The following is a 144,179-nucleotide window of genomic DNA, read 5'->3' as shown; positions in this document are numbered from 1 at the left end:
ATGGTAATCACAACTTTGAATTGGGATCATGGCAATGGATACTCCTTGTAATTAGTATAGGCAATAGACATTTGGACAAAGACTTGAAAAATGCCTAGATATACTAAAGATGCAAAATTAGGTCAGATGTCTGATACCCTGGAGAACTGAATTAGAATTTAGTGTGACCCTAAAAAATGGTACAAGTGGGAAGAAATTTATGTAATATATACACTTACCAGAAAACTGTAACAGGAGTAACTTAATTTACTTGAGAATGCTTTAGAGAAAGATGATGAGGAAAGATGTGGTTTCATCATGTTACTTGAAATACATTATGGGTGACTCACAGAACTGACATATTAATATTGAAGTAGTATATATGAAAAATCTGCTAGAAATATAGCTATCTCCCATTCCAGATTCTATAAACTTAAGCCCAGCAATATATTCATCATTCAAGGCAACTGCAGTTAATAATACAATGTATTTTTCCCCAGTCTTTTTGTCTGTTGATTTTGTTTTACATAGTGTAATCATACTATATATTCAACTTTTGGTTACCTATGTTCGATTGTGTAATTTATGGATTATCTACACCAAAATTCTTTATCACAGTTTAGCTTTTCTTTTATAACAAGCCATAGTCTTAGCCTCTAGCGTTAATTAATATTTGCCAAGAAATATAAATAGTTTTAATATAAGGAAGTAACTATGCTACCAAAAATTTAAATGTCCTCACAAAACAAGTGAAATTGCTCTTTAAATTATTCATTCATTACTTCACCACTTCATGAGTACCTGCTGTGTAAAAGACACTGTGATTGAGTCAGTGAGAATCAGAGAGATAATAAATAGATATTTTTGCCCTGAAAGAATAAAGGATTCAATGAGTTCTTATATCATGGCAATCATTTAGAATTAATGATTATTTTTCTCACCCACATGCATAGTCTGGCTTCAGAAATGACTTCAGATTCTTTGGGAGAGATTTTTTTTTTATTTTTTATTTTTTTAAAGATTTTATTCATTTATTGACAGACAGAGATCACAAGTAGGCAGAGAGGCAGGCAGAGAGAGGAGGAAGCAGGCTCCATGCTGAGCAGAGAGCCCGATGTGAGGCTCGATCCCAGGACCCTAGGATCATGACCTGAGCTGAAGGCAGGGGCTTTAACCCACTGAGCCACCCAGGTGCCCCTTTTGGGAGAGATTTAGAAGAATCTTTTTTCTGTGGAAGAAATTTAAATTTCTATTATTTCATGTGATGATTGAAATGAAATTTGTACATCAGATATAGTACTAAATCAAATATTAATGAAAAAGAATTATTTGGCATAATTTGAGAAATAACTGCTAAAAATCATTCCAGGGAGGATCTCATATATTTCTAACTGCATATTTGGAGCACTTGAGGAATTCCTGCTAGTTCTAAAGTATTTGACCAGTTTTTTCCTCTCTCAAAACTAGTCATCACTTTTATTCATCAACAGCTTCATTATTTTGACTGGTAATCAAATCTTGTTGATGGTTTTAAGAAGCTTAAATTACATAGTGGCATGTTTTTTCCAAATTTCCAAGCTTTTTACACTGAACATATTATTTATGAACAAACTATTTCCTTCATATGTTGCATGGAGAAAATACCAGAAGCATGTAACAGTGAATTATTTGTAGTTTTCCTCTCAATGTTTATTGTTGCTTGCTTGTTTTTTTTTTTTTTTTTTTAAGATTTTAAGTAATCTCCTCACCCAGTGTGGGACTCAAACTCAAAACCTTGAGATCAAGAGTCACATGCTCTATCAACCAAGCCATTCAGGCACCCCTGTTTAGTGTTTCTTAACTGATCTTCTATAATAAACACTTTTTTAAAAGTAAGCTCTACGCCTAATGTGGGATTGAACTCATCCCCCAAGATAAAGAGTTGCATGCTCTACTGACTGAGCCAGCCAGACGCCCCTATGATAAACATTTTTAAACAAGGAATTCAAAACCCTAAAAAATTAAATATAAGTTGTACTTCTTGGGTTTGTAGTTGACTATAGGTTTCAACAGTACTTTTGTGTAAGTAGTATGTGTTTCTTCTCTTTTTTTAAAGATTTATTAACTTATTTGTGAGAGATAGAGAGCACATATGCGAGCAGGCGGAGGGGCAGAGGGAGAGAGAAAGAATCCTTGAGCAGACTCCCTCATGAGTATGGAGCCTGACTCAGAGCTCAATCTCAGGACCCAGAGATCATGACCTGAACTGAAATCAAGAGTCAGCCATTTAACCAACTGAGCTACCCAAGCACCCCTCGTGGTTCTCTTAAAACAGCTATATTTCAAGAGAAAGAGCTAAAATTATTTTCTGAAAAGAAAGAACCTTTGTTACAAATTATCTTCTGGTGTAGAGCCAGTTCCGTTGGTTAGAACAGAGATACTGAGGAAAAGTAGCCATGGTTCTAATGACCATAAGAACGTGATTAACTTTGCTCAGTCTCAAAGCAAGAGACTGTTAATTCTAACTACATTTTCTGAAACAAGTATGTTACATGGTAATGCAAGATAAAAATGAAAAAGCCACTATTTATTTATTTATTTACTTACTTCTAACTGAGTCTGCCTTTTGTTCATATTTTCTTGGTTTTTAACCTGACTTCCTTTTTTCTGTTTCAGGGTCCCACATTACATTTAGTTGTCCTGTCTCCTTTGGTTCCTCTTGTGCCAATTTCTCAGTCTTCGTATATTTTTGATGACTGACAGTTTTGAAGGGTACTGGTTGTACCAGTTGTAATATAGGATGCCTCACTCACGATTGGACTCGCTCTGCTGGTGTTCCTATGATTAGACTGGGTTATGGGTTTATGAGAGGAAGATCATAGAGATAAAGTGCCTTTTTCATCACATCATATCAAGGGTACATACTATCAACATAATTTGTGGCTGTTGATATGGACCTTGATCACCTGGCTCAAGTAGTTTTCTCAGCTTTCTCCACAGGAAAGTTATTCTCCTCTGCCCCCCTTCTCATACTATATGTTCTTTAGGAGGAAGTCGCTATGCGCAGGCTGTACTTATCACCATTTACTTTTGGAAAACAATTCAGCATGCAAGCCTTTCTAACTATTGATTAGTAACAGGTTTTGTTTTCAGTTGTCAAATTATGTGCAATTCACTTTGTTAGAAAACTATAACTGAATACTAAAGTGGATTTTTTAAAAAAGATTTATTCACTTATTTTAGAGAGAGAGAGAGACCACAAGTGGGAGGGGCAGAGAGAGAGGGAGAGGAGAGAAAATCTCAAACACACACCACACTGAGCATGGAGCTCAGGGCTCAAACCCATGACCCCCAGATCAAGACCTGAGCCAAAACCAACTGTGCCATGCAGTTGCCCCATTACTAGGGTGGATTTGGGAAAAGTCTCCAATTTGTCTAGAATACCTGAGGAGTGAGTCACAACATATAATTTGTATGAATTACAAATTTTCAAAAATAAAATATAATAAAATACCTTTGCCCCTAAAATTGCGCACACTGCTTATCTATTTCTTTGTTTTTATGATTTACAAGATACTTCAGGACCTTACAGTGCATGTACCAGGATCATCAACAGAAACAATTAGATTCAGCTCAACGAGCAATAGACATTTGTCGACTTGGATAACAGATATTCCCAAATTTTACTGAACATGGGTGGGAGCCTGGGTGGCTCGTCATTAAGCATCTGCCTTCAGCTCAGGCCATGATCCCAGAGTCCTGAGATGGAGCCCCGCATGTAGCTTCCTGCTCCACGGGAAGCCTGCTTTTCCCTCTTCCACTCCCCCTGCTTGTGTTCCCTCTCTTGCTGTGTCTCTGTCAAATAAATAAATGAAATCTTTAAAAAACAAACAAACAAACAAAAAAGGAAGTATGAAAGTTTTGCATAACATCTGCACTAAACTTTATAACCAAGAAGTCAATAAAATAATTAGCTTATCTTCTGTTATCTTATTTTTTGCCCCCAACCCCTGGTTATTTGCCTTTTTGATCTTTGGAATATTGCATGTACAAGGGCTTTATCACTCTTCCCAAGGATCTTCAGTGATTATATTGTGGACATTACAAATGTGACTGTCCTCAGAGAATTGAAAAGGCTCTTACAAGAACCAATACTAAATAACAGGGTTTGGTATAAGGGGACAAGATGCTATCAGCTCTGGTTTCTTGCATGACTATTTTTCTACTTAACAAACAACTAAACACCATGAAAAATTAGTGATAGGTCGGTTTGGGTTACAGCTAAAGACCAAGGTTGTTCACAGTCAGGAAGAAGTGCAATGAATTGACTCTTGGTATGAGCAATTTTGCATATAAAGCTGATGACTGTAATTAATGGGTAGGAATTGCTTTAGCTCTATTTTGGAATATTGCTGTTCTCAGAGATTTATAGTTTATGATTAAACTTTATGTGAGCTAACCTGGAAGAAAGGCTATTTGATTGCAATAGGATTGTCATTTCATTTCTGTGAAAGGACTAAAAGTCAAAATCTGAGTTCCTGAATGTAACTTTTTCTGCTTGTTTTGTGAAAGTGAAAGTGAAATGTGTATTAGAAATTAGTAAATTTATTTTAAATATAACTATGTTGATGCCTTTCAGCCAAAACCATCAGGAATACACTTATAGTTAGATTTATTCCTCATTGCTATGAGGGAGAACAGATATGACAGGAAACTATGGGATGTCACAGGAAAGGGATGTTAGAAAAAACTTACAGGATCCGGCCTATGTTTAGTGATATGAGGGGTTGCGCAGGTAAGGAAGCCAGGATTTGTTTGGAATTGAAGACTGTTAGGAAGAAGGGTAATTCAATGATTAAGTATCTTTTATTTTTTTTTAAGATTTTATTTGTTTATTTGTCAGGGAGAGAGAGAGAGAGAGAGAGAGAGAACAAGCAGGGGGAGCGGCAGGCAGAGGGAGAAGCAGGCTCTCCACTGAGCAAGGAGCCCAATGTGGGACTCCATCCCAGGACCGGGGAATTATGACCTAAGCTGAAGGCAGACACTTAATAGACTGAGCCACCCAGGAATCCCTCAGTGATTAGGTATCTTAACAATTCTTATTTAGGAGAAGAGAACATTAGACCCATGCTAACGCTTTTATTGCTAAAAAAGCAGCAGTCACTCATATTAGCCAGGATAGGAGATGTTTGGCATTTTAAGGTTTGGACAATTTCATGTTTTTGTTTATGTTCAGACATGATCAAGAAAAGGTCTTGTTTCTGTCTAGATCCATCACAGTCACGGTGTGGCCTTATATGATGTCAGTGTTCTGTGAAATTGTTTATGTTCAAGAAGAGAACAAGACCATGGTCTAACTGAGCACCAGGCCAAATCCCATATGTCAGGGGCTGCTTGTTTCTTTCTCAACTATTATGTCATTAATTGGTTAAATAATAATCATTGATTTCAAAGATTTTTCCCCATTATTCTACATGTTTAACAAGATTCAAATATAACTCCTCAAAATATGAAGCAGATATCATTACACTTCTGAAGATCTACTAAATTGTTATAGGTTTTTGTTTTGTCAACTTCAGAATTACATCCTGTCATTAAGATTTTTGGCACTAAATTTAAGAATGGAGGAGTGGAGTGCCTGAATGGTTCAATCGATTGAGTATCCAACTCTTAATTTCAACTCAAGTCATGAGCTCAGGACCATGAGATCAAGCCCCATATCAGGCTCTGTGCTGGATTTGGACCCTGCTTGGGATTCCCTCTGCTTCTGCCCCTACCCACCCCTTCTCTTTCCCTCTCTCTAAAAAAAAAAAAAAAGAAAAGAAAAGAATAGAGGAGTGTAAATTTTGTATTTACTCATTTTTTGTTTCTCATTTTATAAAATTTTTATTTGCATACTGCAACAGCCATCTAGTGGTACATCATCATGGCCCAGTATGTTGTCCTTAGTATTATAGACTCAGAAATTCAGTATATTAGAATATTCGGATGAGATTGGGTTATAGGGCACCAATGCACACTTATCAGAATTACAAGAGATTAATGTATCTGTAGGAATGCCAATGCATTCAGTCACAATAAGAAATATAACCATCAATAGTAATAATAGTTAATTCTTATTGAGTGTCTAGTATGGTAAGTGTGTGATGTGAATTAATTCATAAAAACTTCATAACAGCTTTATGTGAGTCACTGGTCATTTGGAAAACACTGGACTCACCAACTGTGTGTCCCTCCACTTCCAACAGGAGCCTCCTAACTTTTTTTAAAGTTTATTTATTTATCCAAGCAATCTCTACACCCAGCCTGAGGCTCAAACTCATGACCCTGAAATCAAGAGTCATACACTCCTTGGACTGAGCCAGCCAGGCAACCCTAACTTTTCTAACTCCTCTCTCTCTTACTCCCAAATCTCATTCCCAAGAGTTCTTGCATCTGTACTACTGTCACCTCCACATTCCTGCAATATGTATTCCCTTTTCCCACTGGTGTATTTTCTCATCATTTAGACCAACTGAGGTGGTGGTCTCAAAAACTGAGGGGTTTCCTCCCATCCTGTTTCTTTAAAAAATGTGAGATGACCAGAATTTGACAAATACATGATGAGATATATCTATCATGCCATTATTATCCATACTATAATATCTTATAGAGTACTTTCACTTACAGAGTACAGAATTCTGTGTACTCTGCCTCTTCATTGTTTCTCCCCACCCCCCAAAAATCCTAGCAACCAGTGATCTTTTTATTATTTTCATAGTTTTGCTCTTTCCAGAACATCATATAGTTGTATTTATACAGTTTGTATCTTTTTTCAGATTGCCTTCTTGGACTTAGTAATATGCGTTTAAGATTTCTTTATGTCTTGTCATGGCTTGCTAGCTCATCTCTTTTTGGCACTGAATAGTATTCCATTGTTTCGATGTACCACTATTTGTTTACCTGTTCACCTACTGAAGCACATCTTCCTTGTTTCCATTTTTGACAATTATGAATAAAGCTGCTATAAATATCTGTGTGAAGCGTTTTTGTTTCGTTTTGTTTTATTTCATGGACATGGATTTTCAACTCCTTCAAGTAAACACCAAGGAGCACAATTGCTGCCTCATATGGTAAGAGTTTGTTTATTTTTGTAAGAAAAAGCCAAAATGCCTTCCAAAGGGGCTGTACCATTTTGTGTTTCTATCACCAGTGGATGAGAGTTCCTTTTGCTCCACATTCACAACACCACTTGGTGGTGTCAGTGTTCTGGATTTTGGCCGTTCTGATAGGTGTGTAATTGTACTTCATTATTGCTTTAATTTGCATTTTCTTGGTAACCTGTGATGTGGAGCATCTTTTCATATGCATATTTACCATCTACATATCTTCTTTGGCAAGGTGTCAGTTTGGGTTTTTGGCCCATTTTTCAATCACGGTTTTTTTTTTTCCTCCTGCTGAGTTTTAAGAGTTCTTTTTATGCTTCAGATGATGCTCTTATACCAGATGTGTCTTTTACACACATGTTCTTCCAGTCTGTGGCTTGTTTTCTCATTCTTGGGATGCTGTCTTTTGTAGAGCATAAGTTTTTAATTTTTCAGTTTAATTTTGAACACTGTTCCTGATTAGAGTATCCCCCATGTGAAAACACCACTGTTTATTTAGTCCCATTTGCAAGGAGGACTAATATCACATGATGCATGTAATACTTTTGACACATGTGTGCTGTATACTTACTTAGACATTTCAACTTAAACTTACATTTAAGTGATGAGCTACTGACTGCTGCTCTCTCTTTTGTTTCCATTTTCACATATTTTTTTAAATGACTGATGCTAGACAACTTGAGAGGTTTTGGGACTCATACTAATTTTTATTCAAAAGGATATTTCTTACAACATAGCTAAATTTTTAGAAATATGGCTTTTCATACACGCTTTTTGAGTTTGGACTAGTATATATCAATAATCATTGAGTTTGGACTAGTATATATCAATAATCATTAAACTGAATTAAAATGTTGATAAAGAGAATAGGCACATAAAATATTCATAAACCTCATTTCTGGTACTAATTTTTTTCTCAAAGAAAGTAAATGAGTATTTATGATGATACAGAAGTATATTTAAACACTAACTTTTAAAATTTCAGTATCCCATTCTTTCTAAGAACACTAAAAATATGAAATAATATACTTTGTGTTCTAATGATGGAAGTGAAATATTTTTATTCAGTCAGAATAGGTTATTAGCAAAAAAAGAGAGAATTTTCTACTTACAAAATATACAGTGAATACACTGTCAGCAAGTTTGGGGGGAAAGTTCTCTCATTTATTATTGGCAGACATGTAAATTAGCCTGACCCTTAAGGAAGGTGAAAATACCAATGCATTCTACCCTTTCACCCAGTAATTCCATTTCTGAAATTTATACTATAGATATACCTGTATGCTTAAGAAATGAAGTAGGAATGAAATTTTTCACTTTGAAACTCTTTTTGGGGAAAATATTGGAAACAACCCAAATATCCAATAGTAGGGGATTGATTAAATAAATTATGGGTTTTAAATCTGAGAATGGAATCCTATTCCATTGTTAAAAAAAAAAGAACATTGACACTCTTTGTATATTGAGACAGAAAGACCTTCAAATAAATTACAAAGTAAAAAAAGGATGATACAATGTATATATAGTATGTTATATTTGTGTAAGAAATGAAGTGTGATTGCTTCTGTTTGTATATATCAGCACCAGAAGAACACACAAAACTCCTAAAAGTGGTTATTTGTGCACGATGGTGTAGAAATCATACGAGATGAGGAGAGGTGTGGGGGTAAGACTTATATATATATATCTACATATATATATATCTATATAATAATATAATAAAATAAATAAAATCTTAAAATATATATATATCTACACATATAGATATAGATATATATATATCTGTAGATATATATATATCTATATCTATATGTGTAGATATATATATATCTATATGTGTAGATATATATATCTATATATATATATCTGTAGATATATATATATTTTTTTAAGATTTTATTTATTTGAAAGAGAGAACATGTGAGCTAGAGAGAGCACAAACAAGGGAGAGGGGCAGAGGAAGAAGCCGACTCCCCACTAAGCAGGGAGCCCACTTAACACAGGGGCTCCATCCCAGGACTCTGGGGTCAGAGGCATATATTTTTTAAAATATTTTATTTATTTAAGTATCTCCATACCCAACTTAGCTCTCAAACTCATGACCCAGAGATCAAGAGTCACATGTTCTACTGACTGAGCCAGACACACACCACTTAAGGCATGTCTTTTTATGTTTTATTTTTAAACCCTGTATTAATATGCAAAAATATTTCAAAATACCATATTGTGAATGTATTATCTTTAAAGAAACTCGAAATTAAGGAGTGCTAAATTCTGAAAATGCAAGCAAGTGGAAAGAATGTATATGTAAAATGACTTTAAAAATAATGGTATTTTTTTAAAGATTTTTATTTACTTATTTGACAGACAGAAATCACAAGCAGGCAGAGAGAGAGGAAGGGAAGCAGGCTCCCCGCTGAGCAGAGAGCCGGATGCAGCCACCCTGGGATCACAACCCGAGCCAAAGGCAGAGGCTTTAACCCACGGAGCCACCCAGGCGCCTCTAAAATAATAGTATTTTTAAAAATTGGTTTTATGTGCAGTGTCAGAATGCAGTGGATACATCTTTTAGACGTTGGGAAGGAACAATTACAGAGAGAGACAGTATGAGAATTTGGTAGTAATGTAAAATGATGGAAGACTAAAATGCATCATTTAGTTTGTACAAAATGTAAAGCTACCTGGCAGAGGAAATGATGTTTAAGAAATGTGGACACCTCGGTGACTCAATCTGTTAAGCATCTGCCTTTGGCTCAGGTCATGATCCCCAGGGTCCAGGGATCGAGTCCTGCATCAGGCTCATGGCTGGTTGGGGAACCTGCTTCTCTTTCTGCCTGCTGCTCTGCCTGCCTGTGCTTGCTCTCTCTCTCTCAAATAAAAAGAGAGAAACATATGGACCAACGGAGCATTTATTCTATAGTTAATTATTCCCCACCACCCAGGCAAGTCTCTTTTAAGTACTCTTTCTAATGCTCAGTAAATTATGAGGTTTTCCAATCTGGCTGGTAGAAATAGGTCCTACTCCTGGCCCTGTGTCAGCTCTGGCTTCTGTTCTGTCAAATCCTATCTGCCCACTACAGGTAGTTTCATCAAATACCTACTCTTGTCAGTCTTTGCCTGAATCTTTGAGGGGACCCCTCAACTGATCTCTAGGGTTCTCTTCTAAGCAGTTCTGTCCTCTCTGGTATTCTGGCCTATGTGTTCCAGCTGCCTTGTGCTCCCCACACTCTCAGCTCTGTCTCTGTAACTTGCGGATTCCACGAGGCTCTATATGGGTGCTCCTTGTCTACATTGTGGTCTAGAAACTTTCTTAAGTCAGGGGTCTGGGAAAACATAGGGCTTGCTTTATCATTTGCCATCTCTAAGGGATCACTGGCTTTCATCACCTGATATCCAACCTCTTGAACATTGTTTGGTCATTGACAACTACTTTTTGCTAGACTTTTCAGTTATTTAGAATAAGAGAATAAATCTAGTCCCTTAAACTGTGTCTCAGAAACTTTGATCATTAATCCTCTCTCCTTTTCTTTACTTTCTTACTCTCCATAAAAAAAAGCAGAGTGTTTGCTATCCTAAAGACAACAATTTGCCTCAAGAATTAAAAGCTTGGCTTGAGGAATCCCCGTGAAATTTCTTAGTTATTAGTTTTCCATCATCCTGAAATTCTCTAAATAACTTGTCCTTTTTTTCTCAAGAGAGACAGCAGGAGTGAGCAGTGGGGGAGGAACAGAGAATTCCAAGCAGACTCTGAGCTGAGTGTGAACCTTGACACAGGGCTTGATCCCATGACCTTAAGATCATGATCTGAGCCGAAATCAGAGTCATACATCCAACTAACGGAGCCACCCAGGTCCCTCAATAACTTGTCTTTTAATATTTCCCCTTTTATTTTTAAAGCCCAGCATTTCACATTATTTCATTTGACACAACTTAAAAAAAAAAAAAAAAAAAACTTAATTCCAGTATAGTGATCATACAGTGTTACATTAGTTTCTGGTGTACAATGTAGTGATTCAACAATTCTACACATTACTCAGAGTTCTCATTTGATACAAATTTCAAGATATAATTCTAGGGTGCCAGATCTGGTTGATGATAAATGATGTGTGCATTTCCTATCAGAAATTATTCTTCATTGGAGCAGCTAGGCTAGATTACACCACTTAGAAACTCTTTAGCTGGGGTGCATGGATGGCTCAGTTGGTTAAGTGACCGACTCTTGATTTTGGCTCAGGTCATCATCTAAGGGTCGTGAAATCAAACCCTGCATTTGGCTTCACACTCACTGTGGGGTCTGCTTGAGAATCTTCCTCCCTCTCCCTCTGCCCCTCCACCCCCAACCTGTGTGCACACTTTCTCTTTCTCTCAGATAAATAAGTAAATATTTTAAAAAAGAAAAAATTTAAAAAAAAAGAAAAGAAAGAAATTTGGAACTGGCATTGGTGAGTACTTCCTCCTTCACTGGTGCATGTTACTCATGCATAAGGTTCTCAAGCATTAGAGAGAGAATGGGTAGATTCTGTAAGTACTCTAATATACATTTCATTATTTCGCATGAAGCCTGTGGATGACATGTAGCTGTGATCATTATTCCATTGTACAGATGTGGAAATTTAAGCTCAGAGAACTTAAAACACTTTCTCAAGGTGACATGGCTTAGTTAGTGGTAGAGCCAGATCTTAAACCCATGTCTGTTGAGTCCTGACCAAATGCTGGATCTTTAAAGGATTCATTGTTCACTCCTGCCTGGAATGCTAAGTGCCTTAACACTATGGCCTTCTGAAAAGAAAGTAAACCTCAGCAAAAAAAAAAAAAAAAAAAAGTCCTAGAGTAAATAAAACAGGTTTAGCTACTCTCTTAGAGGCAATGCTCAATCATGAGAAGTTATGGAAAGTCTTCCCTAGAAGTATCTAAAAATAAGATATAAAATAAGCCCATCTATTTTATAACAAATATATTTTACAGCCAGTGGAAGTCTAGAAAATAATTTTATAATAAGTTCCACATGAAAGTATTTGAAACTTTATAAGCATAGCCTAAAATGGTGAACAGAAAGTCCCCCATTAAATGGTAGAAATCAGAATTTCTTTCAAGTAAAAATGTATTATGGGTTGTTAAGTGAGTATCAAATGAAGGATCCTTTTTTTTTTTTTAAGGATCCTTTATTTTTATCACATTTTTGGTGAGTTAGTCAGAACTAAATTCCATGTACCTTTATTCTTCATTGGGGTAAACAATGGTACAGAATTAACTTCTGACCTCCTGCGCTAATATAAGGGATTAGGGGCACAAGCATTTTTAGAAGAGGAGATCATCCAAGAAATCTTTTTATCTTAAAATGCATGGTAGAACTGTGGACTGTGAGGTGTTTTCTTACCTCCAGGGGTGTGGAATCATAGCAGTTTCCTGCCATTGGTAAATTCCAGGGTGTTGTAATCAACTGTGTATTATAATTCATTTGTCATTTCTTAACATATAGCAGCCAGCACTGGAAGGAATTGGCAACAGTAAATGCCAGGCAGCAGCAAGAAACTGGTATGGAATGTTAATTTGTCACAGAAAATCCTGCAAAGTACAAATCTACATACAGATTATACCCAAATGTTATCTGTGAAATTAGGCCAAATTCTCTCCGAGGATTTGTAACTACTGAAGGTGAATGCCAGGGCTCAAGGACTTGAGATTTAACAGCAAAAGAGGAAAGGTAGGATTGTGTTTCTCTTTCTTCTTTCTTTCTCCTTCCTTTTCTCTCTTTCTTTCTTTCTTTCTTTCAAGATTTTATTTATTTATTTATCAGAGAGAGAGCACACAAACAGGGAGGAGAGAGAAAAGCAGGCTCTTTACTGAGCAGGGAGCCCCCATATGGGGCTTGATCCCAGGACCCGGAGATCATGACCTGAGCCAAAGACAGCCACTTAACCAGGTAAGCCACCCAGGTGTCCCCTTTCAAAGGTTTTATTTATTTGAAAGGGAGAGAGAGAGAGCAGAGAGAGAGCATAAGTGGGGTAGGGGGTGTTGGGGGACATAGGAAGAGGAAGAAAGCAGACTCCCAATTGAGCAGGGAGCCGGGGGATCGTGACCTGACTCAAAGGCAGTCGTTTAACCGTATGAGCCATCTAGGCGCCCTCACTTTCTATTTCAAGTATTCTTTCCTCAGTTGTTAATTCTCGCTTGAAATCCTGGCCTCAGCACTCCTTTGTGTCATACTTTCCTTTCCAGTTTCTTTGGACATGATGCTTGAAAAATATTATACAGACTTGTGTGTGCACGCCCTCAAGATTGTAAGCCAATAAAGAAATAGGATTTTTTTTGGATTTAAATCTTGCAGTGCTTAAGAACTGGCTCCGTTATATCCTCTGTTTCTTCATTAAATGTGGCAGCTTCTTAGCAAGTAGCTTCCTCCATTCAAAAAAGGGTTTCAGTAATTAGGTAAAACAGACATTTTGGTTTTGTTTCTCCATTTTTTGTAAAATGATTGAAAGTACCTATTCTGGGGGCACCTGGGTGGCTCAGTCATTAAGCGTCTGCCTTCGCCTCAGTTCATGATCCGGGGCTCCTGGGATGGAGTCCAGCATCGGGCTCCCTGCTCTGCAGGGAGCCTGCTTCTCCCACTCCTACTCCCCCTGCTTGTGTTCCCTCTCTCTCTCTCTCTCTGTCAAATAAAGAAATATAAAAAAATAAAATCTTTAAAAAAAAAAAAAAGTACCTGTTCTGGACTAACTTCTTTATGGAGCTCAATGGATCGTGAAACATATAATTAGTTTTACATAATAGAATTAACTCATTGATTGGATATTGTTTCCATGGTTCAAGGGAGACACAGTAGTTGGAAGGATGTTTGAAGCCGTGTACAGCTGGTGACCTAATCAAGACACAATTAGTTTCCTATGCTTGTATTTGATATTTTCTAAATTCATGTCTCTTTCATGTGGTCCTAAAATTACTATGTAAGTACATAATAAAATCTATTTGTGCTTTAACATCATGAGGATGAGCAAACACTGATTAACTTGAAGGTGGGCACGGAGCGTATTGGAAAAGTAGAGTGGGATAGTTTTTGTTTGTATTAGGCAGATATGTGTGAAGTCAACCTTTACCACGTATGAGCTACATAATCTAGATCAAGTAACTTAATTTCTCTTCCTCTGGGCCTCAGTTTTCTCCTTTGATAAACAGGGCGTAGTAACTACCTTACAGGTGATCATGAAGATCTGAGAAAACATTTGTGAAGTCTCTAGCTCAGTATCCAACACGTGATAGGGATTTACCAAAACGGACACTGCTATCCCTGGTCTTGAGGACTAACACTTAGACTGTGATTCTAAACATATTTCAGTTTTAGAGAAGGTAGACAATTTTGTTTTAAACCTTCAGAGTAGTTATGAAAGCAAATAAATATTAGCAATGCATGGGGTGGGGGGAATCTGGTTATAAACATAAAACTAGAGCAGGTATTAGCAGAATATGGCAAGAATTTGAAAGGTGGAGGTATTAGTCAGGGCCCGGGCAGAAAAACAGAACATAGGTATTTTAGCAGAGAAAATGTAAAGATTTTTCAAAAGTTTTATTTATTTGACAGAGATCACAAGAGAGGTAGGCAGAGAGAAAGGGGGAAGCAGGCTCCCCGCTGAGCAGAGAGCCCAATGCGGGGCTAGATCCCAAGACCCTGAGATCAGGGCCCGAGCTGAAGACAGAGGCTTTAACCCACTGAGCCACCCAGGCGCCCCAGCAGAGAAAATTTAATGTGGGGAACTAGTCACAAAAGTGATGGGAGAACTGAGAAGGCAATCAAAGGTCAGTGAGGCAATACTCTGGAATTTACCAATGGCAGGAAACTGCTATTGCCCCCACAACCAGACGGACAAAGGAGAAGGAGGTAGAACCAGAAGTTAAGGAGCCTGGAGAGAGATGGAACCATGGTGGAGACGGAGTCCTGCCTGAGATCAGAGCAGAGAGAGAAAGGAGAAATTCCCTGGTTTTCCAACTTGTCACCCTCCAATCTCTAGTCATTGTCTCCTCAGTGGTTCATCTTAACTCAAAACCAGTTGATCAAGAGCCTGGGAATGAAAGTTTGCAGGGGTCAGGGCCTGGCAATACAGAGTGGAATGGGGAAAGGGCAGGGAAAAAAAATCAGAGGACAAATAGACAAATGACCAGCACAGTAACAGTCACAGCTATTTTCTGAGGAATTGTTTGCACAGCCTGCAACAGAATTACAAGGCAGATACTTTAGTGCTTTTGTTTTTTTTCCTTACCTTGCCATCAGTGCCCTTCCTCCCTAGATTTGGTGTAGGGTAGGCCTAAGGTAGTGAGCTTCAAAATTGTGATTAGATTGGAAGGAGTCTCATAAATCAGAGTATCAATGGTCACGTCCAGAGTAGAAGGCTATAGCAGGAAAAAACAAAGGCAAGTGGGGCTTATTCATCTGACAAGATAACATACATTCTTTGTTGGCAGACCAAAAATAAATGTTAGTAGAACAATCTGCGACAGACTAGAGATTGTGGTGGCTTGCATCAGATCGTGAGACAAGGATATATTTTGAGGGTGGAGCCAAGGAGACTGACTGATTGATAAATGTAAATGTGAGGGAAAAGGGAAAAAAAAACGAGTTAATGATGACACCCAAGTTTAGCCTGAGCAACCAGGAGGATAAAGTCACTGTCAAAATGGGCAAACTGTGAAAAGAGAAGGTTTGGGTAGAATAGCCAGAATTTGTGGGGGTGTTTTGTTTTGTTTTGTTTTTAAAGATTTATTAATTTATTTTAGAGAAAGAGTGAGAAAGTGTGAGGGAGGGAGGGAGGGAGGGAGGGAGGGAGGGACAGAGAGAAAGGGAGAGAGAGAACCTTCAGCAGACTCTCTGCTGAGCGCAGAAACTGATCTCATGATCTGAGCCGAAATCAAGAGTCTGTTGCTTAACCGACTGAGCCACACAGGTGCCCCTCAGAATTAGATTTTTATTATTTTTAATTTTTTTCATTTTATTTTTTATTTTCAGAATTTGGTTTTTAATATGCTGAATTTCAGAACTTTTTGTTTTGTTTTCTTTTTTTTCCTGAAGATTTTATTTATTTGAGAGAGAGAGAGTAGGAGCAGGGAGAGGAGGTGGGGGAGAGGCAGAGGGTGATGGAGAAGCAGACTGCCTTCCCTCTGAGCAGGAAGCCTGATGTGGGGCTCAATCCCAGGACCTGATCTGAATCATGACCTGATCATGACCTGAGCTGAAGGCAGACACTTAACTGACTAAGCCACCCAGGCACCCCACAACTTTTTATTTTCAAAAGTCCTTTTAAAAAACTGCTCTTTTTGTAATTTTTTACATAATGCAGGAGGCTCAGGACTGAAACTAGGAAAATTATTAAGTGAAAGTCTGCACATCTAATAGTGAAACCCCATCTTTCTTCCCTCCTTTGATTCTGAGAAAGCTGGCAGCAAAGATTTACCCACTCCCTATCCTCAGTCTTTCCACCAACCCCAGGAAATTGGTATATTACTCTTTGGGATAAATGACTAGCTCAAAAGAAAATCCTTACAGATACCAATAATTAGAGATTTCCCACAGGAATTTCTGAGTCCCCAATCACCCCAAAGCAATTCCTCATAAATCCCAAGCTCTAATATCCTTCATATTATTAATTTCACACATTGTATATGAATGGACAAAGATCACAGACTTCCCTAAGCACAATGTTAGACCCTGAGCCTGCAGGCCAGGAGACCACATTTGCTTATCAGTCTCAGAATTTAGGCAAGGATTATTCTGTGTTTGTCCCTGACACCTGATAAGCATTCTTTCAAAAACAGTTGGAATATACTCATGTTCATAGCAACATTACTCACAATAGCTAAAATATGGAAGCAATACCATGTCCATTGATAGATGAATGGATAAGCAAAATGTGGAACATTCATGCAATGGAGTATTATTCAACCTTAAAAAGGAAGGAAATGGTGACATAAATACTACAATATAGATTAAACTTGAGGACATCATGCTAAGTAAAACAAGCCAGTCGTAAGGAAACAAATACTTGGGGCACCTGGGTGGCTCAGTCAGTTACCATCTGCCTTTGGCTCAGGTCATGATCCCCGTGTTCTGGGATCCAGGCCTGCGTCAGGCTCCCTGTGCTCCCTGCTCACCGGAGAATCTGCTTCTCCCTCTGCCCCTCACCCCACTCATGATTTCTCTCACTCTCTCTCTCTCTCTCTCTCTCTCAAATAAATAAATACAAACTTTTTTAAAAATTAAAAACAGAATACAAATACTGTATGATTCTATATAAATGAAAGGCTTAGAATAGTTAAACTTGTAAAGACACAAAATATAATGGTGGTTGCCAGGAGCTGGGAGAGGGGAGAATGGGGAGTTAGGATTTAATGGATACAGAGTTTCAGTTTTACAAGATGAAAAGAGTTATGGTGATGGGTAGTGGTGATGGTGGCACAACAATGTGAATGTACTTAGTACCACTGAATTGTACACTTAGACGTGGTTACGATGGTAGGAAACATAGTTGGGAAAAATAAAACACTCTGGAGAAGAGTAAAGAGTAGTTAATATAATGGCAGATATTCTCCAAATTGCCTTTGAGCAACAATTCATCAAGAAAAAGAACTAGGGGGGGGGGGCGCCTGGGTGGCTCAGTGGGTTAAAGCCTCTGCCTTCGGCTCAGGTCATGATCCCAGGGTCCTGGGATCGAGCCCCATATCGGGCTCTCTGCTCCATGGGGAGCCTGCTTCCTCCTCTCTCTCTCTCTGCCTGCCTTTCTGCCTACTTGTGATCTCTATCTGTCAAATAAATAAATAAAATCTTTAAAAAAAAAAAAAGAAAGAAAAAGAACTAGGGGTGCACCTGAATGGCTCAGTTAGTAGATCATAAGACTCTTGATCTTGGGGTTGTGAGTTCCAGTCCCATGTTGGGTATAGAGATTACTTTAAAATGAAATCTTTAAAAAAAAAAAGAGAGAGAGAGAGAGAGAATTCTCCAGAAGGAAATGATATTGGTAATATTGACAAAACCCATAGCTGAATTTATCTAATTTATTTAGCCAATACTGAAAATACATGATTGTGGAGGGAACATTTAAGGGTGACATAAAGTAATCTTGGCTTAAAATTTTTTTTTTTAAAGATTTCATTTATTTATTTGACACACACAGAGAGAGAAATCACAAGTAGGCAGAGAGACAGGCAAAGAGAGAGGGGGAAGCAGGCTCCCTGCTGAGCAGAGAGCCTGACGCAGGGCTCGATCCCAGGACGCTGAGATCATAACCTGGGCCGAAGGCAGAGGCTTAACCCACTGAGCCACCCAGGTGCCCTGAAATCGTTGATTCCATCTGAACACATTTGAACTCTGGCAAGTTTCCTTATGCCAGCTTCAAAATATAAAATTAGTGTAACTATGTACTAATAATGATATGTCTGAATCTTTAAAATATTTGCAGATGAATTCAGATGTGACTATCCTTAGATACATAAAAGCAACTAATAGTTTTGAAAATCTTTTCTTATTGACTTGTTTTATGACTTGATAGAAAATATAGAAACATTAGAATAAAAAGTAAATCCTAATCTGATTCAAACTTAATTATGATTCCTCTGACCATTTTAATAATCTATTTTGTATTATGATTGAGGCAATGAATATGATGTGCTCATTATAGTGTTAAACATTGGGATGAACATGGTGAAATGCTTAAATCTGTTTACAAAACAATCCAGAGAACTGGTTTAGTACCATACATACATATATACATATATTTAACTTCCATATATTAACCCCCTCTCCCACACCTACCACTGGTCTCCTTTAGAGGATACAAAGGAAGAAACTCATTTTTCTGGAAACCATCAACAATGTAAAAGGTCAAATATTTAACTTCCATTTCCTATATGAAGTATATTCTAGGAAAACTAAATAGTTGTTGAGGGAATTTTTGTCTTAGAAGAATTCCAATCAATGAATAAAAAATAAATAATAAGGGAGACAAACCATAAGAGACATTTATTCTTAGGAAACAAACTGAGAGGGGCGCCTGAGTGCCTCAGTGGGTTAAGACCTCTAAAAAAGTCTGAGACGCCTGGGTGGCTTGGTGGGTTAAGCCTCTGCTTTCGGCTCAGGTCATGATCTCAGGGTCCCAGGACCCAGCCCCTAGTCAGGCTCTCTGCTCAGCAGGGAGCTTGTTTCTCCCTCTCTCTCTCTGCTTGCCTCTCTGCCTACTTGTGATCTCTGTCTCTCAAATAAATAAATAAACTCTTAAAAAAAAAAAAAGGAAACAAACTGAGGGTTGCTTGAGGGTAGAAGGGTGGGGGGATGGGCTAACCAGGTGATGGACATTGGGGACGCTATGTGTTGTAATGAGCACTGAGTATTATATAAGACTGATGAATCATAGACCTGTACCTGTGAAACAAATAATACATTATATGTTAATTAAAAAAAAAAAAAGAAAAAATAGAATGTCACCATTTTGCAAACCCAAATGAAAGAATGGATCCAAGTAGTGATTATCAATGGTTGCTAACAACAACGAAAGAGAGCCAACAAGATGTCTCCTGATGACAGAACAAAACACCTCTCATGGGGCAGCCTTGCCAAAAAATTAAACCCATATCAAACCAAACCTCCAGATCTAGCTACAAGCTTGCAGGAAACATAGGGGCAAAAGGAACATGTTAAAAGATACTGTGGGAAAAGAGATGCTGAAAAATCCAAATCCTGATAATTCTATAGGCCAAAAGACATGGCTTTTTCAAAAAATTAAGTACAAGAACAAAAAAGAGAGAACATTATTAGACATCAATCTCAAAATGTTGACTTTATTCAGATTTTGATTCACACAAACTATTTAAAGATTATGACATCTATGAAACAATTAGAAATATTACACCAATACTTAGGTATCTGGCATTATAGAAGAACTATTGTTAAATCTTTAGATGTGAAAATAGTATTATTATGTTTCTATAAAGAACAATTTTAATTTAGAAGCATATAATGCAATATTTATGGATGAAATGATATGACATATGGTATTTGCTTCAAAATAATATAAGTGGCTAAGGGTATACATGAAACAGGTTTGTCCATATTGGAATTAGATGGCAGTTTTGGATATGAGAGAGTTCATTGCATTACTATTTCTACTTTGTAAAATATCTACTTTTATTTTTTACTTTTTTTTTTTTTAAGATTTTATCTATTTATTTGACAGAGAGAGAGAGAGAGAGAGAGATCACAAGTAGGCAGAGAGGCAGGCAGAGAGAGAGAGGGGGAAGCAGGCTCCCTGCTGAGCAGAGAGCCCTATGGAGGCCTCGATACCAGGACCCCAAGATCATGACCTGAGCCAAAGGCAGAGCCTTAACCCACTGAGCCACCCAGGTGCCCCTCTACTTTTAAATATACGTGTAGAAAGAAACATTTAGAGGTGAAAAGACGTGAAAAATGAGAGTTGTCTCAAAATAATCCAGCTGAGGGGAAAGGGCCAGAGTGGGTGAATTTATAGATGAAACAAGATGTGACCATGAGTTGTTGATACTAAAGCTGAGAGGTTTATTGCACTATTCCCTCTACTTTTACATTCCCTCTGCTTTTACTTAGACATTTTTTTAAAACTTTTATTTATTTATATCACAGAGAGAGACACTGCAAGAAAGGGAACACAAGCAGGGGAGCAGAAGAGGGAGAGGGAGAAGCAAGCTTCCCGCCAACCAGGGAGCCCGATGTGGGGCTCCATCCCAGGACCCTGGGATCATGACCTGAGCCAAAGGTGCTTAACAACTGAGCCACCGAGGTACCCCTAGCTGACATTTTCTATAGCAAAAAAATTAAATGCAAAAAAAATTCACTGTCACTCTGAGAAGTAGTAGGGGTAAGTATTCATTTACAACAAAATGTATTTAGCTGGTATATAATAATAATTTTGAGTAGTAATTCATTTGTGAAGGAAAAAGTTTAGCAAACAACACCGCCACAGAGAATCTCATTGAGGCACCCAGTGTATCATTCAGAATAGCCACCTCCAAATCTCAGAGGCATTAAACAAAGTTTATGTGCCATGACAGGCTAAGCTATGCTGCAGTAACAAATCACCCCCCAAAATCTCAGTGGCATATAACAAAGTTTACTTCTTATTCTAAAAGTGATCTGTTCATTGGAGTCTCTCAAGAACTCACACTGATGGAGAAGCCACAGTATCAAGTCTTGTTCGTTGTTGTGCCAGAGGGGAAGTGAGTTCTAGAATATCCTACACTGGTGGGTAAAAAGAACCCAGTCTAGAAAGACACATGTCACTCACTTTTCACAGTTCACTTACCTGAATCAGTCACATGGCACCATTCAACCACAAGGGGCCCAGAAATACATTGCCATCATTTGCCCAGAGGAGACAATTAGAAATACTTGGCAAAGAATTCTGACTTCCTTGCTAAGAGAACCTGTGTCATTACACTGAAGCTGTATCATATATGAGTCCTAGGGATAACTGTACCTTGTTGCCACCTCTAAGACAGTATCTAGACATTTAACATCCTTTTGAGTCATTTCACTCTTAATGACCCATAGTCACACAGTAGACTGTATCCAGTATGCAATGTATTGATTGCATAAGGAATGTGAAATAATTGGTTGACTCAATTATAAATTTAGAAAGACTTTTTTAAAGTGTTCTAGTTTCTCCTTGGATTATTAAAGTAATATGTTCTCATTGTAAACACTTGGAAAATATAAAAAACTAGAAAAAAAGAGGAGAAATCACTCATAATTTCACCTTCCAAAGATAATCAGTATTTTAGTGGATTTCCTTCCAAACTTTTTCTATGCATTTAAAAAAACTGATTCTCATAATCACCAAAACTATAACTATTTCTTCATTAGTGACGTTGCTCCAAATAGCTAATCTAAGTGGCTCTAAGCAGATAATTTAAAAAAAAGTTATTTTCCTTATAACATGGGTATTCTAACATGTTTAGATAGCATTAAATACTAATGGTTAAGTTCCATGTCGCTTTCTGTGTTTGGGAGCAATGAACCCCTAGTTCTAAAATTGCTTGTTAGTATAAGACCAGCCATGAAACAAATGAATAATTGTAATTGTTATTCTCATTTGCTTCTGGTATTTTCGCCATCCAGATTACTAATGGAAAGGGAACAGCTTTGTAAATTCACATTACTGTGGAATTTAAGCCTCTTAAAATAATCAAGATTCTGGTTACCTTTCAAAATAATAAAAAATGCTATGGTCTAAGCGATGATTAGTTAAAGTCTAAGGAATAAATTGGCCAAAAAAGTTACAATTGGAATGATTTCCTGAAGTTGAAACCATTTAGTTATAAATTGGGATCTTTAGAGGTCAAATATGACACATGGAGTTTTTCAATAAGTATTACTCAAACTTTGCAAGGACTCTTTTTCATTAATATTTTTACTTGACATTGCATTCCATGTGCATATTCTTCATTTCAATCAACAAAAGAAATCATAGGAAATTTAATTGATAAAGAAGCTACAAAAAGAGCTTGCAATTTTATTATATTGCAGCAACCTCTCAACTATTTATGTTAGTAAATAAGAGAATGACATGGAATTGTGAACTTCTTAGGGCAAATTTCATGAATTATCCATCTTTGTAATCCTTACAACTCCTAGCACAATGCACTGCACAGAGGAAATACCCATAAACAAATGTGATACAAAGTATAATTGCATTTGTATATGAAAGGCATTCTAGTTTGGGGGAGTTTGCTTACTTTATTGTTACATATAAATCTTTGTATTCTGCAATATGTTCTTAAAATTTCTAGAAGGGAAATTATTAATTTAGATCATGTGAACATTTCTTGCTCTGATTTGACAAATAACTTTCCAAAATCTTTGTCCTAATTTATATCCCCAAAAGGATGAGTGCTCATTTCATTCCACCTTCACCAATGGAATATATTCACATTTTAAATGAACTGGCTAATTAGATCCACTGGAAATAATATCTCTTTTGTCTTCATTTCATTATTAATGAGTTTGAACATTAGTAAAATACACAGTAGGCACTGAAATTTCCTGTTTTGTGAACCGACCATTCATGTATATATTTTTCCTATTAATCTCTAAGATCTCACTGTTTTGTTTCAATTCTTTGTCCTCACACTATATATATAAGTATGTATTATATGAATAGTTCTATATAAATACTTCTATCCCAAATAAACATTTGTATATGAGTCTCAGCTATTAGATGGTGGTTCCATAAGGGCTGTTACTCCATTTCATTTATCTGTAAATAACCCCTAACACATAGAGAAAATGCATACTGTAATTGTAGACTTGCTTAGGAATAAATGAGATAATGTAAGCAAAGCATCTAATGCAGTGGCTGTCACATAGTAGATGCTCAATAAATTATTTTACGCTATCAATAAGTTTTACTGTTAGACTAAAACCACATAATTTCATTTTAGTAAAATCAAGGCTAGAGAAAAAAAATCAAGATTTAGTATTTTTGAAAGATCACAAACTGTAATTGCGAATTGCAGATTTAGAATTTGAACTCAATCTCAAATCCTTCACCATAAATCACATCTGAATGAAGTACTACTGATACAACTGAAAAATTTTTTTAAAAGATCTGAGAGCGAGCGAGCGAGCGCTCAAACACAAACCGGAGGATCACAGGGAGAGGGAAATACAATGTCAAGCCCACGCTGCACCCAGCTAGGAGCCCCAAAGGGGTCTCCATCTCAGGATCCTGGGGATCAGGTCCCTGAAATCATGACCTCCTCTGAATTAACTGGCTACCCCGTTGCCCCTAACTCTTGAATTTTTTTTTTAAAGACTAGTATGAATTATGAGCTGGTAAAACTTTTTTGGCAACAGATGGATTATTCTTCCCATAGAGATTATCTCTTCTTCCCTCATTTAAATTTATAGAAAACTTGTAAAAATAGTAAAGCTTAACAAGCACAAACATACATCGCATGAGTAGCATTTATTTCTCCAGTTGGTTAGCTTTTGTTCTTAGACGCGGGGAGGCAGCTGTCCTTGTGGTTACTGTTAGAAAAGCAGAACTAAAGCAACGAGAGGGAAGGGCAGCAGCATTGGGAACAGGCAGTCAGCTGAAAGGCTTGAAGCTCGGTGGTGGGTGGGAGCATTTTTGTTGCGGCCGGGGGGGGGGAAGAGGAGGGTGGCCAGGGTGAAGTAAAAAGGCTTTCTGGGGAGCAGGCCTGGTTAGCTGCCCGGCGGCAGGCGTGTCCGGTACAAGCTGGTGCGCCTCGCCAGCTGCGGAGGGGGGCGGGGGAAGCTGAGTCTAGGTCAACGAAGGGCAAAGGAAGCCGGACACTGACGCAGTCTGCCTCCCGATTCCGGCTTCCAGGCGTCTAGTGGGAAACCGAGTCCTCATCTAAAGCCGGTCTTCAAGCTGCCTCATCATCCCACAACCTTCCCAGGCACTTCCGGTAAGAAGTCTGGCACCCACAGCCCGGACTCCGCAGAGCAGCGCGCAGGCGCTTCGGGACCTGGCGGAGGCCGTGGACGCGGAGGGAGGGGGGCTGTGAGCCGTAGGAAAGCCTCTTGTGCGCCTGCGCTCTCAGCTCTTCTTCCCCACACCCCCCGCCCCAACAGGTCGGGGGGAAAACAAACCCTGAGCCGACGTAGCGCACCCCGGGGTTCCCGGCCGGGGTCGCTCTTCATTCCTCTGCCCGGCGTCGCATCGAGTCCCCAGAGAGCTCCTCTGGGGTGTGGGGAGGTAAGAGCCCCATTAACAGGCAACTTGGCCTCTCCTCACTCCTGCTGCACTTACGGAGGGGGCGGGGTGGCCGCTGGACCCGCCGACCTGGGTGCCGGCTTTGGCCCTCCTTTTCCTCCAAGGGCCGAGCCTGGGGCCCCGACTTGTTCTCTTTCCTAGGCCGCAGAGTTGAACAGGGAATCACGACCCTCAAACCTCGCGTCCGCTCTGTAGAGCTTGGAGGGCCGGACCGGGCAGGGAGGGCAATCTCAGCGGCTTTTTGCCGGGTCCCACCCACCCCGACCGCCTCGAGTCGCCTTGAGGGGTCGGGCTGCCAGGGAGCGTCCAGGGGGCCGCGGCGGGTGTAGGGAGAAGGGTGTCCCGCCAGGGGAGGGGCTGTGCCTACCTGAAGGGACTGTGGTTCCCGCGGAGAGGTAGTTTCTGCGCTGGGAGGACTCGGCTCTAGCAGAATCTGTCATCACTGCCCTTGCTCTTTCGCAAACCCCATTCTCGCACCGATGCATTTTCTCATCATTTTGGACAGAAGGATGCGGCGGTGTTCTTTTTTCCTCCCTTTCCTTTGGCCCCTCTGAAAAATTCTGAAAGATGACCTAACTTTTAAACTATTAACTCACTTGTACTACCATGATAGCAAATTATTCCAGACTGAGTGTTCTTGTTTGTTTGACTCGTATGGAAACCAGTCCATACACTTAAGTTCATCTTTTTCATTTAACAAAATAGGAAATTGGTTCGTCGCTTTAGCTTCCTTAAATTATTATTTTGAGCTTGTTGTCTTCTGAATTGGCGGAAGTGTAATGGTTTTTGACCCAGGAAAACTATATATTTTTTTCACCCAATTTCTCCCTTTTTTTTCCCTCCCGTAGATATTAAACTGCATGCTTAGGGTCCAGAACAAAATCTTAAACATAATAAAGATTACGAAAAAATAATAAGCCATAATTTCACCATTTAAAGATAATCAACCACAGTTAATATTTTGAGTTTTTACCTTCCAGGTTTTTTTCTCGTGGCGTTTTCTTAATTATGATGATTTTATAGAGTTGGATTACCTGCTTTTCTCGCTTAAATTTAAGTGTTACCTATGTTTTTAAAAAATCTTAATAAGTATAATTTGATGTTTGATTATACAAGTAATGCATGAGCAAAATATCTTTTGAAACAGTTACATTACAGATAAAGCTCCGTTCCCACTTAATTATAATCCCAATGTTACATAATATGATAGTATCACAGTTTTTTAACCCAGTGGGTCTCAGGATCCCTTTACAAATTTAAAAATTGGGAACCAAAAGAGTTTCTCTTAATGCAATATATTTAGTATTTTATAAATTAAAACTCAGAAAGTTTCCAAAAATTATGCATTAAAAGCCCTTCACATGTTGAATTAAATAATATTTCTGAAAAATATATTTAAAAAATTTAGTGAGACGGGTGGCATTGTTTTTTATTTTTGCAGATCACTAATGTCTGGCTTTGTAGAAGACAGCTGGATTCTCTTATTTGCTTCTCCCTTTAATCTGGTGGGTTGTCTTGTCTGCTAAAGCACATTAGCAAAATCCAGCCATGCATAGATAGGTGTTTGGAAAAGGAAGGACCCCGCCGACCCCCTAAAAAGTTCTGAGGTCTTCCAGGGGTCCTCAGACCAGTTTGAGAAAGATGATTTAATTATTGTATTAATGCGCTGTTAGGTTCTTCCGCAATTTTGCAGTATTAGGAACATTTCAAGTTGAAAGTTATTTGTGATGTGTTCCCCCACACAATTGCTAATGTTTCTCTAAAAGTAGAATTACTTTGGATGCCTGGGTAATTTTCTTTTGTGTCCTAATGTTGGGGTTTAGATGGTTTCAATTAATGATTTGATGAAATATCTTTGCATGTTTTCAGTTGCTTTGGATTATTTTCTTAAATTTTTAAAAAGAATCGTTAATATCAAATGGAATCTCTTCTGGACTGTAGATACATGTTGTTACATTGTTTTTCTGAGAGGGTATACCAGTTTACTATCAGTAGTATCTGAGATGTTCTTTTTATCATACTCTTACAAACATTGAGCAATTTTATTATTAAAAAAAATTATGGGGGTGGCTGACTGGCTCAGTTGATCATGCAACTTTTGATTGTGAGTTTGAGCCTCATGTTGGGTGTGGAGATTGCTAAAAAGAAAAATTGTGTTCTGATTTAGTAGGCAACAAATGATATGTGTTCTAACTCATATTGATAGTACAGATTGTGCTCTGAATATTTTTTCATAATTTTATTAGTTGTTTGTACTATTTGCCCAATTATCGTCCAATGTCAGTGTGTTTTTCTAACAGATTTTCATTATTTTTTTTTTTTATATTTTAAGGATATGCACTATACTTTTTTAAGGAAAGGAACAAAATTATCTTTTCTCCTGTTTACAGAAGTAGTGCATTTTTGTAAAAACAAAAACAAAACAAAACTAAAATACTGTAGAGATACATAATGTGGATGTGAAAGACCTGCATAATCACAGATATCATCATTAACAGTTTGGTGTTGGCCGTCCATATTTTTCTTCTGTGTCTTTGCTAATTTTTTTTTTAACAACTTATTTGTAAAAATGGGTTTGTACTGTGCATGATGTTTTGCAGTTTGATTTTTTTGTCATTTAGCATTATATATTGGCTGTTATCCTATAGAAGTACATATAACTCTGGGAAAGTTTTATCCAGAGGGGCTTTAGGGACATTTATTGTAATCTTTAGTTACCTGATGTCAGGCTCCTGTCCTTTTCTATATGCTCTTCCTAGGTGATCTCATCCATTAACAGGTATGTGTTGCCAGTTCCCAAATCTTTTATCCATCTCAGACTTTTCTCCTGCATTCCAGATCCTTATATTCAACTGCCTATTGGACATCACCCCCAGGATGTTCGCAAGGTACTGCAGACAATAGTCCAAATGTGAACTCATGTTTTCCCTCAGTCCTGCTCTTCTCTGTATCACCTCTCATGGTCGGTGGTACCACCGTCTACCCAGTCACCCATGATGGAAACCTGGCAGTAATGCTAGCTTTCTCCCTTGCTTTCACCCTCCAGAATTTCCCACTCTTTAGCCACTTTGCTATAGATCTCCTTTCCTTCTGCTTTGCCCTCATCATCTCTCATCTGAACCATTTTAGGAGTCTCCTTCCTATTGGTTTTGTTGGTTTTCTGGTTAATCTTCTGTGTTGCTGCCACTTTTTTTTTTTTTTTTAAATCATGAAGAGATGCTTTAAAACCATTTTTTGTAAAATGCTGTAAATTTTTTATTGTAAATCTGAGAGTACATAAAAGGTCAGGTGAGTAGAAATATTACCTAAATAAAATAGGTTATCATACGTACACATAAATAAACTTCTTCAGAATAGGGAGTATATCTTATATTCCTTTTGTATTCTTAGTGTATGTGGTAGATCACTGGCACACTAAGTACATCTTAGTTGAATGAAATGGGAAGTATGTGCCGCTTCCCATTTCAAATTTCATGTTAAAGGTTTCATGTATAGTACTTATATCTTTTTTTTTTTTTTAAGATTTTTTATTTATTATTTGTTTGACAGACAGAGACAGAGAGGCAGGCAGAGAGAGAGAGAGAGAGAGAGGGAAGCAGGCTCCCTGCTGAGCAGAGAGCCTGATGCGGGACTCGATCCCAGGACCCTGAGATCATGACCTGAGCTGAAGGCAGCGGCTTAACCCACTGAGCCACCCAGGCGCCCTATAGTACTTATATCTTATATAAATTGTTGAATTGTGTTATTATTTATCTTACCTTTTCTGCACCTTTTTAGGCACCTCAGATGACATAAACCTTAGTAGTACAGTGCTGTATAGAGATGACTCTGTAAATAGGTATTTCATGAATTCCATACTTTTTTAGAAAAAATGTTTTTTTTCTAATGGGAGACTATTTCTAGATTCCTATGATTCTCATTTCTGTGCTTTATGTTTTTAATATGTTCTATATTCAGAGTTCCTTTACTTCTTTTTGCTATTATATTTCTTAATGTAATGTTAATGTTTATCAAAGGGATTCTTGTACGTAATTTAAAGAGTAAAGTAAGACTACAGGGCTTAAAATGAAAAGTAATAATCTTTTGCCCCAGTCCTCTCTCCTGAATCCCACTCTGCAGAAGCAGCCTTTTTCAATCAGTGTTCCTCATCTGGAACATAAGTTGCAGTGCTGTTTCCTTAACTCCCCCCTTGATGGCTTAAGACCAGTAACACTTTTAAGCATCGGAAAGAAGGTAGTTCCTTACCTAAAATGGATGCCTTAGGGCATTAAGGCTTCATTCTCTTATAGAACCCTTGCTGAGAAAGGCTCCTGCAGAGTGAATAGACTATTCAGCTCTTTATTTTTTGTTGAACTCTTTTTCACCTCTAGGTTTTTAAATAACCTGCTTACTTTTACACCTATCTCCCCATCCTACTGCAGTCTTAAGTATTATTTACCAATTTCCTATTATAGGAGATGAGAATTTAGGTTTGTCACACAAGGCTCCACCTTTAAACACTGCACTTTTCATCACCTCTTATTTGCAGATTAGTTCCATGCTAATTTTTAGTTAAATGACTATTTAGTGTTTACATCATTTAACCATGTGCATAATGTGTACAGGTAAGCCAGGTATATTGTACTATTTGTTTGTAATATAATATTTTGGGTTTTTTTCCTAGAGTTTATAATTACCTTAGTTTTGTTTTGTTTTTCTAAGATTTTATTTATTTATTTGTGAGAGAGTGCACAAGCAGGGGGAGTGGCAGGCAGAAGGAGAAGCAGGCTCCCTGTTGAGCAAGGAGCCCATGGTGGACTCCATCCCAGGTCATGACCTGAGCTGAAGATAGACGCTTAACTGATTGAGCCACCCAGCTGTTCCTACCTTAGGTCTTCTGTATTATCTACCTCTTATGTATCTTTACGAATGTTTTATATCTTTTTAATGTATCCTATATATTTTAAGATGTTATTTAAGTAATCTCTACCCCAGGTGTGAGGCTCAAACCTAAAACCCCAAGATCAAGAGCTGCACCCTCCACTGAGCGAGCCAGCCAGGCACCCTTCCTTTATAACTTTACTTACTTACTTACTTACTTACTTATTTTTTTAATTTTTAAAGAAAGATTATATTTATTTATTTGAGAGAGAGACATTGAGAGAGAGTATAAGGGAGGAGAAGGTCAGAGGGAGAAGCAGACTCCCTGTGGAGCTGGGAGCCCAATGCGGAACTCTATCCTGGGACTCTGGGATCTTGACCTGAGCTGGAGGCAGTCGCTTAACCAGCTGAGCCACCCAGGTGCCCATAACTTTAACAACACTTCCGACAAAATAAGTAAATCTCCTTTTGGTGGATTCAAAATGTCTGTTGTTTGTTTTGTAACATCTTTCCTGTAATTGCCTACCACTCTGCATCTGTAGTCTTGCCTTGCTCTCTAGGCCTACTGTTGCATGGCTGTCTTTGAGGTATGTCCTTTTATGATCATCAGTGCATTGCATTTGTCTCTCCCTGTGTTGAATAGCCTGTTTCTGACTTCAGCCCTTCCTCTTTCTTGTTGTCTCCCTCATGTTGATAGAGTACATATTCTAGTAGGCCCCTGAGAAAGACTGAAGGGGAGGCAGCGTTTTTAGATTCTTGCCTGTCTAAATATGTTTTTTAAAATTCTGCACTCATACTAACTGAATATAGAATTCTAGGTTGTAAATAATTTACTTTTAGAATTTTGGATGCATGGTTCCGTTGTTTTCTACCTTCTAATGTTGCTGCTGAGAAGTCCAGTGCCAGATATGATAACCATTCCTTTATATGTGACCTGCTGTTGCTCTCTGGAAACTTTTATATTTATTCACTAGGTTTGTAGTAAGCATAATTTTTGTGGCAGGCATTGCTCAAGATACTTTGAATATATTGGTGAACAAAAATACAAGATATCTACCCTCACGCAGCTTAATTTCTTGGAGGGACGAGTTGTTCCAGATGGTAAACAATATAATAAATATATTATACAAAAAGTTAGAAGGTTGTAAAGTTAAATGAATGCTTTAGAACAGAGACAAAGGTGAGCAGGATGGGATGGGGAGGTCAAGAGTGTAGGGGAAAGGTGGGGGATGCTGTTACAGCCTGAAATGGGTTGATCTTTCTGTAAACCACTCAGGTATTCTGAAATTTCACAATGATGAGGCTCTATAAGGATTTTTCATTCATTGTGTTGGTCCTTGACTGGGCTCTTTCCACCTGGTGATCATATCCTTCAGTTCTGAGGTATTGTATTTGACAGTTTCTTCCTTTGTTTATTCTTATACTTTTTTTTCCTGGACTTCTTGTTACTTGAGTATCAGACCTCGTTAGATTAAATTTCTAATCTTTCTTCTTATTTTCTTTCCCTTTCTTTTTGTTTTACTCTCTAGGATATTTTCTCAAGTTTATTTTCCAATGCCTTCACTTCATTAAAAAAAAATCTTTTTATTTTAGAACAGTTTTAGATTTATAGGATTATTGGGAAGATAGTCCAGAGAGTTACCATTTACCCCCCTACCCAGTTTCCCTATTATTACATATTACATTAATATGGTACACTTATCATGATGAGTGAACCAGTATTGATACCTTAGTATTAACCAAAGTCCATACTTTATTCACATTTCTTCAATTTTTCCCTAATATGTTCTGATCTAGGAGTTTGTCCAAGATACCACATTACCCTGATTAGTCTTGTCTTTTTTGGTTCCTCTTTGTTGTGACAGTTTCTCAGATGTTCTGTTTCTTATTTTCTTGAGAGTTTTGATACCAATCCACTATTGAGAAGAATGTCACATGTGGTTTTTCTGATCTTTTTCTCATAATTAGATTAGGGTACTGTGTTTTAGGAAGAAGACAACAAGATAAAATGCCATTGTCATCACATCATATCAAGGGTACATATTGTCAACATGACTTAACACTGTTGATGTTTTCTTGGATCCAATGGCTTGAGGTAGAGTTGGTCATGTTTCTTCACTATGAAGTTATTTTTTCTCCCTTTCTGTACTGTACTCTTAAGAAGAAAATATGTACAGCACACTTAAGGAGCAGGGAGTTATGTTGCACTTCTGTGAGAGCAAAGTATCTATGCAAAGTATTTAGAACTTTTCTGTGTGGGAGATTTATCTTGTTCCCTGTTTATTTATTTATCTCAGTATGAACTCATTTTTTTAATGCTATGGGTAATAAGCCTGTACTGGTTTATATGTTTTATTGTTCAAATTTCTAGCTTTGGCCTTTGGGAACTCTTTCAGTTGACTTCTGTATCCTTTTGACATACCTCCTTCATTGTATGCGTGTATACATCCATGCATGCATGTGTACATGCACTTTACTTCTGGGATTACAAGATGCTCCATGCTCATCTTGTATATTTTCTGCCCCAGTCTTAGAATCAGCCATTTCTCCAAGGAGCCTTGGTTCCTTTTGTTGGAGAAACCATGTTCTGGGTGCTAAGTATGATGTCTTGGTTCTAGGCCCTGTCAGCTAACAGAGCAAGAGATATACATGTTTATACTAATATCTATAAGTATTTCAAGTAAAAAATTAGGACAGATATGTAACCATCTCTATCCATATTAGGCTAGCTATGAGTTTATACCAATGTCTCCAATTCAAATCCATTACCATGTGGATCATTTTAGCTTCCTTCTCTTTTGCTTATCTAACCTTCCCTTCCAACAGTGAGAAACCTGGCTCCTGTCATCAGCCATCCAATTACTTTTTCAATCCAGTATACGTGTATAATGGTTCAGAACTGTTAACGCATACCCCCTTGGGAAACAGCTTTATGAACTAGAGAATAATGCTTGTGTTCCTTTTGCCTTCAGCCTTACAGACTCACTCATTTCCAAAGGTAGCACTGTATTCCTCCACCCCTTTCAGTAAGGTTGTTTTATATATTTGTAATAAATTTGGCCCTTTTCTCACATTTTGCATTCCATTCTGAAATCACCCAGTTTTCTAAATAATTTTTTAATATTTGAGTATGTTAAGGTTTATTCTTTGTACTATAACCTGATGAATGCTTAATGTCTTGTTTTCATCACTATAGTATCACACAAAATAGTTTCACCACCCTAAAAAAATCCACTGTGCTTTACCTGTTCATCCTATCCCTTATCCCAAACCACTAGCGATCACTTACGTGTTTACTCTCTTTGTAGTTTTGACTTTTCCAGAATGTCATACAATTAGAATGGTATGGTATGTAGATGTTTTTTGGTTTTTGGTTTTTGGTTTGTTTTTGTTGTAGATAGAGAATGAGCAAGCAGCTGGGGAAGGGCTGAGGGAATCTTAAGCAGGCTCCCACCCAGCATGGCACCCAATGCAGGGCTCAAGCTCATGACCCTGAGATCCTGACCTGAGCCAAGAGGTCAGATGCTTAACCAACTGAGCCAACTCAGGAGTCCTACGTACAGTGTGTAGATTTAAAAAAAAAATTTTAAAGATTTTTATTTATTTGACAGAGGGCAAGCATAAGCAGTGGGGGAGGGGCAAAGGGAGAAGCAGACTCTGCTGAGCAGGGAGCCCAACTCGGGGCTCAGTTCCAGGACCCTGAAATCATGACCTGAGCCAAAGGCAGATGCTTAACTGACTGAGCCACCTAGGTGGCCCCAGTGTGTAGATTTTTAAAAATGGGCTGCTTTTACGTAGCAATACATATTTAAAACTATCTATGTCTTTCTGTGGCTTGTTAGCTCATTTCTTTATATCACTGAATAGTATTCCATTGCTTGAATGTAACAGTTTATTTATCTATTACTTACTGGAGGTCATTTTGAATACTTCCAAATTTTGGCCCTTATAAATAAAGCCATTATAAACAATCACACCTAAGTTCATGTGTGGACATAAATCTTTATAAATCAGTTGGGTAAATATCTAGTAGTATGAATGCTGGATCATATAGTAAGACTATAGTTTTGTAAGAGACAAACTGTTTTCCAAAGTGGGTGTACCATTTTGCATTCCCACCAGAAGTAAATAGAGTTCCTGCTGATTGGCACCCTTGCAGCATTTGGTATTGTCAGTTGTTTGGATTTTAGCCATTGCAATTGATGTAAAATAGTATCATTGTTTTAATCTGCAGTCCCTAAAGACAAACGATGTAGAGCATTTTATCATACGTTTCTTTGATAACTGTGTATCTTCTTCGGTGAGGTGTCTGTTTGGAACTTTTGCCCATTTAATTGGATTATTGGTTTTCTAATTATTTAACATTAGGTGTTTTTTTGTAGACTTTGGATATAAGTCCTTTATCAGATAGGTGTTTTGCAAATATTATCTTCCAGGATGTGGCTTTTCCTCTCATTCTCTTAACAGTGCCCTTTTCAGAGCAAATGTTTTAATTTTAATAAGGTCCAGCTTAATCATTTTTTTTCATGGATCATGCCATTTTTACATTTAAAAACTCATCACCAAACCCAAGCTAATGTAGATTTTCTCTTCTGTTTTTCTCAAGAAGTGTTACAATATTGCACTTTACATTTAGGTCTGTTACCCATTTTAAATACATTTAGGTCTTTTATCCATTTTAAAAACATTCAGGTGTAAAGTCTGTTTCTAGGCTCATATTTTTGCATAGGGATGTCTAGTTTTCTCAGCACCACTTGTTGAAAAGACTTTCTCCTTTGAATTGCCTTTGCCCCTTTGTCAAAGATGCATTGGCTGTATTTGTGTAGATTTATTTCCCAGCTCTCTATTCTTTTCCATTGATCTATAGGTCTATTCTTTTGCCAGTAGTATATTACCTTGATTATTGTAGCCTTCTAAATTTAAAATCAGAGTGAGTTGTCCCAATTTGCTCTTCTTTTTCAGCATTATGTTGGCTATTCTGTCTTCTTTTCCATATACACTTGAGAATTTTGAGTTTCCTAAGTCCTACAAAATAGCTTGCTAGCGTCTTGATTGGGTTGCACTGAGAACTGACATCTTGACAATATTGAGTCTACCTATCCCTGACAATAGAATATATCTCCCATTTATTTAGATCTTTGATTTTTTTTATCAGTATTCTGTAGCTTTCCACATATAGGTCCTTTATATATTTTATTAAGTTTATACCTAAGTACTTAATTTTTTTGAGGTCCTATCATAAATGGCATTTTTTAAAAAATGCCAAATTCCAGTTGTTACTTGCTCATATATAGGAATGCATTTGATATTTGTTATTAACTTTGTATCCTATGTCCATGCTGTATTCATTACTCTATTTCAGGGGGTGAGTTTTGAGGATTTTCTACATTGAAAATTATGTCATTGCAAATAGAGACAATTTTATTTCTTCCTTTCCAAATGGTGTACTTTTTATTCCCTTTTCATGTTGCACTGGGTGGGGGGCTATTTTATTTCAGTACTATGTCGAATAGGAGTTGTGAGAGAAAATATCCTTTCCTTGATTCCAGTCTTTGGTGGAAAGGCATCCAGTTTCTCATCATAATGTATAATGTTAGCAGTAGATACTTTCTAAATACTCTTCATCAAATTGAAGAAGTTCCCCTCTGCTCATAATTTGCCGAGAGTTTTTATCATGAGCAGATGTTAGGTTGTCAAATGCCTTTTTTTTTCATCCATCAATATGATTATATAACTCTTCTTATCCTGTTGATATGGTAGATTATATTAATTAATTTTCAAAGGTTGAACCAACCTTGCATACCTGGATAAATCCCACTTGGTTGTCATGTATAATTCTTTTTATACATTGTTGGATTCTACTTGCTAATATTTTGTTGAGGATTTTTATGTCTGTGTTCATGAGCAATATTGGTCTGTAGTTTGCCTTTCTTGTAATGTTTTTATTTGGTTTTGGTATTAGAGTAATGCTTGTCTTATAAGTGAATTAGGAAGGGTTCCCTCTTCTTCCTTTTTCTGAAAGAGATTATGAAATATATTTTTCTTCCTTCCTTAAATGTTTGGTAAAATTCACCAGTGAAGCCACCTGGATCTGGTTATTTGTTTTATGGAAGGTTACTAATTATTGGTTCCGTTTCATTAATAGATACAGGGGTGTTTGGGTTATCTGTTTCTTTTTCTTTTTTGTTTCTTTTTAATATTTTATTTATTTATTTGTCAGACAGAGAGTGCATAAGCAAGGAGAGCAGGAGGCAGAGGGAGAGGGAGAAGTAGGCCCCTTGCAGAGTAGCATCATGACCCGAGTGGAAGGCAGATGTTTAACTGACTGAGCCACCCAGGCAGCCCATGGGTTATCTGTTTCTTCCTGTGTGAGTTTTGGTAGCTTGTGTCTCCCAGGGAATTGGTTCATTTCATCTGATTATCAAGTTTGTGGGCATAGAGTTGTTAATAATATTCCTTTCTTTTCCTTTAAGTGTCCATAGCATCAGTAGTTATATCCCCCCTTTCTTTCTGATACTGGTAATTTGTGTTTCTCTCTTTTCTTGATTAGCCTAGTTTATTAATTTTACTGATTTTTTTCCAAAGAAAAGAGTTTTTTGTTTCAGTGTTGTTGTTTTTTTTTTCTATTTGTCTATTGGTTTCTCTTCTGTTCTTTGTCATCTTTGTTTGTACTTGTTTAGTTCTCCTTGCTCTCCTTTTTTCTAGTTTTCCAAGGTGGAAACTTAGACAATTGATTTTTAGATCTTTCTTTTTTTAACCTGTTCACTTACGTTATAAATGCTCCTCTAAGTACTGCTTTCACTGCATCCAACAAGCTCCACTTTGAATTTTAAGATTTTTGCTATCACTTTCCATGATCACTTTTTCCCCCTTCATATATTCTTTATTTGTGGCTTACCATCCTTGTGTCATAGTTGCATTGTTATGTTTCTGAGAATATTAATTAGTTTGTTTGAAGTTTTCTTCTATTTCCTGCATTGTCTTTTTCTCCAAGTTCCTTTTGTTTGTTTTGGTGTCTGCGTTTTTGTATACTATTATATAGGGTATAACCACAATTTAAAAATAGAGGTAAAAGGGGCCCCTGGGTGGCTCAGTGGGTTAAAGCCTCTGCCTTCAGCTCGGGTCATGATCTCAGGGTCCTGGGATTGAGCCCTGCATCGGGCTCTCTGCTCAGCAGGGAGCCCTGCTTCCCCCTCCCCCTCTGCCTGCCTCTCTGCCTACTTGTAATCTCTGTCAAATAAATAAATAAAATCTTAAAAAAAAATAGAGGTAAAAGAAGTAACGTGCTTTGTTAAATCAGGATGACATACCATTGTTAATGAAAATTCTTCTGAAGTTTACCTGTTGCCAGCATAATTATTGTTCCTTTTAAGATAACCTTTTCCTAAGGGTACTCAATCTTTGGAGTACAAAAGTGTCACTACAGAGTGGCCACTTGTGAATTTCTCTTTATTTAAATTGCTTGGTATGAGTTACCTGTATCTGTTGAGTTGTGTTTTTCATCAATTCTAGAGAAATTCCTAGGATTATCTTTTCAAGCATCCTTGTTTCATGCTCTGTAGCTTCCGTATGGGACTCCATTCCCATGATGGATGACTTCTACCATCGATGTCTCTTCACCTGTTATATTTTCCTCTTTCTTGTCTTTCTGGGCTGCATTTTAGGTCATTTCTTCAGTTAGGTTTTCCAGTTCATTCAGGTCTCTCTTAAGCTATGTTACATCTATTTAACTCACTTTAAAGTATCCTTATTTTTTCTGGACCTCAAGTATTTTCAGTTTATGGCAACTATCTTATAAAACACTCTCATTTGTTCGTTTTTCTCACTTCTTATTTTTTAAATTTTTTTTTTAAGATTTTATTTATTTGACAGACAGAGATCACAAGTAGTCAGAAAGGCAGGCAGAGAGAGAGGAAGGGAAGCAGGCTCCCCGCCGAGCAGAGACCCTGATGCCGGGCTTGATGCCAGGACCCTGGGATCATGACCTGAGCTGAAGGCAGAGGCTTTAACCCACTGAGCCACCCAGGCACCCCTATTTCTCACTTCTTACTATTCCTCACCCCAGGCAACTGTTCACATGTGCTTCATAATGTCTCCTTTTTTGTTTGTATGTATTACTGCAAAATTTGTATTGTTTTTATTGAGCTTTAAAAAGGTAACAGTATGGAACAGATTGGAAATTTTTTTTTAAAAAAAGATTATTCGCCAGAAACCATGTGAGGGACATTGCTGTAGAGTGTTTCACTTTCTGGGTTTAGCTGATTGCTTTATTTTGATATCACCTAACTTATCCCTCTATGCTTGGATTTCCTATAAATACACAGTTCTAAATGCTTAATTAGATTCAGGTTCAGTTTTTTGGGGCAGGAATACATTATATGTGATGTTGTATCTTCCATACCAGGCACATAATGTTTGGGTCTTCCGCATTTATTGATGGTAAAATTGATTAGTGGAAGTCAGATGTGTTTGCCTATTCCCACCATTATAAAGTTACCCTCCAACTTTTCATCTCACACTTCTAGAATATATTGATAACCATTGCCTAGTCCGTTAGTTGCATTAAGGATTTCCAAGAGATAATTTTTTAAAATTTTAATACCCATCTGTATTTATTGATTGGAATTCTTATCTAAAGAAATTTCCCTCGGCAGCTACTTTATTATTCTAAAGTACATTTTGTAAATAAAGGGGTGGATAAATTATTGGCTCTTTTCCCTTAATATATGAACTCTCAGAGTAATAAGTTTGTGCCCTGGCAACCCTCTAATGAGTGGTGTTATTTGTTTTTGTTTTTAGTATCCTTGTGATCTCTTGGTTTTTTATCTATTTGATTTGTGTTCAGTACTTTGTAGCCTTCATTCATTTGATGTTTGGTTGTCCCATTTAAGATGGTAAAAGCCCCCTATCAATTAGGCTCCTTGCCCTTTTGATTTTATCCCTTTAGTCACTGATATATTCCTTTAAGGTGTCAGGCTTATTTGTGGAGTTGGTTTATCTACTTTATTTGTAAAACTAACTTATTTGTACCTCTTTCGTATGTTCATTTTCTATTTCTTTAACTCCTGCTCTTAGTTTATTAGTCTTTAATCTTTTTTTCTGTTCTGATATAAGCATCTAAAGCTCTAAGCATTTGAAGTACCACTTCTGCTGAATCCCACAAGTTTTTGTATGAAGTATTTTTATTTGTATGTAGTATGTTTTATATTTTTGTCTTATATTTGGCATATGGTACTTACAACTATTTTTAACTTTCAATTATGAATTCTTTGACTTATGTAACTTATGTAACATGAGTTACTTAGATAAGTCTTTTAAAATTTACAATAGTCTATGTATGTATGTTATGTTGTTACAGTTGGTTTTCATGTCATTTTGTATATAAGGAGGCAGTTTCCCCAACTAAATTATAGATTACTCAAAGCAATTTGTATCTTTTTCCTATGTTTCTTGGTATTCAGTAGATGGCATAATATTTATATGTTAGAGAATTAAACAAACTTTCATAACTTTTTATTTTCTAGGGATATAAGGATTAAATTCTGAATAAGTATACAAGAAGGATGGACAGTTATTTTAAAGCAGCAGTCAGTGACTTGGACAAACTCCTTGATGACTTTGAACAGAATCCAGGTTTGTTGGTTTTTAATTTTTGATACTAAAGAAATTTTAAGTGTCTGTGATTCAGTTATCCCAGATATAGAGTACTCTTACCAAAATTTGGTTTCAGTTTTGGTCACATGGTCATATTGTGTAAGTTCACATTTCATTATAACATACTAGTCTGTTCTTATACTGAATAGAACCAATAGCCAGAAATAGAAGTAAAGAAAGTAAAAGTTTTCTCTACAGATACAAATTTAACTAAAAGACCTTTAAAATCAACATACGAGGGGCCTGGGTGGCTCAGTGGGTTAAGCCTCTGCCTTCGGTTCAGGTCATGATCTCAGGGTTCTGGGATTGAGCCCCGCGTGGGCTTTCTGCTCAGAGGGGAGCCTGATTCCCTCTCTCTCTCTGACTGGCTCTCTGCCTACTCGTGATTCCTCTCTGTCAAATAAATAAATAAAATCTTAAAAAAATCAACATACGAGCCAGCTAAAAGCAGCTTAAAAACTTTACATAAACTGGTATTTCAAATACCAGTTTATGTAGGTGATTGTTTAATGAAATACCAGTTTATGTAGGTGATTGTTTACCACTCATCTAATAATGAAGACTAGGAAACCAGAGAGAGAACCAAGAGGTTGGATTGTTTTTCAGCTCTTCCTCAGTCTGGTTTTTATAGTGCACCTGAGTTATTTTGAGTGGAACTTCTATCACACTGTAACATCTACACTGAAAAGTAAAAACCCCAAGTAGTTTAAATAAAACTACTTTTGGAGATTATTATCATTTCGTAAGAGAGTAATCTATTTCTGATCTAAACAAAAGTTTAGTTAGTTTAGGAGTCTTAAAAAACGTATTTGTGATAATTTTGCTTTGGCTTTCCTGAATAACATTATATCTCTATTTTAATTAGATGAACAAGATTATCGCCAAGATGAGCAAAACGCATATGATTCTAACCACTGTTCAGTTTCTTCAGAGTTGGCTTCCTCACAGCTGACTTCACTGCTACCAGAGGATCAACAATGCATTAATTGTTGTGCCTCATCAGAAACGTGCTATGAAACAAATCAGATTTCCCTTAACAAAACACTTGAGGGACTAGCTTCCATACAAAATGAAAAAAACGTAACAGGACTTGATCTCCTTTCTTCTGTGGATGGTGGCACTTCACATGATATCCAGCCTCTCTATATGGGACGATGTAGTAAACCTGTCTGTGATCTGATAAGTGACATGGGTAACTTAGTTCATGTAACTAATAGTGAAGAAGATATTAAACAGTTATTGCCAGATGATTTTAAGTCTAGTGCAGATTCTTTGATTGGATTGGATTTATCTTCAGTGTCAGAAACTCTTTGTGCTTCTTCAGCGGACCATGTCAGAGAGGAACAGAATGATGTCAACTCTGAATTACAAAACAGAGAAATTAGTGAGACTGAAGAATTGGGCACAAAAGTAGATACAGCAACTTCAGATTCATGTAATTACAGTGTGAAAGAGAATTTAAAGGATAAAAAGGTCTTTAATCAGTTAGAACCAGTTGTTGATTTTAACATGCCATCTGCTTTGACTCAACAAAGTTCCAAAATGTTTGATGCCAAAGACAGTCTACAACACAAGGACCAGCCATGTGAATTACTGAAAGCCGATAATGGTTTGGTAAAAGAGGAAGTAGACGTGGCAGTCATAGCTGCCACAGAATGTTTAGTAGAAGGAGACCGCACAAGTGCTTTGCCTTGCAGTTTTCCAAAAAATGAAGATTTACACTTAAATGATTCAAATGCAAAAGATGAAAGTTTCAAATTACCAGACTTTTCCTTTCAGGAAGATAGGACTGCTGTAGTTATAAAACAGTCTGCAAAAGAAGGCTCAAGAGATGTAGATCTTAAAGATGATAATCAAGATGTAACTCAAGATTCCTCTCCAGCTCTACATGTTTCAGCTGAAGAGGTATACTCCTCACTGACCTGTCTTCCAGTACCTGGGTCTTTGTGTGGATCATTAATTGAAAGTAAAGCACATGGTGATTGTTTACCACAGAATGAACATAAAGACAACATACAAGATGCAGTGCCAGTACATGAAGAAATACAGAAGAGTGTTATTCTGGGTGGGGAACCATTGGAGGAGACTAATCTTTTGAAACAAGAAAAATGTAAAAACATAATGGAACAGGTGGGAAATAGAAAGGTAGAGTCCAACCCAATGATAATCAGAGTTGAGTCTTTGGATCACCCTGGTAATGCAAATTCTTCTACAGCTACAGAATCTCAGATGGAGCCTTCTGGTGCTAATGCCCCAGAGTTTCCTGATGATTGTGATAGTCTCCCTTTTTCAGGCAATGATATCGATGGGCAAGACTTAGATTATTTTAATATTGATGAAGGCATGAAAAGTGGTGGACTAATTAGTGATGCTGAACTTGATGCCTTTCTGACTGAACAGTATCTTCAGACCAGTAACATAAAATCGTTTGAAGAAAGTGTGAATGACTCAAAATCTCAAATCAATCAGATAGACATGAAAGGCCCAGATGATAGGAACGTCAGTAATACGTATTTCAATGCTGAAACAGGCGCTACTGGAGAAAGTCCTGGCATTAATATGATTTGTGAAACAGTTGATAAACAGAATACTACAGAAAACGGTGGCCTTTCTTTAGGGGAAAAAAGTACAATTCCAGTTGAACAAGGGTTATCTAACAGTAAACCTGATATTACAAATCAATTATCAGTCTCTAATATTAACAGTCAATCTGTTCATGTTGGGGGGGCCAGACCAAAGCAATTGTTTAACATTCCATCAAGACCAAGGGGTTCAAAGGAACCAAATAAACCAGATGTTCCAAATACGCCTGAAAGTGAGCCCAGTGTAGTAAATATGATTGTTCCAACCACTTGTACTACCGATTCTACAACTGATCCTCAGGTTAGCTTCAACTCTAATTACATCGATATAGAAAGTAATTTTGAAGGTGGATCCACTTTTGTAACTGTGAATGAAGAATCTCTACCTGTAAACACTTGCAAAGAAGGCATGGTTTTGGGCCAGAAACAACCTGCTTGGGTTCCTGATTCAGAAGCTCCAAACTGTATGAACTGCCAAGTCAAATTTACATTTACAAAACGGCGACACCACTGCCGAGCATGTGGGAAAGTGAGTTATAAAAATCTTTGTCTTTTATTCTTTTCAGACATTTTAAATGAAATTTAATGTGACAGAAAAGCTGATTAAGAGATGATTAAAAGTTTTGGCTAGTTTAAAAATCATTTTTCATCTACGTGGAAATATATAAACCACTGTCATTTTTCAGATTGCTTGAGGGTGAATGAATGTCACCTTGTCTTGAATGTAATGTACTTGGAAATGAAGAATGCTAATTACTAGTTTTTGTGATATCTAAGAATATGTCTTTATCCCTCTAACATTAACACATGAGATGTCCCAAATTCAGTCATATCCCCCTGTGTCATTGGATTAATTTCAAGACCACTCTGCAGTGCTACAGTCTATATCTAGGGAAACATAGAGGGGGAAAAAGCAAATTGGCTGCCACAGCTTCAGAATGTTGAAGCTGACTTTGTTTGCATTCTGACTGCTTTGTCTGTAAACTCTAAGGGTTGCCTATAGAAGTAACATTGCATTTTTTATTCAGCAATTTCCAGTATTATGTTGGTCTCAGATCAACTCTCCTCTCTTTTAGAATAATAATAATACTCTGCTTTTAAAAGTTTTAAATAAAGGACCACAGGAAGCTTTTTAAATTTATAGACTTATTCATTAAAGAAAATTTGTTCTTTTCTAATTAACAGAATTGATTTAAAGGAATTCTTCTTGTCAGAGACATAATTTTAAATTGCAGAAATCTCACTGAAGTAAAACAAAAAAGAACCATTTTAATAACTACCTGTGATTATACTGATTAGAAAAATTATTTATGTAATCAGAAAAATGGTGTTTGGTTAATTAGATTTTGGGCCGCCTCCTCCCCTGCCTTCCATAGGTATAAACATGGTTCACACAAAACCAAATTTGATATTTTTATTCTTTATAGGTATTTTGTGGTGTCTGTTGTAATAGGAAATGTAAACTACAATATCTGGAAAAGGAAGCAAGAGTATGTGTAGTCTGCTTTGAGACTATTAGTAAAGGTGAGTATTAACCTGACATATATTTTCTTCCAGTAATTGAATATATCTTAAAAACAATTGGATTGTGACAAAGATAAACTTCTTTATTTTCTTAAGGCGAGGACCTAGTGTTGACTTATCTGGCTTAGGTGGGACATCCCATGGCTTGGTTTCTCTTCTTTTTGTTCTACTCTCACAATTAATACTACCAATCTGGAAAGGAAGCATTCAGTTTCTGGAGTGGCAGTTCATTAACTTTTAACAGGTACCAAGTCCCTAAATGGTGCATTTCATCTTCCTATTTGTTTTGTCATCATCATTGCCATCTTTATCATCTTAATCTAAAAATTTACAGAATACTTAACAATAAGTAGAATTCAGTGTTATAAATAATAGCATAAAGCAAGATAATAGTTCCCACCTTTTTGAAAATTATACCCTAAGATGGGAATGCAAAATAAGGTAATAATATTTATGATTTTATAGATAAGTTCATAGGACTGTCACAGTATTGGCACATTTTGTCTCATATATTTTTTCCCTTCTCAATTTTGGAATTTTGTTTGTATGTATTTCCTATTGTTTCTGGCTCCCTAGCTTAGCTACCATTATCAGCAATAATCTTGGTGGTCTTATTTGTGTTCTCACAGAGTGTGTGTGTGTGTGTGTGTGTGTGTGTGTGTGTTTGTGTGCATCGTATTGTGGGTTTTTTCCCTCAAAGACACATTTGGCCTTTGGAGTACTTGGCATTTTCAAAGATTTGTTGACAGTTTAATTCCCAGCAAATAGTACTTGGGACTTTTCAATACCAGACCTGTATAGTAGCTCAGGTACTGCTTCCTCTTAGCCAGGAGAATAAATACCTGATAATAATTTGTTTTTCTCTTTTGAATGAAGATAAATTTTTTCAGCAATTCTCCAAAAAGCTCTGATGTGAGTCTATTAGCCTGAGGTAAGCTGCTTTTCTCCCTGCTGTTGACCTCTGCTCTGGAAGATAATAGAGTGTAAACTTTTTATATTTCCATCTTACCAACCTTGTTTATGAAGAGATTAGTTTAAGACTTTATAGTTGTTTTATTTTTTCCTGTGCTATTTCAGTAGTCTAGAAGCCTGCTGGGGCTATTAGCCAGACAACCTGTTGGAATTCAGAAATATGAGAGCAAGTTCCCACATAATTCTCCCTCCCCACTTGAAAATAATTAGCCATTAAGATTTGAAACATTATTTGAGTTGACAGTTCAGATTTTTGAGTGAACATTAAAACATTTTAACTGTAAGGGTCCAGGAGAGGAGAAGGTATAGTCATTAAAGAGACTCAGTAGGATATTGAGATTATGCTTTGGTTTATCAAAGAAAATATCTTGGAATGAATTTGGTTATCTAGTTGTCTGTTTTATTTATTGTGTTACGATATCTTATAGAGTGTATTTTCACTTAGGGTTCTATTTAACACTAATTTCTATACCACAAAAAAACAAATACCAGTTATTTTAATATGAACCTTAGGGTGGAAGATGGTAGAAGTGATCATTTAAAATAATGTTATTAAATAAGATGAGAAAGATGGCTCAAGGTTTGTAAGACAAATTCCATGAAGGATTAAAAGATAGTTTAATTAGAGATTATGGATAATGAGGAAGTTGTGCTGAGACTGTATAAGTTTCAGGGAATCTTGCATGTGAGTGCCATTAGGTAGATTTGGGGCAAGTTGGACATTACTCAAAACCCAGGGATTTTATTTCGTGAGTTGAAACCATTCCATGACAGTGCTATCATTCAGGGGTACTCAAGGAGGATTACTTTAGCAGTGGTGACATTTATAGCAGATTGGTTTGGAGAAATGATGAGGGGAAAACTACCAATGCTGTTCCATGTCATTTGGATGAAAAATCATTCAGCAGTATTCAAGCACTATTTTGCATTTTGGAGTCCCAGCTGTGAACAGAATATAGTCCTGTTCTCATGGAGCTTATTTCATGGAGCTTAGGTATGTGGGGAGAGGTGGACAGTAAGCAAAGACATTATCAGATGGTGATTATATCCTAAATTAGAGTAGAGTATAAGAGGGATAGATAGTAACAGATTGGTGGCAAGAGTTGTATTTTTTTTTTAAGATTTTATTTATTTATTTGACAGACAGAGACCACAAGTAGGCAGAGAGGAGACAGGAGGCTCCCCGCAGAGCAGATAGCCCGCTGCAGGGCTCGATCTCAGGACTCTGAGATCATGACCCAAGCAGAAGGCAGAGGTCTAACCCACTGAACCACCCAGGTGCCCCAAGAGGTAGTATTTTTTAATGATAGGCAGAGTTAGGCTTTATGATAATATGACATGTGAGCAGAGACCTGAAGTGAGAGAATAAAGCTATGTGAGTTTTTATGGGAAGAACAGTCCAAATAGAACAGTAAGAGCAAAGACTAGGTGAGTGCTTGCTTGACTTGTTGAAGAACCAGAAGGCCTGGATGGCTGGATCATAATGAACAAGTGGGATAGTAGTGATAGATGAGGTCAGAGAGAGAGCTAAGTGGGAAGGCAGAGGAGATAGAGATATAGACTGTGTAGGTTTTGAGAGCCACTGTAACAACTGAAATCTTCACTCCACTTGGGAAGCCATTAAAAGATTTTAAACAGGAATGATGTGATAGGGTTTATGTCTTAAAGAAATCACTCTGAACTGTGTTGTAAATAGACTATAGGGGTACAAGGACAAAAATAGAGACATATTAAATAACGGTTACTTTCTTTAGTAGATAAACGTTTGCCAAATATAATATTGAAGTAATTGATTGGTAGCTTATACTGAAGTGGAGTGCTGCCAACTGGAGAAAGGACATTATCTTTGCCAAGTACTACTTTTTCTTGCTTAGCCATTGATTTCTTTCTCTTCACAACTTGAAAAATAGATAATTTATCATAATTTACTTTGAAGTTGAAAAGTATTTCAATATTTTAATATTTTTCCCTTTCTAGCTCAAGCATTTGAAAGGATGATGAGTCCAACTGGTTCTAATCTTAAATCTAATCATTCTGATGAATGTGCCACCATCCAGCCTCTTCAGGAGACCCAAACATCCAGTATACCTTCACCTACAACTTTACCGATCTCAGCACTTAAACAACCAAATGTTGAAGGTAACTAGAAGAAAATGATGTGTCTTAGACTAAAGATAATTTTTTTTAAGATTTTATTTATTTATTTGACAGAGAGAGATCACAAGTAGGCAGAGAGGCAGGCAGAGAGAGAGAGAGGAAGCAGGCTCCCTGCTGAGCAGAGAGCCCGATGCAGGGTTCGATCCCAGGACCCTGGAATCAGGACCTGAGCTGAAGGCAGAGGCTTTAACCCACTGAGCCACCCAGGCACCCCCTAAAGATAATTTTTTAATGGAATTTCTAGTTTGATAAGGTTTAGTGAAGACAGAGAGACCAGACTAGATATCAGAAAGAATTTGGCTAACCACACATGAAAAAATGTTCATCACCAGTAGCCATCAGGGACATTTAAATCAAAACCACATTGAGATACCACCTTACACCAGTTAGAATGGCCAAAATTAACAAGAGAGGAAACAAGTGTTAGAGAGGATGTGGAGAAAGGGGAACCCTCTTACACTGTTGGTGGGAATGCAAGTTGGTGCAGCCACTTTGGAAAACAGTGTGGAGATTCCTTAAGAAATTAAAAATAGAGCTTTTATGACCCACCAATTGCACTACTGGGTATTTACCCCAAAGATACAGATGTCATGAAAAGCAGGGCCATTTGTACCCCAATGTTCATAGCAGCAATGGCCACAATTGCCAAATTGTGGAAAGAGCCAAGATGCCCTTCAACAGACGAGTGGACAAAGAAGATATGGTCCATATATACAATGGAATATTATCCTTCCATCAGAGAGGATGAATACCCAACTTTTGTATCAACACGGATGGGACTGGAGGAGATTATGCTGAGTGAAATAAGCCAAGCAGAGAGAGTCAGTTATCATATGGTTTCACTTACTTGTAAAGCATAGGGAATAATGTGGAGGACATTAGGAGAAAGAAAGGAAAAGTGAACTGGGGGAAATTGAGGGGGAGATGAAGCATGAGAGACTGTGGACTCTGAGAAACAAATTGAGGGTTTTGGAGGGGAGAGGGATGAGGGATTAGGTGAGCCTGGTGGTGGGTATTAAGGAGGGCACGTATTGCATGGAGCACTGGGTGTGGTGCATAAACAATGAATCTTGCAACACTGAAAAAAATAAAATTGCATAAAATAAGAATTTGGTACAGGGAACTGGTATGCATGTGTGTTAGAAGGTTGGAAAAGCAACTCAGAGTTGAGTCAGAGACTACTAACTATTGGAAGCAACCACTGCTCCTAGGGTTGGAGTAATGAAAGGCGGAAGGCAATATTCTAGAACTCAGTTCCGGAGTACTAAGAGGTGTTTGGTTCTCAGACCTGGGATTCAGGGTGTGACTGGTGTTACGATTTCTGGAAGAACACCAAATAGCAAATGCTAGAACCATCAAGGGGCTTCATAGGATTGGTGTTTAGTTGAATGAAGGAGTATTCCAGCCTTGATGTTTGGAGTACTGCAAATCACAGGGCATGCACCTATATCTGGTGGTACCGCTGCTGCAAGGATCCTGGCAGGAACTAGAAACAGAATTCTTTCTCTTCCCACCTTCCAGTCTCCCACCAGTGCTCTTGGCACAACATGACCAGAGCCAGCCAACAAGGGGGTCTGGGAGTTGTACTTTTCCAGACTTCGACCTAGCATCAAAGAGCACCTTATAAAAGGGTGGGCTTGGGTTTGAGAGACAATAGGTAAATAACTGGCATACCTCCCTTTCTTTAAAAATCTGTTTTTAAATGTATATTTTACCACAATAAGTATGTTTTCTTTAATCTATTTAAAAATTTTTGGCTCTCTGTTCTTTTTATATAATCTGTTGTAATTTAGGACCTTGAGTAATGCCTATATACTTTTTTTTTAAGGATTTATTTATTTTAGAGAGTGAGAGAATGAGCAAGCGGGGGGAGGGCCAGAGGGAGACAGAGAATCCTCTCTTTCAGCGGTGCCCTGATCTCTCAGGATGCCCTGCTGAGTGTGGAGCCCAAAGTGGGCTTAATCTCAGGAACCTGAGACTGTGACCTGAGCTAAAACCAAGAGTTGGCTGCTTAAGTGACTGAGCCAAGCAGGCGCCCCAACCAAGCCTGTGTACATTTTAAAATACAAACTATTAGTCTCTAACTTGCCAGAAAATAACTGTAAATGTCAGTTAAAAACAAATTCAGATACTTCTGATACTTTGGATTTCATTTTATCTAATGTAGCTATATTCTGTCATCATAACTTAGATAAGGAGATTCAGCATATATGGTTATATGTCACAACTCTAAAATGAATAAATATGCTTTAAAAATATTTACGTGTCCTTGGGACACATAAGTGGCTCAGTCAGTTTTAAGCTTCTGCTTTTGGCTCAGGTCATGATCCCGGGGCCCTGGGATCAAGTCCCGCATCAGGCTCCTTGCTCAGTGGGGAGCCTGCTTCTCCCTCTGCCTGCCGCTCCCTCTGCTTGTGCTCTCTCTCTCTCTCTCTGACAAATAAATGAGTAAAATCTTAAAAAATAAAACAACCAGGGCACATTGGTGGCTCAGTGTTAAGGTTAAGCCTCTGCCTTCGGCTCAGGTCACAGTCTCAGGGTCCTGAGATTAAGCCCCCGCATTGGACACTCTGCTCAGCGGGGAGACTGCTCCCCCTCTCTCTTTGCCTGCCTCTGTACCTACTTGTGATCTCTCTCTGTGTCAAATAAATACATAAAAAAAAACCAACCAAAAAAAAAAATTTACATGTTCTTTCATATTGACATCCTAAATTACTAAATTATAAAAGGATTGCAAATATCTGAAAGGTACCTTATTTAGTATGTCTACCCATATTGCAAAAATTGTATGTAATTCCAATTTTCTCAGTGTTATCTGTATTGTGTTCTGGAAGGCAGATGTTGATCCTTTGATTTTTATATTGTCCTGAAACCATCTGGCAGCTATTTTCATAACCTTCCTCTGTGGATGGATGCTTAGTAACAAAAGAGAACACATATTTATTCTGATACCTACTTACCGCCTCCAAATTTGGGAAGAAAATATTAAAGTTCTGTGTCCACATTATAAAAACAAAAAATAACATGTTTCTCTTATTAAATACATTAAAAAGAAGAAATGACCTAATTTAAATAAAGAATTTTAAGAAAATGACCTCTGATGCACAAGTGATCCTCTATCTTTTTTAGTCTTTTTATACTTTTTTCTGTTCTTCAATGTTTTTCTTTGCTTATCTGTCATCTTCCAGTCTACAATTTTCTACCTTGTGCCGTTGTCTTTAAATTTTATTCATTCTTCACTCACTACCTAGTAATATGGGCTTTAAATCTGCCCCAGTGTCTTAAAGATATAACCTTTCCTATCCACTCTATTTCTGAATATGTAATTCCTAGGGTTACTCCTGCCTTTTGTATAAAAAAAGGAAAAGACTTCCATTCCAGCTAGATGAATCACAAAAGGCCACTTCTCTAGGCCTTTGCAGCCCTGAGAAGGCTGGTCTTGCCAGTGGATAGCAGAAAGGTTTTGAAAACATTTCCCAATTGATTTAGTATTAAACCATTGCAGTATACCAAAGTCAAGCGCTTTACTTTTTTTTTTTTTTTAAGATTTTATTTATTTATTTGACAGTGAGAGATCACAAGTAGAGAGGCAGGCAGAGAGAGAGGGGGAAGCAGGCTCCCTGCTGAGCAGAGAGAACCCGAGGCGGGGCTTGATCCCAGGACCCTGAGACCATGACCTGAGCCGAAGGCAGAGGCTTTAACCCACTGAGCCACCCAGGTGCCCCAAGTACTTTACTTTTTAAACTGATTCTAGGATTATGCTCCAAAGAACAGAAGAGAGTATGGTTCGCAGATGGTATACTGCCCAATGGTGAAGTTGCAGATACAACAAAATTATCATCTGGAAGTAAAAGATGTTCTGAAGACATGAGCCCTCTCCTACCTGATATGCCCTTGGTAAGGAATCTAAAGAATGACTTGTTAATTTAATAAAATTTTATTTTAAATATATTTCGTGTGTGATTATTAGAGTACTTACTTGTTTTAATACCTTCCTAAAATGGCAAACATATAATGTAGTAGTGAGTATATTATAGATTTTACCTTTTTTAATGTCAGTTTAAGGTAATGATTCTCAAACTTACTGATCCGAAGATCCCTTTATGCTTCTAGGAGCATAAAGGGATAAAAGCATAGTTATTGAGAACTTCAAAGAGCTCTAGATTATGAGGTCATACCTAGTGATAATTACCGTATTAAAATTAAAATTGTGTGGGGGTGCCTAGATTGTTCAGTCAGTTAAGTGTCTCAACTCTTCATCTCAGCTCAGGTCTTGATCTCAGGGTCGTGAGTTCAAGCCCTGCATTGGGCTCCATGCATGGAGCCCATTTAAAAAATAAATAAATTTATTTATCTAATTAAATTAAAATTGGAAAAATTAAAAATTAATTTTAAAATTAGTTATGTTAATAGAAATGGTATTTTTATGAGCCATATTTTAAACCAAAGTTTAGTGAAAGGAATAACACTGTTTTACATTTTTGCAAAATTCTTTGATGTGGGACTTAATAAAAAGATCCTCACATCTGCTTCTACACTCTGTCTGTTGTGATATGTTGTTTGGTTAAATTATATGAAGAAAATCCTAGGACCCCAATGACTCCCTGAAAGAGTCTTGGGGACCTCAGAGAACCCTGACCCATATTTTAAGAACCTCTGGTATAGGGAAATAGAACTGAGATTTAGTAACTTTAGATTTATTTTTATATTTTATATTTATATTTATATATTTTATATTTAGATTTAGTAACTTTAGACTAATATTTGTGGGTTTTTTTAAATTTTTAAGATTTTATTTATTTATTTGAGAGAAAGAGCAAGTACAAGCAGGGGGATCAGCAGAGGGAGCAGGAGAAGCAGGCTCCTCACTGAGCAGGGAACTCAGTGGGGACACGGGGCTCAATCCCAGGACCCTGGGATCATGATCTGAGCTGAAGACAGACGCTTTAACCAACTGAGCCACCCAGGTGCCCAGACTAATATTTGTTTAATGATTTTTAAACATTCACTAAAGTATCTGATAGTGTATTTATGTTTGCATTTACACAAATGTGCTAGGTGTTAAAGATATGTAATACAGAATCCCAGCCCACTAAGAACTTTCATTGTAAAGTAGCAAAATATTCATAGAAGCAAGTAATTCATACATGAAATAGGAATGTATTTATTCAGTAAACAGATATTTATTGAGCATCTACTCTGTGCCAGTTGCCTGGTTTATCCTGTGTGTATATATTAGACAAGATAGGTATGTATCCTGCTCTGTTTCACATACCATATAAACCTATGCTGTTTGTCAGGTTTCATGAGCTAGAATTTACAAAAGAGCCCTAAATAAACACCTATCCTCAACTGATATTTTAACAAAATGAAAGCTGTAAACAGCCTAATAAATTTTACTTGAGTTCACAAATGCTTTTCATTTAATACTGACTCAGGTTTGCCCAGTTTAAAAAGAAAGGGGCTTAACTGAAGCCGGCTTGAAGTGTTTATTTGTGGTTACTGTTGAGGAATACACCTCCCACTTTGCTTCCTAACCATTCCCCTTCCTGCCTTCCCCCTACCCCGATCTGTCCCTTGCTACCTATCTCCACTCAAGGCTTTTTGGCTGTTGTCTGAAGGAGAGTTGTGTTCAACTAAGTTTGCTTACTGTGTGGTACGGTACAGGATACTGAGGTTCTCCTTGCCTCCTCCTTCTAGTCTATAAAATTAAAGTCATTAATATCTACCCAAATATATGATATGGTAAAGCTAAACCTTTTCTGAATTTAAAGGAGCAAAGTGATATTGTTTGTTAGCAAAGTTGGCTTCTGAAGAGTTTCTGAGCCCATTTTGGTTTTAGTTATTCTTATTAAAAAGGTATCTTTGGCTATAGAGATCAACATTTCATAGTTGAATAGAGAATATGAACTGATGGTTTTTTTTAAATTCCATATTTTACAGACAGTAAACACAGTGGATCATGCCCATTCTACTACAGTGGAAAAAGCAAACAATGAGATAGGAGATATTACAAGAAATGAGATAATTCGGAGTCCTATTTCTCAGGTTCCATCTATGGAAAAACTGCCCATCAGCACAGGCACTGAAGGATTACCTACTACTTGTTCTTTTACACTAAGTGATGATGTTTTTGCAGAAGTTGAGGGACCACCTAGTCCTACTGGTGTCTTAGTTCACAGCATTTTACCTGTTGCTAGTACTTCAGATTATAGGTTACTGTGTGGTATTGACAAGAATGTTTGCAATAAGATTAGTCTTCTACCTAATGATGAGGACAGTTTGCCCCCTCTTCTGGTTGCATCTGGAGAAAAGGGATCAGGTAGGTTAATAGTTATTTAAATTTTAAAAAGAGAGTCTTCTTTCTTTCTTTCTTTCTTTCTTTTTTTTGAAAGAATGTACTGGTAAATTTTGTGACATGTGAAATTCATGTTTTTTAAGCTGAGACAGTTTGGTTGAAATATGTACTATAGCTTGGTATCTTTAGTTTACAAAAAGTCTTGTTATATGAAACTAAATTCTAAAAAGATCTGAACTTTTAAGTTGAATATGACTCATTTATCTCACTTTGAGTCCCTAATTTAGAATGAGGCAAAAGTTTAGTTTGTCAGGGAAACTCATATACTTTTAAACCTGAAAATATTTCCATTTATTAGCGTTTTAACTCTCTATCATTTTTTTCTCAGGCTCCCCCTCCATAGCACCTTTTTTTGTTTTGTTTTTTTAAATAAAGAAAGGAGCATAGTGCCTAAAGAGAGTATTGGATTGGACAGCAAAGCTAGGAATTTTAGTTTCTCATCTGCTACTTAATACATCTATGACTTGAAACATGTTAATCTTTTTGGGCTTTAGTTTCCAGTGTAAAAGATGAGCACCTATTTGATCTCTGTGATCCTTTGCAAGCTGGAGGTTCTCTGACTAGCTCCCACCTCAGAGTAGTTCCCTAGGGATACATCCTTGTCACCCCAGGCATTATGCTGCATCATGCAACCCGAAATGATTGTGTTCTATTCATGATAATATAGGGAAATGAAGTTGAGGATCTCTGTTCCGTCACTGGGAGCCATTTCATGAACCTAGCTATAGTGACAGAAATACCTTAAGCCCTGTATTTCTCATGCCATACATATTTTCCTGTTATTTTCAAGATCCTTTTGATTCTTGGTCAATGACATAGGGCATATGGCAGCAAGCAGTATGTACAACCTGAGTCTAGACTACTTCAAGAGTTGTGAATTTCAGAATTAATTTATGTATGTATTTTTGTTTTTGTTTTTGTTTTTAAAGATTTTATTTATTTGACAGACAGAGATCACAAGTAGGCAGAGAGGCAGGCAGAGAGAGAGGGGGAAGCAGGCTCCCCACTGAGCAGAGAGCCCGATGCGGGGCTCGATCCCAGGACCCCGGGATCATGACCTGAGCCGAAGGCCGAGGCTTTAACCCACTGAGCCACCCAGGCGTCCCAAATTTCAGAATTTATAATTGGAGTGGCTGGCAGTCTTGAATCCACTTTATAAAAATGTTTGTCTTAAAATTGTACAGGGGCTAAAATTATATAAATATACTATTTAATCAATATATTTGCATATATGTCATATATGTAATTTAATGTATCAGGATTTATATGTATTACAATATTAATACCTTTAAGTAGAAAAGTAAAAATGAGTATATAATAATTGTCTAGGGTATTAACTGATTTTTATGAAATGGATTTGCTTTTGTTACTAAGTTTGATCAAGCCATTGGTGGATTTATAATTTTTTTTATTGCAAGCATATTTAACAGGAAGTCATATTCTAACTAATATGTTACTTTCATGATTTAGTGCCTGTAGTAGAGGAACACCCATCTCATGAGCGGATCATTTTGCTTCTTGAGGGCAAAAGTTTTCATCCTGTTACATTTGTCCTAAATGCTAATCTACTGGTGAATGTCAAGTTAGTATTTTGTAAGTAATGATTGATCTTTCTTTGCCTAATTGGTATGTGGGATTTCTGAAATTAATTAAATTTTGACTGGCAACCATGAAAAGTAATCAGCTTTGAATATTGGTTTGTCAGCCACCTATGAATATAAATTTTGCAAATTTATATTCAGTGGGACTTGAAACCAACTTAAAGATTTTTACTAGTGTACTTCATTCAGTCCTAGGTTAAGGATATGGGCTCCTAGCTGTACCTGGTGCTCACAATACAACTGACTATATTTCATATAGCTTTTTGATAAACTGAAAATTAAGCAAGAATCTTGATTTAGTAACAATAAAGACAGTTTTAAAGAAAGCATTTTTTTTATTAAAAATAAGGAAGTAAATAATCCTCAGTACTCAGCAATGAATCTCTCAGCTTTTCATTGTCTGAAACAAACTTGATTCTTATCCACACTACATTTCAGCCTATTAGTACATCTTTTATTTTTATTTTAGTGTTATTTATGAATTGACTCCAAAGATCCCTTCTCTTTTTTACATTCATCTTAAAACAATTCAGTTGTAAAGGTTTTTTTTTGTGAGGAGAACTTTGGGAAAATAAGGAATTTGAAAAGTCGTGCTTCATGCAAAAGACAACTGTATTGTTTCTTCAGCTAATAGAAGTTGATATTTATAGTTGTATGCTTTTATTGCTTAAGATTCCTCAGACAAATATTGGTACTTTTCGACCAATGGACTGCATGGCTTGGGACAGGCAGAAATTATGATTCTTTTATTATGTTTGCCAAATGAAGATACTATTCCAAAGGACATCTTCAAACTATTTATCACCATCTATAAGGATGCTCTAAAAGGTATAGCGTTTTATTTTGAACTGTTCAGAATGGGAGGATGGATTAATTACAGGCATTTATGTTTTGGGCTAGGCTAACTGTACTAAAGATTTATTTTGTGAAAAGACTGATTTCTTAAAAGATCTTAGTTATCATTTTCAGTCTCCTTAAATCTAGCATTTTATGTGATTAGTGTCTTTATACTAATTTTTTTAATTTTAGAAATGGAAAGTTTAAAATTTTTTTTTAAATTTTTTTATGTTAAAGATGGAAATATATTTGCCTTCTTGATTTTTTTAATACGTTTTGTATACTTATCTGTCTAAGATTGGGGGAGATGATGAATTTTCACACATGCAGTAAAGAGAAAAATTTAAAACCCCCTATGGTTAAAAATATTTTCATATTTTTGTTCACAATTCCCAACCTCCAGGAATAACTGAACTTTGTGCAAACAAGTTATTCAATAGATGTTTCTTCAAGTATGGAAATAAGAAAAAAATCCCACATTGCTGTTATTTAAGAAAGTTTATACTGCAACATTCAAACTCAGAATGCCTTTAAAATAACTTAAAGTCTTTTTATTAATGGTTTTATTTCCAGGAAAGTACATAGAAAACTTGGACAATATTACTTTTACTGAGAGTTTTCTCAGTAGTAAGGATCATGGAGGATTTCTGTTTATTACACCTACTTTTCAGAAACTTGATGATCTCCTTTTACCAAGTAATCCTTTTCTTTGTGGAATTCTTATTCAGAAGCTAGAGATTCCCTGGGCAAAGGTGTTTCCTATGCGCTTAATGTTAAGACTGGGTGCCGAATATAAAGGTAAGTTTTAGAATAATAAATCACATAGGTTCAAATGTAATAAATGTAAAATAAGAATTTCAGGGATATCATTAAAATAAGATTTTAATGAATTTAAGGGGACTACCTTTGTTTTGATAAACTTTTAAAATTCCAAGACAACCCTCTTCTACTTCCAAATGAGTCATCTAGACAACCTTGGTATGTCATGAAGTTTCTAGATGTTCATAATTATATTAACTTACCTTAAAAAAAATTTTTTTTTAATCTCATAACAAAATACAGAAAACATTGAAAGGCTTTCTTAAAAGCATGTACTATAGGGAGCTCATTTTGTTATATATTTGTTATGTTTTCTATATTTGTTATGTTTCCTATATTTCCTAAATTATTTTCCCTCTGAATTTGTATACATCATAAAGCCAAACATGAAGGATTGTGAAATAATGGTTCCAGTTTATGTATATGTTTATTTCTAAGTCGAAATCATTTTTCGTGTTAAAATTTTTGAATTCCCACCTTTTATCCTTGACTTTTTTCAAGAAATTATTTATTGCATATAAAGTATATCAAATGAAGTTTTAGGCATTTGATTCTAATTAAATAGGTATTTCCTTGGAGGAAAATTAAATGGAGGGGATTTATAAAATTTATAAATATTTCAAAATGGACAAATTCAGTGAAAGAGATCTAAATCTCTTTGGCAAATTTAGTAAACTCTTTGATTTTGTGAGGGAAGTCTTTACCATTTAGGACTTTTTAAAAAAAGATTTGTTTGTTTATTTTAGAGAGGAGAGGGGAGTGCATGGGAGCCAGGGGAGGGACAAAGTGAGAGACAGAATCTTAAGCATGTTTGACTCCCCACTGAGCATGGAGTCCAGCTCTAATCTTGATTTCACAACCCTGACATCATGACCTGAGCTGAAACCAAGAGTTGGATGCTTAACCAACTAAGCCACCCAGGCAGCCCACCATTTAGGTTGTAAATATGTGATGCTGTTGTGTAAAAAGTATCAAAATGGAAATGTCATCGCAGGTTTTTTACTGTGTAAACTATAGAGCTTATGAAAGTTTATTTTGCATCAAGTGTTTCATCCATTCAGCCTGATATTTTGTCTCTGTAGCCTGATATTTTGTCTCTGCTATAAATACTTGAATGCTATTTTTATGGAAAGTTAAGTCAATATATAATCTTAAGTCATCACATATTATATCGACATATAATTTATAAGTTTGCTCCGTATTTTAGTCAGTATCAGTTTTAGATACTAAATGTGTTTTTCTCACACACAAAGAAGGAAAACCATGGAGCAACTTGTGGGATTTCTCAGAGGATCACAGGGGTTGGAGCTGCAAAGCTATGATGCTGTTTAGTGATGATGAAGATAAAAACCTCCCGTTATACAGGTTTTTCCCACTGTCCGAAAGTAGAACGTTCCTGTGAAACCTTTTGTAAGCCAAAATGGCATAAAGCAAAGAAACCATTACCATTTCTTTGTTGTTGTTGTTTAAAGATTTATTTATTTATTTATTTATTTATTTATTTGAGGAGGCAAGGGGCAGAGGGAGAGAGGAGCACAAGCTGATTCTGCACTAAGCATGGAGTCAGATGCAGGACTCCATCCCACGACCCATGAAATCATGACCTGAGCTGAAACCAAGAGCCGAAAGCTCAACCAACAGTGTCACCCAGGCACCCCAGCCAGTACCATTTCATAAACACAAAAACCTATTTAATATTTCTTTCAGTTAGTGAAAACAGGTTCTAACATGGGTCTTTTGTAAAAGCAAGTGGTATAAAGCAAACTTTTGGATGGGAGGAAGCTTGTACATAGAAATTAATTAGTCTTCACTATTTTTTGAGTTCATTGTGTACTGCTGGATTTTAGATATACTGACATTTTGATGTTACTGGTGCCCATGCCTCTAGATATGAACTTGCAAATGTGATGTATGTATGTATATGTGTTTGTTAGAGATAATGGATGTATGGAAGATTTAATGGCAAAAATTAGAGTCCCAAGATTAGAGACTGAAAATAGTGGTCTGAAATTAGTAATTTTCAAATGGGGATTATCTACACTTAAGTTTGGAATACCATTCACTGTTGATTTAAATGATTTATGAGGTCCTTTATAACTCTGACAGAATATCTAAGTCATAACCTTTTGAAAATACTGTTCCAAATAAAATTACCTCAGTCAAGTTGTAAAGGATGTTCCCTTATTCATAAAAGATGGAGTAAGAAGGCATCATTTATCTTAATCATATCTTATTTTAATGTCTTTTACCACTAATGCCCTATGTTTTTTTTCCAGTCTGCAGCCTCTGTCCTCTAAATAACATAGTTGTCCTTTTAAAAATTAAAAAATAGGGGTGCCTGGGTGGCTCAGTGGGTTAAAGCCTCTGCCTTCGGCTCAGGTCTGATCCCAGGGTCCTGGGATGGAGCCCCTCATTGGGCTCTCTGGTCAGCAGGAAGCCTGCTTCTCTCTCTCTCTCTCTCTCTCTCTCTGCCTGCCTCTCTGCCTACTTGTGACCTCTGTCTGTCAAATAAATAAATAAAATCTTTTAAAAAATAAATTAAATAAAAATAAAAAATAGGGGCACCTGGGTGGCTCAGTCATTTAAGTGTCTGACTTCAGCTCCAGTCATGATCTCAGGGTACTGGAATCGAGCCCCATGTCAGGCTCATTGCTTAGCGGGGAGTATGCCTGTCCCCTCTGCTCCTCCCTACTGCTTGTGCTCTCTCTCGCTCTCTCTTAAATAAATAAATAATCTTCAAAAAACAAAACACCTTAAAAAAATATGTTGGTAGTAACAAAGATGTGAGTCACTCTGACTTAATTTTTTTTTTCTTTTTCTTTCTTTCTTTTTTTTTTTTTTTTTGGACAGAGAGCGAGATCACAAGTAGGCAGAGAAGCAGGCTATGGGAGGGGGGAGCAGGCTCCCTGCTGAGCAGAGACCCTGACTTGGGGCTCCATCCCATGACCCTGAGACCTGAGCCGAAGGCAGAGGCTAAACCCACTGAGCTACCCAGGTGCCCCCTGAATTAAATTTTTAAAATAGATGTCAGGTATTGTGTTTTCTTAGAATTTTAAGGATATATATTCATATAAAAGATATGAGAGAGGTTTGTTTGCTTAGTGATCTAGGCTGAGAACTGAAGGTTAAAAAGGTTTCTGCTTTTTATCATTATAGAAATTGTCTTACCTTCCTTTTCTTCCAGAAGCCCTGCTGCATTGCCAGCCAAATAGCTTTTCCTTTTTGGTGAATAACACTTATAGTGCCCTAAAGAAAGAGAAAAGTAGTTAGGTGATAGACTTCATGTTCCTTCTATTTCTCTGCACTGACTTCTCTTACTCTCTGTGCCCCTTTTATCAGGCTGACCCAGGAACTGTAAAAGTTTACCGTTGGCTATAAATTTGCACAATTTAACATTAATTATACATGCTTTAAAAATCTTGAGTTCTTCATATTTCTCTTTAAATTATCAGAACTTTGTAGGGTTCTCTCCAGTTACTATAATTTTCCTGTCATCATCCTTTTGTGGAGACAACATGTATAATGAAAAGATGAAATGCTTTGGAATCAGGCAAGCCTAAATTTCAAATCTTTTTCACTGGTTATTAACTTAGTCACCATAAGCAAGTTTATTAATCTCTTATGTCTCTACTTTCCCATTAGTAAAGTAGGAGTAAACATATTTGCCTCACTGAGTTGTTTTAGGGCTTAGATAAGATGTTGTATATAAAGTTCCTAGTTCAGTGTAGCATCCAGTAGATGCACACTAGAAGTTAATGTAGCTCTCACTTTCCCCAAAGAACTGATTGGCTGGTATTTAGCCATAAAGTTTGAGAAATGAGAAGTAAAAGTAATAAATTCAAGACTTTTTTGTTTTTTTGTGGGGTTTTTTTTTTTGACAGTAACTAGTTTTCCTTTCTTGTGTATAGCATATCCTGCTCCTCTAACAAGTGTTAGAGGCCGAAAACCTCTTTTTGGAGAAATAGGACACACTATTATGAACTTACTCGTTGTGAGTAATCAAACTATTAAGTGTTTTTACATTACTATTTTAAAATTTTGTTTAGCATGTTCAACATATTTATATTTTCTGATTTTAATTTGGCATATTTGGGATAATGGAAGTTCATTTATAATGTAGCTTAATTTATTTAGCATAAATGGGCTCTGTTTTTAATGAATTGCTTTTTGGAACACATCTCCTAATAAATGTGTACCTGACTGTAAATGTTTTTTGATTCATTCTGCTGCAGTGCTTTCACTTGTAGGTAATGTGAGATCTACACAGTTGTTGAAGTGTTAGCAAAAGTGTTAACTAAGTCAATCAGTTTGGGGATTTTGAGCAAATTGCGGTCCAGATTTCCTCATTTGTAATAAGAAGAATTGGATTAGATAAGCTCAGGTTCCCTTCCACCTCTTTTTTCTGTAATTGTTTTATCTATAACCATAGAAAAGTATTTTAGTGGACTTATACATGTTTACTTTGAAGACCTAGTTTGGAAGATCTGTAATTGGAAAGTGAGTTCACCCCCAGATACTACAGAATTCTTCCTGAGAATGATATTCTTTATTACTATTGTGGAGTAGTTAGAAGGATTAGTTGTTTTTTTTCAGTTGGCAGTGCTTTCTAGATGGCATTTTGATAGTTATGTATCAGAAGTCTTAAAATGATGGACAATCTTATAAAAGGATTTAATGAATGGGTAAAATGTTCGTGGACAGTTTAAGGTTTATGGAAATGTCATTATTTTATATGTAGGACCTTCGAAATTACCAATATACCTTGCATAATATAGATCAGCTATTGATTCATATGGAAATGGGGAAGAGCTGCATAAAAATACCTCGGAAAAAATACAATGATGTAAGTTTAATTTCTTCATACAGATTTTGAAGATAATTATTGGACATTAGATTTCTTTAAAAGTGTGTTAATTTGTTTTGAATCAGACTGTCTAATACATAATGGCAAAAAAATACTATTTTTGAAATTTTAGATTTATTTCCTAATAAGGGATTTGTTTTATCCTGTTCTTTAAAACTTTTCTCTTTACTGTTTTATCTATTAATTAAGGTAATTTTATCGTAAAACATTTGTTTCCATCACATTCTCGGAGTTATCCAGACCAAGGCTTGATAATTATGAAGCTGGTCAGAAATGTGGCCCTTTGAATGACTATAACTAATAAAGACATAACATGTTAGTAGTGTTTCTAAATGAGTGTTGTTTTTCTCTAGGTAATGAAGGTTATAAATTCTTCCAATGAGCATGTCATTAGCATTGGAGCTAGTTTTAGTACTGAAGCAGATTCTCACCTAGTCTGTATACAAAACGATGGCATTTATCAAACACAGGCCAACAGTGCCACTGGCCATCCTAGAAAAGGTAAGAAAGTGTTGGTTTCTAGTATGATCTATAAAACTACCTCAATAAATGGAATTCCTTTTTAAAGGGGCAATATATATATTTTACTTTTTGCTGATTGTTGGTAATAATACAATACCATTTAAAATTTGAGCTACACAAACAGATAAAAATTGCTTCTAGTTTGTGTTTTCTTCTTGGGCTACATTAGGTTTTTTAAAGACTTGGAACACTGTATTTATTTTGATACCTTCAGGTCTAATTTATCCTATATGGTGTGAATCTTATTTTCACTAATTTCTCTCTGGAATGGGGTGTGTGTTACCTTTGTTTGCTCTCTGCTCCAACTCCTCTTAGGGGAGTAAAGCCTGGATAAGGATGAAGAATGGTTTATAAAACTGTAAGTAGCTGGGGATATAGAAATGGTAAAGATGGTAGAGTAGCATATGTGAGTGACATTACTCTCAGTTCTGGCTGAATGGCCTCAGTGACTTCTGTGATTGTCAAATCCTTGCAGTAGGGGGACTAACATACTGAAATTTAAGTAGAAGTGAGTATTTCAGAAAATTAATACATTTTAAAATAACATATTTAACACAGTCTGACATCCTGACTGCTAGTAAAATTAGCAGCCTCTGATTATAAAGGTAATGTATACTTACTTCGTAAACTTCGTAAGTTTGAGAAATAAGTTTTAAAAAGTAGTAAAAAAAAAACTGCCAAGATACAGCCATTGTGGACATTTTAATATATTTCCTTCTTATATTAGTATATATCTATTAAATTGATGGTTTTATATTGGATATTCACACTTTTTTTTTTTACTTAATATGTCATTAATACTTTTGTAATTAAAATGTAACAACTATTTAATATTTGTTTGTTGAATAGGTATATGTGTTTCAACATTTGAAAGGTATAGGTATCTACAGTGTGAAATCTCCTTTCTTCCCTTGACTCCCAAGTTTACCCTCTCCTCTTCCCCATAGGCACCAAACCAATGTTATCAGTTTTTTGTATATCCTTTTAGAAACATTTTTGCTTGCATGTATATTTAAGCAAACACACACACATCTTTTCTTCCACTTTTTAATTCTTACTTTAAAAATAATTTTTAGCAAATTTCTTCCACTTTTTTAAAATAAGTCATAACATGTGTTCCATTCTGCACCTTGCTTTTAACACACCTTGGAGATGATTCTTTTAGTATAAAAAGAACTTCTGCATTTTCCATAACTTTTCACTTTATCTGTGTACATCATATAATTGTCTCATTAATGGACATAGGTGTTACCAATTCTTGGTTATTTATAAAAATGCACTATTAATAACCTTGTATATATGTGCAATTCCTAGTTGTGGAATTGGTGTGTCAAAGGATATATATATTTATCATTTTAATAGGTAATTATTAAGTTGTCTTCCATAGAGATTCCTCTGATTTATGCTCTTACCAATGGTATGTATTTGATTTCCCATATTTCCATTGACAGAGAGACAAACATTTTAAGTAGTACAGTAGCTATCAGTTATTATATACAAACATTCCATAACCTTTATGCCATATTTTATCTTAACTTGGTTTAGTTTGCTTTTTTTAATTAGCTTTCTAATATAAGTGGTATGGGCATTTATGAAGTACTTAAATGTACCATGCTCCACATTATACAGTTAACAAACATAGCATTAAAAAAAGGCAAGTTAAAACATAAATGTATTTTTCTTATCAGTGACAGGTGCAAGTTTTGTGGTATTCAATGGAGCTCTAAAAACATCTTCAGGATTTCTTGCTAAGTCCAGCATAGTTGAAGGTATGAGTTTCATCTTTAGGATTGTTTTAATGTTAAGATATTTTCCATTTCCTTTTAAAATTAATTTGATACTTATAAAAGAATATATGGGGGTGCCTGGGTGGCTCAGTCAGTCAGTTAAGCGTCTGCCTTCGGCGCAGGTCATGATTCCAGGGTACTGGGATCAAGCCCCTCATCAGGCTCCCAGGGAGCCTGCTTTTTCCTCTCCCTCTGCCTGCTGCTCTACTTGTGCTCTCTCTCTCTCTGCCAAATAAAATATTTGAAAAAAAAAAAAAAGAAAAAAAAGAACATATGTCAGTTATAAAACACAGTACCATAAACTTAACATGAAATCATTACCCAGCTCAAGAAGTAGAACATGGTCAATATTTGGGTCTACATTAAGCATAACAACTTTGCCATAACCTGTACTTCCTGCCTGTACAAAGCCTAAAAGTCAGCCTGAGGTAAGAGCTAGGCATTTCTTTACATGCGAACATCTTGAGTATGCATACAGTATTGTACATGTGTGTGGCCTTCTAAATTCCCAGAAATATGTGAAGAGCTTTTCAGAACCCTTATGGACCTCTCATTCACCAGCTTTTCCTTTTTTAAGTCTTTGGTTGGTCTGTTTGCGTCTGCTATTATCTGCTGCCACAGGTAGCTGAGATGTTAATCATTGGCTTCTAATTGTTTTTCACAGATGCTCCCTTAGAAAAAACTTTTTGCACTGGGCAAAATACTCAACATGAAAAAAAAAAAAAATATATATATATATATAAATTCTCTGATAATGAGGCTTTGAAGGAGCACCAGCCTCCAGTGGCTACCAGACTGTTTTCACCATGATTCCAGGCTATTGGCTTCTGAGGCTTCCACTGAGCTATAGAGGAGTGAATGGGACTAGGAAGGTTAAAATGACAAAAAGAACAAAGCTTGCTGTTCTTATGAAGATCCAGCCATTTTTCTTAAATAAATACTCCCCAGATTGCTGCAAGCCTTTGTTTAATTTCCAGGGTTCTGAAAAAATTTCTTCTGACTTTTTATTAGTTTCATTGTTCTTTAGGAGGAGAGTATTTTTGGAGATCGTTATGTCTGCTTTTTCACTAATGTCATCCTCCATACTATCTCAAACATAGCTTTATGGGAAGCCCTTCCATCTCTGATGCCACACACATGCTTTTTTCCTTTTTTCAGTAGTGCCTCTAAGCCTTTTGATTTTCCATATTAATTTTAGGATCAACTTACAGGTTCTAAATGGTCCATTGGAATTGCATTAAGTCACCAGATTAATTTTGAGAAAAACTGGTATATTTTCCATTCTCAGTGTTCCTATCCATAAAAACAGGCTATCCTCAATTCAGAAAATATTCAGTGTCTTTCAATAAAATTTTATAGGGCTGCCTGGCTGACTCAGTCAGTAGAGCATGCCACTCTTGATATCAGGGTTGTGGGTTTGAGCCCCATGCTGGGTGTAGAGATTACTTAAAAATGAAACATTTTTAAAAATAAAAATTTACAGTTTTTGTATAGGTCTTACATATCTTTTTTTTATTTGAGGGGGTGGGGGAGGGGCAGGGTGAGGGGACATGGAAGGTGGGGAGAGTGAGAGAGAGAGAGAGAGAGACTGAAGAATCCCAAGCATGGAGCCTGACTCTAGGGCCAGTCCCACAACCCTGAGATCATGACCTGAGCTGAAATCAAGAGTCAGTCGCTTAACCAAGAGCTACCCACAAGCCCCACATATCTTTTGATTTATTTCTGTAACATAGATTTTATTACTGATGTAAATTTATCTTCTTAAATTAAAATTTTTTTCTCTTTTGATATATAGAAATTCATTTTTATTTCTGTATTTTTATTTTATAATCAGCTATACTCCTGAACTCTTATTTAAAATAATTAGCCAGGGCACCTGGGTGATGGCTCAGTCAGTTAAGTGTCTGCCTTCAGCTCAGGTCAGGATCTCAGGGTCTTGGGATCAAGCCCTTCATCAGGCTCCCTAGTCAGTGGGGAGTCTGCTTTTCCCTCTTTCTCTTTCTGCCCCTCCCCCTTGTTTGTGTGCTTGTTCTCTGTCTCAAATAAAAATAAATAAAATCTTTTTTAAAATAAATATGTTATTGTGTTGACATATTTTTGTTGATTTTTTTAAAAGATTTTATTTATTTATTTATTTAGGGGGGAGAGAGAGTTTGCCCTGTGACCTCAATTCTCTATCTAAGAGTTGTTCATTTTCAGTTTGTTCAGCATTTGTCTTGTGAGAATGGAAGGGACAACATCCAGGCTCTCTATATGTTGGAGCAGACACAAGAAGTCAGTAGCATTTTTTGTAATATAAGTTGGTTGGCTTTCGTTTATCTGAAGCTGTCCTTATTTCATTCTTAGTTTTGAAGGATATTTTTGGTAGTTACAGAATTCTCTGAAAGTTTTCATTTTCCTTGAAGATGTCATCTCGTCTTTTGGCCTCCCTTGTTGCTAATGAAGTCAGTATAATTTTTTATATTTCTTTCCCTGTATTTAAAGTGCCCTTTTTCCAGTCTGTTTTCAAGATACCCTCTTTATCTTTGGTTTTCACCTGTTTACTATGATATACCCTAGTGTGGTTTTCTTTGTATTTCTCCTGCTTGGTATTTATGGAGCTTCTGGATATGTGTGTCAATATTTTTCATCAAATTTGAGGAATTTCTTACATTATTTATTTTTTAAAATCCCAATCTTTTTCTCCTAGGAGATATCTATATATTTATATATGTATGTATGCATGTGTGTATCTATATTTATAGATATACCTCTTTTATATCATACCTTGGGTCCTTGATGCTGTTTATTTTTCTTTAATCATTTTTCTCTAGGTTCTTTATTCTTTAAGATTTTATTTATTTATTTGTCAGAGAGAGAGAGAGCATAAGCTGGGGGAGGGGAAGGTAGAGGGAGAAGCTGGCTCCCACTGACCAAGGAGCCCGCTCCCACTGACCAAGGAGTCCAATGCAGGATTTGATCCTAGGAGCCTGGGATCATGACCTGAGCCGAAGGCAGACGCTTAACCACCTGAGCCACCCAGGTATCCCCCTCTAGGTTCCTTAGATTGAAACATTTTTATTGATCTTTCTTCATGTTCTCTGAGTCTTTTTCTTGCCACGTTCAGTCTACTGTTAAGCCTGTCCATTGAGGTTTCAATTTCAGGTTACACTTTTCAGTTCTACAATGTCCCTTTAGGTTTTTTAAGTTTCTATTTCTCTGTTAAGATTTTGTAAACCTGTTTATTCATTTAGCCCATATTTGCTTTCCTTTTTTTTTTTTTTTTTTACTGTTTTGCTTTAGTTCTTTGAATATATTTTAGAATAGATGTTTTGAAGTATGTGTGTATTTAATCCATTGTCTTGGCTATCTCATGGTTGGTTACAGTTGTATGGAGGCTCATTTTCTTACAGTTCTCTCTGGTAATTTTCGATTATGTACTTGTCATTGTTAATAGGTTTTAAGACTTTAGATTGTTAGCTTTCTCTGAAGAAGTCTTATTTATGTTTAAGCAGGCATTTTCATAGCAAATCATGTTGAGCTTGTGTAGTCTGTATTTTTCACTTTGTTAACAGATGGATCTGTGGAACTCCTAAGGTGTTTACAGTCTGGCAGGACTCATTCTTTGAATCCATTTTGCCTACAGATTTTGTAAGGGCTTTATTTTGCTTTGCCACAGTGTAAGTTAATGAAGTGCTCATAAGGTCTCTCTATTGTGGTTGGTCCATACTGCCAATATCCCCCAGCATTGCTTGATTTCTAGTATCTCTTTTCTGTTCCCAAACCTAATAGCTGTTCTCTTTTAGGAGTCATCTAGTCTCACCCTATTAATGTGTCCCCAGTTGTGTCCCAAGTTCTAGTCCAAGGACTCAAAGGGACCCTTACACACTGTCTTCTGGTGCCTTCCTCTTCAATGTCTTGACCCCAGATTCCAGGCTTCCCCAGATTCCAGACTTCCCCAAACTTACCTCTGATTTCTCAGGCCAATGTGGCCATTGTAGGTTGAATGGGTCACCAGGCAGAATTGTCTTAAAACAAGGAGCCTGGGCAGTTGTAGGCTTACCTGTTGAGTTTTCCTCTAGGAGTCACAGTATTGCACTTCTTCTTGTTCAGTATCTGAAAACAACTGCCTCATACATTTTGTCTAGTTTTATGGCTGGTTGTTATGAAAGGAGAGTTGGGCATCAGTAATCTCATTATAGTTGGTAATGAAAAATCTCACCATTATTTAACTGTTTTTTAAAAAAAGAATCCTTAACTTTGAAATATTTTTCATATTTCCTAGTAGAAAACAATCATTAAGATTATTTAACAGATGATGTAAACCTTGTATCTTATGCAGAACATATTTTGATAGCAAATTTTATGGATTAGACATATAAATTGGTATTTAATAAAAGGGATGTGAAACATACCTCATTATTAGATGGCTTGATGGTACAAATAACACCAGAGACTATGGATGGCTTGCGGCTTGCTCTACGAGAACAAAAAGACTTTAAAATTACATGTGGGAAAGTTGATGCTGTAGACCTAAGAGAATATGTGGATATCTGCTGGGTAGATTCTGAAGAAAATGGAAACAAAGGGTAAGAATTTTCTGTTACTAAAATGTAATTGATTTGGTGGAGGGGGAAGGATAAAAATGTCCTAACAAATTAAACATTTTATGAATAAATATAGAATTATGCCATTAATTTAAATGCTTATGCACTAATGAATATAGTCTGTTTTTTCAGACATGTACCTAACCAGCCTTCGGTGTATTTTCTTGGCCAGAATGCTATAAACTTTTAAAGGGTGGTCAGTTTGGGAGGGGACCGTGATAAAATGTGCATTGTGCAGCAATGTGACCTCGATGCCAGTGTACTTTTTCTGTTGTTTCGTATCTATTTTTGTGAAGTAAGTAAAGGATTCCCTTTGAGTGTTTAGTCTGTTTTTTATTGATTCACTATAAATACAACTGAATTAAATAATACACACACTAGAGGCCTTATAGAATATTACTGCCACTCCTTCTTTTCAATTATTATTTTCTTTCTTTTTTTTTTTTTGGAGATTGGTTAAAGGGTCTACAGCAAATAAGGAAAAAGAGGGCTAATGCTGAGGGATTCTAAGTTTTTAAAATTCTAAAGTTTTTAAAATTCATGAGACCGCTTTTCTGTTAGGAAACTAAGGCATTTTAAACCTCAGGTCTGAATTGGGCATATGAAAGAGTATATATAAATTGCTACACAATCAGTAAGTCTTGGTAAATGGATGGACTATAGTTTTAATTATTTTGTATGTAATTGAGCTATCCTAGTTATGAATATATATAAATATATAGTTTTCATATATTTTCTCCTTATTTGTTCAAATCTAATATTTCATAGAAAGCAATTTGGTATTAATACTACATGTTTTATCCTATAGTGTTATTAGTTCAGTGGATGGAATATCATTACAAGGATTTCCAAGTGAAAAAATAAGACTGGAAGCAGATTTTGAAACCGATGAGAAAACTGTAAAGTGTACGGAGGTAACTGAGAAAGAAGATTCCTTTCCTTTACATATTGTATTTGGATATGGCTTTTTAAATTTTTTTTAACTTGGGGAGATTTCTCATTGCAGCTTATTAATACTTTTTACATTACATCTTGAAACACATTTATTTTCACCCTAGACTGCCTTTTACATACCAGATTTGGGTTTCTATAAGATTATTTCAGGCTATTGTATGCTGGTACTCCCTGCCAGCTCACAATTAAGTTTGGCAGCATTGCCATCTTTGTACAGTATATGTTATTTGACCATATTATTTTCATTTTGCTGTTATTTTACAAAAAATATATATGTAAATTTTTAAAAAAACCTTATTTATTTACTTATTTATTTATTTTCAGTAGGCTCCATGCTGGGCCTACTTAATGCAGGGCTTGAACTCACAACCCCAAGATCAAAACCTGAGCTGAGATCAAGAGTCAGTTGCTTAGCTGTGACTGAACGACCTAGGCACCCCCCAAAATAAAATATTTTATAGATAACAGTTTATAGTCAGCATTCACATATGAAAATTATTTTTGCACGTTCCAACTTTTTTTAAACTAAAAGGATATGAAATTATAGACTCCCAATCCCTTAGTGTACTTCTGTACTCCTACTCACTCTGCCTTCTGGGTCAGGCAATCTGTTACTAATATTTTTTGTATTCTATGTGATTTTTACGCATTACAAGATAGATAGAAACTATAGAGGATATAGAAATTATAGAACATTGGGGCACCTGTGTGGCTCTGTTGGTTGAGCGTCAGCCTTTGGCTCAGGTCATGATCCTGGGGCCCTAGGATCAAACCCTGGTCAAGCTCTCTGCTCAATGGGGAGTCTCCTTCTTTCTCTCCCTCTGCCTGCTGCTCTCTTTTTGTGCTTTCTCGGTCAAATGAATAAGTAAAATCTTTAACAACAACAACAACAAAAGAAATTATAGAATATTATTTCTTTGTTTGATCTTAACTTTATTAAGATGTCCTTACAGGAAGGTGCTGTTATAGGGTGGACTCATTAGTGCACTTCTCTAAACTGAATTAATAGGGCTTTTGTTGCAAGTTAATTTTAGGTAAAAATAGCTAAGTCATGCCATAGTCCATAATCTTTGGTTTTAGGCTTTTACTACTTACAGATCAAAATATATATTTACACACACAGTGTTGTTGATGTTGTTGTTTTTAATTTTAAAGATTTTATTTATTTGAGAGAGAGGGAGAGTGAGCACCAGCAGGGGGAGAGGCAAAGGAAGAGGGAGAAGCAACCCCCGCCCCCTACTGAGCAGGAAGCCCGACATGGGGCTGGATCCCAGGACCCTGAGATCATGACCTGAGCCAAAGGCAGATGCTTAACTGACTAAGCCACCCAGGTGTCCCACAGACATTGCCTTTAACTAATGAATTTTATGGCATTAACATTAGAATTCTGGGGTGCCTGGGTGGCTCATTGGGTTAAGCCTCTGCCTTCAGCTCAGGTCATGATCTCAGGGTCCTGGGATCAAGCTCTGCATCAGGCTCTCTGCTCAGTGGAGAGCCTGCTTCCTCCCACCCCCGCCTGCCTTTCTACCTACTTGTGATCTGTCGAATAAATAAATAGAATCTTTTTTAAAAAATTGGAATTTTATTAATAAAGTTAAATTGAAAGTAGCAGTTGTACTTTTAAAGCTGCTTTTAATCTTAATCATGACTTGTTTTCTAATTAAATACATTTCAGGTGTTCTACTTTCTTAAGGACCAGGATTTATCTGTTTCAGCAACGCGTTACCAGTTTGCAAAAGAAATAGCCATGGCTTGTAGTGCTGCACTGTGCCCTCACTTGAAAACTCTAAAGAGAGATGGGATGAATAAAATTGGTCTCAGAGTTTCCATTGATACTGATATGGTGAGACATGTTTTTGTGATGTATTTTTAAATGAATGTATCATATATTAAAATAATCCAATGGAGTTATTTTTTATTGGGGATGAATGAAGAGAACTAAAATGTTGAACATCAGTATGTGCTACATACTTCCTCTACAATTATCACCTTTACTCCCCACAACAGGGGTCAGCAAACTTTTTTGTAAAAGGCCAGACAGTACATGTTTTAGGCATTATGGGCTATATGATGTCTTTTACAGCTATTCAGTCCTGCCATTATAGTGCACGAGTAGCCATAGACAGTATGTAACTAATGAGCTCACCATGTTCCAATGAAACTTTGTTTATAAAAGTAATTGGTGGGCCACTTTGGCCCACAGGCCATAGTTTGCTGACCTCTGCACTATAGCAGTCCTGCTTGATAAGTAGGTTTTTTATTTTTTCATTCTGACTTTATTCTAAATTCACGATTTAAAAATTTAAAAAGTCCAAAAGTGTTAGAAGAGGAAAAACTTAGTCTTTTCCTTCCCATGTAAGGAAAAAGCAGTTCTTCCCTACCTTGGCTTTTTCTTCCTGTGAAATCTCTTTTACTACACAAAATACTTCATTTCTGACACTTCTGGTCACCAAATATATAGAGGGTTTCCCTCTTCCAACAAGCAGTTCTTAGATACCAGCAGGATATCCAGGAATTCAACTCAATTTTGACACTCTCTACCCAGATATCATCAGATGCCACAGGTTAAAGGTTCAGTCCTATAAGACTGTGCCTGCACATGCCTTTAGGTGCTGATCATGCGCCCTGGTTATTGGCCGTGCTTCTGACCAACCAGCTATAGATCAGAAGTTCTAACAACTCCCTCCTTGGGTTTAATTACTTTGCTAGTGCTGCTCACAGAACACAGGGAAACACTTATGTTAACCACTTTATTAAAGGATATACAGATGAAGACATATACATAGGGAGAGGTTTGGGAGGTTCTCATCTGTCCCAGTAGAATTAGGGTGTGTCACCCTCCTATGGATGTATTAGCTGCCCTGAAACTCTCTAAACCCCCCTCTATAGGTATTTTATGGAGACTTCCTCATGTAGGAATGATTTAACCCCATTTTGTAATCCCTCTTCCCTCTCTGGAAGATGAGGGATAGGACTGACAAATCTAAAGCTTCTAATTATGGCTTGGTCTTTTGGGTGACCAGTCCCCATCCAGGAGCCCACCCAGAGTCACCTCATTCACTTGGGAATGTACGAGGGCTTTAGGAGCCCTTTGCAAATATTAGAACAAGAGATATTTAGAGTGTTCTTATCACTTAAGAAATTACAAGGGTTTCAAGAGCTGGGTACCAGAATCCAGAGGTAGAGAACAATATATTATTTTCTGTTATCTCACAAGTGTGTGTATAATAGGACCATCTTATTCAACATTTCCAGAGAGCAATACTCATGTTGTCATCTCTGTAATGGGTAGCCCCTTGAGATACTGACCCCAGGCTACAATGTACATGGTTCCCAGTAGAGTTATAAAGTAATAGCCCTGGAAAGATCTCCTTCCCACTTTTAACTCCCAACTCTGAAATCTGTCTCCATATTCTTCCTCATCCTCCTTCCTGGTCAGGCAATCAAATGTTACCCATTTCTCTGTAGTCTCTGATTTTTTTTGCATATATAGCCAAATAAATATGTAAGTCCTTTTTATTTCCCCCCTTACTCTTACTTCTTTTTGACCTTGCTTCTTTAAGATGTTATATTTTAGAGATACTTCATATTATTATGTATTCTTTTTAATAGTAGTTGTTGATTATATAAATGTACCATAATTTATTTAACTAGTTTTTATATAAATTTAGTATGCACTGATTGACATTAGGTTATCCACAGTATTTTGCTTCTGCATAAGTATGAGTATAACAAACATTCTAAGAAGTAGAATTGCCAGGTCTAAGAATGTACTCAATAGATAGTACCATATTGTCTTAAATAGGGGTTTCTACCACAATTTGTATGAGAAAGTTCTTTTTCCTACATCTTTACCAAAGCAATATGTAATCAAACTTTGGAACTTCATGAATTTTATAGGTGAAAAATGGTACTCTAGTAGTACTTTAATGTTCATTTGTTTCCAACATCCAATATAATCTATTTCAAAGCAAGGTTTTCATTAGAATGGTTAATCTAAACATGAATGAGGTCATATACTGAGGGTCTGCTTTTCTTTAATTAGGTTGTGTTAAACTCCTAGTTCTTTTGTAAAGAACTTACATTTTGACCTCACTGTCCTTTTTCAGTGAGGTAATAACTTCTTATTTCAGCAGCCCTGTTAATTTTTTTAGTCAAATGCATTAAAATGTAATTTTTACCAGCAACATTAAATTCAAATATTAAATATTTTTGCAACAACAAATTCAAAACAGTTTAAGTAGATTTTTTAATACTATAGGTTTTTATTAAGTCATGTTGGTAATTATTTAAAACCTTGGTTCTCTAGTGTTTACATGTGCATTGAGAGGAAACCTAAAGTATGAAGTAGTGGCATTTAAACAATTTTTATGATATCTGTGGGAGAGAGAATGATAATTTATGTAAAAGATAAAAGAAATACAGGAGAATGTGAAATATTTTATGAGTAAAATATCAAGTATTTTCTTAACATGCTTAAAATGAATGATGTATTTTAAAATAATTCATATTCATCTGCTGAGCTAAACAAGATTGCTTACTTTCTGGGGTTGACTTATCAAGATTGTTTTCTTCCCCAGGTTGAATTTCAGGCAGGATCTGAAGGCCAACTTCTTCCTCAACATTATTTAAATGATCTTGATAGTGCTCTAATCCCTGTGATCCATGGTGGGACCTCCAACTCTACTAGTTTACCACTAGAAATAGAATTAGTATTTTTCATTATAGAAAATCTTTTTTAATGAAAGATATGAATCATATATTGCATACTAATTTGTTAAAACTAAGTTCACTAAAGCTGAAATGCCACAAACACTAAATGTTCGCTATTTGAAACATGTAAGTTTTGCTTTTTAGGCAGGAAATTATCTTTTTAAAGCATTAGCACAATATTTAAATCTCTAAAAATTTAAGAGACCCACAGTTTTTGAAGCTTTGACTTAATACAAGTACTAAGATAAGGATTTCTTCTATCTTTAATAAATTTGTAGCATTTACTGTGTTATTTAAATGCAAAGCCAAAGTATCTGCATTTATGTATACCTCGTTATGCCAAGAATGACTTTAATGAAGGCTCTTTTCAGGTGTAACCTTATGAGGGAAATAGCTGTTACATATGCCAGTACAGTTGCTGGTTTCTAAAGTCTGTTAAAAATGAATTTCAGGACACAGTTTTCAGATCTTAGTCTAATACGATGATTCTTTGAGTAAGGCAGATAACTTATTTATATAATTGGAGTGGAGACCTACCTCCATGATTAGATAAACTCTGATTATTTGGATTAAAAATCAGAATTTTGCCTTTTTTCTTCTCAAATTATTATATATATATGTTTTTTTCTTGATTAAATGGGTATTCTTAAAATAATTGTGGGTGCTTCAGAATTTTGTGCTTCTATATTTAAGTACATTGTTTTTATAGCAAGAACATGTGATTCAGTATGTTTTATAAGTCTACTAATTTATAAATAGGTAATATTTTTGTATTGCAGTGCATTATTTTCCTCTTTTCCTTCAAAATATACCCCACGCTATTTACCACTTCTAAGAGGGATTGACAACAGGCCATATGACCCTTGAAGTAGTCATTATGTAGCAATAAATGAAGCCTAAAACAGGCTTTTTTAACTTCTCCTTTAAATCGTAGAACTTTGTTAGCAAGTCTGCATATTTTCATCGACACCAATGTATTAAATACACATTTTAATGAGCTAATTACTTTTGCATATTTTAAATTCTTTATATGGTAGTTATTTTTATAACAGGATATTAACATAAGTTAAATTCTATGTATTTGAAACTTATAGAACCTTCCTCTTCAAACAGCAAAATTTTAAGAAGTATGTTGTGTTTAAAAAAAGTGTAGGGGATGTTTTAGTTCTGTCATTTACATTGTATAAATAAGATATAACCATTATTTTGATGCTTTTTTAATTCTTATATGGTATATGTTTTTGTATCAAAAACACTCATTGTATATCTCAAGAAAAAGAAACTACACTAAATAGCCCTGATGTAAGAAAAATACTTATGAAGCATCTCAACTTGAAGACCAAGTCAGGGTTATAACTCAGGATCTGAGGTCTCAGGCTAGGAGAGACTGAGAATTTTACTCCACTGGTCACATGGTTATACTGAATCGCATCTGTAGTATTAACCAAAAATATCCTGTGAAGGAGATTATCAGTCTTCTGGAAGTAGCTACTTAATAAGCAATGTAAAATGTTGTGGCTATTAAATAAAGTGGCAAAACAAAGTACCCTGTGAAATGTATTGAAATGGTGTAAGATTATTTTTAGCAGTTTACGTTTTCTTTATATACTGTGTGTTTATTTTGCAGTATAAGTAGTTGCACAGCCTATGAATACTGAAATTATTTTATTTATTTTTTATTTTAGTAATCTCTACACCCAACATGGGGCTCAAACTCATGACCCCAAGATCAAGAGTCACATGCTCTTCTGACTAAGCCAGCCAGGCACTCCTGAAATTACTTAAAAATAACCAAATGGTGGAGAGCTCTTCCCATGATAGGATAGCTTTAGATTTGTTTCCAAAAAGTCTCTACATTTAATAAAAATTGGAATAATGTGTCTTTGGAGAAACATTTTAAAGTATTCCTTGTAGATGTAGGTTTCTGAAAGCAGTTGTTACTTATTTGGTCATGTTCTTCACATTGGTACTTTAAAATTTTTTTAAATGTAAAGAAATAGAATGGTTCTTTGTATTCAGTCTGCAGTGATCTGTTTTTGATCTGAGGCTTTTTAATACTGGTCTCTTTCTCTAAACTCTGAAATACGAAGTAAAATCTAGCCTACTTATTCTGTGCAACCACCCAGCACACTTTGTCTATATACTTGCTATGTGCAGAGCATTTTGTTAGGCTTCACTGGTTGAAAGATGAGTAAAATAGTTCTTTCCCTATTGGAGCTGAATGTATGAGACAGGTAATTAACGAAGTAAAAATTACTGCTATAATAGAGATATGAATCTTGACTATGTGGTTGGAAAACAACCCAGGAGGCATCCCTCTCAGGTCCCCTCCCTCTTCAGGAGCTTTATACTATCACTCAATAAACTTTGCTTTGCTGCCCACCAAAAAAACAAAACAAAACAAAAAAGGAAAACAACTCAGAAGGCTGGTCATACCAATAAGAAGATGGCTACCTGAGAACTTGTTGGATAGTGGGCATGAAACTTGGCTAGGTAAGAGATAAAAATCTGAAAAGTAGGTAATTGTAAAAAGACTGAACTTTATCTTTTAAGGCGATTTGCTTTAGAGGGTCTTCTGTGTTGTATGAATATCTTACCTATGATTTAATCATAAGAGGAAAAGCTTGACTATGGTGTCTCAACTGCCTAATTTTCTAACAGCCTAGATTCTGATATTGTTTTATAAGTAAGAACAGACTTTTCTTTTTTTTAGGCACAAGCATAACTTTGATAACCTAACTCACATTTTAATCGAAGATATCCTGAAATAAACCAAAAACCTATAAACCCATCTTGGGTTTTAATTTTTCCTTTGTGATTAAATAAATGTTTTATATCGGTTCAATCATATGTGTGTGTGTGTGTGTGTGTGTGTGTGTATATTTCAGAAATCAGAAAAATAATAAGAAACTTATCAATACAAGTTTTACCTTCTACCTTATATGTATCTACCTTGTTCTTCCTACCCTCCAGTCTCAACCAAGTAATCCTTTTTATTAGTTTCTTACGTATCTTCCCCTGGTTTAGGTGTAGTAGCAGCAATACAAATAGATATATGTATTTTTTTTCTCTTCTCATTTATACAAAGTGTAGCATGGTGTTTACACCGAAGAACACATTGATTCGCTCAATTTACTTTGAGTTGTGAGATTCATACTTAGAATCGTAAAGGTTTCATTCCTTCTCAAACCACTTTTGATTGATAAAAGCATATCCCTGGAATTGTGACTATATGTTTCAGTAGGAGGACTGTTTTTCTCATAACAGAATTTTTTATTACTAAGACACTTGCAGGTTTATTTAGTTAGCTATATTTAAAACCTTTTTTTTCCCCTACCAGACACTAAGGTTTGCCATCTAAATTTATCTTTTACCATTTAACTGAGATTTTTTCACATCAGATTTTTAGTTTTAGATCCTTATATTCTTTCTTTTGGATTTAGCTTGGACAAATTTAATATATAACACTGTCTGGGAAATATTTTGCACATCTGTACTGATAAAATTACAACCATATTTTCATGCTTTCTACAAATGAAGAAGTGGGTTTAACGCAAGTGCTTTGTTAAGAACCTCTGAATATAATAAAGTTTTCTTTTTTTTTTTTTTATTGACTTTTGGTAAAATATAGTGCTTCCCAACCTCCAAGATAAGTCCCTAGTGATCCTTACCTGCTGGTGTTCATACTGTGTAGTCCCTTCCCACATAACATTATTGGTCTTTGTGACCAAAAAAATACGGCAAAGGGGTTGGGATGTCATTTCTAAAATTATGTTGTAAACAGCTATCACTTCCATCTCTGGTGCATTTCTCCCCACGTTCTGTCTTTTGTCCCTTTCTTCCTATCCTTTCCTCTTCTTCTGTCTCTCTCCCCCTATTAGATCACTCATTCTTGGGGAAGCCAGCTGCCAGGCTGTTGGGGAGGCCCACCGGCAAGGGACCGAAGCCAATGGCCACAGGAGTGGAAATGGATCCTTCAACCCCAATAGTAGCTGCCTTCCAAAGTTTGCAACCTCATGAGAACCACCAAACTAAGCCATTTTCAGATTCCTGAATCTCAGCAACTGTGTGAGATAATGTTTTAAGCTGCTAACTTTCCTAGTGATTTATGTGCAGAAAGTAATATTAGATAATTAATATAAGATACGTATATTTTTTGAGCGGATATACATATAAATTGCTGAAAGTAATTATGCTGACAAAATTATGCATTTTTCCTATCAACACTTATGGATTAGATGCCACAAGTAGCATGTGCAAAGTGCGGAGAATACCAATTAAAAGAGTAGGGTTTGCCCAAATAGGAACAAGGATGCAATTGTGGGAAACTTCTTGTTTCTGGGAATTGTATGCTAGGATACTTAGATCCATACTCCTGCTAAAAAAAAACCAAAGGTGATTAAAATACAAAAATCATCTGAAAGCATCAAGATATTAAGACAGTAAGGAATGATCAGTCCAAAAGGAAAGAGAAAGAGAAGGGAAGTGGGCAAAGGGTCCTATTGAGACAACCTTATGGGGTGAGGGAACAGACCAAAATTTAAGGCCCACACAATGTTGTAAATCTAATCAGTATCATGAACCTAATCGGTACTTCCCCATGGCCACCCCCACCTCGCCAAAGCGTTTTTAGCCTTTGGATGAGGATGAACCAGAAGTATAAAGTATTAGAAAACTAGTCAAATTTAGAATTGCCTGCATCACCCAAAGAATCGTAAGCATTTAAACTTGTTTTAGGATGGTTCCGCACTGGTGATTCCTCTAGGTGCCAGGAGGGAAAAAAAAAACAAAAACAAAACAAAAACATAGATCCTCCCTTAGTAACTTTTATGCAGGCCACAAATTACTTTTCAAATATAACATTTACCAACACAGTTAAAATAGAAACAGTCACATAAGGAAATTACTACAGAGCCAAAAGTTAGTAGATTAGTAGAAATAATGAAAAACTCCTTTAGACAAGTATTAGATTTTCATTTTCTGTGTTTTAAGAAATAGTCAAGTATGAGGTACCTGTAGGGAATGGGAAACCATACAAAGTGATGGAGCTAATTGGGGAAAGATGTGAATATACATGGTGCTAGAATATGTAAAAACTGGACTGTTAAGCTCTAATTAAATAGATTTAAATGGCAGAATATAATACAGCCAGTGGGTAGAATTTATAAACAGGGATACAAATCAGGAGAAATTATCCAGAGTACAGCCAGAAAGACAAAAAGACGGAAGGATGGAGAAAAACAGACATACAGAGCAGATAGTGAGAAGCCCTAACATATGCTTAATTAGCTGCAGGAGAGAGGAGAAAGGATACAACAAATATTTTTAAATACAAACTTTTCAAAGTCAATGAAAGACCTTACTCCACAGACTTAAGAAGTTAGATTCCAAGCAGAAGAAATAAGGAATTACAGGGGCAGCTGGGTTGCTCAGTGGTTTAAGCCTCTCTGCCTTTGGCTCAGGTCATGATCTCAGGGTCCTGGGATAGAGCTCTATGCTCAGCAGGGAGCCTGCTTCCCCCTCTCTGCCTGCTGCTCTGCCTACTTGTGATCTCTCTCTCTCTCTGTCAAAAAAAAAAAAAAAAAAAAAAAAAGAATTATAGATACCTAACAGGAAAATGAACTGCCAGCTAGCACAGAGCCCAAGGAACAGTTTGCTCTCTCTAGTCAAACAGGAAAGGGGTTGGGGGCTGTGAGACAGACTCGAATTTATTTGACTTACTCCAGGGGAGCTGCAGAAAGGCAGCACCCCCCTCCTCATGATGTGCAAACCCTGTGAAGAAGAATCTTGCTGTACACCAAGCTAAAGATAGCAAAACAGCATCACTTCTCCCTACCTACAGATGCAACGGGGGCACACAGTCAGACACTGCAGGGTGGAATACTGGGAATGGTGAAGGGAGGCTTAAAGCCCTGACTTTCTAACAGAAGACCTAGGAGGAAGATCTTGGACCAGAGTGTGTGGGGGAAGATCATAGGAAGGAACTAAAGAAAGTGAACCTCCAAATTTGTGTATAAAAATCCTGGGACCACCCCCAACCTCTGCATGTATGAAACTGACCAGAAGCAGCTGAGCTACACCGTAGGTCACTACAGGCATAACTCAGAGATTCCGTGTATTCTACTGTAGAGTATAAAGTGAGTACTGCAATAAAGCAAGTCAACTTTGAATTTTTTGGCTTCCCGGGGGATATAAAAAAAGTTACGTTTATGCTATATTATAGTCCACTGAGTGTATGATTATGTCTAAAAAACAAAATATATGCCTTAATTTTAAAATGTTTTATTAGTGAAAAATGTTAACCATCATCTGAGCTTTCAGTACATCATAATCTTTTCGCTGGTAGGGGGTCTTGCCTGAATGTTGATGGCTACTGAATGATCAGGATGGTGGTTACAATTTCTTAAAATAAGACAATGAAGAAGTCTGCTGCATTGATTGAGTCTTCCTTTCACAATCAATTTCCCCGTAGCGTGTGATGCTGTTTGATAGCATTTTACCCAAAAAACTTTCAAAATTGAAGTCAAAACTCCCAAATCACACCTAACCTAAATCTTTAGTGTCACTTCAGTGATCTTTGCAGCATCCCCACCAGGAGTAGATGCCATTTCAAGAAACCACTTTCTTTGCTCATCTTTAAGAAACAATTCCTCATCCATTCAAGTTTTATCATGAGTTGGTAGCAATTCAGACACATCTTCAGCCTCCACTACTAATTCTAGTTCTCTTGCTACTTCCACCACAAGATGTTACTTACTCCATTGAAGTCTTGAACCCCTCCAAGTCATCCATGATGGCTGGAATTAACTTCTTCCAAACTTGTTGATGTTGATATTGTGAACTCTTTCCATGAGTCACAAATGTTCATAATGGCATCTACACCAGAGAATCCTTTCCAGGAGCTTTTCAGTTGACTTGTCCAGATCCATCCAAGGAATCACTATCTAGGCAGCTATAGATAGCCTTAACAAAATGTATTTCTTAAATAAGACTTGAAAATTGAAATGACTCCTTGATCTATGGGCTGCTGAATGGATACAGTGTTAGCAGGGATGAAAACAACATTAGTATCATTGTACATGTCCATCAGAGCTCTTGGGTGACTAGGTGCATTGTCAGTGAGTAGTCATTTTGAAAGGAATCTTTTTTTCTAAGCAGTAGTTCTCAACAGTGAGCTTAAGATACTCAGTAAACCATAGTGAGCAAACCAAGTGAACAAATGCTATTAGAAAAGTGGTGCTGATAGGCTTGACCCAGGGTTGCCACAAACCTTCAATTAGTAAAAAACAGTATCTGAGAAGTGCAATAAAATGAGGTATGGTTGTATGCAGGTTTCAGAGTGGCCACTGGGTGGTGCACAATCAGGGCAGATTGGAACTGCACTCCCAACACTGTTAAAAATTAAATTATCATTGAAACCTCAACCCACATAAAGCTGCCCAGGATATGTGTTCTGAACTAATTGGATGGACTGCAAGCTAAAACCAAAACAAAACAAAAGCATTCTTTTAAAGACTTAAACAGGACTGACGGTTTCATTATATTCAAAATATCTAGGAAATAATTCAAAAGTACTCAACATGTAAAACAAAAGGAAATCTAAACAACTCTCAAGGGAAAAGATAAGGAACAAAAGCTAATTCTCAAATTTCAGAATCATCAGAAAAAGACTTAACATATTATTTTAATTATGTCCCATAAAGCAAGGGTAAACACTATTTAAATTAATGGAAGGGAAGAAGGCTTCACCAAAAAAATGGAAGCTATAAAAAGAACCAAACTGAGGGGTACCTGGTGGCTCAGTAGGTTCAGTGTCTGCAGACACTTTAGCTCAGGTCATGATCCTGGGGTCCTGGGATCAAGCCCCACATCGGGCTCCCTGCTCCTCAAGGAAGAAGATGTTTCTTCCTCTCTGACCGTCTTCCCCACTTGTGCTCTCTCTCTAGCTTGCTCTCTCTCAGGTAAATAAATAAAGTCTTAAAGAAGAACCAAACTGAAATTTTATAAGTGAAAAACACAAACAAAAGAATTTCCCAGAGGTTCTTAATAGGATGGAGACAACAAAAGGAAGAGTCAGCAAATTTAAAGATATTTCAGTTGAAATTATCCTGTCTGAATAACAGAGAAAAAAGTAGAAGAAAAAGAAAAAGCTTTGAGGACTTACGGGAAAATATAAAAATATCTAATATTCATGTTAGAGGAGATGCAAAAGAAGAGGAGAAAGATCAGAAGAAAAAACATTTTAAGAAATAAATAGTAGCTAAAAACTTCCAAAATTTGGTGAAAGAAATAAATTTATATATGTTTACATGAAATTATATTTACAGCATTTATACTGGCACAGCAAATTGCTAAAAAGTTAAAAACCATACCCAGGCATATCATAACCACACAGATTAAATTAAACATAAAGAAAAGATCTGAGAACAGCCAGAGAAAAATTACACTGTTTACTTTTTGGAGAACAAAGATTTGAATTATGTTGTATTTCTCACCAGAAACCAGAGACAGTGGAACATTACTTCTAAAGTGCTTAAAAAATATATTAATAATTATCAACCCAGAGTCCTTTAACCAGCAAATATATCCTTTAGGAATCAGAGTGAAATAAAGACATTTTCAGAAAAAGGAAGACTAAGATAATTCACTGCCAGTAGAAGTGCTGTAAAAGAAATGCTAAAGAAAGTTCATAGAGAAGTAAAATGGTATCAAAGGGAACACTGAAATGCCAAGAAAGAACAATAGAAATGGTAATATCTGAATAAATACAATAGAGTATTTTTTCACATTTTAAGTTTGTTAAAATATATATAACTACTGAAATAAAAAATTTATAACAGTCTGGTGGGATGTTTAACAGATATAGATCTAATACACATGAGAACAACATCCTAATGGGAGGTGAGTAACAGGACATATATGGTAGTAAGGTTTCTATATTTTACTTGGAGTGGTAAAAAATTCTAAGCAGATTATAAAAAGTTTGGTATGATAACATTTAGAGGGACATCTGGGTGCCTCAGTCCATTAAGCGTCTACCTTCCGCTCGGGTAGTGATCCTGGGGTCTGGGATCAAGCCCTACGTCAGACTCCCTGCTCAGCAGGGAGACTGCTCCTTCTCCCTGCCTGCCCCCACACTCGTACTCTCTCTCACTCTTTCTCTCTCTCAAATAAATAAAATCTTAAAAAAAATAAAACTCTGCAGTAATCACTAAAAAATATAGCATGGAGAGATATTTTTAAAAAGCCAATATATAAAGTAAAATGAAATTCTATAAAATAATAAAAAAAAAATTCGAAAGGAGGCCAGAAAGGAAAACAGAACTGAAAAGCAGAGAGACAATGATAAGTGGTAGACCTAAATCCAACAAAATAAAAAATTAAACTGAAATGGTATAGTAATTAAAACTTACAGACTAGCTAAAAAAACAAGACTTGATTATATACTATCTACAAGAAACTTTCTGAAACATAATGGAATATATAGGCTACAAAGTAAAAAGTAACCTAAACTAAACTAAAACTAAAAAGTAAAAAGAAGAGTAAAAAATACACCTTGCAGGCACTTAAATTTTTTTTAAAAACCTGGAGTGGCTTTGGTGATTACCAGAGAGAGCAGACTTCAGTAAAAGGAAATTTACCTGTGGTTTATTATTGCATTTCATAGACAAGATAATAAAAGAATAACTTCCTTAAAGTCACACATCTAGGAACTAACTATTGGAATTTAAGGAGAAACTTTTTAGCAATTAGGACTCTCCAAACTAATCTCTATTAAATTTATGCAGAGTTTTGATGGCTCTGCTTATAATTTCAGAAGCAGAAAAAAAGCATTAAGGTCATCTAATGAAATGTCCCTACTTTCACTAACAAAATGAAATCCTAGTTCAAGGGCGCAAAGACTACGTATATAGCTAGAGGTCACATAGCTGAAACTAGAACCCAATGGTCTCCTTCTGACCAGTGCTCTTCTCACTATAACCAGTGCTCATATTCTACATGTGTGTAAGGTTTATTTTTAATTCCATAAATATATGTGTTTTCATGAATTGTTTAACACTTAAGTAAACACAGCTAATTGGGTGAAGTAGCAAAAATGTCTGACAAATCAATTAAATTTAAAAAAATTTTAAGCAGCTAAAGGGAACCAAGTTATATACATATATTTAATTTCTCAATTCTCAAAACCCTGAATTACACTGAATTACATTAGTTTTTTGTTTTCAATCAAAATTTAGAGAATTTATAATTAGTGGGATCCTCAGATTTTAGCATTAAGTTATGTAAAAGAAAGAATGCATTGCAGACTCCAAATTTGGCAGATTACATTAAGCATCGTTTGCTTTTAAAAAAAAAAAAGTCTTCTGAACTGCAGAGTAAGCCTGAGAAAAGGATATCAAAGTAAGTGGAAGCTATCAATGTAGGCATATCTAAAAAGTAATTACAGGCAACCAGAGAGTGAAGATAGACTGCTTTATACTTAAAAAAATAAGCAGTTAGGCTGGCAGAAAACTTGTAAAGAACAAGATACAGACCAGAAAACTATAAAAAATATATTTAGTATAGTAAACATAAATGAATATTAATATTTACAAATATTATATGTTTACATATATACACACACACACATACGGTTGACCCTTGAAGAACATAGTTTTGAACTATGCAGGTCTCTTATACACAGATTTTTTTGATTAAGTACAGTACTGTAAATGTTACTTTCTCTTATGATTTTTTAATGATTTTCTTAATTTTCTTTTCTCTAGCTTACTTTCTTGTAAAAGTACAATATACAATACATATGACAAAAAATGTCTGTTAACTGTTTATACTATTGGTAAGGCTTTGGGTCAACAGTCGGCTATCAGTAGCTAAGGTGTGGGGAAGTCAAAAGTTATACACAGATTTTCAACTGTGCAGGGGGTCAGTGCTCCTAACCCTCCATGTCTCCACATTGTTCAGGGTCAACCATACATGTAAAAAAAAATTTTTACATATATATATGTATATATACATACACACACAAATAAACAAACAAAGAAACAGACACACATAAGTACTGACTGGAAAATAAATCCTAAGGCCAGCTATACTTACTCAAGAGTGAGTTATGTATACTAAATCAAAGGTCATACTTCCACAAATGGCTTCACCTTGTTTAAAGTTACCACTCCCACCCAGATTAGGTTACTCAGAACTAACAGTACACACTTTACTCCTATTTATACATATGTATCATCAAAAGTATCTTGAAATTCTCAGGTCAATGCTTAATTTTCACACTAACCTCGTAAGGCTCTGTTTATCTGCTATTCTTCCTTCAATGCACTATATACCCTTAACATATGAAACCTTTCCTTTGTGCCATAAAAGAGTAATCAGGGGGCGCCTGGGTGGCTCAGTGGGTTAAAGCCTCTGCCTTCGGCTCAGGTCATGATCTCAGGGTCCTGGGATCGAGCCCCGCATCGGACTCTCTGCTCAGCGGGGAGCCTGCTTCCCTTCCTCTCTCTCTGCCTGCCTCTCTGCCTACTTGTGATCTCTGTCTGTCCAATAAATAAATAAATAAAATCTTTAAAAAAAAAAAAAAGAGTAATCAGATATGTATTTGGTATAAAAATATATTTTCCCCTACATAAAAGTAGAGAGAATAGGATGATATAGCTCAATGTGCCCATTCTATGACAAACCTCAGATTCGACAATTTTCAAGATTTTCTACTTTTGTTTCATCTATCCTTTTATTTCTTTGCTGGAGTACCTTCAACCAAATCTCAGACATCATTGTTTTATGCCACACATACTTCAGTGTACAGCTCTCACAAATGAATAGTAAAGAGTAATTTTAATTGAATCAATTCATAAATGTAAAATCTACGAAAACTGACCTAATACCATAACCAACAGGCCATAAAAACTTCTGAAGTGCAGCTGATAGTATCAAGAAAGTGAAAAGACAACCTACAAAATGGGAGAAAATATTTGCAAATCATGTATGTTAAGGGACTGGAGTCAGACCTCATAAAGAATTTTTATAATTCAACAAAGAAAGCCCACAAATGACCCAACTAAAAATGAGCAAAAGGGGCAATGGGTGGCTCAGTCGGTTAAGTGTCTGATTCTTGGGGTTTCAGCTCAGGTCATGATCTCAGGTCATGAGACTGAGCCCTGCATCGGGCTCTGCACTCAGCATGGAATATGCTTGGGATTCTCTCTCTCTTTCCCTCTGCTCCCCCCAGCTTGCGTGCTGTCTCTCTCTCTCTCTGTCTCTTTCTCAAATAAATAAGTAAATAAAATCTCTTTTAAAAATGGGCAAGTGATTTGAATAAACATTTCTCCAAAGAAAATAGTCAATAAGCACTTGAAAATATGCTCAATATTATTAATCACTAGGGAAATGCAAATCAAGACCAGAATGAGATACTACTTCATTATCCACTTAGATAGCTACAATTAAAAAAAAAATCAACAGATAATAACAATTATTCTTGAGGATATAGAGAAATTGGAACTTTTTTTTAAGATTTTATTTATTCATTTGACAGATCACAAGCAGGCAGAGAGGCAGGCAGGGGCGGGGGTTGGGGGAGCAGGCTCCCTGCTGAGCAGAGAGCCGGATGTGGGACTCGATCCCAGAACCCTGAGATCATGACCTGAGCCGAAGGCAGAGGCTTAACTCACTGAGCCACCCAGGTGCCCCGAGAAATTGGAACTCTTAATCCTTGCTGGGGAGAATGCAAAAACGGGAGATCTGCCTTTAAAAACTGTTTAGCAGGGGTGGTGCAGTCAGTTAAGCATCCAATTCTTGATTTCAGCTGAGGTCATGATCTCAGGGTCTTCAGATCAAGCCCTGTGTCAGTCCCCAAACTCAGCATGGAGTCAGCTTGAGATTCTCTCCCTCTCTCTCTGCCCCTCCCGCTCATACTCTCTCTCAAATAAATAAATAAAATAAAATAAATAAAAACTGTTTGGCAATTCCTCAAAAAGTTAAACATAAGGTTACCATATTAACCAGCAATTCTACTTCAAAAGAAATTCCTTCCACATACTTCCATATAGGATCTATGCAAGAATGCTTATAAGCAGTATTAGTTATTAGCAGTCCGAAAGCAGAAACAATGCAAATGTCCATTAATTGGTGAATGGACAAATAAAGTGTGGTATATACAAAAATGGAATTTTACTTGGCTACGAAGAACAAAGTACTGATGCATGCTACAGTACTGAGGGACCTTGCCAAGATATGCTAAGTGAAAGAAGCCAGTCACAAAAGACTAACACTGTATGATTCCATTTAAGTGAAGTGTCCAGCATAGGCAAATCTACAGAGACAAAAAGTAGATTTGTGGTTGCACAGCGTTGGGGAAGAAATGGAAAGTAACTGCCCTGGGGTGACGAAAATGTTAAGTTGACTGTGGTGTGGTTACAAAATTCTATGAATACACTGCCTTGGACACTTTAAATGGGTAACATTTTTATCACTGGGGAACTGCAAATCAAATAGGAGTCAACCAACTGTATATCTCAACGATTTAAAAAAAACACTGAAATCATTAGAATTTAGCGTTTTCTGAAACTCTAGAAATCTTTTTGACTTAGCTGGAGAACCACCAGAGAACACTGGAAGCCTGACTGGAGACAAACCGAAATAATTACAACCCAAGTGGGGAAAGACTACAATATATTAAAATCTGAAGGGCTGTCATTTGCGTTATGTGTCCGGTGATGTGTCATCCTAATTTTACGACGGACTGAAATGTATTAGAGTCACAGGGCGAGAAAATGTCAGTGCTCTGACTGAGACCTACCACTGAGGTCTTTTTCTAGTTTCAGTTTGGCTGCGGAAAGTAAAGAGTTGTGGGCAAAAAAAGCAACGGGTGAGAGAATCCAGTTGCTACAAGTGTTTCGTGAATGAACACTGGTAGGAACAGGGATACAGAAAATTTTAAGTTAACTTTGGTATCCTTGTGAAGAAACACTCGTTTTTACGAGGAAATGACTCCATGTCATTTTAGGATGTTACTAAAATAAAAAAGAGAAAATATATTCAACTTTGGAAAATCGTACCTCACACCAGTGACTTCTTTCAATTTCGGAGCTTCATCCTCAGCCTTCCCTGACGTAGAGTTCTTCAGAACTACCCGTTTTCTGACTCTCTCTCAAAGGAGCAACTCGCGCGACACTTGCGCGGCGCACGCCAACCTGGAGACTGCGCACTGGAGAAACTCGAGCCTCAGCCTCTGCGCGTGCGCAACGTTTCTCTTTCCGCCTCCGCTTGGAAACCTCACCTAGGAGGTTCGTGGCCCGAGGGAGGCGGCTCCTTTGTGTGTCGTTTGTTGAGTCGGGTTTCCACGCCACCTGTGAAGGTCAACCGCGGTGGCCCACAGCTCCGCGCCTCCGCGGACTGCGGTTGGCCGTCGCCATGACAGCGACTGCTGGGGGCCCTGGTAAGCGCGGATCCCGCCTCTGTGGGTCCCTGAAGGACTGCCCACGATTGGCTCGCAGTCCGGCACGCTCTCTGGCCTCCGACCTATAGTTGGAGCGCTTTGCGAGACTCCTGCGGCAGCACCACGCCCTGTTGCTCATGGGGGTCCGAGTCCTCGCTGCGCGCCCAGTGGACTGGCCTAGAATCTTGGTTCCTCGCGTGGGTGTTAAAGCCTATGATGCGGCCAAGAATAGCAAGAATATTGGGCCCTTTTAAAAAAGGAATTCTTTTTTAGTGTGGTTTTGGATTCATCGGATAATTGAGCTGGAAGTCACCGAGATTCGCCATATACCCCTTACCTGAATACGTGCAGAGCCTCCGCTTAATACCAACATTTCCTATTCTTGTGACTCTACATTGACACATCATAATCGAAGTCCATAGTTTACCTTTGGGTTCACTGTTGGTGGTGTCTGTTCTTTCGGTTTAGACAGGTGTTAAATGCTTTGTATCCCTCATTATGGTATCATACAAAATAGTTCTACTGATCCCCAAATCCTCTGTGCTCTGCTTATTCGCACCCACCTCCTATAACCACTAGTCATTGTTTTGTCTTTTCTAGAATGTCATATAGTTGGAATCATACAGTATGTAGCCTTTTCAGATTGACCTCTTTCACTTAATAGTGTGCATTTAAGGTTCTTTTCACGACTTGAGAGCTCATTTCTTTTTAGCACTGGAGTAATATTCCTGGTGGTTGTCTGGATGTACCAACGTTTATTGATCTATTGATCCACTGAAAGACATGTTGGTTGCTTCTAATTTTTGACCGTTATGAATAAAGCCAATGTAAACATCCTCGTGCAGGTTTTTGTAACTTGAAAACTTAAGTTTTCAACTCCTCTGGGTAAATATCAAGGAGCACAACTGCTGGATTGTATGATAAGAATATGCTTAGTTTTGTCAGAAACTGCCTAACTTTTAAAGTGGCTGTACCATTTTGCATTCCCATAAACAGTGAATGAAAGTTCCTTTTGCTCCACTCTCACCAGCATTTGGTGTTGTCAGGGTTCCAGCTTTTGGATATTGTAATAGGTGGGTTGTTGTACCTCATTGTTTTCTGTTTCTCTGATGACATATTATGACATATAATGACTTTTTCAAATGCTTGGCGTTTCTTTATATATGATGATAAAGTGACCTTTTTTCTAATTTTTTTTATGAACATATAATGTTTATTCGCCCCAGGGGTACAGGTCTGTGAATCGCCAGGTTTACAATGCTTCACAGCACTCACCATAGCACATACCCTCCCCAATGCCCATAACCCCACCACCCTCACCCTCCCCCCCTCCCCCTGCAACCCTTAGTTTGTTTTGTGAGATTGAGTCTCTTACGGTTTGTAAAGTGACCTACTTTTAAAATCACATTGTTTATTTTCTTACTGTTGAGATTTAAGTGTTCTTTGTATATTTTGGATAACAGTCCGGTATCAGATATGTCTTTTGCAAGTATTTTCTGCAAGTCTGTGGCTTGTTTTCTCATTTTCTTGATACTATCTTTTGTAGAACAAAAGTTTTTTTCATTTTAGTGAAGTTCAGCTTACCTATTCTTTCTTTCATGGGTGATGCCTTTGGTGTTGTATCTAAAGAGTCTTCACCATACCCAAGGCCATCTAGGTTTTTTCCTATATTATCTTAAAGGAGTTCTATAGTTTTGCATTTAATTTTTGTGAAGGATGTAAGGTCTGTTTCTAGATTCATTGTTTTCCAGGTAGACGTCCAGTTGTTCCCACATCATTGTTACAAAGATTTTCTTTACTCCATTGTATTTCCTTTGTTCCTTTGCCAAAGATCAGGGCTTTATATTTACAGGGCATTTACTTCAGGGCTCTTTGTTCTATTCCATTGATCTTTCTGTCTGTTTTTTCACCAGTATTGCCTGGCCTTGATTACTGTAGCTTTATAGTAAGTCTTAATGTTGGGTAGTGTCACCTCTTTGTTATTCTCCCTCAGGATTTGTGTTGGCTACTTTGGTTTTTATGCCCTCTGTATAAACTTTAGAGTCAGTTTGTCAATATCTATAAAATAACTTAGTGGGATTTTTATTGTGATTGCTCAAATCTGTAGATCAATTTGGAAGAACTGATGTCGTGACAATATTGAGTCTTTCTGTCCATGAACATGGAATATCTCCATTTAGTTCTTTTATTTCACTTATTAGAGTTTTGTGGCTTTCCTTTTATAGATCTTGTACATATTTTGTTAGAGTTATACCTAAGTATTTTTGGGTTTTGGGTGCTAATATAAATGGTATTGCATTTTCCATTTCAAATTCCACTTGTTTTTGCTGGTAAGTGGAAAAACAATTGGCTTTTTAAAAAATATTAACCCTGTATCCTTCAAGCTTGCAAAAATCACTTACTAATTCTGGGAGTTTTTGTGTTGATTCCTTCAGATTCTTTGCATATAAAATCATGTTGTCTGTGAACAAAGACTGTTTTATATTTTCTTCCCCAATTTATATACTTTTTATTTACTTTTATTGTCTTAGTGCATAGCTAGTATTTCTAGTATGATGTTGCAAAGGAGTGGTGAGGGGATAGGAATGTTGCATCTTAAGGTCCTGGTTGAAAGTGACATTTACCTGATCTATAATTTCAGTAGATCGAATGGAGAGTAGTTTTGGTTAGTCTGATTTCTCCTGGAATTGGGCAAGAGTGAGAAATGAAGACAAAGAGATGTGGCCAAGCATTAGTCCAGCTTTTTGTTATACAACTTCCAGAAGCTGGTAACTAGTGTGTCCCTGTCACTTGACCCCAGAGTGGGGAGCCTGCTTCTCCCTCTCCTACTCCCCCTGCTGTATTCTCTCTCTCTCTCTCTCTCTCTCTCTGTCAAATAAATAAATAAAATCTTTTTTTTTTTTTAAGGAATGTATAGAAAAAGAAAAATTTAAACCAGGCAGTTCTACTCCAGAAGATTACAGTATCTTTGTTATTTTTTTAAGATTTATTTATTTATTTGAGAGAGATTGAGAGGTGGGAGGGAGAGGGAGAGAATCTTAAGCATACTCCTTGCTGAGCAAGGAGTTGGATGCAACACTAGATCCCAGGTCCCTGAGATCATGACCTGAGCTGAAATCGAGAGTGAGATGTTTGAGCCACCCAGGGGCCCTAACCTACCAAGCCCCACAGGGGCGCCCAGAAGGTTACAGTATTTTTTACATAATCCTAAATAGTCACATTATATAGCTTTGGTGACATATTCTTTTTTCAGCTTAAGTTTTTTCCTGATTGTAAATATAATACATGTTCATTATAGAACATTTGTAGAATATGTTGAAGTAGGAAAAAATGCCCACACAATGCCACTAGTAACTTTTTGATATATTTTCTAATGTGACTGGTAAAATAAAATGGAATAACTTAAGTCAAGGGGGCCAGAAGGCAATTAATGAGGACAGAAGGCCTCATTATGGGGCCAAAGGCAATTAATGAGGAGGGGCTTACGCACCTTCTCATCAGGTAGAACCTTGAACTTTTGAACTGGGCTAAACTGCAAATATTCCAAGGACTCTGCAGGAGTACCGGCAACTTACTACACTTTTTCTTATTGATAGACTTAGCAACTAACTCTGTTTAGCTAGGATTAATTTTCTGCCCTCAACACCAGTTAAAATTTTTTGTAAAACAACATAGAGAAGCATTCTTTGTCTTAAAAAACCCCTGACTTAGAATTTTTAAAAAACTCCCTAAATTGCAATTCTCAGACCTCAGCTAAATGCTTTTATTTCAGTTCTGCCTCTTCTTTTCGTTGACACTAACAATCCTGAATTTTAAGAACATAGTGTACATGCATGCTACCATATACTATGTATCTCTTTTTTTGTTTTCTCCTACTTTTAAAAAAATATACAGACTAGTTTTTTTTAGGGCATTAGTTTTTGTTACTGAAACAACACACGTTTATTATCTTATAGTTCTGTAGGTCAGAAGTCTAAAATGGTCTCACTGACCTAAAATCAAAGTGGCAGCATGACTGCATTCCTTCTGGAGACTCTAGGAGAGAATCTGTATTTTAGCCTTCACCATCCTCTACAGACTGCTTGAGTTCCTTGGCTTTTGGTCTCTTCCCCCATTTCAGATCCAACAATGGCTAGTGAAGTTTTTTGGTTTTTGGTTTTTGTTGTTGTTGTTTTTTTTTTAACATTGTATCACTCTGACACCACTCTCCTGCCTCTCTCTTTCACTTGCAAGGATTTTGTGGCTCAGTGGGCCCACCTGGATAATCCCAGCTAATCTCCACACCTCAAAATCAGATGAATAGCAACCTTAATTCTGTTTGTCACTTTAATTCCCCTTGCCATGTAATATAACATATTCACAATTTACAGGAATTAGAACATGGACATCTTTGGCAGGGGAGGGGTCATTATTCTTCCTGCCAGAGTCCTATACATATTGTTCTCCATTGTGCTTTTATTCCGTTTAACATATCTTTGAGATTATATCAGTAGATATGGATTTGCCTCATTCTTTTTTTTTTTAAGATTTTATTTATTTATTTGGTAGAGATTACAAGTAGTCAGAGAGGCAGGCAGAGAGAGAGAAAGAGAGGAGGAAGCAGGCTCCCCGCTGAGCAGAGAGCCTGATGCGGGGCTTGATCCCAGGACCCTGAGATCATGACCTGAGCTGAACCCACTGAGCCACCCAGGCGCCCCTGCCTCATTCTTTTTAATGGCTGCATAATGTTCCTTTGCTCGGATATACCATAATTTATTTAATGAATCACTGTTGATGGGTATTTAGGTTATTTTGAATCTTGCTATTACAATTTTTTTAAAAGATTTACTTATTGATGGAGAAAGAACAGCAAGAGAGGGAACACAAGCAGGGGGAGTGGGAGAGGGAGAAGCAGGCTTCCTGCCAAGCGGGGATGCAGGGCTTGATACCAAGACCCTGAGATCATGACCTGAGCCAAAAGCAGATTCTTAACCAGCTGCGTCACCCAGGCACCCCATCTCAAAAACTTTTTAAACAACTATAACAGTCACTTATTTTTATCATGAAGATATACTATGTTTTAATTGTTTTTCCATTGTAGGACATTTCTGTTTTAGCCTATAATTAATGTGCCTTCTAAAAATGCCTAACTCAAGTATTTAAAAAATTGCTATGTATTTTCATCTGAGTCTGAATAGTCTGTGACTGTTGCATATGCTAAATAGAACCATGTAATTTTGGATTATAGTGGATGCTATAGCTAACTCTCACCTATATTCTGTAGCTCAATATACAGAGTGGTTGCTAAATTCCATGCATATTAAGAAGTTCTCTTTTTTATGTCCCTCCATTCTCTAATCAAAATTTGCTTTTTTCTTGATGTCTTAATTGGCAGTTTCTGCTGGCCATTTGTAGGTTTTTAACAGTTTATTAGGCAGAGTTAATAAAAAATTAACAGAAGACATAATCTCATGCGTAAGGAATTTGCAGCCAATTGGTAGGCTTAAAATGTTTAAGTGAATAAACAAGAATTAGGTACATAACTATTTTTCTCATTGTTATATTGGGATATGACATAGAATGGAGTAGACTTGGATTCAAGTGTTTTAGTCTTAACTCACATATTTTAAGGCTTAATTAAGAGAAAATATGGTGAGCCAAAAAGTAGTTGATAGGGAATTATGTGTATTTTTACCTGCTAGATAAATCTATGATTACTAATTCAGAAGCTTAGTCACTCATATAAATATTGTTGAGATTCATAATCCGAAGGTGAATATACTTACATGTGTTGTTTAAGATTCTAAATTGTTATATGAATATAGAATGGGGCCTCAGGTGAAGAAAACAATTAAGTTGCACAAAATTTAAGAAGTTTTAATATAGCTTTTACTATGACTTCACATACATTTTACTTGTTTATAGTCCAGGATTGGAAACAATATCATGTGAAAATTCTTGCTTTAGAATAACTGCTTCTTGGGGTGCCTGGGTGGCTCAGTGGGTTAAAGCCTCTGCCTTCGGCTCAGGTCATGATCTCAGGGTCCTGAGATGGAGCCCCGCATCAGGCTCTCTGCTCAGCAGGGAGCCTACTTCCCCCTCTCACTCTCTGCCTTCCTCTCTGACTACTTGTGATCTCTGTCAAATAAATTAAAAAAAAAAAATCTTTAAAATAACTGCTTCTTACCATTTATTTTTCTTCCTCCCTACTTCCTCGTGCTTCTGAGTTTCAGATAGACTATCCTATATGCTTACTAATTGTTACTTATATGTAGCTAGTTTATATATATAATATACACCTGCCACATCATAATGATTGTTCTCAATTTTTGAAATCTTGTATAATTTCCAGTTTAATTACTTTTTATTCTCCCCAAAAATATGCTCTGCCCAATATTATTTAAAAATGTTTGCCCCATGAAAAACAATCCATTCATTTTGATTTAAATGTTGTTTTAGGATCTTGGAGTGAAAATGTACTAGAATATTTTCTGAGAAATAACCTGATCACAACAGAAGATGGCGCTGAGATCGTCTGGTATCATGCGGCTAACCATAAGGCACAACTGAATGAGGCACTGAAAAGTAAGTCAATACAGTTTCTTGTATTTACACTGGATAATAAATTGATTCAGGTCTTTTTGTGATATGTAGGCATATTTGTAGGTATCAAAGACTTAGATCAAAGTGCAAATTGTAGGCTGACATAAGTATTTTTATAAAAGATCTCATTTTGTGGGGCGCCTGGGTGGCTCAGTGGGTTAAGCCGCTGCCTTCGGCTCAGGTCATGATCCCAGGGTCCTGGGATCGAGCCCTGCATCGGGCTCTCTGCACAGCAGGGAGCCTGCTTCCCTTCCTCTCTCTGCCTGCCTCTCTGCCTACTTGTGATCTCTGCCTGTCAAATAAATAAATAAAATCTTTAAAAAAAAAAATAAATAAATAAATAAAAGATCTCATTTTGTTTACAAAATGAACAAATTTGCATAATGGAAGAATTTTCTTATTTTCCAAAAGTGATTTACTTTTTCTGTGTCTACTTGAAACTCTCAATATATTATTACACTTGCTTATACATTGTAGTTATTTGAGCAAATTTTTAATATCAGTGTTGTATGTTACATATTTTTGTGTCCTTCATAGTGTACTAAGGAGAATTTCAACAAGTATGTTAATGGATGGATGAAGCCATTGTGTACTAATTTATAACTAATTGCCTTGGGCTAGAAACCAGGACTTTGGTTTACTAACTTAATCTATTAAAAAAAAAAAAAAATATATATATATATATATATATATATATCTCACATGTATGTATTTATATGTCTATATCTATATATATCTTTTCTCTATTTCTCTATATATCTATATAGGATATATAGTTATATATATCCCTTCATTATAGATGAACACTATAGCAGTTTTTTTAGCTACTTCCTATGAAGTACCCATGTTGGCTGCAGCAGCACAGGAGACTGAAAGCATTGTCACCCGAGAGGTCTAGGGCATAGCTCAAAGTGATCTGGTACAACAAGGAAAACTCCACAGTCCCAAGTTTTATTGTAAAAATTAATGCATCTTTTGCATCCTACTCAATTATGTATCTGGATAATGTATCTGAATATATATTTCTTTTACTGTAAAGATATTTTTTAACTGTTAGTCTTTCTCCTCAAAAGGAGGAACTTTGGTTTAATATGGAATCCCTGATACCTAAAACAGTGCCTAGCACATAAAAACCACACAGTGATTGTGTAATAAGTGAATTTTAGCAAAAGCAACACTCAAGAAAAAGTTGTTTAGTGGATGCCAGGAGCTGGTGGGAGTAGAGAATAGGGAGTGAATGCTAATGGATACAGGGTTTCTTTTTGGGATAATGAAATTTTTCTGGCATTAGGTACTGGTGGTGGTTGCACAGCCTTTTGAATATCCTAAAAAAACACTGAATTGGGGCGCCTGGGAGGCTCAGTTGGTTAAGTGTCTACCTTTGGCTCAGGTCATGATCCCAAGGTCCTAGATGGAGCCAACATCAGGCTCCCTGCTCAGCGGGGATCCTGCTTCTCCCTCTTACTCTGCCTGCTGCTCCTCCTGCTTATGCTCTCTCTCTCTCTCTCTGTGTTTGTCAAATAAATAAATTTTTTTAAAATCTAAAAAATAAAAAATAAAAAACTATTGAATGTATACTTTAAAAGTGGAATTTTATGGTCTGTGAATTATATGTCAATTTTTTAAATATTTTATTCGTTTATTTGAGAGAGAGAGAGGGAGAAAGAGAGCATGAGTAGGGGAGAAGGTCAGAGGGAGAAGGAGACTCCCTGCTAAGTAGGGAGCCCTTTGGGATTGGATCCCAGAACCCCGGGATCATGATCCCAGCCAAAGGCAGATGCCTAACCAACTAAGCCACCCAGGCACCCCTATGTTAATTTTTAAAAATGGAAAAAAGGAAGAAATAAAGTACTACTTATAGACATAATGGTTGTATATATAGAAAATCAAAAATCTCACAGATAAATGATTGAAATTCATGGGTAAATTTAGAAAAATCTCAGGATACAAAGTCAAAACAATAAATTTTATTTCTATGTAATAGCAACTAAAAATTTGGAAAAAATTGTTAAAAATTTATAATTCATAATAGTATATGCTGAAATCTTATATTAAAAATATAGTATTTTTTATTATACTATACTAAAAATAGTATAGAGATCAATAGATCAATATATTGATCCAGGAAGTTTTCATAGGTTAGTCTTCAGATAATGTCCTTTTTACATTCTGTTAGGCAAAACCAGAGCCCCAAATTTTATAGTTTGGAAATGCTCTTCACAAATCCCTTTTCTCAGCCATGGTTAGTTTTGTTATTTCTTTTTAGGCTAAAGGAAAAGAGAGAGGATCCTAGAGATATGAAGGCTATATTTCAGTGGTTTATCTCATTTCTCCCAGAATATTTAAACATAGTATAACTATTATTAATACATCTGTTTCAGATTGGTTAACATGGGAAATTGGATTTTCAACAATGTCTAGATTTTTAAAAAAACAGAGTACAGGAGAAACAATGTAAAAGTACCACTTGGTATTTATTGCACTGTCAACACAGCTAGAGCTCAGAATAGTCAAAGTTGTTACAGAAGTTATTACATATAATGTAATTTTATTTTATGGTTTCAGCATTTACATTTTATTTATTAACATTTAGATTTTAAACACATTCATATTTAAAAATGTCCTGGTAAGAAAAACAGAAAACATTGAGTCTTTTTGAGAATAAAATATGTATTTAAAAAAACTTTTGTAACATCTTCAGGAAAAATGTTACTATAAGCAATAAATATCTATAGTTTCTAATGTGAGGAGTGAGAAGATAAAAGTACTATTTTATTCTCAGAAACTTCAATGAACACATATTAATCCTTCCTTTTGTATACTCACTTTGCTATGTACTGGAAAGAAATTAATATTTTAACATCAGCTTAAGAGCTGTAAACCTACAGAAAGGCATTTAACTCCTCGCCTGTTTGCTCATCTGTGAAACAAACAAACTTGTGAAGGCCTAGTACAGGACCTGGTACTTAGTAGTTATTCAGTAAATGTTAGTTTTTGTCTTCCTCAAAAGACTACTGGACCTGACATCTTCTTCAGTCCCTGTTTTATTAGCATTAACTTAAGTTCTTTTATTTGGACAGGTACTGCTCACATGATAGAGGCTGATGTCCTTCTTCCGAGTGATGGGTCAGAATATAGCCAACCAATCATGGCCCATCCTCCTGAAACAAATAGTGATAATACTTTACAGGAATGGCTGACTGCAGTTATAAAAAGCAATAAAGGCATCAAGCTGGATTTCAAGAGGTATTTGTATAAACATTTTCAGTCTTTTAGTTGCTGTAGAGTAACAATGAAAATAAAAGGTTAATAGCTTCATATATCTGTACTTGACTAAGTTTATACTTCAAACTGAAAATGGAATTACAAACCAGTATGTTTCAAGAAGGGACCTAAGACCTATTGAGTTGTTCACTTAAATTGTTTCTTAGGAACCCTTTGAAGCTAAAATTAAATTCATTTTTACAAAGGAATTTATCACAAATGACCATTGTGATAATAGAATGTTAAAATTTAAAATGCTACTTTCACTAAAAGTAGTCCGAAGGGAACCTGGGTGGCTCAGTCAGTTAAGCATCAGACTCTTGATTTTAGGTCAGATCATGATCTCAGGGTTGTGAGATCACGTCCTGCATTGCACTAAGTGCTGGGCATGGAACCTGCATAGGATTCTCTCTCCCTACCTCCCAACCCTGCCCCCACAACTTACCCTCTTTAAAAAAAAAAAAAAAAAAAAAGTCTGAGAGAGAGTTGGTAGTAGTTTGGGTAGTTAATGCATATCCTACCTGATTTACATTGTATTTGTATATGGGAAGTTATCTAGAAGTCTTTCAATAATCCAAGAGTTCCTTATAAATTTTATTTTGGAAGCATTGACAGTGAAGAGCAAGATTAAGTGTTATTTCCTTTTCTGTGGCTGTCATGGAAAATTTTACTTTTGCAGTATTTTAGCAGTATAAAAATTATAGGTAAAGCCAGGAATATACTGTGCTACTACCGAAGCTCACCATAAGCCCCATGAAGGGGACTGCTATGAAAGTCTAGGATTTAGGGCACCTGGGTGTCTCAGTGGGTTAAGCATCTGCCTTCGGTTCAGGTCATGATCCCAGTGTGTGGGGATCAAGCCCTGCATCAGGCTCCCTGCTCAGCGCTGAGTCTGCTTCTCCCTCTCACTTTGCCTCTCCCTCCGCACCTCTTTAATGTTTGGTGACTCAGAGTTTTAGCTCTCCTTGCCTTTTCATGTATATGTTTACTATTGCCCATTGAATTGTTCTCTCTGATACATTCTGTGGCTCCTCACTAGTCAGATCAGCTCATTCATTCCTAGCGGCTACCACACACATGTATGCTGAGCCACTAAGATTGCAGATTTTTTGGTCAGAACATATTTGAAGGGAAATGAATTTATCTGACAGTTCTATGGACATGTATACCATGTCAGACACTTTTCTAAGAGCTCTGAATGTGTTGATTCATTTGATCCTCATAGCAATCCTAGGAGGTAGCTTATTGCTATCATCCTCATTTCCAGATGAGGAAAAAGAAGCAGAGAGGAGTCAGTAGACTGCTTATTGTCACAGAGTTGGTAGGAAATCTGCCAGCCTGGCTGGAGAGTTCACACTGTGAAGGAAGACTCTGTGCTACCTCTGTAAAAGGAGCTGATGGACCTATTAGTCAAATTTTACTGGTTCTTATTTTATGGCTCTAAGTTATTTTGTTTGGTATACAAATAATAACTAAGTACTAAAATTTATCTGAAACATGGTTTGTTTTTCTCTGAAGTATGCCTTATATGTTGCTGTTGGGCAAAGTGCATCCTCAGCCTTTGTTTTTCCCCAAAAATGTTAGGGCTTTTCCTCGACATTTACTCTTCAAGAAGGATTTTACCATTGTTTTGTCAGCTTTCTGTCCCAGAAAAATAAAAATTACAACACAAAAGGTTTTATTTTCTTCAGTAAGGTTTTAGGTTTTTCTTAATATAGGTTTTGTTTTTCTTATTTAAGTTACTGATAAGACAAGTAACCTTAACGTAGTCTATATCAGCAATAATTAAAATATTTACATATAGAATATATATATTAAATTCTTTTTCATTAAGTTCTATGTCATAACTCCTTAGGTTTAACTGCACAGTGCTTTGCACATAGTAGACCCTTCATATATGCTGGTGGGATTTCAATTTTGGGGAAAATATGCTGTCTGCTGATGTTACCCAGTAGTAAGCCATTATTGAATGCCCTATATCACCTTACTAAATTGAGAAAGCCTAAGAATCTCCTCCCTGAATGTAAGCTGGAAATTAGTGTTTAATCCAACTTTCACAGACCAGATTTCTTAAGAAGTCAGAATTCTTTCTGGAAAAAGAGATGTTGGTGGCAGACATGTGTGAATTAATTCAGGTTTTCTTCCTGTTCCACCCATGAAGAGCAGAACCCCACAGGAACTTGGCTGCTGCTATAGGACTTGCGGATAAGCAAGCTTTGGGGTCACAGGTACAAGTTGCTTGCTACCAAAAATGGGGGTGCCTGATCTCAGAATTGTATTTTAACATGGCACTGATATTAATCAAGGCAGAAAGCATTTGAGACAGAGAAATGATAACATCTGAATTAAAGTCTGCAAGGTCCAGCATTAGAGTTTAGTAATCCACTAACATTTAGGGCCTCCATTTCAGAGAGAGAGAATGAACAAAAAGAAATTCATGGGGCACATGGGTGGCTCAGTCGGTTAAGTGTCTGCCTTTGGCTCAGGTCATGATCCCAGGGTCCTGGGATCAAGTCCCACATCAGGCTCCCTGCTGGCCAGGAAGCCTGCTTCTCCCTCTTCCTCTGCCCACTGCTCTACTTGTGCTCTCTCTCTAACTCTCTAATAAATAAATAAAATAAATAAAATGTATTTTTAAAAAAGAAGTTCACTACACGGGAGCAGAGTGAAAGGCTGGAGACTAGCTTCCTCTGGTTTTAATGAATAGTATCCTTTCTCACTAATAAATATGACCTAATAAATAGGGAAGTTATTACTTTTTCTTCTTATCCTAGGAGGCCTGAAAGGAGTGAGTTGAAGAGTGCTGGAAGCATAGGCAGGTGGACTCGAATCCACTAAGAAAGATGTAAATGTGAGGAGAGGATACTGAATATTCCCCTCTGACAGCCATCTCCCGAACTCTTAGCCTCCCACTGTAGTAGTCAGTAAAACCTAATTTTCTCAGAAGCAAACTTAGGCCTTAAAGATTCAGAAGAGATTCAGAATTATAAGTAGTGTAGTAGTCCAGTAAAGTTTATATATGTATTTTTTTAAAAAGTAAAATTTATGGGGATGCCTGGGTGGCTCAGTTGGTTAAGCATCCAACTCTTCATTTCAGCTCAGGTCATGATCTCAAGGTCCTGGGATGGAGTCCTACGTTGGACTCTGCTCTTAGCAAAGAGTCTGCTTGAGGATTTTCTCTCTTCCTTTCCCTCTGCCCCTCATCCTGCTCATTCTCTCTAAAGTAAATAAATATATCTTTAAAAATAAGTAATATTTATGTAGGCTGATTATAACCTTATTATTTCAAAATCTATAGATGTCAGTTAGAATAGATGTAGAGAAAAGAGTAAAACTGCTTTTTTATTTAAGTAGTAACTAAGGGGGTACCTGGTAGCTCAGTTTGTTAAGTGTCTGCCTTTTAAATGGATGCATTCCTGGGAACCTATAAACTTCCAAGACTGAAACAGGAAGAAGTTGACAACCTGAATAGATCAATATCTAGTAATGAGATTGAAGCAGTGATCAAAAACCTCCCCAAAAACAAGAGCCCAGGACCTGACGGATCTCCTGGGGAATACTACCAAACATTCAAAGAAGAAATAATACCTATTCTCCTGAAGCTGTTTCAAAAAATAGAAACAGAAGGAAAACTTCCAGAGTCTTTCTATGAAGCCAGCATTACCCTGATCCCTAAACCAGGCAAAGACCCCATCAGAAAGGAGAATTTCAGACCAATATCCCTGATGAACATGGATGCCAAGATTCTCAACAAGATCCTAGCTAATAGGATTCAACAGTACTTTCCACCATGACCAGGTGGGATTTATCCCTGGGATGCAAGGGTGGTTCAACATTTGCAAATCAATAAATGTGATAGAACAAATCAATAAGAGGAGAGTGAAGAACCACATGGCCCTCTCAGTTGATGCAGAAAAAGCATTTGACAAAATACAGCATCCATTCCTGATTAAAATTTCAAAGTATAGGGATCAAGGACCGTTTCTCAACTTCATAAAATCTATTTATGAAAAACCCACAGCAAATATCATTCTCAATGGGGAAAAGCTGACAGCCTTCCCTTTGAGATCAGGAACACGACAAGGATGCCCACTCTCACCACTCTTGTTCAACACAGTATTAGAAGTCCTAGCAACAGCAATGAGAAAACAAAAAGAAATAAAAGGTATTCAGATTGACAAAGAAGAAGTCAAACTCTCTGTCTCCGCAGATGACATGATACTTTATATGGAAAACCCAGAAGACCACCCCAAACTACTAGAACTCATACAGCAATTCAGTAATGTGGCAGGATACAAAAATCAATGCACAGAAATCAGTTGCTTTCTTATACACGAAAAATGAAAATATAGAAAGGGAAATTAGAGAATAGATTGCATTTACTATAGCACCAAGAACCATAAGATACCTTGGAATAAACCTAACCAAAGAAGTAAAGGATTTGTGTTGAGGAACTATAGAACACTCATGAAAGAAATCGAAGAAGACACAAAAAGATGGAAAAGCATTCCATGCCCATGGATCAGAAGAATAAACATTGTTAAAATGTCTATACTGCCCAGAGCGATCTATACTCTCAGTGCCATCCTGATCAAAATTTCACCAGCATTTTTCAAAGTGCTGGAATAAACAATCCTAAATTTTGTATGGAACCCAAAGGACCCCGAATTGCTAAGGAAATGTTGAAAAAGAAAAACGAAACTGGGGATATCATGTTGCCTGATTTCGAGCTTTATTACAAAGCTGTGATCACCACGACAGCATGGTGCTGGCACAAAACAGACACATAGACCAATGGAACAGAGTGGAGAGTCCAGATATGGACCTGCAACTCTGTGGTCAAATAATCTTCAACAAAGCAGGAGAAAATATCCAGTGGGAAAAAAGACAGTCTCTTCAATAAATGGTGCTGGGAAAATTGGACAGCTATGTGTAGAAGAATGAAACTCGACCATTCTCTTACACCATACACAAAGATAAACTCAAATGGATAAAAGACCTTAACGTGAAGCAGGAATCTATCAAAATCCTAGAGAAGAACATAGGCAGTATCCTCTTTGACATAGGCCACAGCAACTTCTTTCAAGACATGTCTCCAAAGGCAAAGGAAACAAAAGTAAAAATAAACTTTTAGGATTTCATCAAGATAAAAAGCTTCTGCACAGCAAAGGAAAGAGTCAACAAAACAAAGAGGCAACCCACAGAATGGGAGAAGATATTCATAAATGACACTACAGACAAAGGGCTGATATCCAAGATCTATAAAGAACTCCTCAAACTCAACACTCAAAAAACAGATAATCACGTCAAAAAAATGGGAAGACATGAACAGACACTTCTACAAAGAAGACATACAAATGGCCAACAGACAAGTGAATAAATGTTCATCCTCATTAGCTATCGGGGAGATTCAAGTCAGAACCACATTGAGACACAACCTTACACCAGTTAGAATGGCCAACAACAACAACAAGTGTTGGAGAGGATGTGGAAAAAGGGGAACCCTCTTACACTGTTGGTGGGAATGCAAGTTGGTGCAGCCATTTTGGAAAACAGTGTGGAGATTCCTTAAGAAATTAAAAATAGAGCTACCCTATGACCCTGCAATTGCACTAGTGGATATTTACCCCAAAGATACAGATGTCTTGAAAAGAAGGGCCATATGTACCCCAATGTTCATAGCAGCAATGGCCACAATAGCCAAACTGTGGAAAGAGCCAAGATGCCCTTCAATAGACAAATGGATAAAGAAGATATGGGCCATATTTACAATGGAATATTACACCTCCATCAGAAAGGATAAATACCCAACTTTTGTATCAACATGGATGGGACTGGAGGAGATTATGCTGAGTGAAATAAGCCAAGAAGAGAAAGTCAATTATCATATGGTTTCACTTACTTGTGGAGCATAAGGAATATCATGGAGGACATTAGGAGGAGGAAAGGAAAAGTGAATTGGGGGAAATCGGAGGGGGAGATGAAGCATGAGAGACTGTGGACTCTGAGAAACAAACTGAGGGTTTTGGAAGGGAGGGGTGGGGGATGGGTCAGCCTGGTGATGGGTATTAAGGAGGGCACGTATTGCATGGAGCACTGGGTGTGGTGCATAAACAATAAATCTTGGAACACTGAAAAAATAAAATAAAATGAAAAAAAATTGTCTGCCTTCTGCTCGGGTCATGATCCCAGGGCCCCTGCCCTGCTCAGTGGAGAGTCTGCTTATCCCTCTCCCTCTGCCTGCCACTCCCCTTGCTTGTGCTCTCTCCCTCTCCCTGCCCAGTGAATAAATAAAATCTTTTAAAAAATAAATATAGTAACTAAAATATGGTTGTCTCTAGACTCCAGAAAAGATGTTTATGAAGTGAAAATGAAATTTATAAAAGTTTTAAGAGGATGTTATAATTTTATACTTTGCAGTCAGTTTTAGAAACATGTTTATGCATCCAAACTTAAAAGTATACATGAAAGAATAGAGTCTCTTTTCTCTGAGGTCATGAGCCAGTAGAGACACAGTGCCTAGGTATACTGTAGGGATTTTCATAAATGTGAATTTTCAGGTTATGAGTATATCTAATTTTTAAATCTTATGTATAGATTCTCTGAAGACTGAGTATTTATGTCTTTTCTTAAATTATTTTATACTGAGTGTTCCTAATACAGTTTTTGAAACTTCAGTCTTTCTACAAATAGTGGCATTCTTCATGTGTTTTTAGAACCCTTAAGGTATCCTCATGAATAATAAGTATAAGTCAACAATTTGAGATATGGCATATGTTAACTTCTCCTCTGATGTTAATGTGATCTTTGATTTTATTTAGTTCAGGCATTATCGTATTACAATTTTGTTAGGAAGTTGAAAACATTGAAACCACTAGTCTAAAAGAACTTTTTACTTTTACTTTAGGAATGTATCTCATTGACAACAACTATGTTTTTAGTCTGGCAGCTGTAGAACCATCCATGATGCTCCTGGAAAATGTGAAGAGGCATCTGAAACGTCCTGTGTGGATTAATGCTGATATTCTTCCTGGTCCAAATGGAAATAGCAGGGTAGTGGATGCAAAACCTTTTATAGACACGGTGACATCCTTCTTTCCAGATGTGACATTTTCCCTGGGTTGGACAACAGGATGGCATCCTGAGAAAGTCAATGAAGGTAATAATTTTAAAAATGTATTTCTTATGGGTCAAATTAAAATCTGCTCAAAATACAAAAATAACAGGTTTAAATACAAAACCAAACTCTTATTCCAAAATCTAAGAGCCTAATAGAGATAAAGTTCTGGCCCTAAGGCATCTGTATGTCTCTTCTTTCTTTTCTTTCAGATAGACTGCATTTGTTGGTGACATTGTATCACCAAGCTTGGATGGGAAATTTGCATGGTCTAGATTAACCAAAGATGCCTCTACAAACTTTAAACGAATCCTGAATTGGTCTCTTTGAACTTGCAAATCACTCTATACTCTTTTTTTTTTTTCCCCTTTTTACCTTGGAGCATACTTCCTACATCAGATGAACGATAAAGAAGTACTTCTCCCGTGATGTGAGGCCAGAAGGAGGGAGAGGGTTGTTGAAGAGCCCAAGTTCTACTCCCTGGACATTGAAAAGGGCTCCATAAGTAGTTTGCTGGTTTCATCTCTTTGTCTGGACAGGGGAGTGGGAGGCCATGAGACTCTCCTCTAGGCTGGATCCTTCTTCCCTTTCATCTGTTCACCTCAGGATGGACCCAGATTTCAGCTTTTTTTCCCCCCAGTTGAAACTGATTATGCTGTTTGGGTTCATCTTTCTATTTCTTCATACATCCTTAGGCAGTGATTTACAGGTAAACAGCTCGAAAGCCATCAGATGCTCTGGAGCTCCTGTCCACATGGTAAAAGTAAATGAAGAAGGTATTTAGAGCATATGGAGATGTTAGTCTTTACCCTGGGTTCAGGGAATTCCTCTTTTACTTACTTTCAGTTATTGTTTTTTTTTAAGCTTTTACTTATTTATTTGACAGAGAGAGAGAGAGAGCATAAGCAGGGGGAGAGCCAGAGGGAGAAGCAGGATCCCCTTTGAGCAGAGGGCCTGACGTGGGGCTGGATTCCAGGACCCTGGGATCATGACCGAGCTGAAGGCAAAGGTCAAACTGACTGAGCTACCCAAGCACCCCTGCAATTATTGTATTTAGACGTTAACTTTTTAGTCCAACATAAGCAGAGTAACTGCTATCTAGTGAGTAGTGACATTTAGGTTCTAACCCTCTGGACCAACAATTGATGTGATTGAGACAAAGAATAATATGCTTATCATAATTCTAATTTTTTAGGCATTTTATTTTTAATTAGCTTCATTAAAGAATATTGCTTGTAATTCAAAGTGTTCAAAGAAGGTAAATGAGAAATAGTTTATCGACTTCCTTACTGATTCTAAACTCCTTTTGTCACTGTTTAGTATAATTCTGGTTTAACCTCAGGCTTTAACTAATTAGACTATATCTGGATTTTGAATTCATTTTGGTGTTGAATGTGCCAGGCTGCTTTTCTCCCATTGGCCTCTTGTCATTACCAACATATGCTTTATACTTCCTTACTTTTTATTTCTTATAAATAAATATTTATTTATTTTAGAGAGAGAGAGAAAGAGAGGGAGTGCTTGTGAGTGAGGGGTGGGACAGAGGAAGAGGGAGAGAGAGAATCCCAAGCAGACTGCACACTGAGCTGGAGCCAGATCTTACAACCCCGAGATTGTGACCCAAGCAGAAATCAAGAGTCAGATGCCCAACCGACTGAGCTACCCAGGCATCCCATGTTTCACAGATTTAGAAAAGAGTTTATAAATTTATAGTCATGCAAATGTAGCTTCTGTTAGCAATCCCTTTTTCTAATTACAAAGATTTTCAGATTTTCAAGGAAAGCAGAACATTGCCCTTCTTTTATGAGGAATTTAGCTGCTAAACTAACATATTCACATAAGCTTTCTGTAAAATATTCCTTTATTTACCAGTACTTTTTATAAGCTGTTTTTGATAGAGGCTGCTATTTATTTATTTATTTATTCTGTGAGGGAGGGACAGAGGGACAGGGATATAAGAGTCTGAGGCAGACTCCACACTGAGTGTAGAGCCCAACATGGGGCTCAGTCCTATAACCCTGAGATCACCACCTGAGCAGAAACCAAGAATTGGGCATTTTAGCCCACTGCATCATGCAGATGCCCCATAGAGGCTATTATTTTGAAAATATAATTTTTTTTCTATTTTTTTAGAGACAGAGAGAGAAGGGGGGAGAGAGGCAAAAGGAGAGGGAGAGAAAGAATCCCAAGCAGGCTCTACACCCAGTGCAGAGCCTGACAAGGGACTTAGTCTCACAGCCCTGAGATCATAACCTGCGCTGAAATCCAGAGTTGGTCGCTCAACTGAATGAGCTACCCAGGTGCCCCCCAAAATATAATTTTTTTTCCCAAAGCTTTTATAAACAAGCAAATGTGTTTTCCACAATCTCTTAACATGATTTAAAACCCATATATAAAAGTAATTTTGGGAATGACTGGTGGCTTATTCAGTTAAGCATCCAACTCTTGATTTTGGCTCAGGTCATCATCTCAGTGACATGGGGTCGAGCCTGGTGTCAGGCTCCATGCTAAAAGCATGGTCTGCTTGGGATTCTCTCTATCTCCCTCTCCCTCTAACCTTCCCCCACTTGCATACATTCTTGCTCCCTAAATAAAATTATTTTAAAAAAATGAAAGTCATTTTTCTACTATTTCTACTTTAAATAAAATGTATAAGTAGTTTGGACTAGTCAAAAAATAATCATGAAGATAATTATTTCTTAAACATCTACTACCTAGCAGGCATCTTTCTGTTGAAAAAAAAAATACTTAAGTAACAAACACAATGGAAAATCTAAGTTTATTTATGTACCTTTTTAAAAAGATTATATTTATTTATTTGAGAGAGAAAGAGCAAACGTCAGCAGGGGGAGGAGCAGAGAGACAAGCAGACTCCCCACTGAGTACGAACCCCGACATACTCGATTCCAGGACCCTGAGATCAGGACCTCAGCTGAAGGCAGATGTCTAGCCAAATGAGCCACCCAGACACCCCCAGAAAATCTAAGTTTATAGAGAATATTAGTAAGGGAGATAAGGTCACCAGGGTGGCTCAGTCTGTTGGGCATCTGCCTTTAGCTCAGGTCATGATTCCAGTGTCCTGGGATAGAGCCCTTCATCCAGCTCCCTGCTCAGCAGGGAGTCAGCTTCTCCCTCCTGCTGCTCTTGTGCTCTCACTCACTCTCTCCCTCTCAAAGAAATAAGATCTTTAAAAAGAAAATGAGCCAGATATACCTAAGGTAAGAGCCTTAGAATCTTTAAGATAAATATAGTATAAAGGTTTGAGTTTTTTGCCCTTGAGAGATTAGTAAAACCTTTTTAATATTTTAATGTTTTATTAAACTTGCTCTTAAGTCACTTGTGGCATGATTTAATCTTGATTTTTTGTCTCTATTTTCCATTCAAAATATTTTCATGTATTAAGTGGTAATTTAGTTCACTCTGAATCCGAATAGAGCTTTTTATAAAATACCTATGAATTACCTACTCATAGGTAATTTAATTTAGTTTTTTATTTAACTGACTTTTAGGATTCCAGTTAGAAAAATTGAATTTCTTTCTTTCATTTCAGGTTACAGTTGGACAATGGTGAAAGAAATGGAGTATATATGTAAGGAGCTAAATCAGCCTGTAACATTTCCTGTCAGAGCAGCATTAGTCAGGCAGTCTTGTTCTCAGTTACTTTGGCTGTTAAAGAAATCAAACAGGTATGTGTAAGTTTAACAAAATAGCATATGCGTGTGAGATGTGTGAGAAAGAGAGGATGAAAACTGATTATGGAAAGACAGTGCGTGGGCATGCCAGGCTGGCTCGGTCGGTTAAGTGTCTGCCTTCGGCTCACGTCGTGTTCCCAGAGTTGTGGAATCGAGCCCCACATTAGGCTTCCCTGCTTCTCCCTCTGCCTCTGCTCCTTCCCCCACTCATGCATGCGTGCTCTCTCTCTCAAAAATAAATGAATAAAATCGTAAAAAAAAAAAAAGACAGTGTGTGTGAGAAAAAGATGGAGACAGAGAATGAACACTGATTGTGTAAGTGAACAAATCCCCTCACTTGAAAGAAGCTCCTGATTAATCTTCACTTACATAACGTCATGTCTTTCACCTCTATTCCTCACAAAAGTTTCTGAACACGGTAGGTGCCCAGTAAATGTCCTTTTTCTATTATGTTATACACTCTCAAAAAGTTTTAAGTCGATAAAATAGTTTCTCTTTGAATTCTATCTTAATTTCAGAAGTTTCTTCCATATAAAAATTTTATTATTTTAATATATAATAAAAATTAGTTGGACTACCTATTAAATATCAAAAGAGATTATAAATGTACAGATATTGAAACAATTTTGATACTGTCTTTAATATACTAGTTAGTAGAACAAGGAAAATCCAGAAATAAACCCAAATCTATCATGGAATTAGTTTAGGGAAAGCTAGCATTTCAAATCATTGGTGCAAAAGTTCAGTATGGTATATGAGAATAGGCCAACTGTGCAGAAAAAAAAAAAAACCAAAACTGGCACCTTTCATTCATCTTTCTTCCAAAATGAATTCCAGGTGAATTAAAGACTTGAAAATCAAGCATTAAATACACAAAGAAAAAATATGATATTTTCTGTAGGTTCAGAGTGGAGAAGACCTTTCTTAGTAAGGCACAAAACTTAGAAGCTATTCTCGCTGCAAAGTTACCAGAGAAAGAAGTCTAATATTAAAAAATTTATATATTTTTTTCCTTGAGCTCAAATTAAGATAGCTACCTCAGAAATGCAGGGAAGAAAGTGTTCCAGAGAATGAATGGGTTTATAGGGTTATATACTATTTTAATCTTCTAAAATAAATAAAATAATAAATTTAATAATATATTTATAATAAAATCTTACATTTTATAATAATATAATAAATTTATAATGTATTATGTATAATATAATACTACTACTATACTATACTATAATATAATAAATAATACCTATTATGTAGGTAAGTTTCTGTTAAGAGCAATCTCTGTTAATAGCTCTCTTCCTGGTACAAGCTGGCTGTTGAGGAGGAGGTAAAGAGATTTTCCTGTATCTGCTGGGGTTTTGTTTTTTAACTCAAAATAATGTTTGTGCCATCTTGGGGTGGCTCTTGGCTCCCACATTTCTATGTCTTTATTTTCTTATTTTCTTTATTTGAGCTTTCCGTCTTGTTTCTTGATTAAACTAGATGCACAATAAACTAGAGAAGGCAATATCCTAAGGAAAGCAAGAGCATCAAGGTAGGAGTCTTCTGGGTCCTTGACATGTGGAGGCACAAAATCAGCCCTGAATTATTTGTGCTTTTCCAGCTATGTGAGAAAGAGAGCTAGGCTTGTTTAAGCTATTTTTAATTTAGGTTTCTATTATAACAGCCAAACTATATCCTCATACAATACATGAACTCATACAAATACCTATATATGAAGCCCTTAAGAAAATCTACAAAGTAAAATGTTTTCTGATTATAATACAGTAAACCCAGAAACTATAATAAACCCAAAATAAAAAAATAATTCTACTACCTAGATGCCTAAAAAATTTCTCTTAAAACAACTTTTGAGGAGGGGCCTCTGGGTGGCTCAGTGGGTTAAGCCTCTGCCTTCGGCTCAGGTCATGATCCCAGGGTCCTGGGATCGAGCTCCATGTCAGGCTCTCTGCTTAGCAGAGAACCTGCTTCCTCCTCTCTCTTTCTCTGCCTGCTTCTCTGCCTACTTGTGATTTCTGTCTGTCAAATAAATAAAAAAAATCTTTAAAAAAAAAAACAACTTTTGAGGAAAAACTTACAATTGTGTGATACAAATTGACAATAAAGAAAACCTACACAAAAGGAACAATGGGACACTGCTAAAGCAGTGGTCAGAGAAAAAAGAAAAGTCTTAAATACTTGCATTAATAAATATAAATATGTTAATAAATATAAAATGAAAGTAAAGCATCCAACTCAAGAAATTATGAAGCTATATAAAACATAATTTTAAAAGATAAAAGAAAGAAATTAGTGAATCATTAATCAAAAATATGAATAAATCTAAGAGCTGGTTTCTAAAAAAAAAGATAAATCCATTATCTAGGTTTTATTTTTTTAAAGATTTATTTATTTATTTGTTTATTTGACAGAGAAAGATCACAAGTAGACAGAGAGGCAGGCAGAGAGGGAGAGAGAGAGGAGGAGGAGGAAACAGGCTCCCCGCTGAGCAGAGAGCCCGATGTGGAACTCGATCCCAGGACCCTGAGATCATGACCCACGCCAAAGGCAGAGGCCCAAACCACTGAGCCACCCAAGTGCCCCCCCTTTTAAACTTAAATGTTTTTTAAATTTATCTGACAGAGAGAGAGCACAAGCAGGGGGAGCGGCAAAGGGAGAGGGAGAAGCAGGCTCCTCGCTGAGCAGGGAGCCTGATGCAGGGCTTCATTCCAGGACCTTGAAATCATGACCTGAGCCAAAGGCAGATGCTTAACTGACTGAGCCACCCAGGCACCCCTCTAAGTAAAATCTTTTATCTGTTGCTTAAATTTTAAATTTTGAGTTACTACAGGAATAGTCTGATACCTACAACTATGGCTTTTCCGTGTTCACTCTTTCCTTATCTTCATAGCTTCTTGGAACCAAACCTAATTGAAGAAAGCTTCCACTTGTAGCTCAGGGATGCCATTCCCACTGTTGCAAAGTGTTTAGGTGGAATGTGCCCCTCATCTAGCAATGTCTTTGGTAGGTTTTCTCTGTCATCTACAGACATGGGCAGATTCTCTTCACTTCTTTACATGCAGTTGATTAAGTATCTGCCTTCCGTTTGGTCAGATCTTGGATCCTGGGATCAAGCCCTGAATCAGGCTTCCCCATCAGCTGAGAGTCTGCTTCTCCCTCTTCCCCTCCCCCACTTGGTGCACATGTGCTTGCTCTCTCTGTCTCTCTCCATCTCCCAAATAGATGAAGTCTTTAAAAAAAAAAAAAAAAAGGAGGCAAGACCAAAAAAAATTATGCATCATATGATTCCATTTATATAAAATTAAGTAACGGGCAAAAATTAAACTGTACTGATTAGGGATGGCTATATAGGTAGTAAATAAAGAAAAGTAAGAATATGACTACCACAAAGGTCAAGAGTGTGAGCAGTCCAGGGTAGAGGAAATGTTGTGATTACAGAGTGACATATAAGTACTTCCCAGTGTACTGGTGGTTCTCTACTTCTTGATTTGTGTTTTGGTTAACTAGAGTTCATTTTATAATAATTCATTAAAATGCATATTTATGTATTATGCATTTTTCCTATATAATTTCACAATGAAAAGGGATTAAAAATGAAACCTGAGAATTGATTTGAATAAATACAATTTAGGTACCCTGAGGTAATTTTTTTTCCTATTTCACTTCAAATATAATAGAGAGAGGATTAAAAGAGCAGAGTAAGACTGGAGAGCTCCTTTTTTAGCCTGAATTCATATCTGTTTATCATAAGGTTAGTCACTATTGTGTTTAAATAAAATAATAAAGATGCCATTTTAGCAAAAAAAATACAGGTTTTTTTTTAGTATTTTTGTTTGTTTTATTGAGAAATACATGAAATTATATCACTGTATAAGTCTTTTTCTAAGATTTATTTATTTATTTGAGAGGGAGAGTGACCCAGCGGGGAGGGATAGAGGGAGAGGGAGAAAGAGTCCTAAGAAGACTCCGTGCTGAGCGTGGAGCCCAACTTGAGGCTTGATTCCACGATCCTGAGATCACAACCTGAGCCAAAACTAGGCGTCTGACACCTAAACAGCTCTGCCACCCAGATGCCCCCATCACTGTATGAGTTTAAGGTGTACAGCATGGTTAGATTTATTTATATTGTGAAATGATTACCACCACATGTTCAGATGTTCAGTTAACCTCTGTCTTCCCATATAAATACAATAAAAAGAATGAAGATAAGGAAAAAGAAAGACGATTTCTCCTTGTGATGAGAACTCAGGATTTACTCTCTAAAAAACTTGCCTATGTAATCATAGAGCAGTGTTAGCTCTAGGCATCATGTTGTACATTAGATCCTTAGTACTTACCTTATAACTGTAAATTTGTACATTTGACCACCTGCCCATTTTCCCCTCTGCGCCCTCTACATCTGGTAACCGCAAGTCTAATCTCTTTGTTTATGAGGGTTTTTTTCCTTTTAGATTCTACATGTAAGTGAGATTGTACAGTATTGTCTTTTTCTGTCTGACTTATTTTACTTAGCTAATGCCTTCAAGGTCCATCCATGCTGTCACAAATGGTAAGGTTTCCTCATTTTTTTAGCTGAATAATACTACACTGTATAAATGTATATACCACAACCTTTTTTATCCATTCATCCATTGATGGACATTTAGGTTGTTTCCATGTCTTGGCTATTGTAAACAATGGTTCTGTGAACATGAGAGTGTGGATATTTTTTTAAGTTAATGTTTTTGTTTCCTTTGGATATATTCCCAGAAGTAGAATTGCTGGATCATAGGGTAGTTTTGACACTCCTCTGTACTATTTTCCATAGTGGCTGAACCAAATTATAATCCCACCAGCAGCACACAAGGATTCCCTTTTCTTAACATCCACATCAGCATTTGTTATCTTTTGTTTTGTTGATGATAGCCATTCTAACCTGCATAAGGTGGTATGTCATTGTGGTTTAGATTTACATTTCCATAATGACTGATGATGTTGAGCATCTTTTTATGTACCTGTTGGCCTTTCATATATCTTCTTTGGAAAAATGTCTGTTTAGGTCTTTTTTTTTTCTTTTAACCCATTTTTAAAATGGGCTTTTTGTTTTTTTATTATAATTTGTTACCATTAGTTTTTTTCTGAGTTCTTTATGTATTTTGGATATTAACACCTTATCTATAGTTTGCAAATATTTTTACCCATTCCCATTCCAGAGGCTGTTTTCACTTTGTTGATTTTTTTTTTATGCTGTGCAGAAGCCTTTTAGTTTGATTTAGTCCCACTTGATTATTTTTTATTTTGTTTCATGTGCTTTAGGTGTCATATCCAAAAAAATCATTACAAAGACCCATGTCAAGGAGCTTTATTCCTATGCTTTCTTCTTGGAGTTTAATGGTTTCAGATCCTACATTTAATTGTTTAACTCATTTCAAGTTAATTTTTGTGTCTGATATAAGATATAGGTTCAGCTTCATTCTTTTACACGTGACTATCTAATTATCCTAGCACCATTTATTGAAGAGACTTTTTTTCCCATTGAGTAATCTTGGCTCCTTTGTCAAATATTAGTTGACATATATGCTTGGCTCTTGATTCTGTTCTGTTGGTCTATTTGTCCATTTTTATGCCACTACCACACTGTTTTGATGACTATTGCTATATAGTATAATTTGAAATGAGGAAGTATGATGCCTCCTGCTTTGTTCTTCTTTATTAAGATTTCTTTGGCTATTTAGGGTCTTTTGTGGTTCCATATAAATTTTAGGAGAGTTTTTTCTACTTCTGTAAAAAATCCCATTGGAATTTTGATAGGGATTGCATTGAATCTCTTGGTAGTATTAACATTTTAGTATTAATTTTTCTAATACATGAAGACAGAATATTTTTCCATTTATTTATGTCCTCTTTGATTTCTTTCATCAGTGTCATAATTTTTGCATAAACATCTTTTACCTCTTGATTAAATTTATTCCCATGTCTTTTACTATTTTTGATGCTATTGTAAATGAGATCAATTTATTTCTTCTTCAGAAATTTCGCTATTAGTGTATAGAAATGCTACTGATTTTTGTAAATTAATTTTGTATCCTGCAACTTTACTGAATTCATTGATTAGATCTAACAGGTTTTTGGTTGAGTCTCTATACAAAGTCTATGTACAGAATCATGTCATCTGCAAATAGAGGCAATTTGACTTCTTTCTAATTCTTACACTTGTTATTTCTTTTTCTTGCCTCATTTCTGTAGCTAGGACTTTCAAGACTATGTTGAATAAGAGTGGTGAGAGTAGGCTCCCTAGTCTTGTTCCTGATCTTAGAAGAAGAGCTTTCATCCTATCATCATAGAGTATGTTGTTAGCTGTAGACTTGTCATAAATGGCCTTTATTGTTGAGATATATTCCTTCTGAGCCTGATTTATTGATTTTTTTCATGAGTGGATGTTGAATTTTGTCAGATGCTTTTTTTGCACCTACTAAAATGATCGTATGATTCTATTCTTTCATTCTATTAAATGTGATGTATAACATTAATTTGTGTGTGTTGAACTATCTTCACATCACAGGGATAAATCCCACTTAATCATGGTGAATGATTCTTTTGTTGTGCTGCAGACTTCGGTTTGGTAGTATTTAATTGAGAATTTTTTCATCTATATTCATCAGGGATATTGACTTAACAGTTTTCTTTACTAATAGTGTCCTTTTCTGGATTCGGTATCAAAATAATGCTGGTCTTATAAAATAAATTTGGGATTGTTTCTTGCTCTTCAGTTATTTGGAAGAGTTGGAGAAGAATAGGTGTTAATTCTTTACGTTTGGAAATATTCACCAAAAGCCATCTGGTTCTGGGCTTTTCTTCATTGGGAGATTTTTTAAATTGTTGATTCAATTTGTTTACTAGTAGTTAATCTATCCAGATTTTTAAATTCCTTCTGATTCAGTCTTGGTAAGTCGTAAAAATATAGATCTTAAAGAAATTCTCATTTGTGTGTGTGTCTGTGTGTGTCCTCACCTGTAGCTTAAAATTTCTTTTTACCAAATGCTGCTGTGGAATAAAATTCCACATAAAATTCAAAGTGCATCTCTAGAATGGAATCACAATCCTCAAGGACAGGAATGTGCCAACATAGCAAGAACATATACCTTGGTTAGACTTTCTTAGTAGTAGTAGAAGAAGGACTTTGGAGATTTTTTTTCCTGCATTCTGAAATGTTTATGGGGAAAATAAGTGTGGAACTACTTAGCAGCTTTGCATTTTCTTAGACTCTGATGCAATAGTTTTGTAATAGAAGTAATGTCTACTGGAAGAAATGAAAATATATAATTTAAATAACTTTAAAATTCTGAGTATATTCTTAACATCCATGATAAATCTGCATATATTATTATTGTTTTTTTAACGCCCAGAAATGGATCTAAATTTATTCTGTTTGGCATCCTTAGTGACATCCCTTGGCAGTCTTATATCTCATACAAACACCCCCAGAAGGGAGAGTGGGGCCACATGTAAGTGAATATGAATGTTGGTAATGTCAGTGACATTGTATCTCTTCATAGTCCCTTGCAGTCATGCCTTTGACTCTACCTAGGCTACTGAAAAAAAACCCAAATTAGAACTGTAGGTTTTGTGTAGGGAACAAATTCCTTATTCAGCATTATAATCTCTTCAGTTTTTTTGTCCAAAATTTGGCCCATTTTCAGGGTTACCAGTCTGGGTTTCCAAAGCCATTTCACATTCCTATAATTCAGATATAGCAGTTACCTAATTTAGATGATGGCAATGTGAATTTTTTTCTCTCTAGTCCTTTTGATGTTCATGAAGGAATGAAACAGGAACTATATGTTCCAGCACTGCTAATTAATTTTTTTGTCTGTGTGAATTTGGGTTAAAGATAAATGAGAGTAACTATTTTTAGGCTTATTGGAATTCCTCATCACTGTTTCTTATCTTTTACTTTTCAGTATAAAATTCTGTTTTATTTTAATGCAGGTACAGCCTGACTATTTGGACTGGGAAAAATGATAACTATTCCATTGAAGATTTGTTTTGCATTAGAGACCATTTTGACAAAAAACAAGTTTTCTATGATATCTTGGAACCACAAAACCATGAATTTAAACAAGCCATTGGAGTCAAAGTTAATCTCTAAGAGGATTCTTCTAAATTATTTCATGTTTTGGTTTCATAACCCTCTGCTTTGGTCTGAATTAATTACCATATAAATTGTGATGATGATATGCTCTAATTCATCTAATCAAAAAACACTTAGTGCTTATTTTATTAGGCTTATATCCTTATGATACTGTATGTATTTAAAAGATTTGGAAAGAAAAGAGTTCAGTGGGCCTGGTCTAATAATAATTTAGGACAATTATGTTTTAAACCCCTTTATAAAATGTAATTTTGATATATTGAAGGTAATTGAAAGAATTTACATGTCATAACCTATAATCATATTCCATGTGATACAGGTATAAATCACATTTTGGTTGGCCTTGCATTACAGAGATTCCACTAATTTATGGTACCTTCTTTCTCTTTTCCTGAAAAACTGGTTATTTCCGAGACTAAGGAAGAGTAAGAGGGCTTTAAAGATGTTTTAATTTTCATAGAGGTGAGCAGCTTTGTTGTAACAGAATAAAATCCATTTACTGAAAATATAGATTAAATTAGATGGACCTAGAATTTCCATATTGTTGAGAGCATGCTGACAACTATATATGTTTTTTTATATTCTTTGTTTCAATTATAGTATTTTATCTGTAGTAAGTACAGTCCTACTGGAGAGCAGAATCTTAAACCTAGTAACATATCATTTGATTTTCAAGTTTATCACCAGGACCACCTTAGTTCAGGCCCTTGTTTTACTGCTAGAATTTTAAAAAGTTCTTCATGACTTCATTGTTCACATTCTACTCAGAAATACGCTGAGTATTTCTGCTGAAGAAAACTTTTGTAAGCACCTCTTGCAAGATCAGAAAGCTCCAAGGGTCTCTTAAATGTCACTTTATTAAGTTTAACTCTTTCAAGATCTTTCATAATGTAGCCCACTCTAAACATTACCTCAGTGACCTTCAGCGTGGTCATCATTTCAAAAATGCCTGCAACAACAATGGTCGCCAGATCTTACTTTAACAGTTAATTTTAACTATTCGATATTGTTCACTAATTATGTCATACATGTTAGTTTTATCTGCTCAGCTAGGTTATATAAAGTCCTTCATGGTAAGTGAACATTCTTAACTGTCCTTTATAGTGTGTGCCATAATCTTAAGCAAGGTATTCAGAAAAACACATTACTTCTTTCATTATTGAAAAGAAACTTACCAATGAATGTCCTAAGATACATAATTTGTCTTTGTTTATCAACCATTTTCTCCCAGAGAATATTAGTGTATAGAGAAAAGAGCTTGGGTTTTGAATTCAGATAGACTTCCCTTACAGCCCCACTTCTTTCCCTTCCTAGCTATAGATTTTGGGAAATATTTAACCCCATTGAGTCTTGGTTTCCTTACCTAAAAAATGAAGGGAAAATGAGGATTCTTTTGAAGAGTTGTTATGAAGATTGAGATTCATGGAATAGAGGCATCTTGCTCAATGCTTAATACACAGAAGGTACTCAACAAAGTTAGTTCCCTTCTTCTAGACCTGTCATGTGATCATGTCCATTGTAGATAGAGAAGTAAGGGGTATAACATGAAACATTGTAGGTATATATTTAAAGAAGACAATTATATTTCCACTTAAAATTTTAGCTCCACTAAATGCAGTGCTATTTATCAAATAACACCTAAAACTTCACTTTTTATGGTTGTTTGCCAAAAGCAAAAATGCAATTTTATAATTATAAAATTTTAACAATAGCAACAAAGAATAACTCTTAAAATTATAGTAAAAATTATTTACTTTATGAATTTTCTAAAATTACCACTCTATTATAGAGTTGAATTTATGAATGAACTGCATTTTAATGAAGTTTTAAATAAAACTAATTTGTCCAGAAGATTATTTTTGCTACTTGATTGTCTGACCCTTGATAATACACACATACACTCATATATATGTGTGTGTGTGTGTGTGTGTGTGTATAAAAAACACATATATGTATTTATTTTTTTAGAGAGAGAGGTGCAGAAGGAGAGGGAGAGAGAGAGACTTTATTTTTTTTTTAAGATTTTATTTATTTATTTGACAGACAGAGATCACAAGTAGGCAGAGAAGCAGGCAGAGAGAGAGGAGGAAGCAGGCTCCCTGCTGAGCAGAGTGCCTGATGCGGGGCTCCATCCCAAGACCCTGGGATCATGACCTGAGCTGAAGGCAGAGGCTTTAACCCACTGAGCCACCCAGGCACCCCAAGAGAGAGACTTTTAAGCGGGCTCTACGCCCAGCATGGAGCCAGACACAGGGCTCAATCTCATGACCATAAAATCACAAACTGGGATGAAATCAAGAGTCAAATGTTTAACCAACTGAGTCATCCAGGGAACACATGACCCTTGATAATATTTTTTAAAATACTAATCTTTAGGAAAAATGCTTTTATATTAAGAAATTTATCAGCTGATTATTCCTTAGGTTAAGATTTAAAGGTGTATTTTAAATCATTCTTGGGAACAAAAATATATAAGGGAATTGTAAAATGTATTCTAATGAAAAATAAATTTTTAGTGGATAATCACATGGAAAAAAATAACTGATCCCTACTTCACACCATATGCAAATGATAATTGGAGGTGGATCTTGGGCCCAAATGTGAAAGATAAAACTAAAGCATTTAGAAGAGGGGTGCCTGGGTGGCTCGGTCATTAAGCATCTGCCTTTAGCTCAACGGGAAGCCTGCTTCTCCCTCTTCCGCTCCCCCTGCTTGTGTTTCCTCTTGAGCTGTGTCTCTCTCTGTCAAATAAATGAATAAAATCTTAAAAAAAACAACAACAACAACATTAAAGCATTTAGAAGAAAATACAGGAGAATATTTTCATGACTTGAGAGTAGGCAATAATTTCTTTTTTTAAATTTCAGCTTTATAGGAGTATAATTGACATATGAAAGTATAAGGTGTTTCCAATTTTTCCCTATTTCCATACCGAAGGCAATGATTTAAAAAAAAAAAAATGGGGGGGGGCGCTGTGGGAAGAAGGGCAGAGAAGAGGGAAAGAGAGAATCTTAAGCAGGCTCCACATCTGGTGTGGAGCTCGACCCAGGACTCTGGATCTCACAACCCTGAGATCATGACATGAGCCAAAATCAAGAGTCTGATGCTTAACCAACTGAGCCACCCAGGTGCCCTGGCAATGATTTCCTATAACACAACACTAATCATAAAAGAAAAAAATTGATTAATGGGTTTTATCAAAATTCAACTCCTCTCATCAAAAGACACCATTAACACATTTTTGACAAAGGATTCATACTCAGAATCTATGGAGAACTACTATAAACTGATTTTTAAAAAGAAGCTAAACAACCCAGACAAAAATAGACAAAAGAACAGATATTTCATAACTTGGTTAATAAATAATAATGATATAAAGGTCTTAATGAGTAAAAATGCAGTACAATAGTATATAAACACTGAGAATCTACATTTATTAATATGAAAAGGTATTATATTGCAGGCAGCAAAACAAATACCTGGTATCATACTATTTATGTAAAATTGTATGTCTTTATGTGCATTTGTATACATAGAAAAATATTTGGGAAGAAGTTCCCAGAAACAAAATAAGTATAACCTATTTTTCCCCTCCAGGTTCTCAAGTCTAATATATTGGTGTTGAAAACTCATAGCATCCAAGGGCTATTTCCCAAGCCTGGCAAAGTAATCCTGGTCCTAGAAGAGACTTTGCTATGAGATCCAATTTTTCAAAAAATCAGCTTTATAAAGTACAGTAGTTTATGGCCCTATAAAATTGATGTAACTAGATTTAGCTAGATATGTACTCATCTATCAGGAGGGAGATTGCTAAAAATTATTCAGAACAGGTTGTTTATTTGCTTGTTTGTTGGAGTTAGGGTCTTAGATTTTTTTCCTTCTAATTATAAAAAATAATTACCTAGTGAATGTATAAAAAATGCCCTATCTCTGTCCTTGAAATTTAAGATATGAGCTTGCCTAGTAGGAGCCTACATTCTGCTAATAATCATAAATTCATGAATCAAGGCAAGGAAAATAGTTGAATGATAGAAGGATGAAGACAGTAGTACTAAAGAACTGTTTTTATCTAGAAAATGGGAGTATAATGAATGAGTGAAACCATGAAGTTCTGATAACCACTTGGAAGAAGGCGGGCAGGATCGAGGAGTTCTTGGGACTTCAGCAGCAGGAGCTCAGGGTCTTTGTTCTAGTGTCTAGTGTTCCCCATCGGTGTCATTGTTTTACTCATGACTGTGACTGCACCTCTCTCTTCTTTGTACCTACCATCCAGGGACTGTAATTTGTCTAGTCATTTGTGTCTTCAGGGCTCACTGGGGAGTACTGCGGGAGGGAAGGGGACAGGCACTTAATGGATGTCTGATGTGCCGAGGCTGATAATTCAGATAATTCAGAAATGATTTCTTTCAGAAGGATCTTACAGTCTAGGTGGGGGAGAGAGACCCATAAACAGTAAGTTGGATATTTGCCATAATCCCTGTGATGGAGCTATGCACCGGGTTGCAGTGACAGCATTTTGTTCAGATTAAGAGAAAACATGTAAGCTGTGTCTTGAATGATGAGTAAGATTCACCAGGTAGACCCAGAGGAGGAAGGGCCTTTCAGACAGAGTCACAGGAGCAAAGGAACTCTAATTGCGAAAGAGACTGATCTGACCTGTTCAAAAAGTATATGGAGGCACCCTGCTATGAGGCTGGGCATTTATGCAGGGACCAGATTGATTTTCTCAGCCAAGCAGTTTGCTTCTTTTCTCGTAGGTCATAGGAATCATTGCACCATTTTAAGTAGGGGAGCCTTATTATCAGTATGAGTTAGAAATGTGTTTACAATGCATGAGAAGGAGATTTGGAATTCTAGAAGTGAAAGATGAAACGCTGAGGTAAGGTGATAGCAAAAGGGATTGGAAATGCTCAAGAGGCAGAGGAAAGAGGTTATGAAGGAAGAATTTGTAAGACTTTTTAAACCTGTTGAATGGAGAGTATGGGAGAGAGGCAGCAGTCTACTATATGTGTTTTTCACTTGGGTAACAAAGGGTCAGGTGCTGTTACTAACCCAAACACAATAGACAGAGGCCAAGTAGAGCTATATTTCTCAGTGATTTGTTGATATTGCTCCTTTATACCAACTTGGAAAGAAAACTCAAAATCCCATCTGCCTGCCCCTTAACTCACTTACCTCTTACTCTAACTTTAGGAAGGATGCTCTTCTTTATTTAATTCGACCAGTTTCTTAAAGACCCCCTCCCCCAAGTAATTGCTACTTTACTATGTATTTTAATTATTCCATAATTTTAAATAAGAAAACTATTTTTGTAGTCCCACCATCAGTGAAGAAAGAAAACAGCCAAGACTTGAAAGGGGCTCACTTGGCCTCCTACCCTCTAGGGAGGTTCTTGTTTCTGTGTTTCTGCCCAGTAAGGGGACCAGTCTGACTAAATCTGGTGGCTGAGCACTTCTGGGTTTGCTTGCTATTACAGAATGTTCATGAATGCTGGTCATTACCTCTTCTTTATCTTTTCCTTGGGATGAAAGAATGTAATAAGAGTTCATAAAATTCAACTGAAATATTGACTGTGAGAGTCTGTTGCTACTTTGTGAATTCAAGAGCTAAACAAAAACTCTGGATTAAAGTAGAAAGGCATGACCTTTTCACAGAGCCTGTTGAGCTCAGCGCCTAAACCAGGGTTACTTTGAGGAGTCTTTTGTAACTTCCCCAGGCAGCCCTGTGGGCTTTCTCCTGAGGCACCTCCTCTGCTAGCGTATAATTATTCTACAGGCTTGTGTTTTGTTCTCATCTGTGTTGTTTTAGAGGAAGAAACTATTCATTTTAATATGATGTCTGGTCAGAATAGCCCCTTAACAAATGGGACGGATGGATGGATGGATGGATGGATGGATGGATGGGTGGGTAGATGGTAGACACAAAACCTCAGTAATTATTGTGACCAGCTGTTCTTACCGTATGGCTGACAAACCCCTCAGTCCCCCTGAGATGCTTTTAGAGATTCATGAGGTCAGAACCATTTGTGAAATTGTTATTATTCACAAATAATAGCATTTGCCTGTTTCATGTAGATATTTACACTGATATTAGAAAAACAATGGTAGGTTATATTGTTGATGCCTTAGTATAAATCAAGTTCATGGCATCAACTGATAATCATATTCTTCATTGCCACCACTCACATTAAAAAGAAAAAAAAAAGAGAAGTATCATCACTGATTCAGCAAAAATTATTAATTTTTGATGCTGAGTCAAGATAAACATCCCTGAGTTAAGATCTTGGGGCACCCTCTTACACTGTTAGTGGGAATGCAAGCTGGTACAGCCACTCTGGAAAACAGTATAGAGGTTCCTCTAGACATTAAAAATAGAGATACCCTATGACCCAGCAATTGCACTATGAGGGATTTACCCCAAAGATACAGATATAGTGAAAAGAAAGGGCATATGCACCCCAATGTTCATAGCAGCAATGACCACCTATAGCCAAACCACTGAAGGAGCTGAGATGCCCTTCAACAGATAAACAGATAAAGATGTAGTTCATATATACAGTGGAATATTACTCAGCCATCAGAAAGGATGAATACCCACTATTTGCATTGACATAGATGGAACTGGAGGGGATTATGCTAAGTGAAATAAGTCAAGCAGAGAAAGACAATTATCATATGGTTTCATTCATATGTGGGATATAAGGAATAGCGCAGAGAACCATAGGCTAGAGAGGGAAAAGTGAATGGGAAGAAATCAGACAGGGAGACAAACCATGAGAGACTCTGGACTCTGGGAACCAAATTGAGGGTTTCAGAAGGGAAGGGGTTGGGGGGAAGGGGAAATCGGTTGCTGGATATTAAGGAGGGCACATGTGGTGATGAGCACTGGGTGTTATGCATAACTAGTGAATCATTGAACACTACATCAAAAATTAATGGTGGCTGGAGGCACCTGGGTGGCTCAGTGGGTTAAAGCCTCTACCTTCAGCTCAGGTCACAATCCCAGAGTCCAGGGGTCGAGCCCTGCATCGGGCTCTCTGTTTAGCAGGGAGCCTAATTCCCCCACACCCCCTCTGCCTGCCTTTCTGCCTACTTGTGATCTCTGTCTGTCAAATGAATAAATAAAATCTTAAAAAAAAAAAAAAAACTAATGATGGCTGGCTGGCTAATTGAACATAATAATAATAAAAAAATTAATTTAAAAAAGATGTTGGGGCACCTGTCTGGCTCAGTTAGTAGAGCATGTGACTCTTGGTCTTAGGGGTTGTAAGTTTGAGCCCCACATTGAGTGTAGAGATTACTTGAAAATAAACTCTTAAGGGGGTGTCTGGGTGGCTCAGGTGGTTAAGCAGCTGCCTTTGGCTCAGTTCATGATCCCGTGGTCCTGGGATCAAGTCCCGTGTCAGGCTCCCTGTGGGGAGTCTGCTTGTCCCTCTCTCTCTGCCCCTTCCCCTGCTCATGCTCTCATTTACTCTCTCTCTTTCAAATAAATAAATAAAATCCTAAAAAATTTTTTTTTTGAATCTTAAAAAAAAAGATTAACATCTTCACTCTTTAATAGGGTGATGAATTGGAAGGTAAATACAGAACAGTTCCACTGTATACTGAAATTCAATGGTAGTCCTAAAGAAAAGCACTTGTTGCAAGCAGAACTAGTCATTTTTTTTTTTCATGGAAAAATATTTACTTGAAAGAATTGACAGACTAGTTATTTCATCTTGGGTATTTGGCAAATATTTTCTCAAAAATGAACAAAATGAGTTTGCCACTTCAAGGAAAACAACTGACAGTATCTGTTGCCAATGACAGAACCTAAACTTTTATAATGAAAAATTAGAATTTGAATAAATTTGAATCAATCATTGTGATTGATTCCCATTGCTTGAGGACTTTTTTCTGATATCAATGCTAATATTAATAAAATGTGCCAACATTTGGAAGATCTACATAACTTAAAGAGTCTTTATTTTCCAAATAATTAATGCATGATATTACAAAACAGTGCACGAGTAAGGAATCCTTCAAATTACAGGACAAAACAGTGATATTTAGTGTAATAGAATATGGAAATTCATTGATATTGTTTCAGATCCCACATTACAGCTAACCTTTGAAGAAACTACCACTTACCCAAGTTTGAGTATAGTATCAAAAAGACTATTCATAATTATCTGAAAAGCCTATTAAGTTATTTCTTCCTTTTCCATTTACGTATCTGTGTGAAACCATATTTTCTTTATATGCTTCAATTAAAACAACATATTACAACAGACTGAATGCAGAAACAGGAGAATCCAGCTGTTTCTTACTAAGCCAAACATTAAAGAGATTTGCAAAAACATAAACCAATACCACTTTTTTCACTAAATGTATTTTGGATAATATAGTTACTTTTCATAAAATATTTATGCTAACATGTATTGGGTTTGTGAAGTTTTCCAGGTTTAAATTTTTTTTAAAAGATTTAAAAAAAAATTTATTTGACAGAGACACAGAGAGGGAACACAAGCAAGAGGAGTGGAAGGGGAAGGAGCAGGCTTCCTACAGAATAGGGAGCCGGATGTGGAGCTTGATCCCAGGACCCTGGGATCATGACCTGAGCCAAAGGCAGATGCTTAATGACTAAGCCACCCAAGCGCCCCTCCGGGTTTGAATTTTTTTTAAACATGTATTTATTTGAGAGAGAGAACATGCTAGGGGGAGGCAGAGGGAGAGAATCTCAGGCAGACTCCACACTGAGCACAGAGCCCATATATGGGGTTCGATCCTGGGACCCTGAGATCATGACCTGAGCTGAAACCAAGAGTTGGACACTTAACCTACTGAGACCCCCAGGCACCCCTTTCCAGGTTTAATTTTTAATGTAGCAAACACTGAGATATGTAACCTGGATTTTTTTTTTTAAAGCCCTTAGGCACCTCAGTTTTTAAGAATGTAAAGATCCTGAGGCTCTAAGGTTTGAAAACCAAGGTCTCCAGATGTTTTAAGTGTTCAGAATATATGGATAAAAAGCTAATACCACTTCTGCTTTAATCATCCTAAAATCAAGACATTAAAAAATAATAAAGCCATTGTTTCTTTAACTATAAAATGTGTCATTTACATATATTTAATGTATTTGAAATTTAAATACATTTGTGTCTAAATATATTTAATTCTTGAAAAGTAGTTTTATTGTTTTTTTTTTATTTTTTTTAAAGATTTTATTTATTTATTGAACAGAGAGAGAGAGAGATCACAAGTAGGCAGAGAGGCAGGCAGAGAGAGAGGGGGAAGAAGGCTCCCCGATGAGCAGAGAGCCCGATGCAGGGCTCGATCCCAGGACCCTGGGATCATGACCTGAGCAGAAGGCAGAGGCTTAACCCACTGAGCCACCTAGGTGCCCCAGTTTTTTTGGTTTTTAAATTGAACAAAATACATATGGATGGTTTTTAAAAATTCAAAGAGTACAAAGATACATTTTAAATTCTTTTTGAGTTAAAAGGGATGTATAAGGGACACCTGAGTGGCTCAGTCAGTTAAGTGTCTCCCTTCAGCTCAGGTCATGATCCCAGGGTCCTGGGATGGAGCCCCGCATCAGGCTTCCTGCTCCGAGGGGAGCCTCCTGCTCCCCCTACTTCGACTCTCTCTCCTCTCAAATATATAAATAAAAAAATCTTTTAAAAAAGGGGTCCTTTGGAAATTTGTAGGGGAAAGAATATAATTATAACCATTGTTTTACCAATTTACCAAATAATTTTTTCAGTTTTCCCAAATTCCTTATCCACACATTTATGGTAATGATAAGAAGCAATAAAATTTCAGAGTGTATACTCTATACATACATACATTATACCCAATAATGCCAGGCACCTTTCTAAAATGCCTCAATGACAATGATGATATACTGATGAAAAACTGTCTCCCGGGGCCCCGGATGGCTCAGTCAGCTAAGCAGGTCCTTGCTGAGCAGGGAGCCGGATGTGGGGTTCAGTCCCAGGACCCAGAAATCATAACCTCAGTTGAAGGCAGTTGCTTAACCGACTAAGACACCCAGGCACCCAGTAACTGATTTTCAAAACCTAAATGTAGCTTACTCATGATCATTACACTTTGACCCAGTATTCCAGCTAACTCAAAGTCTTATAAATTGTTTTTGTTGCTATTCGTTGTGTTAGCTACTCCTGCCAGATTTTCCTTCCCTGACCTTCCCTTTAAGACTTGTAGACATTCAGGGTGCCTGGGTGGCTCAGTAGTAGTAGTTGTCTGCCATCGGCTCAGATCATGATCCCAGGGTTCTGGGATCAAGCCCCACATCGGGCTCCCCGCTTGGCAGGAAGCCTGCTTCTCCCTCTCCCACTTCCGCTGCTTGTATCCCCTCTCTCATTGTCTCTCTCTCTGTGTCAAATAAATAAATAAATAAAATCTTAAAAAAAAAACACAAAAACAACTTGTAGACATTCAGGGGGGCCTGGCAGGCTTAGTCAGGGGTAGTGTGTTCAAGCCCCATACTGGGTGTAGAAATTACTTACATACATACATACACTTTTAAAAAAAGAATTATAGACATTCAAAGAACGTATACAAGAAGTTAAGATGTCACCTTGGAAAGGCCAATGGAAAGCTCCACTAAATCTAGTGGATTTATCATGGTCCATGTTCTGACCCTCTTGGCGACTTGGAAATCACTTAAAAATGTGACTTAGATCTAAGGAATATTGGCATTAAACAAGGTTATATAAACTAAAACATTATTTTATTAAGTATTATGACTTCCAAGAAGACTGTACCTTCTTGTTTGAAAATGTAGGTTTTATTATTATTCACATATGTTGAGGCCAACAGGAGACAGTTACATTGAAAATACCATTTGTTACTCGCAGTTGTCAAGAGGAGGCAGGGATACCACGTCACACAGGGCCACTATGGGGAAGCACCAGGGTCTGCCTGGAGATAGAGTGTGAGGGAAAACTGGGCCAAGACCTTTTATTATAGTTTCTGTAGGAAAGAATGGGTGAGGCAAGGTAATCAGGTTTAGGATTGGCTAGTTTGAATAATTTCAGTGGTTTCTGGGGTATGGGAGCTGTCACTGGTTGTTTGGTACCTGACCCTGCAGTGACTAGGATGGGGGGTAGTGGCCCTAAGAAGGCCTGTGAGAGCCTGATAAAGGAGTTGCTTGGTTGGAGTATGGACTCTGAGTTGGCTGGTTTGCACATGAAAGATGCATTCTGGGGCAAGTTGTTTTCTATCCCTAGGAATTAGCTAACCCTGAGAGGGGCGGTCCCTCTAGTGTTAGCAAGGCCCCAAAATATCAAAGCATCAGCACATACCAAAACAAAACAAAACAACCCAACAACAACAACAACAACAACAACAAACCCAGAAAACAAAACCAACAACAAAAAATGCATGATTAATACAGTTGTCATCACCCTGACAGTTCATTCCTTCCTTTAAACAAGCTATATGGAAATCAAGTTATTAGAAGGCTACATAGTATTTAATCAGAATAAGTGTAGTTAATCATTTGAGATTTTAAAAGGTCCAGGTACTGGATAACTGATGGATACATCTCTACCAAAGAATATGCTAGGCAGGTGTTCATCATCTTCCCTGGCACTGCTTGGATGGGACACTGTCAGCAATTGTCTCTGTAACTAGGACTGCCCTATGTCCTCCCTAGGAGGACACAGTGAATCAGTATTAGCTGTACTCTGTGGAAATCCTAGCCACAAATAACTAAGAATTGTACCTGTAAAACTAATGAATGAAGGATCATCACACCTTTAAATTAAAGTTAAATCATACTTTTATGTTATGTTAAAATATAACACATATATACATATCTGACTCCTGTTACAAACATCTGTGACTTACCTACCATTGGAATCCCAGTGATATATTCCACTTAATGGAGTGAAAAGTCCCATAGGATGGTTTTACAACCTAACTCAAGCAACCTTAGCCCCTAAAATGTTTTCAGGATTGAGAGAAGACTAAAAGCTCTTCCAAATACAGCCAACAAAGGTTTAGTCTTATTAAATATTTTTTGCATATTGGGATTAGAATAGCAGCAAACATTATTCTCAGTTTCCTATTTACTTAAAATAACATGTGGCACAATTTCTCTTGAGATTATTTTGAAATATTTGTTAGTATTTGAGATAAATAAAAATGATAATCAAAATAACATTTAAAATTTTTATTGATAACATTTTGTTTCTGAACTAATCTATTTACATATTCTTCCAAACTGTATCCTTGCAACTTAAAGCCAAGCACTTTTCTCAATATTAAAACTTGCAAAAAGGGTTTAGCTAATTATAAACATCAGGTACAATTCTAAGTTCTGAATCAAAAAATATTTCTAATGTAATTTACAGTAATGTTCTTTAAAACATTAAATGGAAAACCTCCCAATTATTTTATTCAAATGAAAGCCACAAAAAAATTAAATAATTACCATGTACATTACAACTTGCTTATATCAAATTACCAAGAAAATCATCATGCCAATTGTTAGGATCTCCTCTACTAATAGAAGGCAAAGAAATAAAGTTGTATATGTCAGTCATCAAATTAATACACTCCTGTTTTGTATAATTTGACTTACTCTTTGCTGTAAAACTGCTAGATTGAAATAAGGATTCTTTATATAAACACCACGTTTTGAAGTCGTTTAGATAATATAGTCATTTTGTAATATTTTATGATAGTAACATGGTATTCATTTATTTTGTTAGAAGTTATTCACAGGTCCTAAATACTAGATGATTGGAATGTCACACTAAGGAAATTATCCTTATTATATAAATGTCTAATAATTATATGTTAGAAATTAAAAGATATTGTTTAATCTTGCCTGAAAGTGTACTTTGTAATTAAGTTTCTATTGGCTTTCCTAATTTTACCTAACCTAAGAGAATCTAATAATCAGTTTTTCTTTTCTAAAATGAAGCAAGCACATAGTTTCTATTTGTGATAAAACCCCAGTTTTTTTTTTTTGACTGTCTGTAGAAAGACAAGAATAATTTGATATAAGTAAAGAGGAATGCTGTTAAACTGCTTTTTCTTGTTATTGGGAACCTATAGATAGACTTAAGAAATAATAGCAGGAATTAAAGGATATGAAGAAAGAATTTATGGGATAACATTAAAGACAAAATAAAACCAAGCAAAAAACAACACACTAACACTTAGCGTAGATTATTACTAGCTTATAAAACTCCGATCTGTTATTTGACATTGATAAAGCTGACAACATGAATATTAGCTGCCCAGTATACTATAATGGTTGGCCTTTTAAAATTTTAATTAGATTTCATACACTTGCAATCAACATTTTTAAGAATTAGTTCATTCTTTCCTTATACCGTACAGGCTTATTGATCATAGAACACTTTCATGGTTTGTTTTTTTTTTTAATGCTTTTGGCATCTCGGAAAATTACAATCATTTATTGACTTGTAATGTTAAAAACGTTTATTGACTTGAATGCAGTGTTTCCTAATAAAATACTTGAAAAATCTGAAAAAAATTTCAAAGTCATCTCCAACATATTTGACCTTCTTTTTTTTACTGATTTTTGTTTAAATTAAAAACTTGGGCCACATGAAGGTTGTTATATATTAGAAATTTTGAGAAATATAGCTTTAATTTTGTTTAAATTTCCTTAGTAGAAACTACATATTATTTGTATGTCCACAGTGCCTAGGACGATATGCAGTATATTTTGATGCCCCTAACAATGATGGACTAACCAATTACAAGATTTAAAAGGATGAACATTTGAGATTTCTTCTCTGGTTCTATATTTCTCTGATGTAGACAACTGAACAAAATGTGCTTTCTAGGCATCTCTTAAAAATTTACTAACTGCTTAATTTGTTCTGTTTGCAATGATTGTCTCCTTAACAACATTTTTTTGCTTTTGAATTCTTTAGGGAACATAGGAACTGTTGGCATAAGCACTTTTTGACCACAAGAAAGGAGGCTGGAAATCTTATTATTGGTGTTGATATCTGAAATGGGAGGGTGAGGATTCACATTTAAGGGTGGCAGAAATCCTGGTCTGGCTTGAGTAATATTGTGATCTAAAGAGAAAGCTCCTGACCCACGCCTTTCTAAAAGTGCATGATTTCTCCTGCTCAAGGGACCTGGTGAGATATTCTCCAGCAATTCTCTAGGCCCTGACAGCAAGGAAGGAGATGGCGAGAAGACCTTTTTCTTTCCTATAAGTGCTTTGCCATCTTCTAAAGTTGTAGGGGTAAGACCAGCGGAGAGCTGGGAATCAGAGCTGTAGTGATTTGCCCCTGAGTTTCTTTTTTGAACTATACTTCTTAAGGTGGAAGCAAAGATTGTCTGGTTAGAGTCTGGATCTGGGTCAGCAGGGATTTCAGTGCATTGCTGGCTTCCTTCTGAAAAAAATGCCTGATGATTTATTTCATCGAATGACATCTTTCGTGAGCTGGCCTGATCAAAGGCTCTTAATAAATGTGCCGTGTCTTTTACATCAATACTTTGGTGCCTAGTGATGAAGCGCTTGGAAAGTGCCACCCCATTGGTTTTGTAGGCTAATTCTTCCTCTGGAGTAATATCCTGGAGCTCCTCTTGCAAGGAGGCCACCCTGTTTTGGTGCATTAGTAAGGGAGGACTCTTGATCCAGGTTGGAGGTTGGGGTAGCTTGGGCCCATTAGAGGCCACAGCAGGCTTCCTCACAGGGGAGCCTGGGTCCTGTGTATCATCACTACTTCCTGAGAGTTCCAGACCTTTAAGGCCAAAAAAGGTCGTTTCAGTTTCAGAACAATGTGTAAGTGGCAATGAGGCTGTTTTTATGTCTATTTCTGAAGGCGTGGCACAGGCGGCTGGGGAATGACCCCCATCTATATCTACAGGAGGCATATTTAAGTACTGTTTGGTAGTGTGCCTACCAGAGGGGGATTTCGCTGTCGTTATGATAATGACCTCTTTCCCTTTTGCCTTGCAAGCGCTAAGTAGAACTTTCAGGGTTTCTCTATCCTCTGAATTTATAGCATAAACAAGGGCTGAATAACTAGAATGGTCTTGCAGACTGAGATCAGCCCCATTGTTTAGGAGCAGGGAAACAACTTCAGGACCAGCTTTTTCTAAGCAAGCGTGCATCAAAGCAGTTTTTCCAGATTTGTCCTGTATGTTGGGGTCAGCATTGTTTTCTAATAGGTATTTAACCATTTTGGCTTTACTGACACTCTGGTGATCAACATGTTTGGTCTTACAAGCGATCATTAAAGGTGTTTCCCCACGGTCATTGCTCTCGTTAATGTAGGCACCACCTTCTAGCAAGAGTCTTGTGAGGCGAAGCCGGCTCTGATGGACTGCTTTGATGAGGGAATTACCATCACTTGAAATTTCTACACCTTCATCCATCTTCAAAAGTCAGAATCAATACCTGGTTATCAAAGAATATGAAGAACAAAAGATCAGCCAGAATCCCAGTCTTTATTCATGTTATTATTCATAACTTCTGAAATTTGTATATATAGAGTAACAGGACATAAATGAGATTGTTAATAATACAGAACACAATAGTGAATTGCAGAATTAAAGAAATTTTAGAATAGTAACAGCCTGTAGGGAATCACATACTAAAATTTACTTTCAAAATCCTCATTGAATATTTATGATATAATACCAACCTAGTACTTCCCTAAATTCCACATTAATTAAACTTTATTTTTTTATTATTTTATTTTATTAAACTAAATTAAATTTAAATTTATTTATTAAACTATATTATTTTATTAAACTAAATTAAATTTAAATTTATTAAATGGATAAATATATCCATTTACTTTCCACTTGTGAAAAATATTTTTTAAATAACACAAAATGTAGATTTAAGGAAAAATTCCAAAATTCTGTGTAATTGCAACTGAATCAATGAAAATACAGATATTTATGGCAGATAAATATAAAAATTTCTTAGGGTCGAATTACTTACATGTGCTCTTTGTTAGATAATGCAACTATTATCTTGATTTTCAATTTGAGGAACTTTTTTTTTTTTAAGATTTTATTTATTTATTTGACAGAAAGAGATCACAAGCAGGCAGAGAGGCAGGCAGAGAGAGAGAGGAGGAAGCAGGCTCCCCGCCAAGCAGAGAGCCCGATGCTGGACTCGATCCCAGGACCCTGAGATCATGACCTGAGCCAAAGGCAGAGGCTTAACCCACTGAGCCACCCAGGCACCCCGAGGAACTTTTTTTAAAAAAGATTTTATTTATTCATTTGAGAGAGAAAGAGCACGAGCAGAGGAGAGAGGCAGAGGGAGAAGCAGACCCCACTGAACACTGACTGAGCCACCCAGGTTTCCCTTGAGGAACATTTTTTTGTTTCTTTTAAAGGATGAAAAATCATCTGAACTACAAGACATTAAAATACCTGACACAATGTCTGGAACTCACACTGAGATGGGAATGGTGAACATGTGATTATGCATTTTCCTTGATTTCATTATTTAAATCATACACTAGATTATGGATGGGGTTGGCCACATACTGTTTGGTTAAATTTTGACAGAGTACCTTTTTTTTTTTTTTAAGATTTTATTTATTTACTTGGCAGACAGAAAGAGATCACAAGTAGGCAGAGAGGCAGACAGAGAGAGAGGAGGAAGCAGGCTCTGCTGAGCAGAGAGCCTGATGCGGGGCTCGATCCCAGGACCCTGCGATCATGACCTGAGCTGAAGGCAGAGGCTTAACCCACTAAGCCACCCAGGTGCCCCTTGACAGAGTACCTTTGCTCTGAAAAAGGAGTTTTCTAGGCTAAAAATATGAATAAGGACATGTAGTGTTTATAAACATTTTTCTATCACTAAAACTAAAAATTACATTTAATTTATTTGAATAATTTGGATTCAAACTCCTTCAACAAATAATTCCATTAGTTGATAAGAATTATGTCTTTGGGGGTGCCTAGTTGGCTCAGGTGTAGAACATCATACAACTTTTGATCTCAGGGACATGATTTCAAGCCCCATGTTGGGTGTAGAGCTATTAAAAAAAAATTATGTCTTTATCTAGAGCTGAGGAAATGTTTGTCTCTGAACAATACTTAGAGCTGGGTATAAAAATCAAATAGAGGGGTGCCTGGGTGGCTCAGTGGGTTAAAGCCTCTGCCTTCAGCTCAGGTCATGATCTCAGGGTCCTGGGATCGAGCCCCGCATCGAGCCCCGCATCGGGCTCTCTGCTCAGCAGGGAGCCTGCTTCCTCCTCCCTCTCTCTGCCTGCCTCTGTGCCTACTTGTGATCTCTATCTGTTAAATAAATAAATAAAATCTTAAAAAAAAAAAAGAGAGAAGAAAAATCAAATAGAGTTCATATAATATTTAAATCTATTTTATTTAATGAGGTAGGTTTTAGAAATTGAGTAGTATTATTTATTCCACGTATTTACTTTTAAATTAACAGTATGGGACATGAATTTTTTAATTGGATAATGGAATAGATAATAAATATAGTGACCTCTTAATGGACAGAAAAAGAGATGAAGGGAACAGAAAGAAAATGAAGGGGGGAAGAAAGACATGCACACAGAACTTAGAATCTAAGTGTTAAATAGCTGCAAGCTCCTGTTATGTCCTGGACACTGAGCTACAAGGCACATGCCCTAGCCTGCAGAGCTTGCTCAGTCGTTTGGAAGAGATACTAAATAAGCAGCTGGTTATGAGTTAAAGTCATGAGAATATACAGGCTTGGGGTGCCTGGGTGGCTCAGTCATTAAGCATCTGCCTTCAGCTCAGGTCATGATCCCCGGTCCTGGGATGGAGCCCCACGTCGGGCTCCCTGCTCCATGGGAAGCCTGCTTCCCTCCCCCTCCCCCGCTCCTGCTCCCCTTGCTTGTGTTCCTTCTCTTGCTGTGTCTGTCTCCCTGTCAAATAAATACATAAAATATTAAAAAAAAAAAAAAAGACTACACAGGCTTTGGTGGTTTTGAGACTGAGGGGCTTCACAGAGGGCAGCCATATGAGCTGGGTCTTAAAGACTGCATGAGAGTTTGGTAAGCAGATAAAGTAGGAAGAGAGAAGTAGAGAATGTTGTTTGTGCAAAAACCTAAAGGCTCAAAATAGCAGTTATTTATCATAAATCAGGCTCTATTTATGCTGATATAACCAAACTTTAGAAAAATATTTTAGCAGATGGTTATAGTTAGGGTAAATATGGCAGAACACACACATTTAATTTTGCCTCTTCCTGAACAATCCTCTGAAACTAAAGATTTAATTTTATTTTTTATTTAAAAATTTTTTAAGATTATATTTTTATTTGTTTAAAGATTTTATTTATTTATTTGAGAGACAGAGAACACAAGCAGGGAGGAGGGGCAGAGGGAGAGGGAGAAGCAGACCCCCCCCACTGAACAGGGACCGATGCAGGGTTCGAACCCAGGACTCTGGAATCATGACTTCAGCCGAAAGCAAATGCTTAACCAACGGAGCCAGCCAGGTGCCCCAAGGTTTTATTTTTAAGTAATCTCCTCACCCAACATGGGGTTCCAAGTCACAACCCTGAGATCAAGAGTTGCACATTCCACTGACTGAGCCAGCCAGGTGCCCCAAGAATTTTTTAAAAGACATAAATTCATAAGGATAGCTGGAAAAAGAGACAACGGCAATATTTTGAAAGCCAGAAAGCGGATGGGCCAGTATTAAGCAAATTAGCCAACCTGAGAAGGCTGTGCCTCAGATCATTCATGATAAAGCTGAGAACTCAGCCCACATACACTCCAGAATCCTCGTAAGAGGCAGTAACGTCAGAAGTTCTAGAACTGGGCGGGTGGCTGTGGTGGTGGAGAGTATAGCTAAAATAATGAGTACTAGGGGCGCCTGGGTGGCTCAGTGGGTTAAGCCTCTGCCTTCAGCTCAGGTCATGATCGCAGGGTCCTGGGATCGAGCCCCGCATCAGGCTCTCTGCTCACCAGGGAGCCCGCTTCCCCCTCTTTCTCTGCCTGCCTCTCTGACTACTTGTGACCTCTCTCTGTCAAATAAATAAATAAAATATTTAAAAAAAAAATAATGAGGACTAGGTGAAAAGCTGTCAGGAGAAGCAGTTAGATCCCTTGGTCCTCACCAGCTGAAGTGTGATCCTACCTTGGACCAGCAGCTGCACCACCATTACCTGAGGCTTCATCTCAGGCTGCATCCTGGACCTACTGAGTCAGAGCCTACATTTTAATTAGATCCTTGGGAGATTTATACATGCATTGAAATTTGACTGCCTCAGGTGATTCTTCTACCCCAAGCCACTAAGAGATAGGATATTAGTCCTCCCACTTGAGTTGTTCTTTATTCTGGAGAGACCTTTATTCTTCAGAAATGATGAAATTGGAGGGTCTCTGGACTGGAAGATACCTGACATATTTGAGGACTAGAAAATAGGGACTAAGTGACTGAAAGCTCACTGATCACTGAATGAAGAGACTCAGAGCCTTCTCCCCAATTCAACTCTAAGAAAGCTGGCAGCCTGTACCCTTCCTATGCAGCAGAATATTGCTATACTCTTCTGTTGAGAATCTGACCCACTGAAAAGAAAATACGAAGAGTACTAACCACAGGGATTCCCTAACATGCCGCTCGGATCATCCTACAGCAAGGTTTAAGGATTACAAGCCTCACCCATGTGCTCCAGTCTTCTCATCAGCTTTTTAATCCAAGCCCTTTAATCACGAGAAGATAATCAAAATAAAAAATAAAACAAAATAGAAAAGCCTCTTCCATTAGAGACCAGAACACATAGAGAAAAAGCAACTTGGAGGAGACAGATATTAGTCAGGAAGATAAAAACTTCAAAAGCTCTTTATCTTTAGATATAAGCTGTTGTAACCATGAAACAAAAACAAAGTTCTAGGAAAAAGAGTATTCAGAGACCGTTAAAAAGCATTCTCAAAAGGCAAAAACAGGCACGCCTGGGTGGCTCAGTTGGTTGAGCAACTGCCTTCAGCTCAGGTCATGATCTCAGGGTTGTGGGATCAAGCCCCGCATCGGGCTCTCTGCTCAGAGGGGAGCCTGCTTCCCTCTCTCTCTCTGCCAGCCTCTCTGCATATTTGTGCTCTCTCCCTCTCTGTCAAATAAATAAATAAAATCTTTGGGGGGAAAAAAAGGCAAAAACACCATACAAACTGCAAAACTAAATAGGTTTATATGACAATATTGATAAAAATCTCTAACAGTTAAAAAGAATAGAGGGAGAAAAAAGGAAAATTAGAGGTCTGCACTAGGAAATTCAACATTCAACTACTAGAAGTTCTGCCAAGACAAGCTTCCTGAGCTTGATCCCAGGCCCCAGGGTTCATAACCTGAGCTGAAGGCAGATTGAGCTCCCCAGGTGCCCCATTCCATAATTAAAATTTGAAAGAGTGATTTTTTTTGACATCCTTCAGTTCTGTGTTATCAATAGTATTTATGCCTACACTTTCAAGGAGTTTCAACTAGGGAGCTCCTGAAAGGCAGTATTCAAAAGAATATACTTACTCATTCTACTCTAGTATCACTCATGATGTTAAGCAAAGAACTATTCCATATATACATACATAAGTACAATGAAAGTAAATGCTACGTATTTCATTCCCCTGTGCAATATTCTATGAAAGCTATTCCAAAGCCAGGCATACCTGCAATTTGAGACCTTAGGAATATAGGATTGGTTGACAGCTTGGATCCCACCAGAGGTCTATTCTGAATGCAAAGCATCTGAAAAGAGCTAGCAGAAAAAAACCCCTTCTTTTAGCATTTTTCATATACTAATGTGTTTAATAAAGCAAAGAGATGTAGAGAAATTAGCTGGAACATAATGTCAAATATAGAAACCATTTGGTAACCACAGTTGGAGAAGAGATACAGTATCAGTCACATAAAAACACCTTTGACCAAAAGTGGCATTTGAGAAACATATTCAAATAAGAACAAGTTTGCCAGATAGCAGATTTCTTTTTTTATTTTTTTTAGATTTTATTTATGTATATGACATAGAGAGAGGGAGCACAAACAGGGGGAGCAGCAAAGGGAGAGGGAGAAGCAGGCTCCCTGCCCTACATGGGGCTCAATCCCAGGACCCTGAGCTGAAGGCAGACACTTAACCAACTAGGTCACCCAGGCACCCCATAGATTTCAATATTGTATTCTCATATAGTTTGTAGTGTCGGGGCCAGTCTTGTTTGTTTGTTTTTTAAAAAGTCTTTTTTTTTTTTTAAAGATTTTATTTGACACAGAGAGATCACAAGTAGGCAGAGAGGCAGGCAGAGAGAAAGGAGCAAGGAGGCTCCCTGCTGAGCAGAAAACCCAATGCGGGCCTTGATTCCAGGACCCTGAGATCATGACCTGAGCCGAAGGCAGAGGCTTAACCACTGAGCCACCCAGGAGCCCTGTTTAAAAAAAAAAGTCTTATAAGAATCTTTTGGAAAGACTTTCAAATCCTTTCACTTAACCTCATGTAAATGTTTTCTCCACAACACTAAACCTGACAACTTTCTTTCATAACTTTGTCTCACCAAGGTTAGTGTCAGAAGGTTCTGGGAAGAGAAGAGGAACTGGCAATGTACTGCTGACTGGGCTGCTTGAGGGGTGCAGTAGCCCACGGTGGTCCTGCAGGAAAGGCGGGTGTTGTGGGTCCCAGAGCTCTCTGAAGAAGCTGGGCAATGGCACCAACTAGCTACTGGCAACTAGTGAATCTGTCTTGTGGATGTAAGCATATCCCCTCTAGAACTGTTTAGAATAAAAGCAGCAACAACAGAGCCTTACTCTTTGTTCATTTTAAAGGTTTCTAAAGCCCCTTGGGTTGCTCACTTTTTAAACTGTTCACATTTAATAAAACAATTCTAAAACTGTTTAAAATTAAAGTTCACGGAGCAAAAAGTTGTCAGATAACACATGAATTGTCCACATGAATACACGCTTGTTTTCCTAGTGTCTCATATTCAGTTCCTTATTGGGACAATGCCCTTGTCTTTAAGCCTTTACTTTCTTCCAATTCTTTTATCACAGTCATCCACTTGCACATCAAAAATGCTGAAACTGAAGCTCAATTTTTCTACTCTTCATAGAGGTAAGCCCTACCTGTGACGAAGATCACTTCTCTAGCCTACAATTATCCTGGTTCAGGAATGATCTTGCTTCCTGTCTCATTCTGTGAAACATCCTCACAGAGCACCCACTGCTGACACTATATTAACATTTAGTCAGACCCTTTGTTATAATATAGCATATAAATAATCCCCACACTCAGCTACACCTTCCAAATAGATAACAGGTCGACTGGAGAAAGTTCTGGACTCAGACCACATTTCCATCTTGACTCCCCTACTTACGAGCTGTACACCACAGTCAGATCTCTTAGCCTCTCAGTCTTGGGTCCCTCCTCTGTAACATGACAAGGATCAAACCTTTATTCAAGGCGGGGAGGGGGTGGGAGGAGGTGATGAAATCAGACGTCTAGAAAAAGACTTTCCTATTGTGCCTCACTACTCAGTGTATTCTTTTTAAAAATTCTATCTCAGAATTTAGCCTTCTTTTATTTTTATCATGTCTCCAATTCACAGGCTACTTAAATAACATGAAATATTAAAAATTTTTTAAAGATCTGTAAATAATGTTTTGTAAACGTAAATGGAATCTATCAAGTGAATATGGAAAAAAGATAACCTTAAATGTATTTTCCTTATAACTTCCCAATACAATAATTTCCACATATTATAAGATTAATTATTAAATAGCTGGACAAATTCCTTTTTATTTTAAAATTAGAATGTCTTTAAAATCATTTATGATTCATCGTGGCATATTTACTATACTCTTTTAGTGCCTCTCTCTACTTCCAAGACTTCACAGAAATTACAGTTTGGTTACTTAAAAATTAAAAAAGTATATATACTCTGAAGATGAAAACTTGGGAAGAGATGTATCATCAGATGACAGATTCCAGGTAAGCTTTGGAAACAGAGTGGGGATGGTGGTGTGGTAAACTGCCTTAGCATAACAGAGGCATAAGAGAGGTGGCCCCATGACCAGGAGCCAGCTGACCCACAGGCCCTGGGAAGTTCAGTGCTGAGAGGCCCCACGTGACACAGAAAGTGGCAATGAGGTACAGGGCTGACAGTGAGGATGGTTTGACATCTCTGGACAAATCTACTGGACTCCCAGTTACTTTTCTCCACCCCAAGTAGATAACCACTCTTCTCGGCAAGAAAACAAGATTTATTCTCTGAGCACATCGATCAGAAAGGCTAAAAATAGGGGATAAAGTGAGAGTTTACAGGCTGAATTCCCAGACCTCTGCCCTGCTAGCAGGAGACTAGAAGGCCAGGAAAAAAAAGGAAGTAAAAAAGCACTGGGTCTTAAAATTATGAGCCCTATTAAAAATCTCTGTTGATAAATGAAGCAATTCAAATAACTACATTCACCCCTCTAGACACCCACTCTAAATGGAAATAGAAAGTTACCTGAAAACGTTATTCAAAACTTCATACTTCACTTATGCCTTTTCTCTCCCTGGATGAGTTTTTCTGTCAGCCAGCTGTCAGTTCCTACTGAAGGAAATCAAAGCTATTCAGAGTTACATAAATACCAATAATTTGTTCCACACATCTCTCCCCTTCAGAGTCTAGTTTTTTAATTCCTTGTTGAGACATCCCTACAGTGTTTGTTTGGTTAATTATATTTCAGCGATTATGAGTAAAAGTGTCTGGAGTGGATCCCATGCACCGCAGCCCTGTGTATACAGGCCAAGGCTTGCCCTGCAAGGATGCTGGGGTTGAAAGGGCCGCAGCGCTCACCTGGTCCAGCCCTCCCCCACCCGACACCAGTCCACGCAGCCAAGGAGGCCCAGGAAGGAAGGGTGGGAGAACTCCCAGTCATTCCTCTTATTCGCCTGCTCACCAGGACTTAATTAGATCTTCCTGTGTCCTTTCCTTCAGGTTTCTCTTCTGTTTCCTTGCTTCTTGGATACCAGCTTCCCACAGAATAGGGTTCTGTTCTGAGTACCTGATTTGAGTGGTATCAACAATGGTAGTGCCACACAGGCTGAGGTATTTTAGAAGCCTTTTTAGAGATGACGAGCTTGGCCTTCCCTGTGGCTCCTTCTCTCCAAGCCACCCCATTTTCCTTGCATGCAGAGAGAAATGTTATTTTCCTTTCAGATTCTTACCCTACCTCCGAATAGGATCGGTGTTCCCTCCCATAAAGGGCCATGGTGGGAGAGGGCAGCAAGGGGGGGTGGACAGTAACAAATGGGTTTCAAGCTGGATATTCAGCGCGTCACTCTTGCCCTGGGTCATCCTGTCTTTGTCCTGCCCACAAGGGACAGAAGCTCAGAAGGAGCATCAGGCTGTATGTATCAGAGATTGGGGCTCTGTTTATTCCCAAGTTACCAGCCCTTGGGAAGCCAGTCCTCTGAGGTTCATCCTAAAATGGGGATAGTTATCAACAGAAGAGGATTGTGAAAATTTTAGAAGATCCTGATATAATTGCCCTTTAGGAATTAAATAAACGTCAGTTTCTAAACATGCATCACTGAATATGAATCCTGGGCTGATGGGGTCTGACAACTGGGAGGCCGAAGTGCCTACACAAACGGGCTTTCCATCTCTGTGGGCGTAATCCCATGGAGAGCTTATTACAAATGAGATTTCAGGCTCCAGTCCCACATAGTCAATAGGGGACGCTTCCTAGGCAGACTTGGAGAAAATCTGTGACAAACTCTTCCTTCTTCATTCTAGTCTCACTTCCTATTTGCTGTCAAACCCCGCTTCAGGCTGGAACGAGGATGCAAAGGGCAGAGATGATTGCCATGGCCTAGAGAGGGATGAAGGAGCCCACAGGGCTAGAGAAGAGAATAGCCTTGACTTAGAAGGGGCCAGGCACTGGAAGTTTGCAGTCCCACCCTTCCCATACAGGTCTAAAAAAATCCAGAGGTACAGTGGGCAGCCCAAGGCTGGGATGTGGGGGCCAGTGGCACTTAGAATGAAGCAAGTCGGCCTGCCACAAGCAGAACATGTGTCTTCTTGCCATGCAAGCAAAGGGGCAAAGCCAGAACAAAAGACGCACCGGAGATTGTCCCAGGAAATGTAAAGACTTGCCAAGAAAAGTGTTCTTCTCTGGCACCAGCTTGTAAGAAATATTTCGAAACTGCCCAAGGGAAGGAGTGAGTAGCTAGTAAGGTTTGCTCTGTTTGCTCACACAAAGCCAAAAAGGGCTGGTGTCTTTTAGTTACTTGTATGTCCCCTAGGCCTCTGGGCTAGGTCCCCACCTCTCTCAGCAGACACCCCTCCCAGCACACACGCAGACACGCAAACCTATACCTCCAAGTCTCAGGGAGCCAAGGTGATCGGATTTCCAAGCTGTTGAGGATTCTGGTAGCGTCTCCACAGTCCCCGCCTGCTCGGGGAACCAAGCTTGTTTCCTCAGTTTGTCCTGAGAGCAAGAGCGAGCAAGTCCGTGGTGCTGTCGGAGAAGGGCAAAGGAAGGTGACTGGGGCGACAGCGCCGGGGCACCGATGGGGGCGGGGTGTGCGTTCTGTCGCCTCGTCTCTGAGACAAGACAGGCAGTCGGCGAGCTGAGGCGATCGCCATCCACGTGAAGGGGTTCTGCCCAGAGCCGCAGCCGAGCGGTGCCCGCACCGCCAGGCCGGAGAACTCGGCCCTCCCTTGGGAAATGGCGCATCCGAGGGGAGCAGCCATTGCCCCCATCCCCAGGCAGGGGCACCTCTGGACCTCGGACCTCCCATAGGGAGGTCGGGGTCCTCATGCCAAGGAGGTGCGCGCCCGAGAGACGCCGGGACCGGGCTGCCCGCCCCCATGTGACTCCCATTTGTCGAGCCAGTGATTGCAAACGGCTCCGCAGCCCCCAGCCCGCCTCCCGCGCCCAGCCAGTACCTCCCACCTCCCAGCGGCCGGAGGCACCTGCGGAGACGCGCGCAAGTCGGGTCCCTAGACCCGCGCGCTCCTGCGGCCTCGCGCGCGCCGTTCCCGCTGCGGCGCTAACCCGCGCCTGCGAGCCCTTGCCCGGATGCTCCCTGACATCCCGCAGCCGCGAGGCTGCCCCTATCCACTCTCCCGCGCTGCAAGGCCGAGTAGGAGGCGAAACCCGTATCTCCGGCGGGGTGCAAGCCCGAGCCGCTGCAAAGCCCGAGCCGAAAGCAGGCAGGGATTGCGGGAGAGGGGAGAGCAGACTCGGGTGGAGTCTGGACAGAACCCTGCCCACCAGCAGCCTTCGGTTGACGCCTGGTCTCCGTCCCCGCTCAAGGCACTGCAGTGTCAGGGTGCGCGGGAGGTGCGGGCTCCCAGGGCCTGAGCGTACCCGCCGGGGCGCACGGAGGCCGCGGGGCCCCAGGCAGCGCCCTCCATCCCCTCCTCCCGACAGCCAGCACGCCGAACCAAAGTTTCTCCAAGTGCAGCCCGCAGAGACGCCGTCGCACACGAACCTGGGACGCGCTGTCAAGTCGGCGTCGGCGCCTCCCACCCACGGGTAGCCTCGGACCCTCCGCGCCAGTCTCCGGGCTGCCGTCCGAGCTGGCTTGTCTTCGGGGTCTCCTTGGTGGTTGGAGTCACGGATACCGGTAGGTGCTGCCCTGTCCACGCCCCTGCTCGGCTGAGAGAGGGGGGCGGCGGGCGGGGAGCCGCGAAGCGTCGGAGCGGGGGCCGGGAGGCGCGCACCTCGCCAGACGCCCGGGCGGTGCGGCGTTTCCGCTGGGAGTGACGCGCCGGTTCCCAGCTGCGCGGCAGGTGGGGGCGGCGGGGCCAAAGTCTGTTGGGACCCCGGGGCCAAAGTCTGTCTCTGAAGCTCCGCCCTATGTCCCCAAAAGTAGCCCCACCACACGCACACAGACACCTCACCGCAGCCGCGGCGCTTTGGCGGGGCCGGCTTTGCCCAGGGCAGGGGCGGCAGGGTCTTCTCCACTGCAGGGAGACCGCCACCCCTACATCCCGGCTTCTGGTTTCCCCTGTCCACACCTGCATCTCTCCCTCCAGGTCACATTCGACCAGGTTGGCCCTGTATGTGACTCCCACGGCTCCTTCTTCCCCTTTCTCGTCCTTCTACCCGCTTTAGATAGAACCTGAGTCTCGCTTCAGGTTGGGCTGTTGGAGGAAGCAATCGTTCTTGTTTATATGAGTTTATAACTTTATTACACTGTTATTAAAACATTAATGTAACACTTTAACAAAATGTAACAAAGTGTGTATTTTATGTGTTAAACTGTGCTGTAGTGGTCTTAACTCTTCATTTACCAGGGATCATCAGGGTGGAGAAAAGCCTATGACCATTTTTTGTTGTTGTTCGGTTAATGTCAATCAAAACTAGCT

The 144,179-nt window shown here is 37.3% G+C and overlaps 3 protein-coding genes and 1 long non-coding RNA gene across 19 annotated transcripts; 2 read left to right on the top strand and 2 right to left on the bottom strand.

Annotated features, from left to right (window-relative positions):
• Window positions 1-24,302: 24,302 nt before the first annotated feature.
• On the top strand, window positions 24,303-75,212 carry ZFYVE16 (zinc finger FYVE-type containing 16). 6 transcript variants are annotated; one of them, XM_032847654.1, is made up of 19 exons: window positions 24,303-24,548; window positions 27,695-27,744; window positions 39,241-39,349; window positions 40,236-42,481; window positions 43,380-43,476; window positions 46,426-46,587; window positions 50,360-50,502; window positions 52,549-52,927; window positions 54,434-54,556; window positions 55,237-55,392; window positions 55,975-56,199; window positions 60,129-60,211; window positions 60,959-61,063; window positions 61,438-61,585; window positions 63,295-63,375; window positions 67,799-67,961; window positions 68,788-68,893; window positions 70,609-70,776; window positions 73,514-75,212. In XM_032847654.1, the coding sequence occupies exons 3-19, from the start codon at window positions 39,280-39,282 to the stop codon at window positions 73,673-73,675; spliced, it is 4,617 nt and encodes a 1,538-aa protein (XP_032703545.1). In that variant the 5' UTR covers window positions 24,303-24,548; window positions 27,695-27,744; window positions 39,241-39,279; the 3' UTR covers window positions 73,676-75,212. The 6 variants fall into 6 exon arrangements, 5 of the variants coding, with proteins under 5 accessions (XP_032703545.1, XP_032703554.1, XP_032703536.1 ...); XM_032847636.1 differs by lacking the exon at window positions 24,303-24,548 and adding an exon at window positions 24,728-24,838; XM_032847663.1 differs by lacking the exon at window positions 27,695-27,744.
• Window positions 59,265-87,988, bottom strand: LOC116861173. The gene is made up of 4 exons (XR_004381421.1): window positions 87,710-87,988; window positions 73,475-73,630; window positions 67,788-67,851; window positions 59,265-59,466 (listed from the first exon to the last, which is right to left on the bottom strand). It is a non-coding gene; the product is annotated as an uncharacterized LOC116861173 (long non-coding RNA).
• Window positions 87,989-87,991: 3 nt separating this feature from the next.
• Window positions 87,992-117,134, top strand: FAM151B (family with sequence similarity 151 member B). The gene is made up of 6 exons (XM_032847701.1): window positions 87,992-88,089; window positions 94,528-94,653; window positions 97,752-97,917; window positions 104,877-105,094; window positions 108,603-108,738; window positions 116,713-117,134. The coding sequence occupies exons 1-6, from the start codon at window positions 88,065-88,067 to the stop codon at window positions 116,870-116,872; spliced, it is 831 nt and encodes a 276-aa protein (XP_032703592.1). The 5' UTR covers window positions 87,992-88,064; the 3' UTR covers window positions 116,873-117,134.
• A 13,086-nt stretch (window positions 117,135-130,220) lies between these two features.
• On the bottom strand, window positions 130,221-143,395 carry ANKRD34B (ankyrin repeat domain 34B). Of its 11 annotated transcripts, none has more exons than XM_032847564.1 (5): window positions 143,300-143,395; window positions 142,179-142,320; window positions 140,322-140,405; window positions 137,499-137,587; window positions 130,221-132,280 (listed from the first exon to the last, which is right to left on the bottom strand). In XM_032847564.1, exon 5 carries the CDS (start codon window positions 132,256-132,258, stop codon window positions 130,714-130,716), a length of 1,545 nt encoding a protein of 514 aa, XP_032703455.1. In that variant the 5' UTR covers window positions 132,259-132,280; window positions 137,499-137,587; window positions 140,322-140,405; window positions 142,179-142,320; window positions 143,300-143,395; the 3' UTR covers window positions 130,221-130,713. The 11 variants fall into 11 exon arrangements, with proteins under 11 accessions (XP_032703455.1, XP_032703465.1, XP_032703474.1 ...); XM_032847574.1 differs by lacking the exon at window positions 143,300-143,395 and adding an exon at window positions 142,752-142,871; XM_032847583.1 differs by lacking the exon at window positions 143,300-143,395 and adding an exon at window positions 140,758-140,862 and having other exon boundaries at window positions 140,322-140,408; window positions 142,179-142,545.
• Window positions 143,396-144,179: the final 784 nt, after the last annotated feature.

Source organism: Lontra canadensis, unplaced genomic scaffold, assembly GCF_010015895.1.
Source record: "Lontra canadensis isolate GAN:19392208 unplaced genomic scaffold, GSC_riverotter_1.0 scaffold4, whole genome shotgun sequence".
In the NCBI taxonomy this organism is placed as follows: Eukaryota; Metazoa; Chordata; class Mammalia; order Carnivora; family Mustelidae; genus Lontra; species Lontra canadensis.
This window is presented reverse-complemented; position numbering and strand designations above follow the sequence as displayed.

What these genes read in the sequence shown, in the direction of transcription:
- ZFYVE16 (XM_032847663.1), top strand. Translation starts at nt 39,280, where the DNA reads ATGGACAGTTATTTTAAAGCAGCAGTCAGTGACTTGGACAAACTCCTT. An exon ending in ACTGGGTGCCGAATATAAAG is followed by an intron (nt 56,200 to 60,128) that starts GTAAGTTTTAGA and finishes TCTTGTGTATAG; the next exon opens with CATATCCTGCTCCTCTAACA. An exon ending in TAAGTCCAGCATAGTTGAAG is followed by an intron (nt 63,376 to 67,798) that starts GTATGAGTTTCA and finishes CCTCATTATTAG; the next exon opens with ATGGCTTGATGGTACAAATA.
- ANKRD34B (XM_032847564.1), bottom strand. Translation starts at nt 132,258, where the DNA reads ATGGATGAAGGTGTAGAAATTTCAAGTGATGGTAATTCCCTCATCAAA.
- FAM151B (XM_032847701.1), top strand. Translation starts at nt 88,065, where the DNA reads ATGACAGCGACTGCTGGGGGCCCTG. An exon ending in ACTGAATGAGGCACTGAAAA is followed by an intron (nt 94,654 to 97,751) that starts GTAAGTCAATAC and finishes TTATTTGGACAG; the next exon opens with GTACTGCTCACATGATAGAG. An exon ending in ATCAAGCTGGATTTCAAGAG is followed by an intron (nt 97,918 to 104,876) that starts GTATTTGTATAA and finishes CTATGTTTTTAG; the next exon opens with TCTGGCAGCTGTAGAACCAT.